Source organism: Vulpes lagopus, chromosome 10, assembly GCF_018345385.1.
Source record: "Vulpes lagopus strain Blue_001 chromosome 10, ASM1834538v1, whole genome shotgun sequence".
Taxonomy (NCBI): domain Eukaryota; kingdom Metazoa; phylum Chordata; class Mammalia; order Carnivora; family Canidae; genus Vulpes; species Vulpes lagopus.
Window position 1 is genome coordinate 69,713,291 of NC_054833.1, and position 108,208 is coordinate 69,821,498.

The following is a 108,208-nucleotide window of genomic DNA, read 5'->3' on the forward strand; positions in this document are numbered from 1 at the left end:
TCTCAACAGAAAATCTCCCCTCTTACTTACTCTTGGTGTGGGATTCGATTCAGGATCATGTGATGCATTTGGTGGTCAAGCCTAGATTTTAAATGATTGTTATTACCAAAGCTGTAACTATTTTACAGGTGTGCCCTATGTAATTCCTCTTTTCACAAATACCTGCTGACTTTTATTCTTGGTGTAATTGCTATATTCTTGGTGCTGTACATATTATTATTACCAAGAATAAGATTCCAGCCTTGCATGCAAATGTTAATTTAAAGAACAATTTAAACAGCAACTCCCATACCATGAGGAATTCACACAGTGAGGGACATGGTGGGACTGAGGTGACCTATTTCAGAAGCTAGGTAAGAGATGCAACATCTCTCTGACTCAGTCTCCTCAGCTATAAGATAGAGATTATAATGCTTCACAAGAGGCTGGGAAGGTAAATAAGGCATGAGAAGAGCCCAGTATAAATTTGTAGAACTCATTTATAGTAGATACTTTTTTTCAATTTGTGCACTGAGATTTAGTTTGCCAAGTGTGTATGTGCTAAAGGTTATGGCAACTAGTAGCCTTCAAGCTTGTTCACACCAGGAGACGTGGGAGGTGACACTCAAGTCATTTTTTCCCCAGTTTATGACAAAGTTACCTGATTCCTGTGCAAACACAGATAAACTGCTTTCTCTTTTACACGTTTTACCACATAAAATTTCGTTCTGTGCAAAAGATTTTTGTTTATGTCGGCATAGGAAAAGAAATTTGCATCACTTCACTTGAACATTTTGGTTAGCCCTACTTTACTTACATTCTGAAGCTCATTCATGTAATTTAAAAGGATTTTTCTCTTCTTAGATAACGTGCAATATCTTTATCCAGGCAGAATTATTGAGATGGAAAGATAATAATTATATGCATTTATAAAAAGAAAAACATTAGAATTTGGTTTCTATTTTAGTCTTCCAAATAGGACCCACAATGAGTTGATAATGAAAGCTAGTGGTCCTTCACAGGCTTTTAAAATTTATATTGTTTTCTTTCAGCTGAAAAGCATTTATTGCCGAGCTCTCTGTAATTGCAAAGAAATTGAAGTAGGGAGAAGTTGTCAGGATGGCTTGAGATTTAACTCCAGTAATTTACTGAAAATAACATCAAATATATCTTTGTGTTATAGTCCCTATTCATATGAGGTAAATTAGTGTACACGATAAAACAAATACCATCATTGCTAATCATTATTAAAAGAAAGTGATACAGATTCTGGGAGCAAAATAGAAAGCTTTTTTTCTTTTTTATTCTAAGGGATTATAATAGGACTCTCTCTTTTTAAAAAAATTATTTATTTATTTATTTATTTATTTATTTATTTATTTATTTATGAGATACAGAGAGAGAGAGAGAGAGGCAGAGATACAGGCAGAGGGAGAAGTAGGCTCCCTGTGGGGAGCCCAATGTGGGACTCCATCCCAGGACTCTGGATCACGCCCTGGCCAAAGTCAGACACTCAACTGCTAAGCCACCCTGGTGTCCCTATAATAGGACTCTCAATCATAAATAAATGCAATTTAAGAAGCTTAAGCAAAAAACTGTATGATAAACGTTTTTCATATACTGTAAATCATGAAAGTGATTGAACTTTATTAATAATTAAGACCAAGGATACAGGTGCATTTAACATTCTCATTCCATCTCTCCTCTTTGGCCTTTTCTGCTCATGTTTATTCTTTTCACTCTATGTTTGCAGACCGTCCTCCTTTTATTCTGGTCACACGGAGAAGAATATGATTGACAACAGCTTCTAAACTTTGCATCTAAAATTCTGTCACTGAAGAGAGTCTCTTTTTTCTAAAACTCCTGGGAGAGACTTTGGCCCAGCTTAGGTCAAGTTTGCACCTCTAGCCCAATTGTTATGACCAGAGGCAAGTCCTGGGGCAGGACTCATCCATATTGGATGAGGATACCTCACATTGATATGGGAGAGCTAAGTTTTTGTCTCATGGAGTCGAAGAATGAATCTTGCGGACAACGGAGAATGAGTAAAGTGATAGAAGTTTATTAAGCAAAGATACAGAGAAAGCTCTAAGAAGTGAGAGGGGACAACCCAGCAATTGCACTGCTGGGGATTTACCCCAAAGATACAGATGCAGTGAAACGCCGGGACACCTGCACCCTGATGTTTATAGCAGCAATGTCCACAATAGCCAAACTGTGGAAGGAGCCTCGGTGTCCATGCAAAGATGAATGGATAAAGAAGATGTGGTCTATGATACGATGGAATATTACTCAGCCATTAGAAAAGACAAATACCCACCATTTGCTTTGACGTGGATGGAACTGGAGGGTATTATGCTGAGTGAAGTAAGTCAATCGGAGAAGGACAAATATTATATGGTCTCATTTATTTGGGGAATATAAAAAATAGTGAAAGGGAATAAAGGGGAAAGGAGAGAAAATGAGTGGGAAATATCAGAAAGGGAAACAGAACATGAGAGACTCCTAACTCTGGAAAACGAACAAGGGGTGGTAGAAAGGGAGGTGGGCGGGGGTTGGGGGTGACTGGGTGATGGGCACTGAGGGGGCCACTTGATGGGATGAGCACTGGGTGTTATTCTATATGTTGGCAAATTGAACACCAATAAAAAATAAATTTATAAAAAAAAAGTGAGAGGGGTCTGGACAGGGTTGCCACTGAGGGCTTTTTGGCTGGCCTTTTATTGAGAACCTAGCCAAGGAGCCCACAGCCTTGAGATTTCTTTGTTCTGTCTCGAGTGAGTGATTGACATATGGCTTTTTTGGGGTCTGGTGAATCTCTGTGATTGCTTGCTAACCATCAAAGGGAGGTACTCTCTAATATTTTGGAGCTAGGGAGCCTAATTTATTTATTTATTTTTGTTTTTATTGTCTTATCTCTGTTTCCTTGGGATGGGTAGGAGCCTGACTCTGGGACCTCTCCAGTGTCCTTGGGATTTGTAGGAGCCCACAGATTTATGGGAGCTCTTTCCCTGCCTAGCCCCATCTGCCCCTAGCTCATTCCTACAGTCAACTGCAGCCAGCTGACCAGGGTGACACCAAAGAAACATGTGGAGAAGGAAAGGGGTAGTTTTTAGAAAAGGGAAAGTGGGGAGACAATATATGACCACCATAAGGGTATACTCTATCAATTCTTTGAAAAAATAATTTCTGATGGCCTATTGCATTCATTTTGATTAATTCAGATACAGGATAGCAGGACAAGCAGTGACTTATTTTTTTATGTGAATTTATTTATGATAGTCACACACACACACACACACACAGAGGGGCAGAGACACAGGCAGAGGGAGAAGCAGGCTCCATGCACTGGGAGCCTGACGTGGGATTCGATCCTGGGTCTCCAGGACCGCGCCCTGGGCCAAAGGCAGGCGCTAAACTGCTGCACCACTCAGGGATCCCCACGAGCAGTGATTTAAACAGTGATTTAAAAGTATTATTCTTGGGGCACTTGGCTCGTTGAGTCAGAGGAGCATGAACTTTTGACCTTGAGGTCATGAGTTTGAGCCCCATGTTCAGTGTAGAGATTAAATAAATCTTTAAACAAATAAATAAAAATAGTAGTCTCATCTTAAAAGTAAGAGATAGGTGCTCCAGGGAAGCTCCTCAAAATCATCTGGGACATGGCCTTCTTCCATCTTTCTGCTCCACTATCCCCAGTGGATAGCTTCTATCTCCAGGACACCTTATGGTCCCACATGGCTGCTGGAGCTCTAGCTATCATGCCCAATTTACAGTCAGGAAGGAGGAAGAGGGGAGAGAGGAGGGGAAAAGATTTATCCATTTGTTTGACTCCCTCTTTAAAAAAACTTCCTGGAAATCCTTCTAACAGCTTCTATGTATATTTCATTGAGTGGAACTCAGTCAGTCACATGGCCACACCTCATGACAAAATATCTTTTAATGGGATGCCTTGTTGCTTCATTGCTGGAGGAGCTCTGTTAAGTAAGAATGTGAGAATAGATGTTGAATAGACAATTAGAAGTCTCTATCATATTTACTATGAGACAGATACTGGTAAATGGGAACACAATGAATATGATATGTAAAGAGACACCCGTAGCCAGTCCCTAAGGTGGCACAAGATGAGGGGAAGAGTCCATCCACTACCAGGTGGAGACATTAGCCTGACAGGGAAAATGTGTACCTCTTTTGTTTTATGGAGCTAAGGGGAGAAGATAGGTGAACACAAGTTTGTAGATGGGGTAGAGTGAGGGGGAAGGGCTTCCATTGATCCACATCAGTTGTCTCTGAGAAGAGAAGGTGATGGAAAAATTGCTGCTAAAAAATAGTGAACAAAGACAAAAAGTTTCTTTTCACAAGGAGGAACAATTAAATGGATGGTTCTCAACCCTAGCAATGCATAAAATACCCACATGAAAAAATATCAATGAGGCTGGCATGGTGAGCAGGCTTTGGTAATTTTTTTCCAGGTGATTCTAATGTTTAGGTGAGCGAGAACCACTGGTCCATTTCTAAACAGCCAATTTGGTGTAGGTTGTAAGAGATCTGGACTAGGAGTCAGGAAAGTAGGAATTGCCCCCTGCACATATCACCAAACCAACCCCCAGCTTCATTTAGAAAATGAAGATTTTCTAAATTGAAACACAATTAGATGGCAACATTTGAAACATTTGAAACAACAAATAAATAAGTACATTCTATGCAATATCTCTACTTGGCTATTTTAGGTAGAATTTAGTGACATTTCCTTAAGCTAAAGTTCCTATCAACTATGAGAATGCCCAGTCTTTTAGAATTCAGCTGTTGTTTTTCTGAGTAAGCTATTTAATTAATGTTCTGTAAGGTGAAGCCCCTGTTTGCTCATTTTCTTTAATACATTATGTAATTCATCTGGCCCTGGTTATCAGCCAGAGAGCTATCTAATTAGCACGGTGGCTCGAAACATTTCCTCTTGAAGAATTGAAAGATATTGTTTGAGTACTGAGGTATTGTTAACTCCACCATATGCATCCCTTTGAAATAACGGTTTTGGTCAAAAGTAAAAAAGGTGGTTGAAAAACCTGTCATGTTGAAATGATCTAAGGAATAAAAGAAAACTGCACAGTTGAAAAGAAAAATGCTTCTGTTTATATCATATGATTGCTTTCTCATCAATTAACTCAGTGGCAGAGAAGCAACAATGATAGTGATAAAATAAGAGTGTTGTGATAGAGCCTCAGAAAATACATTGAGGTCTGAAAGCTATTGGATACCTTCATGCAATATTGATTTCCTTCTCATATGAAGCAGATGGAATTAATATATTGGACCATTGTTTATTCATTCATTCTTTCAAGAAACATTTGTGGAGCACCCCACTATGTGGCAGGCACTCTTCTAAGCATTAAAGATTTATGGTAAGAAAAAGCAGACAAAATTCCTGCCCTCCTGGATCTTTAATTGTAGTAGGTGAGAGTGAACAGATTAATGTCTAAAATATGCAGCATACTTGATTTTAGATAGTGATGAGTGTTTTGACAAAGGAAAAGCAAAGGAGTAGGAAGTATGGGCTGTGGTTGGAGGGTTGCGATTTTAGATAGAGTGACTAGGGAAGGCTTAAAGGTAGTGTGTTCATGAGCATTGCAACAGTCTTAGAGAAGAACATTCCAGGAAGAAGGAATAGCAAGAGCAAAGGCCGTGAGGTGCTTACTGGGTGGCCAGTGAGACAGATAGTGGTAAACTAGGTAGGGCCTCATAGGTCACCATAGTGACTTACACTGCTATTGCTTGTGGGATAGGAAGCTGTTCCAGGTTTTAAACAAACAAGTATTGTTTTAGCAGGATCTTTTAGGTACATACAATTGTGCTGTTGAAGATAGACTTTAGGAGACTTTTGCAATAACCCAAGCAAGGGGTAATAGTGATTGAACGAGGGTGATCAAATTGAGGTAGTAAGAAGTGATTTAGTTTCTGGATATATTTTGAAGCTAGGGTGGATAGGATTTCCAGATAGAGTAGACATGAAGAATGAGAACAACAGCAACAAAAAGAGTCAAGGATAATACCTAGATTTGTGAGCATTGGAAAAATGTCAATACTATTTACTGAGATGGGGATATCTGTGAGAACAGAAGGCTTAACAGGTCATCTCATTTGGGTGTTACGGGCCATGAGGACGTACGAATGGATGTCAGACAGACTGTTGAGTGAGTCTGGAGTTCAGGGTAGAGGCCAGACTAATCTGTTTTCATGATGTGTAGATAGATAGTGCTTAAAGCCACAAGAATTGATGACATCACTAAAGGAGAAACGAAGGCCTGAGCTGTGGGGTCTCCAATGTTTATGTGACAGAGACACTAGGGGAAAGCAGACCAAGAGGCTGAGAATGAGTGGTCAAAGAAAGAGGTCATGGCTTGTGGTGTCTGTGGAGTGAAGTGAAGAAAGTATTGAAGGAAGCAGAAAGGGTCAGGTAATCAAGTCTTTTAGCAAGGTACACCAAGGTCAGAATCCCTGTTACAGAAAATAGGACAAAGAGAGAACACCTGAAACTCCAGTGATTGCCCAAGGTGACACAGTTGGTATGGGGTAGATCTGAAATGAAAACTCCTGGTTGTTTGACCTTAATCCAAGATCTTAAAGGGAAAATAAAAGAAGAAAGTTTAGTTCACCTACTTGCAACAGCAGGTATATTTGTAGTTCTATGAGCTTTTTTGCAATTTCTTTGCTAAATGAGGATTTTCATTGCTTAGGCAAAACAAAAGAAACAAAATGGAAATTTAAACCCCACAAGAGTTTTAAAGAGCGTTTTTGAAAATGAACATTTCATTGAAGTGATGAAGATAAGTTAAATCTTTTTTTTAAAATATTTTATTTATTTATTCATGAGAGACACAGAGAGAGAGAGGCAGAGACACAGGCAGAGGGAGAAGCAGGCTCCATGCAGGGAGCCTGATGTGGGACTTGATGCCGGGTCTGCAGGATCACTCCCTGGACTGAAGGTGGCGCTTAAACCACTAAGCCACCAGGGCTGCCCTGATAAGTTGAATCTACCATATATTGTGTTTCCAAAGCAATTCTGGGTTTGTCTTTGTGTGTGTGTGTGTGTGTGTGTGTGTGTGTGTGTGTGTGCATTACAATTGCTTTTCCACGTTGCTCAGGGCTTTAGTAAGCTCCCTCCCATCTCTCACAGGGTTCTGCATAGGCTTCCTCTATTCAATCAAATGCAATCTCTAAAGTGGCACATTGAAGGGAATGTGCAATGAATACTAAAAAAGGAAAAATGAACCTGCAAATACGTGGCAGCTGGCAGCTTCTTAAAATCCTAATCTCATTTAATGAAATACAAGTGATATTCAGTTTCAGCAACAGAGACCAAAAAAGAAAAAAATATATCTTCTACATTGAATACCAAAGGGCCAAAATGAGGGCCAAACTTCATTTAAATCCAGATAAGAAGAGGTTTGGGGTGAGTATCACATCCTTTAGTATCTAGTGAATATCAAATTTTGCATGCTTACTAGGAAGTCCTAAACACCGAAACAAAAGCAGGAGTACAGTGGGAATTGAGGGTCAGTGCTGCTTACTAGGTGGACAGCAGTGGTCCTGCACTCCCTAACAGTGCTTGCTTTGCAGGTCCTCTAGTGCTCTTTCCTCACCTCCTCTTTACTCCACATGTCTACCAGCTACCAACATTCCCTGCCTCTCTCTACTGTCCCATACCTCATATTCCCATTCTTGCTGAATCCATTTAGGCATCTATCCCTCCCTCCCCCACCCCACCCGCCAACTGGTTTTCATGTGTCTGTAAGGATTTATATACAAAAGGAATTATTACAGGAATTTTTAAAAAAGATTTTATTTATTTATTTATGAGAGACACACAGAGAGAGGCAGAGACATAGGCAGAGGGAGAAGCAGGCTTCCCTCAGGGAGCCTGTTGTGGGACTCGGTCTGCAGACCCAGGATCACCACCTGAGCCAAAGGCAGACCCTCAACCACTGAGCCACTCAGGTGCCCCCAGGAATGGGTTTAATAGTGAAAAATTGGAAGCAATCTAAATGTCCATTAATAGAATAGGAAAATATATTAAAACACATTTATTCTATGGAATACTATTCAACTGCTGAAAAGAATAAGACAAAGCTATATATAACAACATGTGAGGATTTCTAACATATATTGCTAGGTGAAAATAGCAAGTCACAGAGCAATACCATATGTTAACCATTTGGGTTAAAAAAAAAAGGAAAGAAAAACATTAACTTGTTGAGCGTCACTACTTGAGATGAAGGGGGTGGGGCACAGGAAGCCGGGGTGTGAAGAGGTACTGTCACTTTTCATCCCATTTACAGTTTTTTAAAGTGTTTTTTCATGAATTACCATGTAGCTTAAAAATTAAGTTTAGAAATGTCACTGTTGTATTCTTTCTCACTTCTAATAATATTCTCAAACAGGATATGAACAGAAAGAAAACGGTCAGGTTTACTGACTTCCGTATCTCACACTTGGGTTCCAGGGCTTGACTACGATTTCCTTCCTGTGCTCTGATAGAATCACTAGCTTTAGGTATGCCTTTATGGTAGAAACATCATTTTGTTTTGCTTGAATTTTTGACCCAATAATCTCAGGAGAGAGCTATGTTTCTATAATACTTGTGTAGTATCGTGGGTTTTTTTTTTTCTTTTCGTAAAGTTAGGCCAGAATCCTCTCACCACCCCAAACAAAAAATAGACCATTTAAGAAAAAGTTCTTAATGTGCTGCTAAATGCTAATTATAAATATTAGAGAATAGGTTGTTTTCCTGAATATAAGCATAAAGGAAATGCAGCTTCAGAAAATTGATGGAAATACGAGATATAAAAGATGCAGAGTATTTATCCTAAATTAAGTTGAAAAGTGAAATTAGCAAAATGGCTAAAGGAGTTTTAACATGAAACATTAATTGGGATTTAATGATGTAATTTTAGCAGTAAGGAAGAGACATAATAACATTCCGTCAATCCTTTGTTGGAGCTCCTTGTAATATTGCCTTAACTGTAGCTTCCAGGAACAAGGTACACAATCCATTCTATGAATCAGAATCCAATTATTTTATATTGGTTTCATGCTTTTACCCAAGAGAAATTCATAAATTGTTTTTAATCACTTCTTTTATTTTAAATCAATAGTGTCTGCCAAGTGGATAACATTTCCCATTAAAACATCACCTTCTGTAATTGGTATAATTACTTTGTAAAGAGATAAACCGCAACACAATTTGACAATCTTTGGGTTTATAAAATCTAATTATGTTCACTACACAATATTTTATTCTCAGTGATCACAAGAAGAGCATAAACTTGAACAAAACCCAAACATTTATGGTAAAATAATTGGAAAGAAACAAGTTAATTATTACATGTAGAACTGGCTCCATTACTCTCTGAGAGGAGCTCCTTTTTATGCAACTGTTCAGGAAGTAAGGTTGTTTGAGGGTGTTCTGATCCCTTTCACCTAGGCTGGCAGTCTTGTGGTTGGAGATGGAGGATACAATTCCAAGATACTGGCCTTTCCAGGAGGGCCAGAGCCCAGGTCACCCAGGTTTGGAAGAGAGAATCCCCAGACTGGGATTTTCATCCTACAAGCATAGGCTGATGCAGAAGAGGGTTGTTGGGGTCAGGCATGACCTTCAACGTCTGTTTCAGCAGATTTGCTTTCACCTATTTTACATTTTGTGCTTCTGCAATAGATTTCATTTGGAGAAAGGGTATGAGTTGCTAAAATTAATTTTTGAAAACCTCTGCTCTATGCCATAGTCACATGCTGCCTCTATGTCAAAGGGAGGATGACTGAAAATATAAAAAAAGGGGGAAAAAGGCTGGAAAAACCCTTTGATTGAACCAGCAGGGCAAACAGCAGCCCACATTACATGAGAACCACAGCTAAAACTCAAAAGCCTTTTTATATCATCAATTGTTCTCTAACTTTGGCAAAAACACATCCCTAATTTTAAAAAATGATAAAACACACATGTAAACCAAGAAAACACCCCCAAACTATACCTCACTTGTGTCTACCCCTATTGCTTCAAGATAAGAAAAGGGGGTCACATGTGAAGAAGATACTAGAACAGGAGGGAATTGAATGTCCCTTAATCAGCTTTAGCATTGTCTGAAACTGGGGTTCCATTTTGCTTCAGCATCATTGAGGATTAATCTGCTTTTCTTTCTTTGCATTTCTCTCCCCTTCTTCCTTCTTCCTTTTCAACGGTATCTTAAGGACTTTTCCTGCCTCTTTCTCTCTTCCTCCTGCTCCTTAACCCATATACCAGTAAGCATGACATCTCCATTGGGAAGCAACAACTTACAAACTCAGAGACTCGGAGAAAGAAAGTTAATAATAATCAGGATGGAAAGATAAAAAGATTTACACACTTGTCCTCAAATCTACAGAAGATTCCTGGGTGAGAAAGGGAGGTCGCGGAGGGGTGGGATGAGGGCCAACTTGTACAGGAGACAAAGAAATAGAGATATTAGGTACTGGAGAATTTTTCCATAGAAGGAATTTAAAGTGGCAAGCTGATTCTCGCACACTGGCTCCTACCTGTGATTCAGATGGCAATGTCAGTGTCCCTTCCTGGGAGAAAGCTCCCTGACTGCCCAGCAAAAAGTGGCCACCAAATCACTCTCTACTATATTACCTCATTTTACCTCTCTACACAAGATTTATTTACCTGGAATTTTTCTTCTTTATTTTTTTCTGCCTCTTTCCAGCCCTATTCTTATCCCCTCCCTCTAAAATATAAGCTCCTTGAAGGGCATATATTGTCTGTTTCTTGTTCCTAGAATATAAGCCCCAAGGCTTCAGGGACTTGGCTGATTTTATTAACATCTGTATTGCTCAAAGTGCCTTGCACATTCAATACTTCAATGGATAGTTGTTGAGAAAAAAAAAATCATAGATAGAGGGACACCTGAGTGGCTCAGTGGCTGAACATCTACCTTTGGTTCGGGGCATGGTCCTAGGGTCCTGGGATCGAGTTCCTCATCGGGCTCCCTGCAGGCAGGGAGCCTGCTTCTCCCTCTGCCTATGCCTCTGTCTCTCTCTTTCTTTCATGAATAAGTAAATAAAATCTTCAAAAAAAGAATCATAGAAAGAAAACCCTTTCTCACTGATGATGTTGCATTGTGATGAAGCAATGGAAATTTTCCCTGAGTTGGAGCAATGGCAGGCACATTGCTTCCACGATAGGTATAGCCCCAGTTTTTAGTCCATTGGGACCAACAAGAGCTAATGGCAAAGATGGAACTAGAAGTATCTTCTCTGTACTGAACAGTAATGTGGGTATGGAAAAGACACCATAGGAAGAGAAAGGAGCCTCCTTCTATCTCCAGGAGACAAGAAGAGTTCTTTTTTTTTTTTTTTTTTAAATGTCTATTCCTCAGTGTGGCATACATGGCCTCCAAAGAGTGGTCCCTCCTTGTCTTTTCAGACTTAATCTCTCAACACTTCTGTTCTTTTTTATTTTATTATTTTATTTTTTTATTTTACGATAGTCACAGAGAGAGAGAGAGAGGCAGAGACACAGGCAGAGGGAGAAGCAGGCCCCATGCACCGGGAGCCCGATGTGGGATTCGATCCTGGGTCTCCAGGATCGCGCCCTGGGCCAAAGGCAGGCGCCAAACCGCTGCGCCACCCAGGGATCCCTTTTTTTTTTTTTTTTTTTTTTTTTGACAAGAAGAGTTCTAAAGGAGGTGCTCACTGCAACGGAAGCATACATAGATCAACTAATGCTGCAATCCCTTAAGCTTAACAAAAACTTTTTTTGTCTTCATCAGGTTGATAAACATTAAAGATTTGTCTCCATCTTTTGCTGTTTCTTTTCATTTTTTGGAAGATTTTATTTATTTTATTCATGAGAGATACACAGAGAGAGGCAGAGGGAGAAACAGACTCCCCATAGGGAGCCCGATGTGGGACTCAATCCCAGGATTCCAGGATCACGACTTGAGCCCTGAGCTGGAGGCAGATGCTTAACCACTGAGCCACCCAGGCGTCCCTCTTTTGCTATATCTATACCAAGTACTACCTGCCTTTTTACTTCACTCTATTCCCCATTCAAAGAAACTAAAGGAAAGGCATATGATCATTTACAAGTCAAGATATTTGATATTAGCATTTCATTAGTAATTTAAAATATACTTTTAGAATACGTAAAGTACAATAAACACACATATTTTAAGGTAAACAATAGAAATTCATAGCAAAGAGTATATGTTTTAGACTGTGAATAGTAATGTTTCATTTTGGAAATGATGACTTTAGTAAATGATATAAAGTAAAGTAAAGATTGTCAATGCAAAAACAAAAGTGAATTATAACAAATTGTTATACCCTGGACATTAAAGTCTTCATAAATAGAGTGACTATATGATTTATCATCCAAATGGGATTGTTCTAAGAGTGAAAGCATGCACTGGTTATAATTAACACTGTAACAACGGACCATAAACCAGCATAAACCAGAATGTATGGTCATCTTCTTCATGGGGACACTTAATGATAAGAAAACTGCTTTTAGTTTTTTTTTTTTAATTTTTGAAAAAAACAAAGCAAAATAGTTATGAAAATTAAACTTGCTTCTCTCCTTGCAAACAAACACTAATGTCTCAATTTTTAAGAAGTATTTTCAATGTTTATTTCACCACCACATGCCATGTATTATTTATCTTTTGTACAATAGAGAGATCTGTTCTGTGCCCTGTAATGAGGGGAAATAAAAAGGATATAATTATTGATACTTTTTTAAAATACAGAAGGTGTACCTAATATTAGTGCTTCCTTTGTGACTGTGAAGTATGTTCTATCTTTGGATCTTAACTCTCTAACTTTAAAAAATAGGATAGAATTAAATTTATGTTGAGGAGGAGATCCAGCTACAGATTGCAAGGCAGCTTTCCCATGTTAGCTTTGACTATGCAGCTTTACTTTTCCAAGAGTGAAATTGTATTGAAGTGGTTTTCCAAAATGTTTTGTGGAAAATAAGAATTAATAGATGGCAACTCCTCATTCATGATCCCCAAACAGGAAACAAATTCATCAGGCAAAAGGGTCTGTTCTGGAATAGTTTCGTTGGGTGAAGCATTTTCCAAGAGCATGGTTGTTTCTCCCTCAACTGAACTTTGCATGTCCAGAGGACTTCTTTCTCCTTGATTTAAAATGAGGCTTAATTCTTCAAGAAATAGTGTGTTGCTTAGCGAATTCATACTTGAGACAGAAAAAGCAAAATTAGGGTATTTTTTAAACCTGGCATTTCCCCCCAGGTCTGAGGAATCAGCCAGTGGTTTGAGAGTTGAGGAAGATGTTTCATCTTTTTTGCTGAGATGGTTTCCTCCAGTGAGAAAATTCGAAATCTGGGGTTTATACCCAGTGCTGAGACCAGGAATATACACAACTGTAGAGTTGGTGAGTAGTGAGTTTTGCAGGCAGTCTCTTGTCTCCAGGGATCCTGTATTCTTTTCCGCCTTGTAGTCTGTGGGTTTGTGTTCTTCTGGGAGAAAGATTTCTATCTCTGTAATCACTGGATCAGCATATAGGATCTGTTCACTGGAATTATTATTCATAAATTCACTTTGTTTCTAGGAAGAAAGATTTTGTTTTTATTGTACAAAAGGCATTTAAAGGAGCTAACTGGATAATTAAATAAAGACTGGAATTCTGTTTTCCTTTTCCCCTCCCTCTTCTGATATTGTTTCTCTTCCCATACAATTTCCTCCTTTTGTTATCCTGCTCAATTCCAAATCTTTATTAAATTCTCCCACAAAAAGACTAAAGAAAAGAATAATAAAAATAGTCTCTGTTTTAAGAACATGTCTTGGTTTAAAAATTTTAAAGAGAAAGACATATCTTGCATATTAACTTGCATATTATTTCAGTACCTTTTAATATTTGGAAGTTTAATAAGTTGGAATATTTCTTAATATCATGGAGCCTTACTATGAGAAAATATCTCTTTGCTTAAATAAAAAAAAGGAACATGGGATAATCTTGTTTCTATTTTCAAATAATGTAGTAATAAATGCTTGGTGCTGAGGTTCTCACGGTGTGCAGCTACTCACACTTCAGATATGAACAGGAGGGTTGGTAAAGAAAGTTTTTATTTGTATAAAACCCTGATGACTCTTCTGGGTGAGAAAATGACTCAAGGCCTTGCAGCTGGTGGCTGGCAAAAAAACACCCACCCAATGCTGTTATAAAATTATAGCCACTTGCCATGGACTGAGTGTTTGTGTTCCTCCAGAATTTCTGTTGAAGCCCTAATCCCTAGTGTGATGATAGTAAGAGGTGGAGCCTTTGATGGGTAATTAGGTCATGAATGTGGAACTTTCATGAATAGAATTAGTGCCCTTCCAAGAAGACACATGAGATTGTGATCTCTCCTTCTGCCCTGTGAGGATACTGCAAGATGGTGGCCATCTGCAGGAGAGCTCTCACCAGGAACTCAGCCTGCCAGTGTCTTAATCTTGGACTTAACAGCCTTCAGGACTGTGAGAAATAATGTTTGTTGCTTAAGCCATCCAGTCTCTGGTATTCTGTTATAGCAGTCCAAGCTGACTAGAACACTACCCCCTTAGTCTTTGGGCAGAAAATAAAACTTCATCTGAAGGTTCATTTCTAATTCCTAGGAGCCCCGAATGGGAAGGAAGTTTGGCAAAAAGGAAGAGCTTGACTAAAGCAGAATGAAGTGTTGTCAAATTTTCTTCAGGCTCAGCCTCCTTTGGGAACATGTCAGGTTTGGGTTGGAAAGGGCAGACAGGTAATCAAAGGTCAGATAAAAGCCAAAGACACTAGATTATGTTATAAGAAATGAAGAATGCAAGGTGGCTGTGTTCCATAGAAAGAGGCATTTTCCATACTTGGGACTGGCCACTGAGTGATGTAGGTGGAAGTCAGAATACAGTGTAGGACACAGAAGAGCAACAGGGACCATTCCAGAGTGAAGACAATAAAGGAAGAAGAGGATCTGACTATCACAAGATCAGGGACCATTCTCTGAGCCACAGATAATCCCCAGTTCCCTTGGATAATAGTGGGGGAACAAGATAGAACTACCAAGTGGAAAGAATATCAAGATTACAGTATTTATTATCTGTAGTTTGATGAATATATGCTTGTCCTTCAGTTACTTGATAACTATGTACTTTGTTACATATGTGGGTCCGGTTGTTCTAGATCATGCCTCCACTACTGGTAGGCAACATTACCTCCTTCAAAATCAGCCACATGCACACCCTTTCTCATCTTCAAGTATCCAGAAACAGGAATCCTCCCTTTGCCTAAGACAAACCTTTCTACTTCATCCCTTTTGACCATCCCCTCCCCTCTTCTTCACAGTCTTGTTTGATCAATATTCCCTCTTTCTCTGTAGTCGTAGTTGTTCTTAAGCCTGTCCAATTTAGTATAAACATACTTCTGACTCACATCCCTCTGAAGCTACTGTTGTTCCTTCGTTGCATAAGGATACAAGAGCTGACCATGTGTCAGCGCAGCTTCTCTACTTCCCTTTTAGAAGAATGTTTTCATTCTCAGCTTCTGCTTCCTCACTTCCTAAGCATTTCTGAACTCACCAGTGACCTCCCCCTTGTCACATTCCGTGGAATATAGACCCTCTACAAAGTGGCCAGCACCATGGATCCTTGCTTCTTGATGCATTGCTCATTCTCTGACCCTCTTCTTCTGCCTCTCTTGTAGAGCCTGGTCTATTCCAATTCCAATGGAAAAGCCCTTAGTTAACTCCTCATTGTCATTAGCAGTAGTTTTCAACCCCTTGACAGTGTTCTCAACCTCAGCTGCATAGTGGAATCACTTGGAAAACTTTGGATAATACCGATACCTGCATCTCCCCATGCCCTCCCTCCCCTAGAGATCCTGGGATGTGACTGGGGCATCAGGATTCCAATAGGCAACCAAGGCTGAGAACTACTACCTTAGGGACTTCTCTGGAGTTTGGTAAGGAATTGGATAACAGGCTCATTAGAGTCTCAAACAAACCACTTTTATTTGTTTTATAAATACTTGTCTTTCTCACATCTTTAGAACAAAGGGTTTCTAGGGGTGCCTGGGTGGCTCAGTCAGTTAAGTGTCCAACTCTTGGTTTTGGCTCATGATCTCAGGGTTGTAAGATTGAGCCCTGTGTTGGTCTCTGTGCTGAGCGTGGACCCTGCTTAAGATTCTCTCCCTCTCTCTCTGCCCCTTCCCCTCCACTCATGAAAAAAGAAAAGAACAAAGGGTTTCTAGGCTGAAAAAACTTTTTAAAAGTTTGAACACTGTTGTTAACAGAATGAAGCCTGGGTTCTATAATGAGACCTTCTGTGATCTGATCACCACTCCAGCAACATACCAGTCACTCCTCATATCAAGCTTTTCAGTAAAGCAACACCTAACATGCTCTTCTCGCTCTGTGCTTTTGCTCATGCTGTCCTCTCTTTTGAATGTTTTTTGTTTCTCCTAAGCAACTCCTCATTTTTCTATATGCTTCCTCTATATCCCTATCATGTTTGGTCACCGCAGTTACATCACTGCACTGCAATGCTTGGGTGATGAGTCTGTCCCATCAACTGGGTTTTGAGCCCCTTAATGGTGAAAGCAGAGTACCAAAAAGTAGAAAGAGCACACAGAGCAGAATCTTCCCCCTCCTCCATAATTAGCAACAGTTCCTCCATATTTGGAAAAGTCCCCTGAAGTCTCCAGTATTTCCAGAACATCTTTCTCTTCATTTTGTGTTGGAAACCTGGCCCAGCCCTGGTAACATTATCTCCCACAGTCCTCTCACACTTATTTTCTCCAAACCTTTGAACCTCAGGACTGAAGCAGATCTCACCTGATTCTCCAATCTTATGTAAAACAGAAGCCCCTTTGTGTCTTTGAGCCTCATTTTATTGAGCTTTTCTGCCCTTCTCCTTCTGTCTCTCCCTGAAGTCATCTATCAACTATTGGCCAGCAGGTGACTGACACCTGGCCCACAAACTTCCCCTTCTCTTTTCCCTTTTGGATAACATTATTTCTTTCTTCCTTCTCTTTCCTTCCCTAAACTTTTTTCCCTCATCTCTCTTAAGTATAATTTGAAATGTGTATAATTCTGTTTTGACATATGTTTATACAATTATACTAAAATGTACACACATTTATTTAAACAGAAATTCTATTCTAATTATTGGATTGCACTCTTAGTCTTAGCAGCCACTTAGGTTTTATGTGATGTTGTTTGGTTACCTGTAACATTTTTACAACTTTACTATTTTCCATATTAGGAATATCTTCATGAAGCCACTTTGGTATTAGCAATAAGATTCTTCTTTTAATTCTAGGAAATAAAAATGACACATTAGAAGAAACATTTTACTTAAAGATTGGTACAGGCAATCACATAAGAGACCAGGAAATCAACTGGAATGGAATGCATAATAAAGATTAAACTTCCTGAGGCAGATTTCCGCCTCTTACTTTAGAAAGTTAAGTGGGAAGTTGACTAAATATCTTTTCAGATTTTCCTCCTCTCTCTATTGCTCTGCTTTTCTCTAACGAGCCAGAACATTTCAAAACACTCACACTAGATTCAAGGTAAGTGGGAGAACCACCCGGGAAGTAAAACTGTATGCCTGTTACATATGGCTAACCATTATGAGCAGATATCACTGTGGAAAGGTTTGGAAAATGTAGGGGATATTTTATAGAGCTTTCCAAGTCGACTATAGCCACAGAAGAATATTGAAGAAGAGAATACCATATAATAAAACTGTATAATTCTAGCTCCTCTAATTCTGAATTTGTACTGATTCCATATAGGGTTGAGGGGATTAGGGGTAGCTCCAAACATTATGTGGTTAGAGTAGGAAGCTGGAGAAGTTGTCCTGCAGTTGTATGGCACAGTGAGAATACTGGTTTTTACTTAGGCTTGTGTGCTTAGTAAAGACCACTGGTTTGGGGTGATGTAAAGAAAAGAGAGAAGCCATGAGCACCCCACTTCTTCCCCAAGCTACCCTTGGCACTGCCACTGTGTTAGGAGCACATCCTGCATTTATAGTACAAATTGATTTGGGCAGAGGTTGTAACAGGGACTTAGGCTACACTGATCTCTGGCACATTTTTACCTGTAAACAACGTGAACAGCCTTGTTTATCTGTTTAAGCAGGTTTTCTAAGGACTTTTACTGAGTAAAAACCAAAATGCTAACTGAACTTTGCTCACTCAATTTGACCTTGAACTGTAGGGTAAAAATAATTTATTTACACATATTTATACAATGTTTTATGATTCAGCTTTTTTACTAATTCACACTCTCCTTCTATACCTAAAATTAGACCAAATTAGTAAGTTCATGCTGTTACAGAAAAGGTTTTATACAGCATGCTGATATAGTGAGAACATTTATGTATACACACACACACACACACACACACACACATGTCTACCCATTCTTGGTTTCATTTTAAAACGTTTTGCCCTTGGTTTTCCAGTTTTGTTTCTGAAGTAAGGCTTTTATAAGTAATGTATAATTATAGTAAATAACAGTGTCTGCTTATATATAAAATAGTTGCATTCCAATTATCTCGTTTCATTTATCTTTTTAAAAGGAATACTTATTTAAATAATTAGCAAAAAATTGTCCTATTTTCATTGTCCTATTTGTCATTGCCAACTGAAAATTAATTTTTAGGTTATTAATAACAAACTTAATGCTATTTAAAATTTCAAAGTATCTTTGAATAATAACAAATTTAATATTTTTATGTCATACAAGCTCAAACATTGAGATGTTGGTAGGGGCCTTATAATCAAGTATATTTTTAAAACAGAGTTTTGTATTAGTTTGCCCATCTCATAATGATATCAGGGATATATTTATTAATGGGTAAGTTAATTTTGAAATATTACTAACTTCTGAGAAAAAGCCTAATTTTAAAGCCTAATTTTAAAAAAATCACAAGTGTACCTTACTTAGACTTGCTCATTCTAAATCTTATTGCATTTTGATTATACATTTAAAAGAAAGAAAGAGTATCCTCATGAAGCAAGTAATGGGCAAAAAAGAGAAACTCAGTGCCGGTTAGGCAAAGAAATTTGTATGATTAAAATTTGTGAGTCATTAGCTTACAGTTGTTTGCCACATCAAACAACTCCAGTCTATTAACAGATTAGAAATACTCAGCACATCTAATAAACTTAGGAAATTGAAGGCTTTGTTTTCTGCAAAGTCTCATTTATCCATAGTAGGCATAGATCTTTACTAATTCCATATTGGAAAACAGTGATTGAAAGAGGCCAACGAGAATGGACCTGGGAGCTGAATGCTAAAACACCCACACAACTGGTATCAAAGTGACAAATTCAGAGGTTGCCACACTTCTCTTCATTCATGCTGATTCAGAGGATTTGTTTGGGTAGAATTCGAGGCCGGTTATGACCTAACCATTTAAAAGAATCCAGGCACAGTGAGCAGGCTGTGTAGTGAAGGAGAGAACATGGGTTGTGATGTCAGCTGGGTGTAGGTTCCTGGCTTAATTCTTAGTGACCATGGGCTGACCAGTTTACCTCTTGAAGCCTAAAGTAAGTGATCTGTAAAATAGGCCTTTGGGTTTTCCTGGAGGTCGTCAGGAGGATTAAACGAACAACATGGGTCAGGTGGTTGGCATAAATCGGTAATCATTGAACACTGTTCCTTTAATTTTTTTCTTTCTCTGATTAAAAATGTTGATGGGTTTTCCTAGTAAATAACTGAATTGACTAGATTGGCTACATGTGGTCTAAGTCAGAAAACAGAAATTCTACAGAAACCTACCCAGTTCGGATTGATCTGTTAAATATCCCAATCAAAGAAAGAATTGACAACATAACAGCAAAGAAGATCATTCCCAATAAAAGTCCAATGTCTTGTTGCCTGTTGTCTGAAGAAAAAAAAATAACTTTAGCTAAGGATTAGTGTCCATGGGATGTCAGAATCATTGTTTCCTCTACTCCGCACAAAGCAAAAGTCATTAATCTCAAAGGAAAAAGGGAAGGGGAGAACATATTTAGCTTTTATGTTGGGCTGTGTTTACAGTGACTGTCCTTCCAAACTGCACAACAATACCTTTTTTCCTGAGAAAATTGGACCGTGTGTATTTGGTATCAGTGGGTTTCTAGAAATGCAGCTCTGGCAAATGTGGTTAGCATTTCCCACTTTTTCTGAGCTTGTGCATGCATATTTTATATAAAAGGGTTTAGTGATGTACCTCATTTGTTTTGTCTGACACAAGTGAGAATTCCCAGTTGCTGGTAACAGAGTCTAAAACTGGCCACAATCACAACTGAGGTTTTTTGGGGGGTTTTCTTTTTAACCTTTTGAGTAAGATAGAAGTTTTATAGAACTTGTCACCATTCTTCAAAATTTATTGTTCATGAATTTTCTTCTGCTGAGAAAGGATATTTGCTCTACTTAAAACAATATATAAGGAGGAAATTTGGGGATCCCTGGGTGGTGCAGCGGTTTAGTGCCTGCCTTTGGCCCAGGGCGCAATCCTGGAGACCCGGGACCAAATCCCACATCGGGCTCCCGGTGCATGGAGCCTGCTTCTCCCTCTGCCTGTGTTTCTGCGCCTCTCTCTCTCTGTGACTACCATACATAAATAAAAAAAAACAATTAAAAAAAAGGAGGAAATTTAAATTGCTATATAATTTGCACTTACATTTTATCTTAAAAACAATTCTTTTCTTGCATTTTGAAGCATCAATTAATCACCCCTAATCTTTAAATAATTAACATGATATATTCAACACATATTACCTATGAGGCTCATCACATTTTCTCCCTAGTACAGGAAAAAAAATCTTGTTTTCTATTTTCAAATATAGACTATCATTGAGACATAACTATCATGCTGGAGTTTGTTCTGAGTGATTGGCCTCCTTTCCATCCTTATTCCTTTCTTTCTCACTCCCTTTACCAAATGTTTATCAGATAATTACCATGTGGCAGACACTTCACTGGCTCTACCCTCATTATTTCCCACCTGTACCCGACAGACACTTGGGGGTCTCCAAGCTGCCTGGTCCCTCTCCTAAAGCCAACTGATGTGCACGGACCAGGCTACTGTAGCTTAGCTTACTCCAAAGTCCAGGGGCCAGGGATGGGGAGTGGGAGTGGGGACTGGGTGCCTCAGTCAGTTAAGCATCTGACTTTGGTTCAGGTCCTAGGATCTCAGGGTCCTGGGATCAAGCCCCACAACCAGCCCACATCCAGCCTGCACATTGGACTCTGGACTCCGTGCTCAGCAGGGGTCTGTTTGAGGATTTTCTTTCTCTCGCCCTCTGCTCCTCCCCCAGCTCACACTCCTCAGCATGTTCTCTCTCTCTCTCTCTCTCTCAAATAAGACTTAAAAAAAAAAAAAAAAACCAAAGTCCCAAGGGGGATATGGAATTAGTGTTTTTCTAGAACTAAAACTCTATTGCTAAAGATTTCACACAACTAATGGGAGGTAGGGGGTGTCACATATCTTTGGGTATTAATGTCTGGGAGAGAATAGAGAATTCCCACAATAAAATGGGGCCAGGAGGCCAGGCATAGGGGTATAAAGATAGATACAGCAGAGTGATCAAGAGACAACTGGAGATACGTGGGTTCATACTGGGTTCTGCTCTTTAACAGCCCTGTAGCCTCAAGGCATAATTATAAGCTTGCTGAAACTCAAGTTTCCTCTTCTGTAAAATAGAGATCATAACACCTATCTAATAGAGCTGCTGTAAGCTCCTGGCCTCCCTAGTTCCCACAGAAATATCAAGGTGCAGGCCTGGGTAGGCATCTGTAATTAGGGATCTGAACTGGGCCTAAGTATTTGGTTCATTGATTTTCATGTACACATTCAGAGCGGCCTCACCTTGCTTCATGTTTCTTTATAATACTTAACTTCCACCTGATTGTCTTCTTGTTGTTCTGTTTATTGTTTTTCTCCCCATCTGTCTAAAATGGAATCTCCATGAAGATAGGGGCCATATTCTTTTTTTTTTTTTTCACTGCTGATTCCCCACCCAAAACAGTGCCTGGCACACAGTAGTTGTTTAATGAATATTTGTTGAATAAGTGAATGAAAGTCTGAAGAATGTCAATGCAGTCTTCAAAGATTCTGATACTATTCCTGCCAGATTTCTATGCAGGGAGATAAATGGTCTACCAGTGGTCAGAGGTGAAATAGTTATACCTAAAGTTTTTCAATTTGAAATTTCTATTTAGAGTTATATTTGTTCATTGCACAACCTGATCTCATCATTTTTTATGCCTAAAACATTTAGGTAAGATCATCAAAGGAAAATACTGAATCCTACTAACAAAACAGGAACTGATTTGTACAAGAGAAAGAACACAGATTTCAGGATTTGAAAAACAGGATTTGAATTTTAGTCTGTCACTTAGTGTGACCTTGGACAAGTTTCTCAGCCTCTGTGAGCTCCAGTTTTCCTATCTATAAAATAGATTTATAATACTTGTCTCCCTTGGTTGTTTTGAAAATTGAACAAATGATGTATACAACTTCCTAGCACATGGTACATACTCAAATAATGTTTTTTAAGGAGTTTTGAGGTCTTGAACCTCAGCACCCATTGAAATGAAAATGTATCTACCCCATATCAAAAGCTGGCAAAGTCCACCTAAACCATTCCTGACATTCAGTTTTAAGTGGATCTTTATTATTTTTCTATAGTAAGCATATGACATATCTTATTATCAAGAAGTTTATGCCTGACATGATTTTTCAGTTGGAAGATTCAAATGGATAATTAGTAAAGACTACTCAGAAAACCTAAGTAGCATTTTCTTACCAGAAGTAAGATGTCCTTTAAAGATGGAAGCAATCAGAAGCTCAGAATTCTGAGTATCATGTTGGAATGATTTCACTGTGACCTGGGGAACTTAAACAAAAAGAAAATAGGGTGAGCTTCTTCATTTTGCATTCAGGTTACCCAAATTTCTAAAAGAGTTTCTTCACTTGTTTGGAGATGATTAAAGTATACTTTAATAGGCTTGAAAGTGGAATAAAAGGAAAGGCCTTCGAGTATGTGTGTCTTTTCATCTTTTTATTTAATTGGGCAAATCCTAAAGAAGGAAACACTGAAAGGACAATAAAAACTACCTAGAGTTTGTTAAACTTCATGGTGTATCCTCTAATTTCATGAGGCTTCTGGGCAAAGAATACCAAGGAGCTTTATTTAATTCACTGACCAAAAAAATGCACAACAGGTCTCTACTTGATTCCTTCCAATAAATGATGCAATGAAGTTTAGGTTTCCTTAACAGCCTCCAAGATATGTCACTTTTGCCTTTGCATAATCTTTGAGATACTGCTGGTGAACAGTATCTTGGCTCTATATAAGAAGCCCAATTTTGATTAGCAGACACTTTGAGGTTATAGCACAGGGGTGGAATGCTATTAATGACTTCCCTCTGCTCCTTTCCCACTGGCGAAGATCCTGGCCAGCCCTGTCTAGTCATAAAGACTGCCAGGACATGGCTAATGAAAGCTTCTGACCAGGGTGTGGTGAGCAGTCTTGGCAGCTAACTCACTTTCAGTCTGAACCCAAGAGTCCTGGAGCTTTCATACCCATTTCCTCCCTCCTGATAATTAAAAGCTCCCAGAGGTGGGATCCCTGGGTGGCGCAGCGGTTTGGCGCCTGCCTTTGGCCTGGGGCGCGATCCTGGAGACCCGGGATCGAATCCCACGTCCGGCTCCCGGTGCATGGAGCCTGCTTCTCCCTCTGCCTATGTCTCTGCTTCTCTCTCTCTCACTGTGTGCCTATCATAAATAAATAAAATTAAAAAAAAAATTTAAAAAAAAAAATAAATAAATAAAAAAAAAATAAAAAAAAAAAAAAAGCTCCCAGAGGTGACTTCAAGGATACTATTCTTCCAGCTGACAAAAGATATTCCTGAAAACAGTTCTAAGCTCTGAATTCCCAAGAATGCCTCAAGCCCTATTTGTTCAGTTATTCTGATTTCAGTGTTCACATTTTTTCTTTTTGAAGAATTACTTGGGGGGGGGGCAGGGAGAAATCATAACTTGAGGGAGCCTTGATCGCCACCGTGATATCATGGCTTATATAATAGGCGGTGTGGCCCAGATAGCTCTCTTTGAGAAAAAGATCATGGGGTTTCAATACAAAGGTTCCTATGGTCTTTGGAAACTTTTGGAAAATGTCCATCTGGGTGCAGGCACAGGCTCAGTAGTTTTCTAAGACAACGGGTAGAGAATTTTAGAAGGTGAAAACGTAAGAAGAACCAAAAGTTCTTTCCTGTGTTTTTATTGTCTTCTTTACAGCAAGAGGAAGATGTTGCACTCTGAATTGTGACAGATTGGAAATTCTTTCTGGCTTCTTAATGCTTCAGTAAGTCTCTTTTGTTCCCAAGTATTTGGTTCCATCAAACTCTGGGAGCAAGCTTATGCCCCAGTGGTCACTAGCCAGATTCATTCATCTAAATTAGTATTTTGTAGACTGAGGTTCATTCTTGGGGAGCCCCAGCAGGAGTCTGCATCTGAAATTTTAAGACTAGAAATATTATATTAAAATGTACATGGTTTTCAACTTGGCAAGACCTTGGTTTTATATCATATGTTGCTAGATTATTTTTGTTTTCACTTTCATTATTTTAAAATTAGCATTTTTATTTAAAAGTAATATGTAGTGCTGTGGCTTTTAATGCAGGTTAACTCTGTTGTATAAACTACAGGTGATTATTTAGCAATGAAACTTCAGTTATTAATTTGCTTCATATAAAAATAATGTTCATATCTAACTAGGGCTTTATTAGCTCTAATAGGAGAATAAACACAATCACCCTTCAGGGTCTTTTTGTTATAGTTTCAAATCAACCAGGTGCATTAATTTAAATTAGATTAAAGTCATTTAAAAGGAGATGGTTAATTGTCAGAGAGTAATTTCCCAAATAATCAGATATCTGAAGTGAGACAATTTATAAACAAGATTGTCAGAGAAGAAATCAAGCCAATGACAAAATTTTTAAGAATGGGACTGGAATGAAGCCATGTAGACTATATTCTTCATGGTATACTGCCTCCAAGTGGCTAGGTCATTTGTTTTAAATCATATGTAATATTTATCATTATAAAAGCAGTAACCTTAAGAGAGAAAAGTATTTTAAGAGGAAAAATGGTGAGAAAAAGAACCATCCCTAATTCTATCCCCTTAAGCCACTTGCTGTTACTATTTTATAGTATTTCCAAGTATTTTGACACAGAAAATCATTCACAAACACAGAATGATGTACACACACTCAGAACCTTTATAACTAAAAAAAATGGTTTCTATCAGCTCTAATCATCAGTGTGTTGCCTAATGTGCTAGAAAAATCTCATAATATTTTCATTATTAAATTAATATCTGTGGCCTATCTCCATAATGAGACAATTCTATCCCTGTTTGTTTCTCTCACAGCATATACCTCCTGAAGATACTCAGAAACTCAAATATCTCTAATTTGAGATATCTCTAATAAGAATTTTTATATACCATATATAAACTGGTATTGGACTTTAGAATTAGTCTTCCCAAAGATAATGTGTTTAAACAAAATTTAGAGGGAATTTAAAATGGTTTTAAACAAAAAAAGTAGTTTCCATTCTTGAACAAGACTCGAAACATATAACATAAACTACATTCTGTGCCCTATCAGATGCCAGCCTATTTTAATCAAATCTGTTCAAAAGTGCTTGGTTTTAGTCATAATGTATTTCATCTGTTTCTGAGGGATGATACCAAATCTGTCTCCTGAGTCTTCCCTTCTATGCCTATACCATGGGGCAAAGTGTGTTTTATCATTCTTTTTTTTTTTTTTAAGATTTTTATTTATTTATTCATGAGACACACAGACACACACACACACACACACACACACAGAGAGAGAGAGAGAGAGAGAGAGAGAGAGACCCAGGCAGAGGGAGAAGCAGGGACTTAGGCTTAATAGTAATAATAGCAATAACTAATGCTCCATGCAGGGAGCCCGACGTGGGACTCAATCCCAGGTCTCCAGGATCACACCCTGGGCTGAAGGCAGCGCTAAACCGCTGAGCCACCCGGGCTGCCCTTATTATTCTTTTTAAGTGACCATTCATTGAGTACTGATTATGCTCCAGGTAATGTACTAGACTTTACATGCTTTCTGTCATTTAACCCTAAACAGGTAAAAAATACTATTGTCCACATTTCATGGATGAAGAAACAAAGGCGTAAAAAGGATAGATGACTCAAAGAGTGAAAATTCCCATCCAGTTCTGACACTTAGCTTGTACTAGTCACTGGCTCTATTAATTAATGACCTCACTTCTGCAGCAGCATGGCCCCGGATGGGACAACTCAGTCAGCCCTGCAACCAGCTGCTCCCGTGCTAAGACTTAGCCATTGCTCCTCCAGGGGCTGGCCACGGTTTATTAGAGCTGCCTGGCCTTGCAGGACTGCAGCCCACATCACAGTGGGCTATAGTTGGCCTGACCCATTTAGCGCTGATTCCTAGAATCTTCCAGCCTACAGTTATTTCCTTCTACAAGCCAACTATTTTCTTAGATTTTACAAGCAAGGCACACTAATTATAGGATGCTTGAAACGTATGGAAGAGTATGGAGAAGAAAGTACAATTTTATATTTGTTCACAAACTAGAAGCAATCATTTTTTTGTTAACAGTCTTGTGTGTATATATTTGTACCTAGTGGAAATCGTGCTCTTTACTAAATGTTGTGTCTTGGTTTTTCTTTCTTTCAATATTATGTCACGAGTATTTCCTCATTTTATTAAAAATTGTTCAAAACTGTCATACTGATAGCAATTTAATATTTCATCACGTTTGTACTATATTTGTATTTCATTTGTTTGTACTATATTTGTCCTATTGAGAAACTGTATAGCTTAGTGGTTTCAAATGCCATCTTTAGATTCAAATAAGACTCAGTTCAAATCCTGGCTCTACCACTTGGAGTTGCATGGCTCTAGGTCAGTTGCTTAACCCCTCTGTAACCAGTGTCTTCATTTGTAAAATGGGATAGTAACAGCACTTCCCCCCTGAGATCTAATGGAATAGTTCATATTAAGCACTTAGTATTGTGCCTTACACAAATTAAAAGCTTAACAAGCATTAGTTATTGGATATCTAATAGTTATTACTATTAGATTGTTTCCAAATTCTTACTACTATAATTAGTTTTTGGATAAATATCATTGTACATAAATCTTTTTTTCCATATCTCTCTTTATTTCCTAAGGCTAGATTTCTGTTAGTGGAATTACTGGTCTAAAGAGTATGAACATTTATAAGTCTTCTTTATTTACTTTTGCTTTTACCAGTCTTGGTGTCATGCTACCTGAAGCCTACATCTTAAAGGCTTTGACCAAAGTTGGTACAGGGATCTTTCTAGATCTTTCTTTCACTAGGTTCTAGATACAGGAGGAGTCATATTAAAAGAGACAAAGGGTATGTTTTTCAAGTTATTTTTCTTAAAACATAAATATCTCCTTAGGTTCTCTCTTTCTAATCTCCTTCTTCTAATATTCTCAGCTGTTTCACAGTGTTTATGTGCTATCTCCCCAGATTAATTTGGTTCTAGGATTGGAATTCAACATTATTGGGCTAAGGGTAAGGATTTGACACTAGTCTGAGTCAGTTGGCAAAAACAGAAGAGAGTGGCCAGACCTATCAAATAGGCACCCGAAGCCCAGGGCAGGGAAAATGATATGTCAGAACAAACTCATTACCACACTAGAAAAACAAGTTAGACGATGAATCATTTCATGAGTTACAGTGTCATCCTTGTATATTAAGGATAGGAGGGTGCGCCTAGATGTATTCAAGGGATTATCTTCTTATATTCCTCAGCTCTAAGTACTTGGCATGCACAGGGAGAAGAAGGTAAGGAAGATAAATATATGTATTGTGACCACATGTTTAAAGAAAAAGATTAAGAAGAGGAAAGAGTAAAAAAGCAGCAGCCAACCCAGGAAATTTTCCTAAGGCACATGGAATACATAGAGGAAGGGGGTCTGAAGGGGGTCTGAAGGGGGTCTAAGAAATTATGTGCATGGGCAGCTTCCAAGTCCTACTCAGTAGATTAAGATTCTTCAAAAGTGTAACTTTGCTCTCAAGCATAGCACATGCCTATTCCTGAGTCTGAATAGTCTAGTAGACATTTGCCATTTTTAAGTTGTCCAACACCAGGACGTACTTCTTTGTGGGCATTCTAAAACAGGGAAGAAGCAGGTAAGGCTTCCCACTGTAGAAGCCTCAATGGAACAAAGACTTCTCCTCATTGCCAGAAAGTAGCTACAAGTGGATGACCTAAACCTACCTGCTCAGATGCTTTCCTTCCTCCACTGGCACAGAACACTCAGCTCCAGAAAATTACTTATAGTAGCAGTTATATCCAGAGTCTGGTAACAGTTGCACCACGGAGCATCCAGGCAGGGCAGGGCAGGCAGTGGCGTGACCACAGTGCCAGCTGCAGTGTCCTCACCGGATTCTTTCCAGGCTCCAATTTTGGCTGTGGTTCTGGCTTCTGCTGTCCCTTGTATCCTACTCATGAACATTTTGCTGGCCCTCCTACTGATTTCTAGCTATTTTTCCAATAATTAATTTTTTGCTTAAGAGAAACAGTTTGATTTCTTTGCTGGCATCAAATCACAATGATCAGTAAAAATTGCAATAATAGGTAGTGGGGTAGATAGGTGAGGAGATGTGGTAGGACAAATAGTGACCTCTCTACCCCCCAAAAATGTCCATGTCCCAATCCTTGGAACCTTTGAGTTTATATGTATTTATATAATTTATATAGCAAATATTTATTTGCTACATTTATATTTAGCTATATTTATATGTAATTGTTATAATTATATTAAATTCACAAAGGAATATTTATGTATGAATTATATTTATATTGCAAATATACATTTATATATATTTATATAATTTATATAGCAAAAGGGACTTGATTGAGATAGGGAAATTGTCCTAAATTATAGGGGTAGGTCCAAATGAAATCCTAAAAGTCCTTACAAGAAGGCAGGAGGGTCAAAGTCAGAGAAAGAGATTGGAAGATACTATGCTTCTGGCTTTGAAAATGGAAGATGGGGCCACAAGCCAAGAAATGAGGGCAACCTCTAGAATCTGGGAAAGGCAGTGAAGCTGATTCTTTCCTAGAGCCTCCAGAAAGAACATAGCCTTGCTGATATCTTAATTTTAGCCCAGTGATACAAATTTCCCACCTCCAGAATTATAAAATAATAAATTGTATTGTTTTAAGCCACATGCTATGTGGCTCAAGTTTGAATAACTTGTTAAAGTAACAATAATAAAAAAAGTAACAATAGGAAACTAACACAGAAGATTATTACTTCCTCACAGAAAAGCATAATCTTTATTCTTTATTAGTGAATATTGTGAACCTCAGAGAGATTATAACACTCTTACATATTATTGTTTTATTCTACAGAGCTATGATACTTTATTAGGAATAGGACATGAGGAAGATTAAAAGAATCCAGAGGACAATTTGAAACTAATTAGTATTTCAGGGAACATTGTGTGTCTGTTTAACCTGGTTTAGTAACCATGAATCTACACATTTATAATTCATCTCAATGTGAAGGAATCAGAAACCCCTAATTATAAGTAATGGAATTTTTTAAAAGTACAGTTCTGTGTACCAGCCTCTAATCTGCATTCTATTTAATATCACTGATATTTAGTTCCACTGACATAACATTTGTTTTTTCTCTTGTACTCCCTAAAAGTTCTGAAAAATTAATGTGAATCTTTAAAATCATTGGTAATACAACAGCCAACGGTGATTTGTGAGAACAAAACACACTGTGGTTTAAAATCTTGCTCATACTTGCCTTCCTCTGGAGAATTGTCAAAAAAAGAATAATATGATTTCTCTGGGAATCTTTCCTACTTCAAGTAGCAATTCAAGCAAGTTAATTAATCATTATGAAATGTGACTGCCCTTCCCTCAGGCCTCTGACTTGTCATTAAAGGGATTAGGGAGCCTGGGCCTTTCTTTCATTGCAAAGAGACTTGTATTACAGCAAAGTTGGACAACACCCTGATCAGAAGTCATCTTTTCACTTTTTTTGGTATCAGTAGTAGTGAATTTAGGAAACTGACTTTCACATGTTCAGTGTTGGTTTTCTATACTCACAGATTATCTTTTCCTCTTTGGGGCTTTTTCTGTACTGCTTAAAGACCCCAGGAATTTTTTTTTTTTTTTTAAATGTTCTTTTTTTTTTTTTTTTTTGAAGATTTTATTTATTTATTCATGAGAGACACACACAGAGAGAGAGAGAGAGGCAGAGACACAGGAGGAGGGAGAAGCAGGCTCCATGCCCGGAGCCTGACGTGGGACTCGATCCCGGAACTCCAGGATCGCGCCCTGGGCCAAAGGCAGGCGCCAAACCGCTGCGCCACCCAGGGATCCCGAATTTTTTTTTTTATAGTGACTTTCCAGGTCAGTGGTTTAGAAGCTCCAATTTTAGCAGCCCTTAGTGGTTCTCATAGCCTCATCCAAAGCTTCACATCCAGAAGCAGGGCAGGGTCTAGGCAGAGGGGGTCATGTGGGACATGATGGCACAGTGGTCCTACATCCTGTGATTCTGGGAATCCGGGGCTGCTCAGCAGACTCAGGGTGGGCGGGGTGCTCAGCAACTTCAGGAAGCGGTGGGCAGGAGGAAGAGGAAGCCTAGAGGTGACCAGATACCACTAGAGATAACAGCCTGAAATTCTCATGTACCCACCCTGTTCTGATCCCCAAAACCACTATTACTAAGGCTATGGCTTCGGCAATCAGGTCTCCCCGATTCTGTTCACATTTCCTGCCCACACCCTATGTCATTTTTCATGACATTTCTCTCTCTTAAAGGGTGTGTCTAACCCCTAGAGCAGTGGTTCTTACACTTTGCTTCAGAAGTATCACTTGACTGGAGGCTCAGCAATCTGCATTTTAAACTAATATCCAAGTTTTTCTAGTGCAGTTGGGCCACAGACTCCACTCTGAGAAGTACTGCTTTCTAGACATTTTATTGGACCAAGGCCAGCTGGAAAAACACATTATGAATTTCCCAGTGGAGGTCCTGTCCTTAAGAGAATCACCTTTTCCACTTATACTTTGTCTTCATCTCAGACTGCCCCATCCTATTTCCTATTCTCCTCTCTCCTGTGGTTTTATTTTCATTGCCATAACCCAAACCTGCTTCCAGACCTTATATTCAGGCCCATATAAAATTAGTCAATAGCATCCTATGGTTCCCTCTTTTCTCATGTTTTTGCATTTTCCTAACAAACATTATATTAAAAGTGAAGTTCTCCTGGTGTTGTTTTATTATTAGCTAAAGTATAAAGGAGGATTTGGTTCCATGGCTGAGGGGAGGTTGACACAGGGCCCAATTAGGTCTCTGAGGAAGACCAGCAAAGTTATAGAGAGGTTGCTGGTATCTCACAGGATGTGTTTTGCCCTAGCTTTACTGTTACCAGCTTTGTAACATTTGGCAAAATTGCTTGATGCCCCTGGGCCTCATCTTCTTCATCTGTACAATTGGAATAAAACTTTTATAGGGCTTTAGTGATGAGTAAAGAACAATATGTACATATGTACAATATGTACATTTTATATGTAAAATGCTTACCACAGTACCAAACACATAGTAAACATCCAATAAATGTTAGCTATTATTTATTTATATCATTTATATTTATATATTTTATATATAACAATACAATTTATGTAATATATTAAATTATGTGTACTATGTAAATTATATTTAATGTAAGTTATTTTATGTGCTATTATTTGCATACACTATTTATACCAGGATAAAAAATATGGATCTCCAAACTAGAGAAACTTCTTCAGTGTGTTTCCTAAGCCTGATATTATATTCTGAGGTTTATTATTTTCCTTTTTTAGTATAAGACTTTGCTTTCCATTAAAGTCCAAATACTCTAAGGAAGGAAAACAGAATAAGTTTAATAGATCACTTAATTCTTATTATAAATGAGTTTGGGTTATTTGTTTTTGTTTTTTTTTGGAGATCAGGTCTTTATTTTTTATTTTTTTTAAAGATTTTATCTATCTATCTATCTATCTATCTATCTATCTATCTATCTATCTATTTATTTATTTGAGACAGAGAGAGAGAGACAGGCAGACAGACAGAGACACAGGCAGAGGGAGAAGCAGGTTCCATGCAGGGAGCCCGATGTGGGACTCGATCCCACGTCTCCAGGATCAGGCCCTGGGCTGAAGGCGGCGCTAAAACAGTGTATGTTCTCATTCATTTGGGGAATATAAATAATAGTGAAAGGGAATATAAGGGAAGGGAGAAGAAATGTGTGGGAAATATCAGGAAGGGAGACAGAACATAAAGACTCCTAACTCTGGGAAACGAACTAGGGGTGGTGGAAGGGGAGGAGGGCGGGGGGTGGGGGAGAATGGGTGACGGGCACTGAGGGGGGCACTTGACGGGATGAGCACTGGGTGTTTTTCTGTATGTTGGTAAATTGAACACCAATAAAAATTAATTTATTAAAAAAAATAAAAAAATAAATGTAAAAACTGAACTGAGGATAAAACTAAAAAACAAACAAACAAACAAACAAAAAATAAAACCGCTGAGCCACCCGGGCTGCCCGAGATCAGGTTTTTAAAGACCAAGGAAAGTGATACAGAAGAATGCTGGGGTATGCAGGGGAAGCCATATCTACTGCATGATTTGTCCAGCAGTACTATCTAGGCATAATTTTGAAAACACATTGCTTTGAGATAAATCACTTCAGTGAAACATCCATAAGGATTTTAGAGAGTAAAATAGCAAATTCCTGCATGGAGGGATCATTATTGCCTGAATTGTCTTCATAAATAAATGAAACTTTAATTAGTGGAAAAAATTGGCTGGCCAAAAGCCCCATTATCAAACAAGTTGGTTAACTGAAGTATTATAGAAATTGTATCTTTTAATTTTTTTGATTATGACAATTCAAACCATTGTGAGGTTTGATTCTTACTGCCTTTATATTTATAGTGCTATGTCATTTATTTTTTTATGATTGCTTTTATCGACTGTCTTCTCTAAAAGTCAGAGATCTTTGTCTCCTTTGTTAACAGAGATTCTGTGAGTACGTAGCAAGTGGCTGGTGCATGGTAGAGGCTATTTGAATATTTCATGTATGACTAAATGAATGGCTGTCTTTTCCTAGATATCTTTTTATTTATTTTTTTCCTAGATATCTTTTTAAAAAGCAATTAATATTAAAGATTTATTAAAAAGCAATTTGGCAACTTGCATCAAGCATTTTAAAATGTGCTTAAGTCTTGATTCAATAAGATCTAAACACATAAGGAGAGTTTATATAAAGAGCTATTATTTCAAGAAGTTTATTGAAAATGGAAAAAAATGGATAAACCTAGATATTGTTGAAATAGGGAAATGACTCAATGTTTTACAGTACATCCATACACTGTGTGGCCATTAAATAGGTTTTTTAACTCAACAAGATAGACTAAGTAAGAAAAACAGGAAATAAAACAATATACACATCACAACATCAATCATTTAAAAAATGACAAAGACAAAATACCTATGATTTTACTTATATGTGGAATATAAAAAAAACAAAACAAATGAACAAACAAACAACTTCTCTCTTAAATACAAAGAACTGGTGGTTGCCAGAGGGGAGTTGGGGGGGATGGGTGAAATAGATAAAGGAATTAAGAGGTACAAACTTCCAGCTATAAAATAAATAAGTCATGGAGATGAAAAGTATAACATAGGGAATATAGTAAATAATATTGTAATAATGTATCATGAGAGAGAGTAACTACTTATGGTGAGCACTGAGTAATGTATAGAATTTTGAATCAATGCTGTACACCTGAAACTAATATATCACTGTATGTTAATTATACTTTAATAATAGAAAATATGTGAATAGGAAAAAAACTAGTGTTAAATTCATTAAAATGTAAACAGCAGTTATTTCTAGGTTGTATACTGCAATAAATTTGCATTGCTTTTACAAACAAAAAAAAGATAAATCTTCTTTCTTTCTTTCTTTTTTTAAGATTTTATTTATTTACTCATGAGAGACACACACACAGAGAGAGAGGCAGAGACACAGGCAGAGGGAGAAACAGGCAGAGGCAGGAGCAGGCTGGGTGCAGGGAGCCCGACGTGGGACTTGATCCCAGGTCTCCAGGATCACGCCCTGAACTGAAGGCGGCGCTAAACCGCTAAGCCACCTGGGCTGCCCCCCAAAAAAGATAAATTTTCAAAAAAATTTAATAATAGCACTTTTCCTACACATAGTCACCGTTTCTCATTTAATGTGTCTCAGAAGAAATTTGTACCAGAAGAAAAATTTCAGGTTCCTCTTAGCTAACATATTGAATTGGATAGATGCAAGTTTTCGGGGATATTAAATTTTAACTAGCATTTTTGCCCTTAAGTGATTTATTTTTCCCTTAGGCAACAAAGACTTTATTTACATTTATACACATTGTAGGGTGGCTATGGTTTCTATTTTCTTCTATCTGAGGTTTAAGACGTTTGCCTTTAAAGGAGAACATTTGTGGTCCTATACTTGTAGAATACTTTAGGAAGCTGCTCCTCCACTTTGAGGTAACTGGTTAAAGAAAGAAATTGTTAAATTGCTAAGAGCTGGTGATGACTAAGAAAACCTATGTTCTTTAGGTTTAGGTGCTATTAGCCACTAGCAATGGGCTATTTAGCAAGTCATGCCTCAGTTTTCTCATTTGTAAAATGATAGCAAGTAGACTACCAAATATGGGTTGTGTAATGATAAACAAGCCTTTACATAGTAGTACTCTGCAAGTGGTAAGTAAATATTAGTTATCTACTCGAATCCTCTTGCTAGACGATTCTAAATTTCATTTAAAAATAACTGAGTTATCAACTAAATTCTGTCTGTTTATAAAATGGTATCTAAAGTCCTAAGTATTTTTAGCAGCATGAGCTTAAGAAAGAATATCTTAATTTAAAAACTAACTTTTAAAAAGGAACTGATAGGGGCACGTGGGTGGCCCAGTTGTTTGGTTAAGTGTATGCCTTCTGCTTGGGTCATGATCCCAGGGTCCTGGGATGGAGCCCCGTGGAGCCCCACATCGAGCTTCCGGCTCAGCCGGGAGCCTGCTTCTCTCTCTCCTCCTTGCTCGTGCTATTACTCTTTCTCTTTCTCTCTCGAATAAATAAAATCTTTTAAAAATTTAATTAAAAGGAACTGATAGCATTGCAATTAATTCCCTTGGTAACGCATTTCTAAGATTTGGACATTAGGGGGCGCCAAAAGAACTGTTTCGTTAGTCTGCCATTTTCACTCCCTCTGCTTATGTTGCAGCCATCAACATTTATAATGTATGCTAAAGTGCTTTAAAAAAAAAAAAAACCTCAGTTCCAAGATCCTATATTATAATAAAGATGGTATTAACACTCGTGTAATTATAATTAAGTGCTTCAGCTCTGAAAAGAAAAATTTCAATCTAGGATATAAGCTACCTACAATAGGGAGACATCAGGAGGTTAATGGGAGCTTATTATGAAGTATGCCATTTACAATAGATTCACTTTATTTGCTTACTGTCGAAGTCTATTTAGCCAAGATTTTATTGAATGGCATGTGTAAATGGATGGAAAATTAAACTAATAATCTTAAGAGCAGGGAAATATCTAAAGATAAACAATAGGTCAACTAGATTTTGCTGAGAAGAGAATTAAATAATCATATGTTTAAGTGTTTTAGCTTTCTGATTGCATACAGTAGGTAATCAATATTTATTGATGTTATTTGATTTGTAGCTCTCTTAGAAGAATATATTTTATCAAAATGGCCTAAAGAGCTTAACATAACTCTTAATAATGTGTTTCAAAACCAGGTCTTAGATAATTATATGCCTCACCATCAGTCCAGATGGTTGTAAGAAAGGCTTACTCTTGAGCACCTCCCACTCCCACTACCTTAGACCCATGGACACAGACCTTCTAGGAGCAGAGACAATGAATATGCATACCAGGTGGTTTTAATTGGCTTTTATGCCCAAGAATGTTTGAGAACCATTACATAAATTGTAGTCAGCCTTAACAAAATCAAAGCAAAATGACAATTTAAATGTAACCACCTGCTCTATGATAGTTTTGTCAATTTTGATACAAGAAACAAATATATATATAGAAGAGACACAGGTCAAAAGAAAAGCCTCAGAGATTAAATATATAAATATACTCACCTGTTTCAGCTGTTTTATGAAAAAATGGTGAACTCCAGGGCTGCCAGTACCTTTTACCTGTTTCTTGGCATCTCACTTGAAATATATACTTAGTGTTTGGCTCCAAGTAGAATTCTGACTGTTGCTCATATGGAAAATTGGTGTCAAATTCTTTAACCTAAAATGAATGAATAACAATGATGAAACAATACAGTGTGCTTTGAAAACAATTATTCTATTTAGGCACATTAGGCATATGCCTATTATGTTCCAGGCGCTCCTCTAGACCCTGGGAAAACAAAGAAGAATAGGGTACTTTATATAAAACATGACCATAAATAATCAAATACATGTTATTTAACATTAAAAGTGAAATACACATCGCTTTGTGTTTGACAGTACTCTCAGGGTTTTATATCTCAAGGTCCAAAATGTAATATATTCTTAATGTTGGAGTAGCTGATTTTAATGGGATGGAAGAAAAGGGGGACCTGAGAGCAATTGTTTTAATCCAGACTTTCTTCCACTGCACCTCCGCAATCTCTCTCTTGCTCTCTCTGCAGTTGGATATTTAGATCAATAATTCTTCATGAATGATGAAATAATTTCACTTGCTAATGATGACTTCTGGAAAAATTATTCATAAATTAAGCTGTTAAGTTGATCCTTATTGCAGACTTTCACCAATTCTACATAGCCTATTATTATATATAGGTTTGTATGAGAGAGAAAATAGAACATTTAAGAATGTAGAGCCATGAAAACCCAATGGAATATAAGCATGCGCACAGCTGATGTCTAAACATACAAATCATTTTCTGGGGCACTATGACTTGCTATAAAACAATGAAAAATGACCCTCTAATAAGTTGGTTAAATGGGAGAGAGAAACCAAGGCAATTACAAACCTTCAGTATGTTGTGATAAGTGGATTGACTGAAAAAAAAGTGAAGTATGATTGAAAATAACTATAAAACATGCCTTGAAATGCACTTGGGCAACAACCAGGAGGAAACAGTTACCAGACACTTAGGAAAAAGAAAGTTAAAACTGTCAAGATTTAAAAAAAGAGAGAAAGCAAAGTATAAAGGCCACTGAGGGATTCTTTTGTGAAAACCCAATCTTAACATAAATCTTTAAAATGTTCAATGTATTGAAAATATAAGATCCATGAAAATATGTGTTTGGGGGATGTCATGAGCCATCTAAAGTATCATTCAGAGTTTCCATAAGCTGTGTCTCCACCCTTGGCCCTTGGTATTTTCTGCCATCTAAATATGACCGACAGGCATCTGGGGTCTCCTGGGATCCAGGAAAGATTTTACTTGTAGTCAAAATTTGACTTTCAAATGCACTCTGCTTCTATTTGTTCTCTTGGAAGGCATTTGTTATTCTCTAGTATTTCTCTTGCCATTACATTTAAAGATAAGTCCCTTTGAAGAAGAGGAATACGCTCAAGCACAGCCAGAATTCTAAAATGGAAGAATTTTACAGAATTGTTATCAGACTTGTCTCTACCATGAGGCAAGCCAGGTGACTGCTTAGGGTCTTGTAAGCATATAAGATGATACCTCAAGGTATTTTCAGAGGCTAAAACAAACATTGAGAGGTAATTGAGTACCTATGTGAAGGGTATGATCTCAAGTACAAGAAATATGACTTTTGAAAATAATAGTTAATTTCTATTTAAAGCCTCAATTAAGGAGCACCTGGGTGGCTTAGTGGTTGAGAAACTGCCTTTGGCTCGGGTCATAATCCCAGGGTCCTGGGATGGAGTCCTGTATCGGGCTCCCTGTGGGGAGCCTGCTTCTCCCTCTGCCTATGTCTCTGCCTCTCTCTGTGTCTCTCATGAATAAATAAATAAAATCTTAAAAAAAAATTAAGCCTCAATTCTGAAAGGAGGTGAGGCATGGGAACTTAATCTCCATCAATCTGAATTTCCTCTTCTTTTAGAGTAACATTAAGTTTCCAGGAGCATCCTTGGGTGGAGGGAAGGAACCTCCCTCCTTGGGTGGAACCAGCCTAGTCAGGCAGGTCTCCAATCCCCACTTCCTCCAACTCCCTACCTGGGGCAAGACCCGGGGTGCAGGGGCCCTTCTCAGGGACCTACCACTGTCTAAACTCTTTTGGTTCCTCATCCTTTATTTATTTATTTATTTATTTAATTTTTTTTGCTTTTTGCTTTTATTTATTTGTTTATTTTTTTTAAATAATAAATTTATTTTTTATTGGTGTTCAATTTGCCAACATACAGAATAACACCCAGTGCTCATCCCATCAAGTGCCCCCCTCAGTGCCCGTCACCCATTCACCCCCACCCCCCACCCTCCTCCCTTCCACCACCCCTAGTTCGTTTCCCAGAGTTAGGAGTCTTTATGTTCTGTCTCCCTTTCTGATATTTCCACCCATTTCTTCTCCCTTCCCTTCTATTCCCTTTCACTATTATCTATATTCCCCAAATGAATGAGAACATATAATGTTTGTCCTTCTCCGATTAACTTATTTCACTCAGCATAAAACTGTGGAAGGAGACTCGGTGTCCATCGGAAGATGAATGGATAAAGATGTGGTTTATGTATACAATCGGTTCCTCTTCCTAACTCTCTTCACCCTCCTACTTACCCCTCTCTCTGCCCAGTTAATCTTTACCTAGTGTTTGGTGGAGGACAAGTGGGGTAATGATTGAGAAACTCAGTCCTGACTAATCACAGTTCTTCCAAGTCTTCCATCTTATACCAGCATTTACACTTTTGAAATGCAAAGGTCAAGGGTTTGACCCTTTGCTATCTGTGTACTGTGTACTGTGTACTGTACTATTCACACTCTATACTGTGTACCTTTACCTGGAAAAGAATAAATGCTTGGTTTTATGTACTCCATGAACTAAGAATCATTTTTACATTTTTAAATCATTGTATGAGAGTCAAAAGAATACTTTGTGATGCATGGAAATTATGTGAAATTCAAATTTCAGTTTCCAAAATTAAAATTTTACCGTACCCGTTCATTTATACATTGTCTATGGCTCCTTTCACACTACAAATGTAAAGTTGAGGAGTTGGGTCAGAGGCCTGTGGCCTGCAAAGTCTAAAATGTTTACTCTCTGGCCCTTGAATAAAAAGTTTGCCACTTTCCATTCTGATAATATCTTGCAAACATGGTGAATGTTTCTAAAACCCACGGAATTTTCTGTAAGAAGTATCGCAAGCACCAACCCCACAAAGTGACACAGTACAAGAAGGGCAAGGATTCTCTTTACGCCCAGGGAAAGTGGCATTATGACAGGAAGTAGAGTGGCTATAGTGGGTAGATGAAGCCAATTTTTTTGGAAAAGACTTAAAACTTCAAAGAAGATTGTGCTGAGACTTGAATATTTTGAGCCCAACTGCAGATCTAAGAAAATGCTGGCTATCAAGAGATGCAAGCATTTTGAACTGGGAGGAAGGGCCAAGTGATCCAGTTCTGTTTCACACTGTTTTATTATGAAGACAATGAAATCTTGAGGTTATGTCAAAAAAAGAAAAAAGGCTGCCAGTGCTCTAGCTTAATTAGAGAAATAAATCACCATCAATCCACATTCTTAAATTTACAGCAAAGACTTCTCTGCTTTATCATCACTACTGTTGGGCACTTATTAAAGGCTAAGTTTTCAGATGTTATCCACATGAGCCACATATTGTAAAAATCAACAGAGATACAAAAAAGGATTACAGAACACCCTGCTTTCCAGGGGCTTATGGTTAAAGGATAGAGACACAGAGGTGTAAACAGGTAAATAGATAAGCAACGTGGTTATACTCCTGAGAGGGGGTAGGCAGAAATGTGCAAGGATTGGTGGTGAAGAAGCTCAATTTTTAACACTAGTTTGAGGTGACAAGGAGCTAGCCCATGAAGATAACCAACAAGTAGATAACTATTTTCCCCATGGTGTCAGCCTTCAGGATTACGTGCAAGACTGGCTGGTTCCCTTCACTGCCTCAAAGTCTAGATAGCTTAGTTAAAGCGGTATGAAAAGCAACATTAATTCAATAATTTTGATTTTTCAGGGGGGTTTTCTCTGCTCTACCAGACTCATTGCATGACTCTCCTGGAGGTTAAAATGAAGAATAAGGGCAGCCCGGGTGGCTCAGCAGTTTAGTGCCGTCTTCAGCCCAGGGCCTGATCCAGGAGACCTGGGATCGAGTCCCATGTCAGGCTCCTTGCATGGAACCTGCCCCTCTCTCTGTCTCTGTGTGTCTCTCATGAATAAATAAATAAAATCTTAAAAAAAAATAAAACGAAGAATAACAACAGCCAGTAATTGCTGAACTTGAGCTCTATTTCAGGCTCTGCACTAACTTCTTACATTGTTTGATCATCCCCACAACCACATGAGGTAGGTGGTTGTCTTATTCCTACTTTAGGCATGGGAATACTGAGATACAGAGAAGATAAGGAACTTGCCCATTACTAGAAAGTGGCAGAACCAGGCTTTAAATTCTAGAGCCTGTGCTCTCAGCTCATGGCTTTGCTGCATAGCTGCCTGTCTCTTTGAAGTAAAGAACCTCCCTCAAGAAATATGGATGGAGGCCGAGGTGAGGTAAAAGATCAAATCTGTAGTTCTTTATAGCTTCTCCTCTTCTTGCCTCTATATTCCTGTCTCCCTACAAGGAGGCAAAGACAACACTTTATGGATGGTCCAGATGAAACTGATAAGGTAACAAATGTTAAAAAAATCAAAGTTTCATTCTGAATCTTATTAACTGGACTTGGGTCATCTGGATAGAAATGGGAATTCATGCTTTTCTGTGTGAATGGCTGTATTTAGAGGAAGCATGGTGGAAAGGATAGGATACAGATTTTGGATTGAAACCTGTTCTTTAATTTCTCAAATATTCTTTGGGTGCCCAAAGTGATATAGGGTCTGCGAAAGGCATTTAGTTACTAACAGTGTAAGTTTGAAAAACCCAGCTTGAGGTCTTTTGAGCTCTATGTCCTCATTTCTGTAACACAGCTGATACTTACCTATCCCAACGGATTGTTATGAAGGTTAGATAACATAATCTTTCAGCAACTTCATTTGCCTGCTTCTGAATTACCAAGTCTCACAATGGCATAATAGCACCAGCAGGGGGAGCAGAAAACAAGAGTTTCAACCAGAAAATGGTTTCTGAAAACCTATTCAGAGATACTGATATTATAATTACCTTCTATTTTCTAAACATTCTCATAGCCTATAATCTCCTCCTAATGATGCCAATAAGGGAGTTCTGTATTATCAATATCATTCTACGATCATGACCCTAACCAAAAGGCCCCAGGTGTCCTATTAGAATAAAATCCTATTGACTCAATATCTAAGACTTGAAAGATTTCAGTTGGGTTATTATCCAATTTACCTAATTTCCACATTTGCGAGAGGGTTGACTGTGGAGTTGTGTTTTGTTTGTATCCTGCTTGTCCCAGGCTTTAAGCATAGAGCTGCTGGCCACACAGATGCCATAACTATTTAGTCAGTGAGTCCAGCAGGTAATTGGCCAAATGATGTGGAACATGGGCTCACATCTAAATGTAATCTAAACCATAAAGTTCATATCACATTTCTGATTTAAATGAACAGGGGTAAATAAGCAAGTTAATGTGAGGAATTTATTTTTAGAATAAATTTTTAAAGTATGTCATAAAATCAGTATAGTTTTATCCTCATCTTCTTGACACTCTTTAAACACATTGCTCTGCAGCAAAATTGACATTCAGGATGATGAAGGAGTAGAAAGCTTTGGAGTCACACTAACCATCAAAGATTAGTGTTAAATACATATCATTGTATTTAACTCTCTAAAAACAGATAATGTTATTCACGATACATAACTCTTAATTAAGCAAAGCCAGAAAATCCACTCCTTGATTAGTTTGACTAAATGGCAGTTTATTGTACTTGAAAATAATAAAATGACATTTCTTTTTAAATACACCAAAAACTGGAACTTTTTCTCCAGTGAGACTAGTATCCTTCCATAATTCAAATTAGTTTTTATTATAATGTTCACAGGTGCTATGACATGATGTGATTTCATTAATGAACCTTCTACCTATGCCTCTCCATATCGGATAGTAACATATCATTGATATTTAAAGATGGTTAGTTTGTCTAGACATTCACTTTTTACCTTAGCCTCATAAGACTGAGGCCTATATTAGTAACAAATCTTATATTTTGAGTTGCGTTTTTAATTTAAAAAGAGACTCATAATACTGAAGTTCTTCTTTTTGAAGTTATTACCCTAGATGCCTTTAAATTTCAGCATAGAATCCTCACATTTTATATATCATCACTGATGTAAATTTCACCCTAGGAGGTACTGAATTACAAGGACCCAAATAGTTGGGTCCCTCTTAGTTGGACATTTGTCTGCTTAGCAACTTACAAAAGGTAAGAAGACATTTTCAGGAAACATCTCTCTTTTGGGAAGCATATGATAATGATGATTAAAACTAGTAATTTAGGGCATCTGGGTAACTCAGTCAGTTAAGCCTTGACTCTTTGCTTTGGCTTAGGTTATGATCTCAGGATTGTGGGATCGAGCCCTGTGTCCGGCTTGCACTCAGGGGAAGAGGCTACTTGAGATTCTCTCTCCTTCTGCCCCTCCCCCAGTTGCATGAGTGTATGCACTCACTCTCACTCTCTCAAATAAACAAACAAATAAATAAAATCTTAAAAAAAAAAACCGCACAGAGTGGTATAAGGAGTGCCTGGCTGGTTGTTGGTAGAGCATACAACTCTTGATCTCGGGGCCTTGAGTTGGAGCCCCAACGTTGGGCATAGAGATTACATAAACCCAACAAGCTAGAGTGGTTTGAGTATCAGACAAATAGATAAAAACACGTAATATAGATCATCATGAATCCACTGTGGGTTGGCTTTTATTCCATTCACTTACATGCTAAAGAATAGTGAAAGTTAGCTTACCTTCCATGTTTGGTTTGTTGTAGTCTTATATCTCATTTCACAGGAAACGTTTTCAATTGTTGTTTGACTATTCCAGTGGATTATGGTCTTGGGGATTGTAGTATTTATATCCTCAGCCCTGGAGATGATAGCTGCAGAAGGTATCACTAGAAAAATAAATAAGTTAAAAATCAGCAGTTTAAAACTTGCCTTGAGAGAAATCAATATATTTTCATCAATATATAGACATGTTAAAACTCAAAATACTAAAAACGATTTCATGATCCAATTAACAATTAAAATGAATTTTTTCTTACATTCTAAGCTATTATATAGGAGAAAACTGCTGCTAAGTGAAATTCTATTCAACCTATTTTCCATTTCTTTTAAATGAGATTCTTAGAGTCTACCTTTCCCCTACCTCCTATTCCCTTATAATCCTAGCTAATGAAATTCCAAAGCCTGGCCTAATTAACAAAAGAGAGTGAAAAAGAGACACAGGAAATGTCCCTTCCTGCATTTGTTTAGGGGAAAATGATGTTTTGCATTCTAAATTTAGTTCAGGGAGTCTGATTTGATAAAATATTAAATTGAGACATTTCACAATAATATTTTTATTCTCATATCATAGGGAAACATATGAATAATTAAATCTATTGCTAACTTATTTTGTTATCTATTAAAATAAATCTGTACTTGCAAGTATGATTGAATAAAGCAAGTAAGCAAGTCTCACAAGACTCTAAGACTTTACAAATTATTGCCATGCTCTGTGATAATAATTTTCAAAAGGAAACTGAAATTCTGATAGGTTATCTTACTATTGGTTTTGTTATACTAGGAATAATGATGTAACTGGGATCCCTGTATTTCTAAATTGTATTAATTCTTGTATGTTTGTTCTGTCTGAACAGAATAAAATCATTGGCACTTCCCATTTCTCCTATGTGCATGACAGAACAATGAAAGCCTATGACTTTGGGGATGCCTGGGTGGCTCAGCGGTTAAGCGCCTGCCTTGGGCCCAGGTTGTGGTCCTGGAGTCCCAGGATGGAGTCCTATATTGGGCTTCCTACATGGAGCCTGCTTCTCTCTCTGCCTGTGTCTCTGCCTCTCTTTCTCTGTGTCTCTCATGAATAAATAAGTAGAATCTTAAAAAAAGAAAGCCTATGACTTTGTGAGACATATTATTTAACAAAGAACTAAGGAGCCTGTGTATGTGTTTTTAAGGACTATTATTATAGCTTAATATTCTCTATGAATTAGTTTCCTTTTCATTTATTCTAGGTGGCTAAGTATTCTTTAGGAATATGATTGTTTTATTATTAATGATTTATTATCTAAATTATATGCCCAGGTATATGATTTATAGAGAAATACAAAAATTAAAGACTTGCTATTTAGTAGTACAGTCCTATAATAGAATCATTGGGCTAAAGCTAACATCAGAAGAAGTAGTAGCAAAATAAGTTTAATCGAAGAGCTTACTGTACTGAACTTTTATCATCTGGATGTCACAGTTGATTTCCTTTGCTAGTGTAAGCTTCTTGTAATAAGGATCAATATTGCAGATTTCTATAGTCAGAGAAGTGTTTCCCAGGGCTCTGAGACCACTTGGGACTATTTAACACCCTCAGGCTAAATTACCCACCCAACTCTTCACTCTCATCTCAGAGTCCAGCCTGTCATTGGTAGAGTAGCACAAGCGTTCCTGAGAAAGAAATATTCTGGGGCAGAAACAAAAGTCTGTTTAGGCCTATGAGAAATGTAGATGGAACAGTAAGTCAGATTTAAGATAGAATCTTAGCACAGGGCAGGTCAGTGCAGCAGAGAGCTAAGCCTTTATGTTTGTATGACCTCATATGATTTCAAATAAACATGTTATATAATAAATACCTGACTATGTACTTTGTTAAATGACTCAAATGTTAAATGTTTGCTCTCATTGCTTAGGTTTCAAATGTTCCCATCATATCTTAGGTTTTTAAAAAGCTGTCATATCGTCATGGAGGCCATGTGTTTAGTTTTCACTTGTATTGAAATGAAGAACCAGATCTGTTGTCATTTGGTATCTTTCCAACAACATATTTTTCCCTATGTGAGAATTAACATTCAAAATGCAGCTGGAAGGCACTGCACTTTCTGCACTGGCATTTATTTCTTCACAGGAGAAGCTGAAGCATCCATCCCACAGCCACTTGGGCACAGTATTACTGCACTATTAACTCAGGCTTGCCTTTCAGCATAGCCTCCCTAACTTAATTAAAGCCCAATCCTGTAGTTGTTCTCAGGAGGGTCCTCTGTCCTCAGTTTCATAGAACAGTTCATTTATCTAACTTGCAATATCTCATTCTTAAAGTGTCATGAATGAGTGTAACTCATCTGTTAATTATCTGGTGCTTTATTGGGTGGAGCCTCCTACATAGTCAACCTGTGTTTTTCTACCTGAGTTTCTAAGAATCTGTTTTGAGATTTAAAAAAGAAAGGAAAAGAAAAAAAACAAAAAAGAAAAGAAAAGAAAAGAAAAGAAAAGAAAAGAAAAGAAAAGAAAAGAAAAGAAAAGAAAAGAAAAGAAAAGAAAAGAAAATGGGTGCCTGGATGGCTCAGTCCGTTAAGTGTCTGCCTTTGGCTTAGGTCATGATCCCAGAGTCCTGGGATCAAGCCCTGCATCCCCCCACCCCTCCCTGCTCAGCGGGGAGTCTGCTTCTCCCTCTGCCCTTCCCTGCCCCCCTGCTCATGCTTTCTCTCTCTCTCTCTCTCTCTTAAATAAATAAATAAATAAATAAATATTTTTAAAAGAGAGAGAGAGGGGATCCCTGGGTGGCGCAGCGGTTTGGCGCCTGCCTTTGGCCCAGGGCGCGATCCTGGAGACCCGGGATTGAATCCCACATCGGGCTCCCGGTGCATGGAGCCTGCTTCTCCCTCTGCCTGTGTCTCTGCCTCTCTCTCTCTCTCTCTGTGTGACTATCATAAATAAATAAAAATTAAAAAAAAAATAAAAAAATAAAAGAGAGAGAGAGAGAGAGAGAAAGAAAGAAATGAAGGAAAAGAAAAGAAGAGAAAAAGGAAAAGAAAAAAATGGACATGAAATAACAACTCCGAACAAGAGGTTCTGTGGTTCACAGTGTGAGAAGTCAGATCTGGTGGTGATGGCCAGATGAGATTTTTCCCTTTGTGGGAGGTGGGATGGTGATTAACCTTTGCAAGTTAGCAGGCCTGGAATAAAATCTAGCTCTCCTCCTTACTAGCTGTGTGACCTTGAGCAAATTATTTTCTCTTTCTTCTTTATCTGTAAAATGGGCACAGTAGTACCATGTATGATTGTTTCCAGAATTAAGTGTGATTTGCATGTTAATTGTCTGGAACACTGTAGGCATTTGATAAATGGTGATGATAGTAAGATCATAAGATCACAAAGATAATAATAGCAGTAATACTACTAATAATTTAGTTCTAAAAATGATATTGCCAAAATGATACAGATAGACTTTAAACATCGTTAATCCACTGAGAGAAAACTGTTTTAAGAAAAAGGCATTTTATGACATCCTACCTCAAACTGTAAATTTACAAAAACACATGTAACATGGTCAAGAGAACTATAACTCCAAAAATATATAACACAGTGAAATGCATCACCAGAGTCAGCAGTGTTTGTTTTCAAATCACGTATTCAGAGCATAAGGACAGACTTTTTGGACCAATCCAGTTAGTTGGAATAGTTGAGTTTAGTTGAAACAAAAGTTGAGAACTGAGATATTAGTTCCAATAAAAGACCCCAGTTGTCCCCAAAGGAAATCCATGTTCAACTTCAAGAGAAGGTGTCACATCACCTTCTGATGAAGCCCCTACATCATTAATCAGCAGGGAAGTTATCAGACACATAGCAACATACTTTTAAATAAAGACGGAAGATAGAAGTTGATATTGGAATTAGAGCTCCCTAGCTCCCCAATCTCAAATTTTTTAATGCCACCTAGTTTTGGCTCCTTTAAGTAGAAATTATAATCTCTTCTACAAAGTAGGTTTGTCATGGTCATGTAAAAGCAGTTAGTACTGAAGAAAGTGCTCCATAACTGTGAGCTTACTGAAATCATCCTTAATAATAAAAACAGAAATAATTGTCACTAGGATATCCAAATAGAGGGTAATTCACTTGGTGCTCTTTGGATAAACTTTGGCTTTAGGACTGAGATGTAGCTGCTGTCAAAGGCTCAGGGGCAATTACCTTTTGGAATTTATCTTAAGGAAAATTTTATCTTATCTTAAGGGGCACCTGGGTGGCTCAGTTGGTTGAGCATTTGCCTTTGGCTCAGGTCATGATTTCAGAGTGCTGGAATTGAGCTGCATTGGGCTCCCTGCTCAGTGAGGAGTCTGCTTCTTCAGCAACCTCCGCTCTCCCTACCCCATACTCCTGCACATACTCTCTCTCAAATAAATAAATAAAATCTTAAAAAAAAAAAAGGAAAAAGAAGACAACTACTATGAAAAAATTTATCCAAAAGGTTGTTTACAGCAGTATAGATTATGTTGGTAAAAATTTGAAAACAGCCTAAATCCCCAACAATAAGGGACTAATTAAAGATATTCATTAAAAATAATATTGTAGATTAAATCAATAGTAATATTTATTCTATATTACAAGTTTTAGAAGGCAAGGTCTAAAATATCTGAAGCAAAAAATGTTAACATTTGTGAAACCTGGCTGGTAAAAATAGAGATGTCTACATAATTCAGCATTTTTAATGTTTTTTTTGTTAAATTAAAAAAAACATAACTTCCAAAATAGTACATACGTAGAATTCTTTAGTATGCTCTACTTCTCACAATGTAAGATTCATCACAGCTTATTATAATCTTTCTTTAATTCCATTTTCCTTGGTAATTTGAAAGATATTTAGGGCACCAGACACCTTGCTTATCTTACTCTCCTTATGCTTGAACATAAGAAGGTCTCAAAAAATATGTATAAAACCAGATGCACCCATGTAGAAATAAGACTGGAAGGATATACAAAAAAGTGGTAGCAGTACTTATCTTTGAGTTGTCTCAGGCTGGTCAATTATAGGTAACTCTTGTTTTCTGTATCATGACCTACAGGAACTTCAGGGGAACTCATATCTTCATTTGACTAGGTCAGCACAAATTAGCTGTTTAGTTGTAAAGATACTATTTCTCATCCTTTACCTATATCATCCAGATTAATTTGCAGTTGTTTTGACTTCTCCATGCCCAATGCATTTGCAGCTTGAACCCAAACCAAATATTTCTTGCCACCTTGCAATGAATCAGTGGAGATGTTAATATAACTTGAAGAAAGATATTGTTGCTCTTCTTCTTTCTCTAAACTTAAAAAAAAAAAAGATTATGATGACTAGTTATGTTTGGTTTGAATTGGTTCTTCCTCAATTTTTTGATGCTACTTTTTTAGCCTGCTTTTGAATACAAAATTGGTCATTTGAAAATTTTTTTAAAATAAATTCAAGACTCTTCAGGGCCAGATTATGACTTTCATGGGCCTTAAGCCCCTTTCCCTTCATGGACTTATTCTTCTGTCAAGAGAAAAATAGTATCTATGTGTGTGGGTTGTGTATGTTTATATAGATACATACATATTCATATAGATTATGTTTTACAACTGTTGATATAAGAGTAAATATATTATTACATATTAAAGCATTTTTGGGCCTAATGGTTTATTTTTATGTATAATACAATTTTTTAATGAATATGATCATTTATATTAATATATATCAGAAATCTCAAATACAAAAACAATTGCATTCATGTAGTTAAAATTCTATCTGTAGCCCCTCCTTTGTACACTTTCTTTAAATGCAGTTTCCTTTCTGCCTTTTAACTTTTAGAATACTTTATTTTTTCTTTTTCTATTTTTATTTACTTATTTATTTACTTAATTTTTTAAGAACAGAAATGCAGACATTTTATTTTATTTTTTCCCTCAGCACCCCCACCCACCTCCCCTCCAGCAACTCTTAGTTTGTTTCCTACGATTAAGTACCTCTTAGGGTTTGTCTCCCTCTCTCTCTGATTTAGTCCTGTTTTATTTTTTCCTTTCTTTCCCTATGATCCTCTGTTTTATTTCTTAAATTCCATGTATGAGTGAGATCATATAATTGTCTTTCTCTGACTGACTTATTTCACTTAGCATAATATTCTCTGGTTCCATCCATGTCATTACAAATGGCAAGATTTCTTTCTTTCTTTCTTTCTTTCTTTCTTTCTTTCTTTCTTTCTTTCTTTCTTTCTCTTTCTTCTTTCTTTCTTTTCTTCTTTCTTTCTTTCTTTCTTTCTTTCTTTCTTTCTTTCTTTTCTTCTTTTTTTTATGGCTGAATAGTAGTCTATCTAATAGTTTATTTTTTCTTTTGATTTAAAATGAAATTAAACATTTTCATGGACTCCTGAAAGTATCATGGGCCCTGGGCACCGTGCCCACTATGCCTACTGGATAAATCAGCTCTAGACAGAGCTTGAAATAAATGAGTACCTTCTGGGAAAGAGCATTGCAAAGCAGCTTGGTACAAGAGCTTTGAGTCAGATATTTCTACCAGATATAGTGAGGGGTAAGGATGGCATGAACCATCAGGATAGAATGAGAGATCTGGATGCGAAGAGAAAGACCAACCTTCCAGAAAAACAAAAACAAAACCAAAAACAAAAACAAAAACAAAACTAACAACAACAACAAAAACCCACCCAGCATGTTCTAAAACAAATGGTGAGCCACTTTCACGAAACTTCAGCAAGTTCATACTCTGGAGCATGAACGCGCAAGAAGTACCTTAAAGTAAAGCAGACAAAATCATTAAGACTTCCTGTGGACTTTGAAAACAGAACTCACTGGATCTGGTGGCCGATTAGGTAAGGGGAACGGAAATAATTTACTGCCAAAGAAGCTGGAGAAGATAGAGGGGAGAGGCACACTTTGGAGTGCAGATAGAGCTATGAAATCATCACTTCAAATTATGTTTATCTAAGTTTTTATAGTTGAATGAGTGAGGATTGCTAATCAGCCAATTTAACTTTGTGAAATTTCAAATGTTATTTTTTAAGGCTAAAATTTTAAATCTTATGAATTTCCAATTTCCACTGGCTTTGGTCAGCAAGTTTGAGCCTCTCTATTATGTTTGGTAAAAATTTATGGCGTGCCTGGCTGGCATGTGACTCTTGATCTGGGGTTCCTGAGTTGGAGTCCCATGTTGGGTGGAGAGATTACTTAATCAATTAATTAATCAATCTTAAACAATTCTACTCCACAATATTTTTTGGGGGGATTGGAGGTAGTGGTGAGGAGGAATACTGGGAAATGTTCCCCCCCCCCTTTTCTGATTTCTGTGAGGAGAAACTGTCCTCAAAACTCCCCCATTCTGGGCAGCCTGGGTGGCTTAGCGGTTTAGCGCTGCCTTCAGCCCAGTGTGGGATCCTGGAGTCCCGGGATCGAGTCCCACGTCTGGCTCCCTTGCATGGAGCCTGCTTCTCCCTCTGCCTGTGTCTCTGCCTCTCTCTCTCTTTCTCTGTCTCTGATGAATAAATAAATGAAATCTTAAAAAAAAAAAAACACAAAAAAAAACCCCAAAAACCTCCCCCATTCTGTCTTCCCCACCCTTCTTCAAGTCTCTTGAAGGTGGGAGTGATTCTACTTACTAAGAACTGGACTGTGCACCTCTGTCCCTTTCTCTCTCCCACTTTCCCTTGGGGAGTCAGAAGACCAGAGAAATGATATTGTTTGGTCTTCTCCAATAAGATGTAAGATTTAAGGAGTTGTCCCCTAGGTGGGGATGTGCAGCTGTCTATACTGGATGTGATTGAGGGCAAGGGCAGTAAATCTGTTTATTCTGGGAAGAGCAGTATTAAAATGTTTACTCTTGCCACATAACAAAGCCATGCTCTCCATTAACAAGCTTCATCAGTAATATTATAAAATATTTTAAATGTTTAATTATTTAAATAAATATTTTAAAATATTTAAACATAGCTATTTTATATATTTTTAAAAATATTTTATTTATTTATTCTTGAGAGACACAGAGAGAGGCAGAGAGGCAGAGTCACAGGCAGGGGAAAGAGAAGCAGGCTTCATGCAAGGAGCCTAATGGCAGGATTCGATCCCGGGACTCCAGCATCACATACTGAGCCGAAGGGAGATGCTCAACCACTAAGCCACCCAGGCATCCTGCTATTTTATATTTCTATTTTCACCTGTTGGGTTTTTTATTTCTCTTAGTTGGTTTAGAACTTGCAGAGATAAATACTGAGCCACCTCAGACTCTTAACACCCCATTATCTCTACTCTGATCTATTCATAACATGAAAGTGGTTTTCACTAGACTTCACTAAGCTTACATTTCTTGATCCCTTTGAACTACCAACTCTTTTTATTTCCTTTTTTTAAGCTTCTCAGTCAGATTTTCTACATCCTTGGTAACTACATCCAAATTACCATTTCCACTTGTTCTTTAAGCTTTTTGTTGTGATTTCTGTCTTTACTTTTCCCATGAATCTACTCTTCTAAAATGACATCCTTTCCAAGGTGAAGTCCTCTGAATCCTCTTTGTAGCATCTGTTCCTCCTAATAACTTACAAGTCTTACTTCCTTTGCTACCCAGACCCTGTCTTCTGAGTGGGAAGACATCTTTTTCTCACACCTGCTTAGTGACACCTTTTCTCCTCCTGCCCTCCACTTGGATTGCCCTCCCTACTCCTCTAACCCCACCACAGTGATGGTCAGCTCTTGGTGCTTGCCTTTTCCCTCAGCTTACTCACATTCCTGGCTTCAATCACTATTCCACACGTACAGCTACTGACTATCTGAATTCTCACTGGGAGCTGCATTTGGATATCTGCCGTAGACCAAAACTGTAGCATATTTACAACTGAATTGTCTTCCCATGAGCATAGGCACTTCTTGCCTGTTTCTCTATTGTTGGCAACAGCATGCTGCCTTTCTGATGTCCTCTCTTTGCCATTTTTAACAATTTTTTCTCTATCATTTAAGAACCAACTAAAGAAGACGGAAACATTTAACTATTATTTTTTTATTTTATCTTTTGTTCCTATAGCTGTGGACATGGTCTAGGCCTTATCTCTATGTTATCTGTTTGGTATATTACTTGTAAATTTCTACGTTAATTGTAGTACATTGTGGAAACTAATAATATAGATCTGCTAATTTGGAGAGAAATAAGCTCAGAATTTGAACAAGGGTGAAAAAACAAATACCTTACAATCTTATATTTAACAAACAGAAATGCTTCACAAATTTGGGTGTCATCTTTGACTAGGGGTCATATTCATTTTCTCTGCACTGTTCCATTTATAGTATTTGTGCTACTGAGACAAGCACCGCTTGGTTTCTTTATCTAATACCATCAATTTTTTTCTGTCCTGGGGGGAATGACTTGATAGAATTTGTGGTAAAGGAAGAGTTTAAAGATCATGATCATTTCATCTCTACAGCTGTACTTCAGGTCCTGTTACTACTATGCATCTCTTCAGCAATTCCCCAAATTTCTCCAGCCTCACAATACCCCAGCTAGGATTATAACTTGCCAGCCATTACAATCTATTAGAATCCAGAGTGGCATGCTTCCTGAGACAAAGAACTGCACGGAGGAAGAGAGGAACCAGCCTCATTCTACCAAGCAATAAATGCATTTTTTAATCAAAATACTACAGAAATTAAATATCTGTATTTTAAACTTATTGCCATGACCAGAGCGGGTAATCTCACCAGGCAACCAAGGAATCTCTCAAAGGCTGACAGAGATACATGGGTAAGGGTGAGAGGTCTATGTGGCATGCAGGTGGTAGCAATTACTTTAGTTCACCTCAGGTTTTTAACCTTCAGTGCATATTTTCCAGTGCTACCTCTTTCCTCTCAGCACCAGGCAGATCACTATGAACACCATGAGAGGATAAGGACATGTCATACTGATGAAAAGCAGAAATTTTAGAAAAAACCTGGATTCAAATTCCAGCTCTGCCCCTTGATGAAATGTGGGAGTTGGAGCCAGTTACTTAACCTCTATGTACTTCAGTTTACTCATCTGTACAACAGAAAGAATAGCATCATTGTGATCATGAGTAATTAAGATAAGTGAATAAATGAGATTAGGAAGCATGGAACAGGTGGCTTCATAGGCAAAAAAGGGCTTATTAAAACACACAATTATTATTATGAATTAAAAGGTATTTATGACATGACTTTTACACATTCTAAAGATTACAACTGAAACCTTAAAGGGACATCTGGGTGGCTCAGTGGTTGAGCATCTACCTTCAGCTCAGTGCATGATCCCAGAGTCCTGACATCGAGTCCCACATCAGACTCCTCATGGGGAGCCTGCTTCTCCCTCTACCTATGTCTCTGCCTCTTGCTCTGTGTCTCATGAGTAAATAAATAAAATCCTTAAAAAGAGAGAGAGAGAGAATCCTTAAAAATTGTTTTATTTCAACAAGCAAAATTTCTTTTATATCACATATATCTGGAATCAAATCATTCCATTAAATTCAGGTGTTTATATAGTTCCCTTATATTTCTTTTGAAATAAGACAGAATGTAAATAAATTACAAAGAATGTGTTTTAAGTTATGCTAACCTCTTAATAAGAATTCAAATGTGAAAATAAGAGAATGGCAAATATGGGTAAGTAGCAAGTAGGGCATCTCTGAGAATTTTCCAGTTAGAGAAAACCACATGCATGTCCTTAATTGGTTTGTGGCTTATTCTTTTACCACATTCATTGAGACCACAGTCAAAATGGAAATATATTCTTAAATCAACATTAACCATAGTTATTAGGTAATTTAATTGTGCTTTTAAAGTCTACCTTCATAGTAGCACCTAGATCACAAACCCTTTTAGATGAAGAACCAGTAATAATGAATGAATGACTATAACTTTGGGACTATTTTTATATAAAACTGTATATTACAAAGTTTTCAAATTTCTTATTTCTATTTCTGGTTTTGGTGTGCTTATAATACGTAATGGATGTTTGCTGAAGGGAGTCAGCATGATTTATATACCTCTGAAGTTAGCCATGTACCTCACACTAGTTATATATATATTTTTTAAAGATTTTGTTTATTCATGAGAGACACAGAGAGAGAGGCAGAAACATAGGCAGAGGCAGGCAGGCTCCTTGCAGGGAGCTCAATGTGGGACTCAATTCCAGAACCCCGCTGAGCCACCCAGGCATCCCACACTAGTTATATTTAATAGATTTTCAGTAAACACTGCCAATTTATAGTGATAATGGTGAATAGTGTTTTCCATTTACTTAGCCACTCATTCAACAAATATTTATTTAACATCCACTATGTTCCAAGCACTGCTACTTTAGACATTGTGGCTACAACAATGGACAAAGCAGATAAAGTTCCAACCTTCATGGAGCACACATTCTGGTGGAAACAAATAAATATATAATATGCCCTATGGTGATAAATGTTTAGAAGAAAAATAAAGCAAAAAGGGGTTGTTAGGAAGTGCTAGAGGTAGGAGTGGGTTTTTTTTTTTTTTTTTTTTTTTTAAGGAAAATGAAGATGAGGAAAGCCTAAGAAGGTGACTTTTCTCCTCTCTGGAGAAAAAGCATTCAAGAGGTATGCAAAGACTCTGAAGCAGAATCTTGCTTGTCCTGTTCAAAGAACAACAAGGAGATCAGTGATGATTGGTATAGGTGAGGCAGAAAGAAAGAGATTGAAGATGAGATCAGAGAGTCTGGAGGAGGGAGAGATTTAGAAGACACTATAAGGTCACATAGAGCCATTGAAGGATTCTGACTTTGATCTGTGAGTGAAATGACAGGTTTTGAGCAGAAGAGTGACATGATCAAGGTGCATGTGAAAAGGATTACTCTGGCTACTTGTGAGCAACTGTAGGAGGGCAAAATGGAAGCTAGATCACCAGTTAGGAAGTTCTTATACTAACCAGAGGAAAGATGATATGGCTTGACCCAGCATTCCAAAGTGGGTAGTGATGAGAGGTCAAATCCGATAGGTTTTGCTGATTAATGTTGTTTAAGACATGGTAGGGAGGAATCTGGGAGGACTCCAGTGACTTTCACCTAAATAATACGAAGATGTATTTGCCATTTACTGATAAGGGGAATGCAAATGTAGGGAAAGGAAACACAGGATGTTTGGTTTTGAACACGTTAGCTTTGAGATAACTTTTGGATGTCTAAGAGGAAGTGCTGAATAAGATGTTAGATACATGGTAGCTATGAAAAGAAATGTCTAGACTCAAGGTAGATAAACTAGGGAGTTTTACAGTATAAATTTGGATTATATCTTTTAGGTAATGACTATAGATTGAGATAAAAGGAGACACTAGTATAAAGCTAATAAGAAGTAAAAGCTTCTTATTTACTGGAAATGAAGAGGCATCAGTTAATGAGTCTGTGAAAAAGCATCCAGGAAGGTAGGAGGAGAATCGAAAGGGAGTGGTGTCCTCGAAGCCAAAAGAAGGAAGTGAAAAGCTTAATTAAGTGTTCCCAATAAGGAAGATAAAGACTGAGAAGAAACCATTGGATTTGGTCATGGGGAGTTGATCAGTGACACTGATAAGACCTGTCTCAGTGGACAGCAAAAATTTGACTAAACTAGATTTAAAAAAGATGAGAGGGGAAGTAGAGACAGAAAGTATAGACGACTCTTGAGTTTTGCCATAAAGAGGAGCAAAGAAATAGGGTAGTGGAGAGGGGAAGTGTATTTTTCAAGAGGGCAAATGCTGTAACATGTTTGAAAGCTGGTAGGAATGATCCAATAAAGATAGAAAAAGTGATCGTGCAGAAAAGAGAGAGAAAAATTGTTGGAGCAATGTCCTCCAGGAGGCAGGAGGGTTGGCCTCAGGGCAACTGAGGGTTGGCCTCAGGGCCTCAGGGAACTACAACTATTGTAGTTCATCCACAATAGTAGAATGGAAGACCAAGTATATGGGTACAGATGTCAGTGCATCAGTAGTTGGGGGAAGCTTATGGTTTTTCTCATTGCTCCTATTTTCTCAGTGAAATTAGAAAGTCATCAATAGAGAATGAGGAGGGAGAAAGTACGCTGGGAACTAGAAATGAGAGAAGAAGTAATAAAATAATTATCGGCTTAGTGGAGGAGTAACTTGGCCAGTGATATGTAGCAGGATACTGGGTGGCTATCTGGACCCAAATGAGATTAATGGTCATGAATATAAAGTAACATCAAGTTAGTAAGTTTGTGTTTGTCCCCAGCCACCATCAGCTTTCCTAGTTCAGGCACAGAATTGGTGGGGAAATGGATTTAAAAGTATGAACTGCTTATTAAGTCCTAAAGGAATTAGTGAAATATAACATCTGGCCTTAAAAATATTTGGAGTCATGCCTAAGAACGTTTTCTGGTTATTAGGAATATGCATATGGAGGAGAAGAAGAAATGGTAAAAAACAAGCCAGCCTTCTGAATTGACAGAAGGCAACTGATCCTAGGAGATCTAAAATGATATCTCATCGAAAAATAATTGCTCTACTAGTCTTTCACAGTGCCTGAAAATTCTATCATTGGTGTTATTCTAATAAGTTTATGATGTCACAGAGATGATGCCTATCCACAAAAAAAAAAAAATCTCTAGAGTTAAACATAGTAATAAGAAAACACAAAATGCTAAATAAATATTTGGTAAATTGGCTTGAATGGAATAGAATGAGAGGCCATCATGCATTCATTTTTACTCAACAGGTATTTATTGAGTAGAAGACATTTCAACAGACATTGCAAGAGTTTCCAAGATAAAGAAAGAACATATTTACATGAAGCTGTTTGTGGGTAATAGACAATAGTAGGTAGATATTTATTAGCAGAGTTTCTTCTTCTTTGGTTTTTCCTATCACCACTTATTGACACATAGCAAAATACAGAGAGGAGGGGAGGTTGTGTCACCACAAAGATACTAAGGGAAAGAAAGCTCTTGAAGCAACACAGGTACAATATTCCTCTATTTTCAACCCAACACCAGAAGGAAGTCCTGATGACCCCTAGGCTGCAATAGAGGGAATGCTACCTTTCTGCCACTAGTGGAACAAGTGGGTGGACTGGGGTAAAATACCTCTCCTGTATATATGATTTTACTGGAAAACAGAAACACATGAATTGGAAGTGAAACCTTGCAAATGCTGATCTCTATACCTATCTGCCAAAGTGGAAAATACCCTAAGAACCAAGGATCTAGAATGACCTTTTTAAATTACCTCAACCATAAAATTCATTATAAGTCAGCTGTTTCCTGGGGGGAAAGATCTTATTGATAGTTAGAAAAATTAACTTTCTTTTCTCTAATTTTTTTCAACTCATTGGTGTGTTTTTAATTAATTGTAAGATGAATAGATGTTTAGTCTCTTTTCCAATTTGTGCTTATAAGAGCTCATTTTTTGAATTTGCTACAGGAGAACATTCATTTTTATGCTAATCCTTCATATCTTTTAGGTCTTTCTAAAATATAACATTCCATTAATCTGGACTTAATAAAAAATTTGGGTTAGGCTTGTTTGAGTTTGACTGTAATTTACTGTTGAATTTCAGAAAATATGGTAAAAAAAGTTTTTCTAAGAGGTAAGACTTTGTATTATTATTATTTAGACTGTGAGGGGACAATGCAGGAAATGTCTATTTCTACTTATCACAATAACCACTCAATAAATATTAATTGAGCAGTTACAATGTATCCCATTCTGGGAGCAAGTGATGTATCAGTGAACAAAACAAAAATTCTTGCCCATATTGAGTTAACATTTCTAGTCTGAATGAATGAGTTTACTATTGACATATGCACAACAGCTAAAAAATTAGTCTTACTTGTATTTTTTTAGTTTTTTTTCCCCCAGGAAGGTCTTACTTTTAGAGCACATCTGACATCTCTTTCTAGATTTTCATCTGTCTAAAAATACTGTCACTTGAAAATAATGTAAGTAAAATTGTTTACAATATCCTGTAAATGATCATTTTTTAATGGCCTTATATTAATCTCTCACCCAAATCAGGTTTGATGTAAGAACAAATCACAGCCTAGGATGTCACCTTTGAGTGTCACCATAATACTCTGCCTTTTTGTTGTTGTTTTTAAGCATTTCCTATTTGCAAGTCATTTTTTATAGTTTGTGTTCTCATAAACTTTGGAACATCCAGTATAGTATTACTTATCTTCATGTCCCAAGTTATGTAAGGAAACATAAGGCTTACTCACAGGAACTTTTCCAAGATCATAAAGTTAGAAATTATGGCAGATACTGTTAAATGACAGTATTGGATTCTATCAACATTGCTCTTCTCTTAGGTTCCCATCCAGAGTAGACAGACATGTAACCCAAGTTCCAGTCAATGAGATGCAAATAGAAGGCCATGGGAGGACGTTTCTTTTCCTTCATTACTTTTCCTGCCTGGGACTTGGATGAGAAGCCTAGAGGTGCAGCTTCTGAGGATTAAGGCCGACACACTAAAGCTTATAGAAGAGAAAGGTAGAAAAACCTTTGAGATGTCAGTGAGTAATCATGCCAACTCTGTAATTCTTACCACTATGGCTTGATATAAATAAAGCCCCATCTGTTTAAGTCACTGCACTCTGGTTTTTCTGATATTTGCATCATAAAAGACATCCAACTGATAAATCTCAGAACTGGAAATCAAAAGTAAAACTCAAAAACCCCCGTTTTTTCCAATGGATAGTTCTGAAAGCATGGTTTTTAAATAAGTGTATTCTTAACACTTTCAAGGTGACTTTTTGAGTAATGAGAACAATCTCAATACTCATAACTACTACAGATATTTCTCACTTTATAAGCTAGATATATTTCTTAAAAGAAGCCATTTGTAAATAATTTAAACATTTGTAACTGAACACATTGATGGATTTTAAAAGAAATCTATAATAAATAGTTAAGATATTTGGAGAACATTTTTTATGATACTAAATAGGAAATCAGGTGGTGGTTGGCAAGTTTTTGTTCAGCAAATACATCTTTTCAAATTGTGCTTGTCTGTTCTAAATTTACAATGCAATTTTATTGTCAGGAACCTGAGAAGGCAAATAAGTAGGACCTGAAAGAATTAACTCATACCCACTAGGTTAGCCAATAAGATAATAATAAGTGTTGGAAAGAATTTGGAGAATTTAGAATCTTCATATACTCCTAGTGGGAATATAAAATGGTGCAGTTGTTTTAGAAAATAGTATGGCAGTTCCTCAAAAGTTTGAATAGAATTAATGTATGACCAAGCAATTCTCTTCCAAAGTATATACCCAAGAGAAATGAAAACCTGTGTCTACCCAAAATCTTGCACATGAATATCTCAGAAGCATTACTCATAATAGCCAAAAAGAGGGAACAACCCAAGTGTCCATCAACTAATTAATGGATAAAGTAAATGTGATATATTCATATAATGGAGCATTATTTGGCCATAAAAAAGGAATGAAGTACTTATATATGCTAGACTACAGATGAAGAACCTTGAAATCCTTGTGCTAAGTGAAAGAGCCAGTTATAAAAGACCACGTGTTGTATGACTCCTTTTATATGAAGTGTCCAGAGTAGGCAAATCCCCAGAGGATGCCTCCAGATGAGAAAGTTGAGGGATATGGAATGACTACTAATGGATACACTGTTTCCTTTTGGCATGAGAAAATATTCTAAAATTGTGATGATGGTTGCATAACTCTGTAAATATACTAAAGCCATTGAATGCTATACTTTAAATAAGGTGAATTGCACAGTTTGTGAATTATACTCTATAAAGCTGTTATATTAAAAAAAAACCAAAACAACCAGAAAAGATCAGTGGGCCATGAGGTAGTAAAAGTTCCAGGAAATAGCAAAAATCCCTAAGGCTCTATACTTTCTCTGTCAATCTGGCACTACCTAGCTTTTCTGTGAACTTGCACTATGAAGGCTACTCCCATACTGCCTTCATTTTCAAATTCCTAAAGCTGACTTTACAAAGGAGATTCTTAAGTTTTCTTGTCCTCTTTTCATCTTTAAAGGACTACTTTGCCTTAGAGGCAAAGGGTAGAGGTTAAACCTCATGCCTGTGTTAGAACCCTGGCTCTCTTACCATCTTAGCTAAGTGACTTGGGAGAGATAATATGAGCACTGTAAAATGGGGACAGTAATAATAGTTCACAAAGTGAAGCTGAGGATTGAAGATGTAGTATGGAGTGCACCTGACAATACAACCTATGCCTAATCTCAGTGTTTCCATCATCTTTTAATTCTGACCTTGCTTCTGTTTAACCCCTGCTTAGAATGAAAGGTGTGAGCTTCTTGACCATGGCATGTAGCTGGTAACTGTTGGCTTAGCAGTGTATTAATAAAATCTGTCCAGGTTTTACACAGAATTTCTTGAATGAAGAGGTGTTAACTTTTCATGTTTCACTTAATTAAAATTATTCTGAGTATGCCACAAGTGGAGAAAGACAGCAAAATTGGAAGATTATTCTCCTCTACTGTGATGAGACCTGGTTATTGTCTTTCAAACATGCCCTGTGATCTGGTTTCCACAGAAAACGTCACAGAAAATACTAAATTGTGAAGAAGGCAGTCAGGCCATCCCAAGTTCAAATACTGCTTCTCCCTCTCTTAGCTATGTGACCCTGGAAGCATCCCCTAACCCCACTGAGCCTCAAACAGTTTGTTTACAAAAATCAGAAAAATAATCATATGTACCTCACAAGGCTGTGTGAAGGATTAAATGAGTAGCACATATAAAGCTTTTGGCTAAATGTTTGGCAAATAGTAAGGGTCCCATAAATGCTTTTTAAAAAATGAATAGTTTGGGAAACTTTTTTGAGAGTTACAAACAGAAAAAAGTATACTTCAAATACTCATTGAAGGCATTCTTTTAAAAAAAATAAGCACTGGGTGTCATATATATGTTATATGTTAGCAAATCAAACTTCCATAAAAGTATATAAAATAAAAATTTAAAAATTAAAAATAAATAAATAAACTAACCTAAATGGGAAACATGGGTGGGTGACCAACTTAGTCCAGTTTGCTCATACCTTTTTTTTTTTCTCATACCTTTTTTTAAATTGTTTTATTTCCATCTTTAATACTAACAGAGGATTTCAAAACAGACCAACAGATGTGGATATAGTTTAAATGTAATAAAGAAAGAATTCAGCTATGGACACTAGAGGGAATGGGATTTTTTTCATATCAACTTTTTCCTATTTTGCAGTTTCTAAATTAGTATACACGTTTTCCCCCATCTAATTTAGTACAATGTAGTACAACTTTTATGATCAACCATTTGTCCATAAGCATAAAACTTTAGAGATTTTGGTTGCATGGTCATCTTGGCTCCTGAAGTCTTATTATTTATTATAAGAATGTAATGAAAGAGTATTTCCTCAAAGTCCTCCTAGACACCAGGTAGAAAATTATCACTTTCACTCAGTTATTACTTTCAGTTTTAAAATTTAAAGTCCTGTGTCCTGGTAACTTAGTCTCAAACAAACTATGAAAGATGGTCAGCCTGTACAGACATCAAATTTAAGATTTGGAGAACATTATTAGCAACTAACAGCTTCCATGAATTTAGTGCTAATGGTGGACCTGGCACTGTGCTACATGCTTTAAAAGCCAAATTTGACTTAAATAATTAGAATGAACCTGTGCATTAGGTTCTATTCTTATACCCGTTTTAAAGACAAAATAAAGGTAATTTGGAGAGGTTGACCAAGTTGCCTAAACCCTAGAAAGAGGATAGAGCTGGGATTAAAACAAAGGTCCTTTTAAAACTGTTGTGTGTTATATTGCCATTAGGTCCCTGCCCCGAGGTACATACCAATGAATTAAAGGGCAGAAAGTTTATAGAACACATTGTCCCAGAAAGTGAAAATATGGGATCCCTGGGTGGTGCAGCGGTTTAGCGCCTGCCTTTGGCCCAGGGCGCGATCCTGGAGACCCGGGATCGAATCCCACGTCGGGCTCCCGGTGCATGGAGCCTGCTTCTCCCTCTGCCTGTGTCTCTGCCTCTCTCTCTCTCTCTGTGTGACTATCGTAAATAAATAAAAATTTAAAAAAAAAGAAAGTGAAAATATTAATGGCCCAAAAAAGGTTTGGGTGGCTTCACTGACGATAATTAGGGAATTGGGGATAATCAGTGTACATTTAATGTTTACGACTTATTTTTTGGATCCCTGCTGGAGCAGAACACTAGCTGGACTGGAGTGGAATTGCTCATGTTAAATTGTTGAAGGAACCTACCTCTTCACATACACCACATACTTTGTGTCTATGTACGTAGGCTTCCCAGAATTCCAGGTACAAGTCATGTTGCCTGAATATTCATAAATGACACAGGTTACCTTGTCAGGAACATCTGGTGGATCTGCAACAAAATGTTATCACTTAGGAACCACCATATAAACATAAAGCTCTTTATAAAGTAGTTAGTTGAAAAACTTTCCATTTTATTTAGGAAACCAGCCCTAACAGCACTCAGTACCTCCCTCATTCCATCCCTACCACCTCACCTTACAACCTACTTTGCCATTAAGCTTCTCTACTCTCCTTTGTAATACTTTACTGTATTCTCCATTTCTCTTGGGATATTAATATGATCAAGTTTCTCCCTTCAGAAGAAAAAACCTTACTCCTCAAATTCTCACTCCTCAGCTACCACCGTATCTCCTTTTCTTAACAGCTGAACTAAGAATCCTATGTTCTAGTTTTTTATTTTATCTCCTATTTGCTCTTGAACTCCAGACAATTAAGATTCGGACCACAATTTTACCAAAACTATTACTGATAAGGTCATTAATGACTTTCTAATGAATCAATTCTAAGATATCTGTGCAATCCCCACTGAACTTGACTTGTGCAGCATTTGCTATTTTGGTCACTTTCCCCTTGAAACCTTTGCATTTTGGCTCTTGTGAAAGGATTCCCCAAAGTGTTCTTTCACTCTGGCATACTATTTCCTCTTCTGGCACCTATTTCACTACTCACTTTAAAGTTTGGTGCTCATACATACAATGGAATATTACACATCCTTAAAGAGAAAGGGAATTCTGATACATGCTATAACATTGATGAAAATAGAATGATGGTTGCCAAGACAGTGGGGGAGGGGGAAGGGGGAAAATGAGCATTGTTTAATGGGTTCCAATTTTGAAGATGAAAAAAAATCTGGAAATGGGTGATGGTGATAGTTGCACAATAGTATGAATGTACTTAAATGCCTCAGAACTGTACACTTAAGAATAAAATATAGCTTTGCGCAGTGGCAGTATAGTAGCCAATGAGGTTTATCCGAGGTGCGACTATTGCTAATAGTTGAAATACATGTTTTATGTTATATATATTTTACCACAATAAAAAATGATTAAAAAATTTTGGCGTTGGGGCACCTGGGTGGCCTAGTTGGTTAAGTGTCTGGCTCTTGATTTCGGCTCAGGTCATGATCTCAGGGTTGTGAGATCAAGCCCCACACATTGGGCTCCGTGCTGCTGAGCATGGAGCCTGCTTAAGATTCTCTTTCCCTTTCCCTCTCTCCTCCCCCACTCACAATCTCTCTTAAAAAAATTAATATTCACAGAATTCTATTTCAAGTTTCTCTTTCTCCCTTCCTGCATCCCCTTTAGCTCTTTTTCTCAGTGACCATAAATAATGAGAACATTATTTCGTTTTTGTTTGTTAGCATCTTTCCCTTTTGAGAACTGATATCTCTCTCCTTCCCAACCTCATCCCCACTCTATCCCTACCCCAAGGGCTGTCACTCAGGAGGCTTCACTCAGAAGTATATCCTTGACAGAGGCTAACTAATCAGAATATTTCTCTTGGTAATGAACACATGACTCAAAAATGAACCAACCAGAATTTTCCAAGGGACTTTTCGGGAGCCATTGTAAACAAGGCACTTTCTTCTCCCCTGAAACAGCTGTCTCTGACTAACATGTGAGCCATTAGCGGCTAGTGGCCATATTGCATTTAAGAATGAAGACAACACGGGGTGGGGGGCATATATCCCAAAAGATGGGAAAAGATGGGAGTTCTGATGACATTTTTGGAGCCCTTGTGATCTCTGAAGTCTATGAAACACCGAAACTATAGAATGACATCTAAAATTTTCAGTTACATCACCCAATAATAAATGACCAAGATCAAGATAAAAGTATAGAAATATAGAGTGTTTATCATGTCACTTTTCAGGTATTGCTCTCTCAACTTGTCCCTATATGCACAGCAAATAACAAGAAAAATGTAAGAATGGGGGTTCAAGAAGAATAAAGTGTATACATCTGTGTATGTGAAGTTATACCTAAGATTTATCTTTTTTTTTTTTAAAGTAGGCTCCATGCCCAGCATGAAGCCCACCTGGAGCTTGAACTCACTACCCTGAGATCAATACCTGAGCTGAGATCAAGAGTCAGTTGACTAACCAACTGAGCACCCAGGCACTCTTAAAGATTTATCTTAAATACAAATATATTCCTGCACTTCACTTGCAAATCATCCACCAAGAATCTTACTTGTAAAATAAAAATAAATATGTGAAAAAGTTTTCTCATTGCAAATTGAAACAGTAATAGATATCGTTTAGACCTATAAAATTGGCAAGGATTTTGAAATATAGTAAACCACAGTGTTAGAATGGATTCAGGGAAATCCTCTAATACCCCTGTTGGTGAGAGTACAAACTGGTACAACTTTATGGAGAACACTTTACATACCACGGTTTTGGGGAGTTTTGGTTTTTGTTTTCATTTTTTAAAGGTCTTTTTTATTCATGAGCTACACAGAGAGAGAGGGAGTCAAGGGCAGAGGGAGAGACAGACTTCCTTCAGAGTGGGGAGCTGGATGCAGGACTCGATCCCAGGATTCTGGTTCATGACCTGAGCTGAAGGCAGACACTTAACCAACTGAGCCATCCCAATGCCCTACATATCAGTTTTTAAAAGCAAGAGCAATATCTTGCAACCCCACAATTTTACACCTAGGAATCCATCTTTAATGAAATGTTCAAAGATATATGAAAATATTTGGCTAAAATTGTGTGCCTCTTTCTTTTTTTAAGATTTATTTTTTTATTTATTTCAGAGAAACAGAGAGTGTGCATGGTGGGGAGGGGCAGAGAGAGGGAGAAAGAGAATCTCAAGTAGACTCCCCACTGAACGAGGAGCCCCATGCCCAGGGCTCGATCTCACAACCCCAAGATCATGACCTGAGCCAAAGCCAAGAGTCGATCACTATCTGACTAAGCTATCTAGGCACTCCAAGTGTGTGCCTCTTAAAATATTGTTTATAGTAATGAATAAATTGGAAACAACCTAATGCCCCAAGATCAATTAAGTAAACTATCAAACACTCCTAAAATGTATCCAAAACAAAGTTGCAGGTGATAATCTAGTGTCTGGTCTCTGGAAAGCACTAGAAATATGTTAATTAAGGAAATTCTAGCTATAGGATAAAGTGAAAAATGCAGTTTGCAAAATAGCATACTGTAGTGATATCATTTCAAAGAGAGACAGACAGAGAGAGGGAGAGGGGTTGGGGAGGAGGAAAGAGAAGGAGAAAGGGGAAGGAGAGAGAAACTAAAACCTGAAAGATATAGTTAAAATTATTATTATTATTTTTTAAAGATTTTACTTATTCATGAGAGGCACAGAGAGAGAGAGAGAGAGAGAGAGAGAGAGAGAGGCAGAGACACAGGCAGATGGAGAAACAGGCTCCATACAAGGAGCCCAATGTGGGACTTGGTCCAAGGTCCTGGGATCACGCCCTGAGCCAAAGGCAGATGCTCAACTGCTGAGCCACCCAGGTGTCCCATAGCTCAAATTATTAAAGAGGGATTGTTAGTAGTGAGGTTATAGGATTATAGAGATGATGGGTGTTTCCTTTCTGCTAGTCTTAATTTTTAAAAACTTCCTATGTTGTATGCAATTTGATTTTACAATTAAAAAATGATTTCAAGCAGTAAGAACATACTGAAGTATTTTAAAACATTTTGGTAAGTTGTAGGATTGAATTATAATGGGAAGAAACTGGGCTTCAAATATGTGAAAAGGGGATCCCTGGGTGGCGCAACGGTTTGGCGCCTGCCTTTGGCCCAGGGCGCGATCCTGGAGACCCGGGATCGAATCCCACATCAGGCTCCCGGTGCATGGAGCCTGCTTCTCCCTCTGCCTGTGTCTCTGCCTCTCTCTCTCTCTCTCTGTGACTATCATAAATAAATAAATAAAAAATATATGAAAAGAAAGTTTTATGTGAGTCTTAAAGGAGGTAGGTTTAGAAACATAAATTTAAGTCATTTTGAATATTGATTGAGTTGTGGTCCCTCACTGATTACAATGATTTGTGCTGGAGTCATTTTTCCCCTCTGGTTTTAGACAGAATACCGTTGATTTGGCCATTAAAGACACTAGTCAATCTTTTGGGCTATGTTATTCCACAGCATTCTATATAAAGTGAATGCTCAGGGTTATAAATACCTGGTGGTTAGTTAACTTTGCAAAAGATCAAATAGGTTATATACACAGGTGCGAATAAGCTCAGTATTTATTAATGTGAAGTCTGTAAAGATGGGAGTGTGATTACGGTTATGAGAGTAAGATCGGGCTGTTAATCACATTGCCAATCTACCCACTGTCAAGGATAGAAACTGACCATACAGCCAGGTATCAGGGAATACCCTGAAGTATACACAGATGAGGCTTATGTTTTTGCTTGTTCCTCCTAATCCCATCCCTTGCCCCCATTATTGGAGCACTTACTAATCACAGGCCAGATTTCTTATTAATTTAGAGTCTAACCAAGGATCATTTTCTACTGAGAGTTTCTTGAAGATAGAGTCTGTCTTCTTTGAGTTTCTAGCATTTAACATGTTTTTGGTGCATGGCAAACACTCAGTAAAGTTTATCTCATAATTAGATTGGCTTGATTAATAAAATAATAATGAGGAGAATTTAAAATAACAGAGGCACACAATGCTTCTGGCAATGATCACAGCAATTCCTTCCTCACAGAGAGCATAGGCCAGCCTATTGTGTCAGTAATGATACTAGATAGTAATGTTAAAGACAAATATCCAGGGACTTTTACTGGATAAAAAAAAAATCTGCTTTGTTCACAATAAGTAGAGATCAAAGATGATTAAAATTTAAGTCAAAGATATTTAAACTTTTAAATAAATGGTTAAGTGGAAACGGACTGTTCCATGTATGGTATATTTTAATTTGGCATTTTTGAATGAATAAAGAAATCTTATTTTACCCCATGATTGGTATGAAACAAATTTCTCATAATATGTGTGCATTCATTCACATGTGAGATTCTAAGAAGTGTTTAAAATGATGGCTAAAAATGGAAATTTAGATAATAATAGTTTATATTTCATAAATTACATATTAAAGTACAGAAGATTTTATATGTATTTGGATTTCTTTTCAGGGAAAGCGCTGACTCATTTATTTTCTCTCTCTTTTATGATTTGTTTCCAGTCTAAAAAAAATACACATCATCATTTTATTCAAAACGTTGATATAAGTTAACATAGTAAAGTTCACAGGACAAATATCCTGTGATCAAAGTAACCCAGTGAAAGCAATGTGATTTCTAGAGTACCACAAAAACCCTCAAAAATCTTTTTTTGACCTACTTAAATAGGAAGTTTTGTTTGCTAAGAATGCAGAGCCCAAGAATACATGGGTTCTTGAGTCTAAGAGTTAGAGTAAATTCTTTCCTGGCAGTTACAATTTCACACTCATAACCAGAAACCTAGGTAAGGAATTACAACTCACAAAGTAAATAAATGGAAAGAGTGATGTTCTTTCTAAGCAGCCAGCAGCAGAAAATCTAAAGTCTTCTATGATATTGTCCCAGAAGGGAGCAAAAGCCATTCTCTGACTCTAAACATGGCCTGAAACTGTGGAAGGAGCCTCAGTGTCCATGGAAAGATGAATAGATAAAGAAGATGTGGTCTATGTATGCAATGGAATATTACTCAGCCATTAGAAACGACAAATACCCACCATTTGCTTCAACGTGGATGGAACTGGAGGGTATTATGCTGAGTGAAGTAAGTCAATTGGAGAAGGACAAACAGTGTATGTTCTCATTCATTTGGGGAATATAAATAATAGTGAAAGGGAATATAAGGGAAGGGAGAAGAAATGTGTGGGAAATATCAGAAAGGGAGACAGAACATAAAGACTCCTAACTCGGGGATATGAACTAGGGGTGGTGGAAGGGGAGGAGGGGGGGGTGGGGGCGAATGGGTGACGGGCACTGAGGGGGACACTTGACGGGATGAGCACTGGGTGTTATTCTGTATGTTGGTAAATTGAACACCAATAAAAAATTAATTTATTAAAAATAAATAAATAAATAAATAAATAAACAAACAAACAAACAAACAAACAAACATGGCCTGGTGGTTGTGTTCATGGGCAGAGGCCCTCAGCCAACACTGGAAGAGCTTTTGGAGATAATTTGTCACTCAAATTGCAACACAAGGAAAGAGGCCATACATCTTTTGCCTCCTCTGGCTTAAATTAAAAACCAATCTTCCGTAACTGTGAAAGTTGCTTATTTCCCCTCCAAAGAAATTGTACCTTCTCGTAACCCCCTACCCCTACCCACAAAGTATAAATAGTAAAATATTTAAGCATGAACTATTGTTTATGTTTCCTGAGGATGTGGACAAGCTAAGCAGTCCTTAAACATCAGATAAGATATCTGCCTGTGGCTTCATTTCTTATAATTTGGGGCAAGTTTAGTATGTTGTTATCAATTTAAGGCATGAGTTTGCCAACTTTATTCCTTCACCCCAAAACTTACTATTTTCCTTCCTCAATTTACCTCTACCACCTGCCATAGCTCTTTTTTCTTTTGAAAATCATGCAAGATCAAGTTCCCTGAATTAAGTAGGACAATGGCCTTATTTAGAAGAAGGAAGCCTCTTGCTTTTCAGGTGTCCATTCTAGGGTTACCACCAGGTGGTCTTGCTCTTGCTACATAAGGTCTGGAGATGAGGAAGACTAAGAAATCAAATTTGATTGTTAAGAGGTATAGAGGAAGGGAACATGACAAAGATTCCAACCCCTCTATCTTTCTTCACTGAAATTGGGTCCAGGTGCTCTAGGGAATGAATCTCTGGGTTAAAACAGTGCTGAATTTATTGATCTACTTCTCATAACAGTAGAATCAAGAATTAAGTATATAATTATACAAGTCACCTCATATTACTATAATAACTTATACATCTTCAGAATATCATAAATACAAATTGAATTTAGCAAGTATTTTTAAGATGAATGTGATTAATTTTTTTCTTAATAATTACAGTAACAATGATTCACATTTGGTGCAGTGGGAGTAGGAGCAGGGAACTATATCAGAATCTCCTCATGTTTTATCAAAAGCACGTAATTTTAAGGGTTTGGGAACACTGGCATAGCACTTTAAAGTGTGTCATTTCAAGCTTTCAAATAGTTTATTAAAATTCGGTGCTTACTAAAGCTGGTATAACTGGCCTCATTTTATAGACATGGCATCAAGGTTCACACACGTGGTTAACTGGCCCATGGTCACACAGCTTATAAGAGGTATAGCAGGAACATAATGCTAGTTTTGCAACTATTTTTTCTTCCTAAATCTTAGCCTCAAAACTTCTTAATGGGATCTGCTTCAAGGTTGATGATATCAGTTTTAAAGCGAATAAACAAAAAACATAAGCGTAAAGCAGATGAAAAGAACAACACTCAAAATCTGAGGATGCTGCCCTTTGTGTATGCTGTGTTTGGACAGGCTAGTGTCAAAATTTTGTTTTAAGAATGCATCAGCAACACTTAAAAATTTTTAGAGATCACAATGAAAATTTGTGTTTCTGTCTTCTTTCAAAGAGTCAAAAGATTTAGGAATACAGGATCCTAATAAATGATGCAGCTGGGCAGTGGCTGTCCCCAGTAGATCCAATAGACCAACTATGTGCTTTCTTCTCTGCACACCTCCTACCAGCTTCCTTGATTCCTATCTTCTCAACCTGGCCCCTGGAAGTATTTGAGTTTGCAGTTTCTATATTCAACTAAAATAAAAAGTAAACTATATTAATTTATCTCTATTTTTAGACAGGATTTTAGGCTAGTTAATTGCTAGGTTAGCTTTCATTTGAATTTTGAATGTACCTCAACACTTACATCCAGAAGAAATGTCTTTTCCACATATCAGTGTCTCTTGAAAATATCCAGGACATTCAGCAGTACAGTACATAGAGGCATGTGGCTCCAGAAAGTTGCTATACCAAAGCCGAGCTGTTGTTTTGTTAATTCTTGTGATTTGAAATCTTTCTTTGATGCCATTTTTATAAAAATAAAGTTTCCTTGGTTGGCAATTCTTAATTGCTGCTTGGCAATATATAGAGATATTCATACCCATCTTAAAAATTGTGGCTGGTTCTACCCAGATGTGGCCAGAGCAGTTTATATTCGTAATTCCTGGAAACGAATAGATAAAAAATTTTAAATTCCATGTAAACCATTAAAATAAGAGATTCAAAAGATAAGCTGTTGCATTTAAATTTTATTCTTTCCTATTCACTAAATGATTTCCACTAGAAGTTTTAGGACTGTCTTTTAACGGATTTGTTTATTATAATGTACTTTTACCATACTTCCTTTGATGCTTGGCAACATAGTACAAAACTAGAGTTAGCCTTTAAGCTACTCTGTCTAAAGTTCAGATATAATTACTCTCCTGTTATAGAGAACTGAGACATTATAAGGCTATGCCTTTTTTCAAAAGTAAGATTACAAATAGCACTTGGCACTACAGAATCCAAACTCCATTTTCTAGCTATTCAATCAATCTTTCATTGTTCTATTGTGGATAATGGCTACTTTTATCAGAAAATTATACATTTAGGGGCACCTGGGTGGCTCAATTGGTTAAGAGTCTGCCTTTAGCTCCCGTTATGATCTCAGGGTCCCAGGACTGAGCCTCACGTCAGACTCTCTGCTTAGTGTGGAATTTACTCCTCCCTCTCTCTCTGCCTTTCCCCCCTGCTTGTGCTCTCCTTCCTTCTCTCTCAAATAAATTTAAAAAAATCTAAAAAGAAATTTATGAGTTTAGGGATCCCTGGGTGGCGCAGCGGTTTGGCGCGTGCCTTTGGCCCAGGGAGCGATCCTAGAGACCCAGGATCGAATCCCACGTCGGGCTCCCGGTGCATGGACCAGCCTGCTTCTCCCTCTGCCTGTGTCTCCGCCTCTCTCTCTCTCTCTCTCTCTCTCTCTCTGTGACTATCATAAATAAATAAAAATTAAAAAAAAAGAAATTTATGAGTTTAATGAATGACAAAAATTACTAATTTTTACTAATTACTAATTACTAATTTTTTACTAAAAACAAAAATCTATTGCATGATAATCACTTAAAATTCATCATTAATTTAATAATACAGGAAAATGTTCAGAATATATTTTGTTAAAAAGCAATTGCAGAACAAGATATTTAATATGGGCTCAATATCAGAAATAAATAGATGAATGGATAAAAGAAATGCACTAAGATATTAACAATGATAATCTCTGTGGGTTAGACTAATATTTATTCATTTATTTATTTATTTATTTAAATATTTTATTTATTTATTCATAGAGACAGAGAGAGAGAGGCAGAGACACAGGCAGAGGGAGAAGCAGGCATCATACAGAGAGACTGACGTGGGACTCGATCCAGGGTCTCCAGGATCACGCCTTGGGCTGCAGGGGGCGCTAAACCGCTGCGCCACCGAGGCTGCCCTAGACTAATTTTAAAATTTTTAATTGCATACTTCTGTTTTTAAAAATTATATGGTTAACAGTGTATTACTTTATAACACAAAATAATAAATTCATTTTCAAAAACTCAAATGAGAGTGCAATGGAGTATCAGTTAAGTTAAATTCACATCAAGGAAAATTTATTATTGTCTTTTTCTGGAAATACTTGCATTAAAATACCTTAAAATCTTATCAAAATAGTGAAAAAGATAAGTATTTGATTTTAAGAGGTCCTTATCTTTGGACCATAATCTTAAAGAATTAATTCGTTTTGTAATACAAATGTAATTGAATATTTCCATGTACACAATGAACATTTATGTATAAATCAAAATATTTAAATGTTCAAGTAGTGATAAAAATAATTCCATCATTATTAGCAGGAAATTGAAGCCAAAGGCATGAAAAGGAAGTTTTAAGAAAGCACCTGACTGCTTTAAATAAGGTAAAAAATTCAGATTCAGACAAACTGCACCTCCAGGACCTTTTAAAAAATATGTCAATACTATCATGGAATTATCATGGGTAGTGTTTGAAAATACATAGAAAATATTTAAAAATGTCAGAAGACTTCAGATTTAGACAAACGTTGTCTTGGTTTTCAAAAATAAAATAAAGAAGAACCCTAGAAATTTTGAACCACTGAGCTTTACAACATTCAGGAATGAATTAGTAAGTCAGTGATTTCTCAATACCTAAAAAAAAAAAAAAATCAGTAATTGGTGAGGACACATTGTGTAAGAATAAGTTATACAAAAATATGTTAACATCTTTTTAAAATAGGGATAGTAGATTGGTCCAAGGAATGTTAATTTTTGTTTTTAATTTCAGCAGAGCTATTGCAAAGGGGGAACATAACATGCTAATAGGAAACTTGGAAAAAATGTAGTGTGCATGATATTGAAACTATTCATAGATTGAACAATATATAAAATAATTTCTAATGGACAGTTTGAGGGTCTCTAATAACTTATCGGGGGGGGGGCTTGACTTATTTATTTCTCTTTTTTTATGATTTTTTTTTTTATTTATTCATGAGAGACAGAGAGAGAGAGAGAGAGAGAGAGAAAGAGGGACTGGCAGAGACACAGGCAGAGGGAGAAGCAGCAGGCCCCATGCAGGGAGCCCCATATGGGACTCGATCCCAGGACTCCAGGATCTTGCCCTGGGCTGAAGGCAGCACTAAACCGCTGCGCCACCCAGGGATCCCCTTGACTTATTTCTCAACCCTATATTAATTACTTGAATACATAAACAGAAATCCTACTTATCATTTGCATATTTTAAGAAGTCAGAAAAAGTTAGCTAGTGTCTTATTTCTTCTAAATCTCCCTGGATAGGGATGCCTGGGATAGGTCAGCAGTTGAGTGTCTGCCTTTGGCTCAAGTCATGACCCCGGGGTCATGGGATCTGTCTCGCATCAGGCTCCCCTGCATGGAGCCTACTTCTCCCTCTGCCTAAGTCTCTGCCTCTCTCTCTCTCTGTCTCTCATGAATAAATAAGTAAAATCTATTTTAAAAAGTCTCCTTGGATAGCTGTCAATTTGACTCTGGGAGCGTCTGATATCCTGCTGGAGGTTATTCTAGTTCTGATGATAGGGCCATCTATATCTCCATTACAATTGTGTTCCAATCTATAGAATCCAGTTTTCCTTTTGTCATCATTCCAAGTAACTTGCATGATTTGCAAAGCATTCCTCAAGGTCTAAAACCCTACCTTAAAAAAAATAAAAAATAAAAAAATAAAACCCTACCTTGGTGTCACTTGTCTCCAAGTAAATGAATTTCTACCACCTGCCCAGGACACAAAGCCCCAGTAGAAATTCTCAAATGCCAACAGCTATCCTGCCTGAATTTCTGACGATTCCTCAAAGCTGCTTATGCCTGTATCTGTAATGTAAGTGCCAGATGTTTGTGTGAATTATAAGATGGGAATAATAATAGCACAATATTGTTGCACAAGTTGTGAGGAATAAAAGGCTTAGCACAGTGCCTGATACATAGTAACTGTCAAAAAACAGTTTGTGGAGTTGAATTAAATTTAAATGTTTGTTGGATTGTCATGTAACAGTTATATAACAGTTCAAAGATAGAACGTGCCAACTCAGAATAATAAGCTTCTTCATAGAAATGTTCATATATGAGTTAGAGATTTGTTCATTAGGGATACTTGAAAAAAGAATCCTGCTATTAGGAGGGAGGTTGGACTCTTTTATTTCATTCATGCACATAATTTTTATGTGCATATAGTTTTTCCCAATCTAATAATATTTGATTCTTCAAAGATCCTAACACAATGCCCTAAAAATAACACTCAAGATTTTTTAAAAAAATAAAGGATAGCAATAGGTACTAAAAATACTATACCTCCATGACACCAGTTGAAGAATATGTAAAGAGCTATTACCACATCCCATTGAATTGTGATCTGATTCATGCCTGAAAGCAGGAAAAAGTTCTATGTTGCCCTCTAGGAAAAAAATATGAAAAATGTTTAAGTTGTAGTATTTTAATGAAATAACAATAATAAAAAGGCATTACATTTTTTTCTAACAGTTATTATTGCCTTTGATGAGAACATTTCAATAGGAAGAAAAGAAGGAAGGTGGGAAGGAAGGAAAAAAGAGGAAGAAAAGAGAGAACAGAAGGGAGGAGGAAACAGGGCAAAGAAAAGTCAGTGGTGTGTGAGGAAGTATGATAAAATGGTCTTTTATACCCTTCAAAAGTCACTCTGATTTACCTTAGTAGGACATTTTGACCCTTGATAAAATGTACTTTCTTCTGATCTGGTCTCTCTCATCAGAAATTTCTGCTCTAACTCCTGATGATAAATTCCCCCGGCCAGATTTCTGTACCTATGAAGCTCCAAAAATATCAGTCTTTGATGAGTTAAACTTGGGAAAAGCCAAAAATTGCAGAACTTCCAGAAAGAAAGCACCCAAAATGAAGAAAGATGAGGTGAGACAAAGGCATATGTGCTCTCACCAGTTAAACTTAGGAAAAAAAAAAAAAAAAACCCTTTTCATCTGTAGACAGCTAAAAAAAAACCACATTATATAAATTCCAAACAATATTGCTATTAGTTTACAACTAGCATTAGTTGCATTATTTAGTTGGTTATTTACATTATTGAATAATTCAGTTACTCAATAATCAACATTATTAAGTTATTTTTAGCTGTTTAATAAGGCCCGAGCCTTTCATATAAAACAACAAAACAAAATCATGACTCGTCATATAGCATAACATATCTGATAACATTTCTAAAAACTGGGGTCCCCGTGGCCCCCGTGAATATAGGAATCCCTTTCATAATTTGTTAGCAATATTAGGTCTTCTCTTTATAAATAAGAGGCAAAACAAGGCCTAAAATGCTCCTGGTTAGAAGTTAAATACTCCCCCAATAGAATATATGCAATAATTATTATTTAAAGTGACATGATGTCAGACAATATTTTAGATCCAACTTTCATCAGTAACCACTATATGAAATATCACAAGAACTTACAAGAAAAAATAACCTGGCCCAAGTATTTCCAAAAGAAAATATAGCTCTTTTTGAGTATTTGGGTGATCATTGTCTCTTTACCTTTCAACTTGTTGGAAGCACAAAATTCCTCTTCAGAGTCAGGCTGCTGCCTTGTTGCCTGTGTCATGTCCTCTTTCCCCGCTGCCGGCTTGTCAATAATCACTTTAGATTTTCAGCAACGAGGCAAATGGAAATGTCAGCAAAGCCCTGACCTACATTTCAGATTCTTGAAGAGGAACTCAAAAACTGTCCAATTCAAAATGACTGGCTCTCATGTCACTATTTGGGAAAACCCAGATTACTGAAAGTGAACTGCTTTGTCAGTATTTTTTTTTCTCAGTTTAATTTAAAATGGTCTGTCTCATTCAAGAAGTAGAACATATATATCGACTCTGCCTATCAAAATATAACACCATAATATACAAAACGATAATGCTTAGTTTTAATTTGCAATTAACATTGATGTCTATTATAAACCAATTTCTTAAGACAGTTTAAATGCTACTGTTGACCATTCATTTATTTACCAAGAAATTTTGAGTATCTAATATGTGTCAGGTATTGTTCTGGGCATAAAAGATACAATGGTGATTAATTACTGAACAGCTCTTTTGCTGTATTGTTTAAAGTGATTTAATTGCGGATCAGTTGAACTATCACTCAGGCTTTAACAGGATTCTACAAGCAAATAAAAAATTACCAGATATTTGGTACATTTATAGTAGGCATCACCAGGGGCTTTCCCTGGCACACTTTCTCCTCCCACGTCCTCTATTACTTCTACATGAATATCTTTTCACTCAGTGTATTCCTTTTTATTGTAAATGACAGTTACTTGTTGCAATAAACTTCTTAAAGCCAGAAACTCCATCTCACCTTTTAAATTTTTATATTTTTGGTACCTAGTACATTAGAATAGTCTGGGGAAATACTGGAAATATTTCTATGCTCAGATTTATTCTAGACAATGAAAATTAGAATTTCTGTGAAGTCTGGGCATCGTTATTTTTTAATTCCAAGTGGTTATAATGAAGAGTCAGGGTTGAGAACTTTTAGAATATAAGAATAAGAGTGTCTTTGAAGACCACACAGAAGAAAGGACTGTCAACTGGGTTTGAATGATTAATAACAATTTTCAAGGCTGTGAAAGAGACTGTGTGGGAAATATTTCCCATACAAGAACAGAATGTGCAAGTAATAGAGATGTTTTAGGACTGACTAGTTGTTTCTCCAGGTTGAAGGGAATAGGGTGTGAGCTGGAAAATTAAGGTCAGTGGCAGAATGTAATCACTGGGTTTTGTATTCCTGCCAAGTAGCTTAAACCTTTGTCTTGAAGTCAGTTAGAGATAGCCAAGATTGGTAAACAAAGAAATAACATAATCAGATTGGACTTTTAAAAGATAATTCTAATTATTGGGTGGAGAATTGAATGAAGAATAAGAGCCCAGTTAAAAGGCTATTAAAACCCAAGAGCTGTGGGCACCTGAATCGCTCAGTTGGTTAAGCATCTGCCTTTAGCTCAGGTCATGATCCCAGGGTCCTGGGGTGAAGTCACACAGCAGGGCTCCCTGCTTCTGCCTGCTTCTCCCTCTGCCTCTGCCTCCCGCTCCCGCTGCTTGTGCTCTCTCTCTTTCTCTGTCAAATAAATAAATAACATCTTTAAGAAAAAAAAAAAAGAAAAAGAAAATCAAAAGGTCATGAAGGTCCAAAGCAAAGCAGGGGCAGCAAGAACTGAGAGGAAGAAACAAAAGTGAGTTCCTTCCCATACGGAGGAAGATTAGATAGGCCATTGTGACTAGTCAGGGAATGGCGACCCCTGGAGTTGTGCAGTGAACAATACATGTGTGTGGGAAGGGATAAGAATTCAGGAACATGAAGAGTGACTCTGTTATGGTTTTTGCTGACCCAGTAGATAACAACGTTAATCGAATACACAAAAGGAGGAGTGATGGGGAAGTGATAAGTTTTGTTCTGGTCATGTTAATTTGGAGGACCTTACAACATGTGCAGAAAGAACTGTCTGGAGGGCTGTTATAGGCATGGGTAAACCTGGGAGACAAGTTTGGGCTGGAGATCTAAATTTGGAAGATTTCAGCATATCAGTAGCATTAAAACTAAGATTAGAATAAGAAAACTGAGAGAGCACATCCAGAATGATAAGGGAAGGAAGTAGATGGTCAGAATCAGGAAATTTTGACCAAAGGACCAGGAAAGATACAAGGAATGTATGGCCAGCATCAAATGATCAGAGATTAAATTTGATAAGAACTAAAAGAAAGTATTGGATTTGACAGTAGTTTTCCTGTAGAACAGTTTCAGAAAAGAAATAGAGATAGAAAGGGGATCAAAAAAAAAAAAAAAAAGAAAGAAAGAAAGGGGATTAAAGTGAGTTAGAATAAAAAATAAGAGAACATTGACTAATCTTTCAGGAATCTGGATAATCAAGATGAGATCTTTTATCCATTTCATCGGTTGGTTGTTTTCTTATTATTGAGTTTTGATAGTTCTTTATATAGTTTGGAAACTAGTCCTTTATCATATACATTTTAAAAGTATTTTGTCCTAGTCTGTGGTTTATCTTTTCATTTTCTTACCAATGTCTTTTGAGAGCAGAAATTTTTAATTTTGATCAAGTCTAATTCATTAATGATTCTATTGTTTCATTTGTTTTGTCCTGCTTACATTTTCATCAATGGATTAATACATAATCCTGTTTTATATATGTTTCTGTTTTAAAGACACTTTACTTAATCTATATTGTTGATTCATTAACATTCAAATCAGCGCCAACAACATTAAAACTCATGCCTGAACAAAGATCATCTAACACGTGGAGTTTCTTTGTAATGTACATTGTGGCCTTTCTTTACTTATGAACACTAGATTGTACTTCAGAACTATTCTTGGGGGCCATTTTAAATGGTGAAATGGGAAAAAATGTGGCACTAAGAAATGTCCTCCAAAAGGACACTTGTTTGCAGTACTAGAGCCGAAATAATTTTTTTTTTTTAAGCTGGGAACTTGCACATTGGGTGACTTGAATTTTTCACTGCTCTGCACATGTCTGCAAATTACTGACAAATGCTATAAGTATCGATTTGGGGGTTACAAGTACATTTTAGTTGGTAAAAGAATTCACAAATTGGAATCAGGGAATGATGAGGATCAACTATATCAAATCTCATATATAAGTGGTTTGACTTCATTTTTAATCAGAAATCATGAAGACCCACTGTCTTGGCTTTTTCCCCATTGGCAGAGTTGCCATAGGGGTATATCTAGGACAGTTTAATTTAAACTTGTCCCAGGGAATTATAAATAACACTCCATTTTATTTTCAAAATTATTCCCGTTTGTAAGATATATTGTCATACTCTTACAGGCCTACAAGAATAAACTGTGTTTCTTTCCTAAAAATCATAATATTTCAAGTTTTCTCTGGTATTTGGTAAAAGTTTGGAATGATTTTTGGTTGAGGGGAATGAAAAGGATGATTGAGTATAAAATGTGTGATCCTGAAAAACATCATATTAAATTAGTAAGCATATTTTGAGTTAGCACATCATCAAGGCAAACACATCACAATGCAGCATTTCAGATTTTTTTTCCAAATTAAAAAAAATCTCTTTAAAGAACTTAAAGCTAAAGCAGAAGGAAACAGGTAGAACTGGAGTATTTATGTATTTGTGCTTTTCTAGAAATTGACCTGCCTATTGTGGATTGAAAGTATCTTCGTTTTCCCTGTCCAGAGGCAACAAACATTGTCATAAATTAATTGGCTACTAGAAGGAACTCCTTGAAGTAGATTAGTTAGAATCTGCCAGTTTAAGAAGTATAGCTGAACCAAGATGTGGAATGTTAAATTGGTTGCCTAGCAACGCTGGTCTACCTGTAGGGAAGCAGGCCTAGAAGGCTCTATGTTGCCTCAGAACACAGATGCCTTATGTTGGTGGGAATGAGCAGAACAGGGGATAGACTGTTGATCCCTGAAACGGGAACCTACTGACTTTTGACTTTTTTTGTTGTTGTTGTTGTTGCAGTTCTGCCGTTTTATTTTTCCTGGGATACTCAAGGGGATGTGGGAACAGCCACAGGTGTGGTGGGGGGAAGCCCCATCTCCCCTCCCTTGACTTTAAAGAGAATAGAAAAATTTACCACCTCTATATGGGGAAGTGATACAGCAGCCTGTGTTTTCAATATGCTGGCTTAGGGCTGGTAATCTGATTAGAAAAGGGGAGTAGGAAACTAGTCCTGAGTTTGTGCTTGCATAAAGGGTACACTGTTTTTACTTAGATTATTGCATTTCTTTCTGGTAACTTTAGTAGGAGTGAGTGACTGTATATTAACAGTGTGTAAAGCTCCTCAGAGGGGATCCCTGGGTGGCTCAGTGGTTTAGCACCTGCCTTCAGCCCAGGGCATGATCCTGGAGTCCTGGGATCAAGTCCCACATCAGGCTCCCCGTATGGAGCCTGCCTGTGTCTCTGTGTCTCTTTCTCTCTGTGTCTTTCATGAATAAATAAAATCTTAAAAAAAAAAAAAAAGCTCCTCAGACATTCCATTAGAGGTACCACTAAAAATGCAAAATCCCATTAGGTAGACTTGATTTCGGAGGCTTAAGATTTTGTATAGTGATCTAGTAATTCTGTATGAAATGAAGAAATTAATATTATGAGAGGGTAGAGAAACTGATGAGTGGTTGGATGAGTTGTTTTTTGAAGTAAGGGAGATGGCAGTGGCTACCCGTAGGGGCCAGAGGAAGCCCCTTGGGTATGTGCAGGGAAGATGCTTTGTACATATCTGTGCAATTCTTGGTAGGTAGAGTACAGTGGTACAGCCTAGTCTGTTTCTGTACTTGGAAAGAAAATAGGTGTCCCCATCTGAGATGGCTTATAAGTACTATAATGGGTAAAGTGTGACAGGATCCCTCTTCACATCTTGACCAGGACAAGACACGTAGCCACCCCCCTTCCTGGCAGGCACAAATGGAACCAAGATGACAGAAGAGGGCCTTTCGAAATGCAACACCAATAAAGGCAAGACAGGATGGATTTTTTTGTTGTTTTTCCTAAAGCATACCGCAGCTCAGAAACAACTCCCTAGTTTTTGATAGAATAAAAGTCTAATTGTTTAACAGATGTTCAACTAGGAAAGTGGCTCCTATCACCCAATTTCTTCTTTAAAGAACCAAAAGAGAGACAACTGCATCCTCATGTTTGGGTCCCCAGAAATTGAGGATAAAAGCAGAAAAGCCCAGTGTGGTTGTGGATAGACCCGTACAGTGAGCCACCCTTCATAGCCTAGTTAAGGTCATTTCTGTATATACTGCACTAAGGGGCTTGATCCTGGGGTAAAGAACTCTTCTGCACTTTCCAATATACGGTAGACTGTATATGTAATTGAAGCAAAGATTTATTTTCTAATTTATTGTGACATTCTGCCTTTCTGTTATTATAGGCTCAATGAAAGTGCTGCATATGCTTGAGTGCCTTTCATGTACCATCATACATTGTACTTGGGGCCGTGACTACAGAGGGGATGTTAACGGCTTTCAAGGACCCTTCAGTGGGAAAGAAGATTGTATTTAAAAATTAAAGTGCCAAAGAATAAAGTGCTAATGGGAAGGTATGAAAACAGTTAAGGGAGCAGAGAGGAATATACAGCAGCCTCAGGTCCACAATTTTGCAAAGTTCAGGCTGGAATGCCAACTCCTGTAAGATAAAATTGACCTGACCTGGGTCAAGGACTCAGGCTCAGTTTGTGTGTTCCCTCCAGTTTGATCACACTTGTGCCTCTGAACTGGATTTTTATGGTACCTCTTTCAACTGCCTCTCCTGCTGCCCCATCACCCTCCAGTGGGTTGGTACTGTACCATGTCCACTTTGCTTCACCGGTGGTGTCCAACTCTGTGTCTGTGCCTGCCCTACTTTTCAACACTCACAACTCTGAATTATTATGAAAAGTACAATTTTAGTTTTGTAGTCTTTATTTAAGAAGGTAACAGAAAATGTTATTCATTTCAGAAAACATTTTATGAAAAATATTGGACTTGTTTTTCTAACTTCATAGCCTTGAAGTTATGTTTTAGTTATCTTGAGGGTAGTCTTACTTGAAGAACTCATTCTTTAAATGTGCCGGATAAATTAGGTATCATTTTATTAATTTTCTCAACCACTGAATTAATAACTCCATTATTCATAAGAGATATGTAGACTTTTAAAAGAGAAATAAATACCATAAATCTTATGACTCATCCAGAGGATGGTACCTACATGCAGCTGCTCCACTCCTCTCAGCGTCAAACACCTGATGGCAAGTTCAGCTGTGTCAGAGGAAGGTGCTACAGACTGAATCATAGCTATTTCCTGTGAGGTATGCATTAAAGGTCAACTTTACCTTATTTCCTGTGAGAGTGTTAGAGACTTAAAAATGGTTAGAAGTGGAGATGATTTTAAAATCTGGTGCACATCCCTAGCTTTTGGACAGTACATACACTTTTAAGGAGGTCAACTTCCTGAGTCTCAATTTCTATCACATGCAATTTCCTAAATTTGATTCCTCTGAGAATGAGCCTGGGTATAAATAGCTGCAGGTTCTTCAAAGACTTAAGGCTTCTCTAGTTTTTGCCTGCATTTTATATACATTTTTAGAAACATGAAGCTTACCAAAATATTTATATTTCAGCCCATGTTGAGATACTTTGAACTTTAGCCAGTTTGGGGATATTTGGATCCATATTTGGATCCAATAGTCTGAGTGCCAGGCATCAGAAGCAATGTGGGAGAACTTATGATTCCCCCTTTTTTTTTTTTTTTAATTTCATTTATTTACTTTAGAGAAAGACAGTGTGAGTAAGGGGAAAGAAGAGGGAAAGGGAGAAGGAAATTCAAGCAGACTCCGCACTGAATGCAGAGCCTGATGGGGGCTTGATTTCATGACCCCAAGATCATGACCTGAGCCAAAATCAAGAGTCTGACACTTAAACTACTGAGCCACGCAGGCATTCCAGTTATTTTCTTAAATGTAAATGAAAATTTTGATAGACTATCGCATTTTTTCTAGACACACTGGATAAAATTCATGTGTTAAAATTGTACTTGATTTTTTTCAGATTTAGTATATTTCATTCCATAAGGTAGCTTGTGGCATATTTGTTCCTATTATAGCTTAGTTGAACTGATATCATCTAAAATGTTTAATAATTTCTATTGTCTATTTAAAAAGAAATAAACTTATTTAGACTTATGTTTAATATTTTAGATGTTAATTAAAAATATGCAAGTGGGTACATATTTTTAAAAGCTTCTTCTAAGAGTATTTAAGGAAAATATTTGGAAGACCACTGTACTAGAGCTCTGCTATACAAGCCAATCAAATATCATGGTGGAAAAAAATACATCAAAATATCAATAGTGGTTTCTTTGCATTATTGAGATATGGTTATTTTTTCTTCAATTTGCTTTTCTATAACTTTCCATTTTTTAGGATGAGTATATTATATATGATAATTTTAAAACATTGAAAAATTACTAAACACATTAAGGACAAGGAAAATTTTATTTATTTATTTATTTTAAAATTTTATTTATTTATTCATGAGAGACCAGAGAGAGAGGCAGAGACACAGGCAGAGGGAGAAGCAGGCTCCATGCAGGAAGCCCGATGTGGGACTCGATCCTGGGACCCGGGGATCATGCCCTGAGCTGAAGGTGGATGCTCAAGTGCTGAGCCACTCAGGTGTCCCAGGACAAGGAAAACTTTAATTGAAGAGATCTAAAGGGGATGATATATGTCTACTGATGTACACATTTCATTTGCAAATGAATTCATTTGCACAATTTTTGCACAAATTTCATTAATGCAAACTTAACTATAAGGGGCAGGAATGTGGAGAGTTTTTGTTCTCATAGAAGAAAAATGAATTCTTTTACATTTTTAAATATAGACCTTATGCCTTTGTGACTCAAGGAAAGCAAGGCCAATGAAAAATGCAACAATATAATTACTTTTTAAATTGAAGTAAAATCAACAAATAAAATTATATATATTTATATATATTTCAAGTGTACAACATAATGGTTTTATATATATATATGTGTGTGTATACATATTTATATAGTGGATGATGAAATGATTACCAAAATCAAGTTATAAACACATCCATAACTTCATATGGTAACTTTTTTTTGGTGAGAACACTTCAGATCTATCCTCTTAGCAAATTTCAAGTGTGTTATACATTATTATTAACTATAATCACCATTCTGTACATTCAATCCTTAGACCTTATTCATCTTACAACTAAAAGTTTGCACTCTTTAACCAAGATCTCCCCATTTCCTTTACCCCATAGTCCCTGGCAATTACCATTCTGCTTTGTTTCTATGAGTTTGACTTTTTCTTGGATTCCTTATATAAGTGATACCATACAGTATTAGTCTTTCTCTTTCTGGCTTATCTCATTTAGCATAATGTCCTCCAGATTCATCTATGTTGCAAAGGACAGAATTTCCTTCTTTCTCATGGCTGAATAATATTCTGGTGTGTGTTTCTGTGTGTGTGTATGCTCAGGTGCATCATATCTTCTTTATCTCATCAGACATTTAGGTTGTTTCCATATCTTGCTTATTGTATATAATGCTGCAACAAAAAAGGGTGTATAGGTATCTTTTCAAGATAGTGATTTCAATTCTTTTGGATATATACCCAGGAGAAGGATTGCTGGATTATATGGTAGTTCAATTTTTAGTTTTTTGAGTATACTTCATAATGTTTTCCATAACGACTACATTCCCACTAACACTATATAAGGGATCCCTTTCTCCATATCCATAACAACATTTTTTTCTGTTGTCTTTTTATATAAGCCATCCTAACAGATGTAAAGTGATAGCTTGTTGTGGTTTAGAGTTACATTTCCTTGACAATTAGTGATGTTGAACACCTTTTCATGTACCTGTTGCCATTTGTATATATTTTCTAGAAAAATAACTTCAGTTCCTTTGTCATTTTTTAATCAGATTAGTCCTGGTAGGTTGTCTAGGAATTTATTTTTTCTAGGTTATCTAATTTGTTGGCATATAATTGCTCATAGTAGTCTTTCACAATTTTTTGTATTTCTGCAGTATCACTTAAAATGTTTCCTCCTTCATTTCTGATTTCATTTATTTGAGTTTCTTTTTTCATTGTCTAGCTAAAGTTTTGTCAATTTTGTTGATCTTTTCCAAAATCATTTCTTAGTTTCACTTTTGATCTTTTCTATTTTTCTAGTCTGTATTTCATTTATTTCTATTTTGATCTTTGTTATTTCCTTCCCTTTGCTAACTTCAGGCTTAGTTTGTTTTCTTTTCTAGTTCCCTGAAATGTATAGTTAGGTTGTTTACTTGTGATCTGTCCTTTTTCTTAATGTAGGCGCTTATTGCTATAATAATTATTATTAACAATGAAGCTTATTATCATTAATTCTTATTAGTAATATTGGCTTTGATGGAAAATTTATGTCATTTTCCAAAAATTAGAAGTTATTAGAAGAAAAAAGTTTTTCTTATCCATTCATTACTGTCAGTTGATGGGAAAAATATTTATGAATTCTTTCATGATGTTCAAGATATTTTCAGAGAATTTTTCAGATAGAGAACAATAGAACTCAGCATGATCACAGCACACGTTCATCACTCTGTTGCAGAAGCAGATCCTCTCCTTCTCCTGGCCTTCACATAATATTCTAATGGAGGTTCACATTGTAAGGGTGATTTTAGGCTGTTTCAATTAGTAAAGATATCAAAAAGATATTTTACTGTTCAAATTCATTCATGAAAACAGTTTTGAAAGTTGAAGTTTCCTCCAGTGAGATTTAGAGTCTTAACAAGTCAAATGAAAGAGTGAGGATCCCATTACATGAAAGCTAATGATTTTCAGTGGTTTTCATTGCCACTGCTCATCTCTATGAAAGAAAAAATCTGAGACTTAAGAGGACTTTAGGATAATTCAATTAACATTAGAAAAGCATCATTTAAATACTCATCTTCAATTTGCAAGTGTGTGCTCAGAGTTTTTTGTTTGTTTGTTCTGCTGGTGCACCCAAACAGTGACTATATTACGCTTTCAGGGAAACCATTTTAATTCTTCACACTTACTAGCTTCTCAAAGTGACATTTCAATTTAGTGCTAAAAAGAATTCAGGAAAGGGCTTGAAAATTCAGTGTGTAAGAAAACATACTAATGAACAACATCATCTGAGACACATTCCATGAACAGTTCCAGGAGAAAATTAAGTCATGGAGGTTCATGGGCAGGCCTAAATCCTGCTCCTGTGATTCATGTAGTATTCAGATTACCATTACTTTAGCTTTATCTGAAAAAGTCACATCCAAAAAAATCACATTTCTGATATGCTAGTTTTACTTTTCCTAATACACACTAAAATAAGCAGATAACTATTGAATGAAAGTATTTGTGTACAATTATATATATATTATTATACATCATTATTCATATATATATATAAATATATAAACATCTATATATATATAATTGGAGTTCGATTTCCCAACATATAGTATAACACTCAGTGCTCATCCCATCAAGTGCCCCCCTCAGGGCCCATCACCCTGACCCAGTCACCCCATCGCCCTGACCACCTCCCCTTCCACCACTCCTTGTTTCTTTCCCAGAGTTAGGAGTCTCTCATATGTTGTCAACCTCTATAATTTTTCCCACTCATTTTCTCTCCTTTCCCCTGTGATCCCTTTCACTACTTTTTATATTCCCCATATGAATGAAACCACATAATGTTTGTCCTCCTCTGATTGACTTACTTCACTCAGCATAATATCCTCCAGTTCCATCCACGTCAAGGGAATGGTAGGTATTCATCATTTCTAATGGCTGAGTAATATTCCATTGTATATATATATAGAGAGAGAGACCAAACTTTCTTTATCCATTCATCTTTTGATGGACACCGAGGCTCCTTCCACAGTTTGGCTATCGTGGACATTGCTGCTATAAACATCAGGGTGCAGGAGCCCTGGTGTTTCACTGCATCTGTATCTTTGGGGTAAATCCCCCGTAGGGTAGTTCTATTTTTAACTCTTTGAGGAACCTCCACACAGTTTTCCAGAGTGGCTGCACCAGTTCCCATTCCCACCAACAATGTAAGAGGATTCCCCTTTCTTCACATCCTCTCCAACATTTGTTATTTCCTGCCTTGTTAATTTTCCCCATTCTCACTGGTGTGAGGTGGTATCTCATTGTGGTTTTGATTTGTATCTTCCTGATGGCGTAGCATTTTCTCATGTGCTTGTTGGCCATGTCTGTGTCTTCCTCTGGGAAATTTCTGTTCATGTCTTTTGCTCATTTCATGATTGGATTGTTTGTTTCTTTGCTGTTGAGTTTAATAAGTTCTTTATAGATCTTGGATACTAGCCCTTTATCTGATAGGTCATTTGCAAATATCTTCTCCCATTCTGGAGGTTGTCTTTTAGTTTTGTTGACTGTTTCTTTTGCTGTGCAGAAGCTCTTTATCTTGATGAAGTCCCAGTAATTCATTTTTGCTTTTGTTTCTCTTGCCTTCATGGATGTATCTTGCAAGAAGGTGCTGTGGCCAACTCCAAAAAGGGTGTTGCCTGTGTTCTCCTCTAGGATTTTGATGGATTCTTGTCTCACATCTAGACCTTTCATCCATTTTGAGGTTATCTTTGTGTGTGGTATAAGAGAATGGTCTAGTTTCATTCTTCTGCACGTGGCTGTCCAATTTTCCCAGCACCATTTATTGAAGAGATTTTCTTTTATCCCGTGGATTGTCTTTCCTGCTTTGTCAAATATTAGTTGACCACAGAGCTAAGGGCCCATTTCTGGGTTCTCTATTCTGTTCCATCGATCTCTGTGTCTGTTTTGTGCCAGTACCACACTGTCTTGATGACCACAGCTTTGTAGTACAACTTGAAATCCAGCATTGTGATGCCCCCGACTCTGGTTTTCTTTTTCAATATTCCCCTGGCTATTCGGGGTGTTTTCTGATTCCACACAAATCTTGAGATGATTTGTTCCAACTCTCTGAAGAAACTCCATGGTATTTTGATAGGGATTGCATTAAATGTGTAAACTGCCCTGGGTAACATTGACATTTTCACAATATTAATTCTTCCAATCCATGAGCATGGAATATTTTTCCATCTCTTTGTGTCTTCCTCAATTTCTTTCAGAAGTGTTCTGTAGTTTTTAGGGTATAGATCCTTTACCTCTTTGATTAGGTTTATTCCTAGGTATCTTATGCTTTTGGGTGCAATTGTAAATGGGATTGACTCCTTAACTTCTCTTTCTTCATTCTCATTGTTAGTGTATAGAAATGCCACTGACTTCTGGGCATTGATTTTGTATCCTGCCACACTGCCAAATTGCTGTATGAGTTCTAGCAATCTTGGGGTGGAGGCTTTTGGGTTTTCTATGTACACTATCATGTCATCTGCGAAGAGGGAGAGTTTGACTTCTTCTTTGCCAATTTGAATGCCTTTTATTTCTTTTTGTTGCCTGATTGCTGAGGTTAGGACTTCTAGTACTGTGTTGAATAGCAGTGGTGAGAGTGGACATCCCTGTCATGTTCCTGATCTTAGGAGAAAGGCTCCCAGTGTTTCCCCATTGAGAATGATATTTGCTGTGGGCTTTTCATAGATGGCTTTTAAGATGCTGAGGAATGTCCCCTCTATCCCTACAGTCTGAAGAGTTTTGATCAGGAATGGATGCTATATTTTGTCAAATGCTCTCTCTGCATCTATTGAGAGGATCATATGGTTCTTGTTTTTTTCTCTTGTTGATGTGATCTATCACATTGTTTTATGAGTGTTGAATCAACCTTGCATCCCTAGGATAAATCCCCCTTGGTCATGGTAAATCATCTTCTTAATTTACCGTTGGATCCTATTGGCTAGTATCTTGGTGAGAATTTTTGCATCTGCATTCATCAGGGATATTGGGCCATAATTCTCCTTTTTGGTGGGGTCTTTGTCTGGTTTTGGAATTAAGGTGATGCTGGCCTCATAAAACAAGTTTTAAGTATTCCGTCCCTTTCTATGCTTCAGAACAGCTTTAGTAAAATAGGTATTATTTCTTTTTTAAACGTCTAATAGAATTCCCCTGGGAAGCCATCTGGCCCTGGACTTTTGTGTCTTGGGATGTTTTTGATGACTGTTTCAATTTATTTGTGTACAATTTAAAATTACTCATTATCACCAGAAATACACACACTTCACTAAAGAAACTTGTTGAGTATTCCCTATCACAAACCAAATTATTTTAGACAACCAGAAAGACCTTTTTTTAAAAAAAAATTGCTTTACTTTGTCATATTTTGTCTTCCAATATATATGATGGGAGAACAGAGGACAAGACATGAGCTTGGGGCAGCACATTGACAAGTCCTTGAAACAGGTAGAGAGACATTCCTCTACGGACTCAACTGCTTCGATGTTCATACTTTGCTAAGAGCAGAAGGCAATCTTAGTCCTACCCCCAGGAGCCTGTAAGCCTACTATAACATATTAAAATTCCGTTAGAAATTTCCTTTATCTCTAAACCCCCAAGATACTTGTTAGCAACCATCCTCCAAGCACATGGCCCACTGATACACATCTGAAGGGTCTCATGTCTCAGGTTTTATTAGACAGTAGTATGTGACCTTTCCCCAACAATACCTAGTCCCCTCAAGGTCCTGGAAACCTTGCTTCCAAAATTCCTTAGAGAGTATGCTCTCCTCAAATCCCTCCCAACTCCCAGGTATATAATCAGCCACATCTCACAGGCAGAGGGCAGCAGCTCTTCCTGCCCATGGGTCCTGCCCCATGCTTTAATAAAACCACCAGTTTGCACCAAAGACATCTCAAGAATTCTTTCTTGGTTGTTGGCTCTGGACCTCATCTATATTCCAAAACTTCATCATATATATATATATATATATATATATATATATATATGAACATATAATATATTATATATTAAATAATATACTTTATATATATTAAATATTAAATATTATATAATATATAATAACTGAATGATAGTGGGTTTTTTATTAACAATGTAAAATATACTATGGAATCATTCTTGCCTTGTAAATTTATTGATGAAGTAGGAGAGCGAGGTTCTTGTTTCACAGAGTTGAAGAATGAGTGTTGTGGACAAAGGAGAGTAAGGAAAGCAATAGAAGTTTACTAAACAAGGATACATAAAAAGCTCTTGAGAGTGAGAGGGGTCGCTACAGGGTTGCCAATGTGAGCTTCCACTGACAGTCTTTTATTTAGAACTGACCAGAGAGCTTGTGACCTTATCTTTCTTATGATGTCTTGGTTTGAGGAAGGTCTGGGAATAACATCTTTATCTTTAATGGCTTCTTTTTTAGGTCTGGTTACTCTTTGTTGGTCACAGATGGCTGTCATAAAAAAGACACCATCCCCATTCACACCTAGGAAAGGGTGGCCTGGTTTGTCCCTTTATCTCTCATTTCTTTATATCTCAGCATTTTGGGGATTTCTGTGAGCCTGATCCCATAGACCCCTGTCTATCTCTCTTTACATAGCCCTGCCTATCCCTTACTCATTGTGAGGTTAATTCAAGGGAAAGGAAAATTATTCTTCTTCATTTTGTTCTACCCATGTTTGTTCTGACCTTATATACTTATCTATTTTTAGAACATTCTTTTATTGAAGAGATATTTATTGAGTGTTTCCTATGTTCCAGTAATTATTCTACTCCTGAGAATAAAGGGGTAAACAGAACAGGAAAAAAAGCTAGTCCTCATGGATCTTACTTACATTCTAGTGTAAGGAGATAGACAGTAAGTAAAATAAATAAGTAAAGGATAGCTTTAGATGATGATAGCATTTAGTGAGAAATAAAGTAGGGAAGGCAGACAGAGTTAGTTCAATGTGCTCAAAGATCTTGCTGGGATATATCATTTCAGCAAATGTCTACTAGAAATGAGGGAGAGGCTACAGAGTTAATTTGAAGAAGTGTGCTTAAGGTACAAAGAACAGTAGAAGACAGGAAAGGGGTGAAAAAGAAGCTCTGGGTTCATTTGAGGACCAGGGGGAGGCCAGATTGGGAAGAGCAAGGAAGTAAGGGGGAGAACAGTGAGAGATGAAAATAGAAGGAAATTAAATCTGAAAAGTAACTGCAGTGAGGGGTGATGGGCAATAGTGTAAGGCTCTGGAAGGCCTTCAGCTCTTTTGATGATGGAGATGAGAAGTCATTGGAAGGTTTTAAGTAGAGGAATGACAATGATTTGACTCCGGGGGTCTGGCCTAAGCAACTAGAAAGGTTGAGTAAAGTGGCTATTAATTGAAATGGGGTAAAACTTGAAAAGGAAGATATTTTGCAGAGCAATGGGGATGGGAATTAGGAATTTGTTTTGGAACATGTTATGTATAGAGTGCCTTATATGCCTCCAGACAGATGTTCAATAGGCAGGTGGTCACATCAAGCTGAAATTCAGAGGAGAGAGAAGCAGGTGGAATATAAAATTTTGAGTGTCACCTGAAAATAGATGGAATTCAAAGCCACAAATATGAGAGAGAGTACCAAGAAAGTAGATATAAACTCTTTATCGAAATAGGGCACAGAGCCCTAGGACTGTGCACAGAACATTTTTATGCAAAGATATCAGAAAAAATAAATCAAGGCAAGTTTTCTATCAACTATCAAAAAAAGATTATCAGGGAATGCATTTATTTGTGACTGGAAAAATAATTAATGCTAATATCACAAAGCTAAAGAATCTTGAAGCTAAAATAGACTTTAACAGATGGTGACATTCAATCTGAGGACATTTTGGCAACAAATACCTTGACCTTTAAAATGCTAGCTCACTGAGTCATTCGTCACATTCTAACTTAAGGGTTTAATTTCAGTCAAATGATGGACAATGACTGAAATATGAACTTCCAGTCTAATGTAGGTGGATTGAACATTTAAAGAGGAATTAATACCTGTTTTTCTGAAGCTGGTCCAAAAAATAGAAATGGAAGGAAAACTTCTAAACTCTTTCTATGAGGCTAGCATTACTTTGATCCCAAAACTAGACAAAGACCCCACCAAAAAGGAGAATTACAGACCAATATCCCTGATGAACATGGACACAGAAATTCTCACCAAAATATCAGCCAATAGTATTCAACAGTACATTAAAAGGATTAGTCACCACAACCAAGTGGGATTTATTCCTGGGATGCAGGGGTGATTCAACATCCACAAATTAATCAATGTGATACATTACATAAATAAAGGACATGAACCATATGATCCTCTTAATAGATACAAAAAAAAAAAAAAAAGCATTTGAGAAAGTATAACATCCTTTCTGGTTAAAACTTTCACAGGGACTTCTAGGGTGGCTTGGCAATTACCTAGAAAAACCATCCAATCATCCTGAAAACCTACGAATTCGGCCTGAGGATTTAAAGAGGTGACCAGCTGGAACGCTACAGTGAGAAGATTCGCGCTTCTATTCAAGGTAGGGAAGACGGGGAAAAAGAAAATAAAGGAAACAAAAGGCCTCCAAGGGGGAGGGGCCCCGCGAGAGCCGGGCTGAGGCCGGGGCGAGTGTCCCCAGGACAGGGAGAGCCCCGACCCGGAGGAGCAGGATGACTGCACCGACCTTCCCGCGGAAGGGGCTCCCCGGGAATTGGAGCAGGATCCCCAGAAAGGCGGGGACGCCCTCGGGCCTCCCTGGGACAGTAACAGAGGAACTGCGCCCCGGGAGATGCGCCGAGCTCCCTAAGGGCTGCAGCGCTCGGCGGGGCCCGGAGCAGCTCGGAGGGCTCGGGCGGCGGCCTCCGCGGTAGGGATTAGCAGGCTCCCTGCAGGGATTAGCAGGCTCCCTGCAGGGATTAGCAGGCTCCCTGCAGGGATTAGCAGGCTCCCTGCAGGGATTAGCAGGCTCCCTGCAGGGATTAGCAGGCTCCCTGCAGGGATTAGCAGGCTCCCTGCAGGGATTAGCAGGCTCCCTGCAGGGATTAGCAGGCTCCCTGCAGGGATTAGCAGGCTCCCTGCAGGGATTAGCAGGCTCCCTGCAGGGATTAGCAGGCTCCCTGCAGGGATTAGCAGGCTCCCTGCAGGGATTAGCAGGCTCCCTGCAGGGATTAGCAGGCTCCCTGCAGGGATTAGCAGGCTCCCTGCAGGGATTAGCAGGCTCCCTGCAGGGATTAGCAGGCTCCCTGCAGGGATTAGCAGGCTCCCTGCAGGGATTAGCAGGCTCCCTGCAGGGATTAGCAGGCTCCCTGCAGGGATTAGCAGGCTCCCTGCAGGGATTAGCAGGCTCCCTGCAGGGATTAGCAGGCTCCCTGCAGGGATTAGCAGGCTCCCTGCAGGGATTAGCAGGCTCCCTGCAGGGATTAGCAGGCTCCCTGCAGGGATTAGCAGGCTCCCTGCAGGGATTAGCAGGCTCCCTGCAGGGATTAGCAGGCTCCCTGCAGGGATTAGCAGGCTCCCTGCAGGGATTAGCAGGCTCCCTGCAGGGATTAGCAGGCTCCCTGCAGGGATTAGCAGGCTCCCTGCAGGGATTAGCAGGCTCCCTGCAGGGATTAGCAGGCTCCCTGCAGGGATTAGCAGGCTCCCTGCAGGGATTAGCAGGCTCCCTGCAGGGATTAGCAGGCTCCCTGCAGGGATTAGCAGGCTCCCTGCAGGGATTAGCAGGCTCCCTGCAGGGATTAGCAGGCTCCCTGCAGGGATTAGCAGGCTCCCTGCAGGGATTAGCAGGCTCCCTGCAGGGATTAGCAGGCTCCCTGCAGGGATTAGCAGGCTCCCTGCAGGGATTAGCAGGCTCCCTGCAGGGATTAGCAGGCTCCCTGCAGGGATTAGCAGGCTCCCTGCAGGGATTAGCAGGCTCCCTGCAGGGATTAGCAGGCTCCCTGCAGGGATTAGCAGGCTCCCTGCAGGGATTAGCAGGCTCCCTGCAGGGATTAGCAGGCTCCCTGCAGGGATTAGCAGGCTCCCTGCAGGGATTAGCAGGCTCCCTGCAGGGATTAGCAGGCTCCCTGCAGGGATTAGCAGGCTCCCTGCAGGGATTAGCAGGCTCCCTGCAGGGATTAGCAGGCTCCCTGCAGGGATTAGCAGGCTCCCTGCAGGGATTAGCAGGCTCCCTGCAGGGATTAGCAGGCTCCCTGCAGGGATTAGCAGGCTCCCTGCAGGGATTAGCAGGCTCCCTGCAGGGATTAGCAGGCTCCCTGCAGGGATTAGCAGGCTCCCTGCAGGGATTAGCAGGCTCCCTGCAGGGATTAGCAGGCTCCCTGCAGGGATTAGCAGGCTCCCTGCAGGGATTAGCAGGCTCCCTGCAGGGATTAGCAGGCTCCCTGCAGGGATTAGCAGGCTCCCTGCAGGGATTAGCAGGCTCCCTGCAGGGATTAGCAGGCTCCCTGCAGGGATTAGCAGGCTCCCTGCAGGGATTAGCAGGCTCCCTGCAGGGATTAGCAGGCTCCCTGCAGGGATTAGCAGGCTCCCTGCAGGGATTAGCAGGCTCCCTGCAGGGATTAGCAGGCTCCCTGCAGGGATTAGCAGGCTCCCTGCAGGGATTAGCAGGCTCCCTGCAGGGATTAGCAGGCTCCCTGCAGGGATTAGCAGGCTCCCTGCAGGGATTAGCAGGCTCCCTGCAGGGATTAGCAGGCTCCCTGCAGGGATTAGCAGGCTCCCTGCAGGGATTAGCAGGCTCCCTGCAGGGATTAGCAGGCTCCCTGCAGGGATTAGCAGGCTCCCTGCAGGGATTAGCAGGCTCCCTGCAGGGATTAGCAGGCTCCCTGCAGGGATTAGCAGGCTCCCTGCAGGGATTAGCAGGCTCCCTGCAGGGATTAGCAGGCTCCCTGCAGGGATTAGCAGGCTCCCTGCAGGGATTAGCAGGCTCCCTGCAGGGATTAGCAGGCTCCCTGCAGGGATTAGCAGGCTCCCTGCAGGGATTAGCAGGCTCCCTGCAGGGATTAGCAGGCTCCCTGCAGGGATTAGCAGGCTCCCTGCAGGGATTAGCAGGCTCCCTGCAGGGATTAGCAGGCTCCCTGCAGGGATTAGCAGGCTCCCTGCAGGGATTAGCAGGCTCCCTGCAGGGATTAGCAGGCTCCCTGCAGGGATTAGCAGGCTCCCTGCAGGGATTAGCAGGCTCCCTGCAGGGATTAGCAGGCTCCCTGCAGGGATTAGCAGGCTCCCTGCAGGGATTAGCAGGCTCCCTGCAGGGATTAGCAGGCTCCCTGCAGGGATTAGCAGGCTCCCTGCAGGGATTAGCAGGCTCCCTGCAGGGATTAGCAGGCTCCCTGCAGGGATTAGCAGGCTCCCTGCAGGGATTAGCAGGCTCCCTGCAGGGATTAGCAGGCTCCCTGCAGGGATTAGCAGGCTCCCTGCAGGGATTAGCAGGCTCCCTGCAGGGATTAGCAGGCTCCCTGCAGGGATTAGCAGGCTCCCTGCAGGGATTAGCAGGCTCCCTGCAGGGATTAGCAGGCTCCCTGCAGGGATTAGCAGGCTCCCTGCAGGGATTAGCAGGCTCCCTGCAGGGATTAGCAGGCTCCCTGCAGGGATTAGCAGGCTCCCTGCAGGGATTAGCAGGCTCCCTGCAGGGATTAGCAGGCTCCCTGCAGGGATTAGCAGGCTCCCTGCAGGGATTAGCAGGCTCCCTGCAGGGATTAGCAGGCTCCCTGCAGGGATTAGCAGGCTCCCTGCAGGGATTAGCAGGCTCCCTGCAGGGATTAGCAGGCTCCCTGCAGGGATTAGCAGGCTCCCTGCAGGGATTAGCAGGCTCCCTGCAGGGATTAGCAGGCTCCCTGCAGGGATTAGCAGGCTCCCTGCAGGGATTAGCAGGCTCCCTGCAGGGATTAGCAGGCTCCCTGCAGGGATTAGCAGGCTCCCTGCAGGGATTAGCAGGCTCCCTGCAGGGATTAGCAGGCTCCCTGCAGGGATTAGCAGGCTCCCTGCAGGGATTAGCAGGCTCCCTGCAGGGATTAGCAGGCTCCCTGCAGGGATTAGCAGGCTCCCTGCAGGGATTAGCAGGCTCCCTGCAGGGATTAGCAGGCTCCCTGCAGGGATTAGCAGGCTCCCTGCAGGGATTAGCAGGCTCCCTGCAGGGATTAGCAGGCTCCCTGCAGGGATTAGCAGGCTCCCTGCAGGGATTAGCAGGCTCCCTGCAGGGATTAGCAGGCTCCCTGCAGGGATTAGCAGGCTCCCTGCAGGGATTAGCAGGCTCCCTGCAGGGATTAGCAGGCTCCCTGCAGGGATTAGCAGGCTCCCTGCAGGGATTAGCAGGCTCCCTGCAGGGATTAGCAGGCTCCCTGCAGGGATTAGCAGGCTCCCTGCAGGGATTAGCAGGCTCCCTGCAGGGATTAGCAGGCTCCCTGCAGGGATTAGCAGGCTCCCTGCAGGGATTAGCAGGCTCCCTGCAGGGATTAGCAGGCTCCCTGCAGGGATTAGCAGGCTCCCTGCAGGGATTAGCAGGCTCCCTGCAGGGATTAGCAGGCTCCCTGCAGGGATTAGCAGGCTCCCTGCAGGGATTAGCAGGCTCCCTGCAGGGATTAGCAGGCTCCCTGCAGGGATTAGCAGGCTCCCTGCAGGGATTAGCAGGCTCCCTGCAGGGATTAGCAGGCTCCCTGCAGGGATTAGCAGGCTCCCTGCAGGGATTAGCAGGCTCCCTGCAGGGATTAGCAGGCTCCCTGCAGGGATTAGCAGGCTCCCTGCAGGGATTAGCAGGCTCCCTGCAGGGATTAGCAGGCTCCCTGCAGGGATTAGCAGGCTCCCTGCAGGGATTAGCAGGCTCCCTGCAGGGATTAGCAGGCTCCCTGCAGGGATTAGCAGGCTCCCTGCAGGGATTAGCAGGCTCCCTGCAGGGATTAGCAGGCTCCCTGCAGGGATTAGCAGGCTCCCTGCAGGGATTAGCAGGCTCCCTGCAGGGATTAGCAGGCTCCCTGCAGGGATTAGCAGGCTCCCTGCAGGGATTAGCAGGCTCCCTGCAGGGATTAGCAGGCTCCCTGCAGGGATTAGCAGGCTCCCTGCAGGGATTAGCAGGCTCCCTGCAGGGATTAGCAGGCTCCCTGCAGGGATTAGCAGGCTCCCTGCAGGGATTAGCAGGCTCCCTGCAGGGATTAGCAGGCTCCCTGCAGGGATTAGCAGGCTCCCTGCAGGGATTAGCAGGCTCCCTGCAGGGATTAGCAGGCTCCCTGCAGGGATTAGCAGGCTCCCTGCAGGGATTAGCAGGCTCCCTGCAGGGATTAGCAGGCTCCCTGCAGGGATTAGCAGGCTCCCTGCAGGGATTAGCAGGCTCCCTGCAGGGATTAGCAGGCTCCCTGCAGGGATTAGCAGGCTCCCTGCAGGGATTAGCAGGCTCCCTGCAGGGATTAGCAGGCTCCCTGCAGGGATTAGCAGGCTCCCTGCAGGGATTAGCAGGCTCCCTGCAGGGATTAGCAGGCTCCCTGCAGGGATTAGCAGGCTCCCTGCAGGGATTAGCAGGCTCCCTGCAGGGATTAGCAGGCTCCCTGCAGGGATTAGCAGGCTCCCTGCAGGGATTAGCAGGCTCCCTGCAGGGATTAGCAGGCTCCCTGCAGGGATTAGCAGGCTCCCTGCAGGGATTAGCAGGCTCCCTGCAGGGATTAGCAGGCTCCCTGCAGGGATTAGCAGGCTCCCTGCAGGGATTAGCAGGCTCCCTGCAGGGATTAGCAGGCTCCCTGCAGGGATTAGCAGGCTCCCTGCAGGGATTAGCAGGCTCCCTGCAGGGATTAGCAGGCTCCCTGCAGGGATTAGCAGGCTCCCTGCAGGGATTAGCAGGCTCCCTGCAGGGATTAGCAGGCTCCCTGCAGGGATTAGCAGGCTCCCTGCAGGGATTAGCAGGCTCCCTGCAGGGATTAGCAGGCTCCCTGCAGGGATTAGCAGGCTCCCTGCAGGGATTAGCAGGCTCCCTGCAGGGATTAGCAGGCTCCCTGCAGGGATTAGCAGGCTCCCTGCAGGGATTAGCAGGCTCCCTGCAGGGATTAGCAGGCTCCCTGCAGGGATTAGCAGGCTCCCTGCAGGGATTAGCAGGCTCCCTGCAGGGATTAGCAGGCTCCCTGCAGGGATTAGCAGGCTCCCTGCAGGGATTAGCAGGCTCCCTGCAGGGATTAGCAGGCTCCCTGCAGGGATTAGCAGGCTCCCTGCAGGGATTAGCAGGCTCCCTGCAGGGATTAGCAGGCTCCCTGCAGGGATTAGCAGGCTCCCTGCAGGGATTAGCAGGCTCCCTGCAGGGATTAGCAGGCTCCCTGCAGGGATTAGCAGGCTCCCTGCAGGGATTAGCAGGCTCCCTGCAGGGATTAGCAGGCTCCCTGCAGGGATTAGCAGGCTCCCTGCAGGGATTAGCAGGCTCCCTGCAGGGATTAGCAGGCTCCCTGCAGGGATTAGCAGGCTCCCTGCAGGGATTAGCAGGCTCCCTGCAGGGATTAGCAGGCTCCCTGCAGGGATTAGCAGGCTCCCTGCAGGGATTAGCAGGCTCCCTGCAGGGATTAGCAGGCTCCCTGCAGGGATTAGCAGGCTCCCTGCAGGGATTAGCAGGCTCCCTGCAGGGATTAGCAGGCTCCCTGCAGGGATTAGCAGGCTCCCTGCAGGGATTAGCAGGCTCCCTGCAGGGATTAGCAGGCTCCCTGCAGGGATTAGCAGGCTCCCTGCAGGGATTAGCAGGCTCCCTGCAGGGATTAGCAGGCTCCCTGCAGGGATTAGCAGGCTCCCTGCAGGGATTAGCAGGCTCCCTGCAGGGATTAGCAGGCTCCCTGCAGGGATTAGCAGGCTCCCTGCAGGGATTAGCAGGCTCCCTGCAGGGATTAGCAGGCTCCCTGCAGGGATTAGCAGGCTTCCTGGGGAAATTCTATCAACGTTTAAAGAAGAAATCAATACCATTCTACTAAAAGCTGTTTGGAAAGATAGAAAGAGATGGAGTACTTCCAAATTCGTTCTATGAGGCCAGCATCACCTTAATTCCGAAACCAGTACAAAGACCCCACCAAAAAGGAGAATTACAGACCAATATCCCTGATGAACATGGATGCAAAAATTCTCAACAAGATACTAGCCAATAGGATCCAACAACACATTAAGAAAATTATTCACCACTGACCAAGTAGGATTTATCCCTGGGACACAAGGCTGGTTCAACACTGTAAAACCATCAATGTGATTCATACATATCAGCAAGAGAAAAACCAAGAACATATGATACTCTCATTAGATGCAGAGAAAGCATTTGACAAAATACAGCAATCCATTCCTGATCAAAACCCTTCAGAGTGTTGGGATAGAGGGAACTTTCCTCGACATCTTAAAAGCCATCTACGAAAAGCCCACAGCAAATATCATTCTCAATGGGGAAGCACTGGGAGCCTTTCCCCTAAGATCAGGAACAAGACAGGGATGTCCACTCTCACCACTGCTGTTCAACATAGTTCTGGAAGTCCTCGCCTCAGCAATCAGACAACAAAAAGACATTAAAGGCATTCAAATTGGCAAAGAAGAAGTCAAACTCTCCCTCTTCGCCGATGACATGATACTCTACATAGAAAACCCAAAAGCCTCCACCCCCAGATTGCTAGAACTCATACAGCAATTTGGTAGCGTGGCAGGATACAAAATCAATGCCCAGAAATCAATGGCATTTCTATACACTAACAATGAGACTGAAGAAAGAGAAATTAAGGAGTCAATCCCATTTACAATTGCACCCAAAAGCATAAGATACCTAGGAATAAACCTAACCAAAGAGGTAAAAGATCTATACCCTAAAAACTATAGAACACTTCTGAAAGAAATTGAGGAAGACACAAAGAGATGGAAAAATATTCCATGCTCATGGATTGGCAGAATTAATATTGTAAAAATGTCAATGTTACCCAGGGCAATTTATACGTTTAATGCAATCCCTACCAAATACCATGGACTTTCTTCAGAGAGTTAGAACAAATTATTTTAAGATTTGTGTGGAATCAGAAAAGACCCCGAATAGCCAGGGGAATTTTAAAAAAGAAAACCTTAGCTGGGGGCATCACAATGCCAGATTTCAGGTTGTATTACAAAGCTGTGGTCATCAAGACAGTGTGGTACTGGCACAAAAACAGACACATAGATCAATGGAACAGAATAGAGAACCCAGAAGTGGACCCTGAAATGTACGGCCATCTAATATTCGATAAAGGAGGAAAGACTATCCATTGGAAGAAAGACAGTCTCTTCAATAAATGGTGCTGGGAAAATTGGACATCCACATGCAGAAGAATGAAACTGGACCACTCTCTTTCACCATACACAAAGATAAACTCAAAATGGATGAGAGACCTAAATGTGAGACAAGATTCCATCAAAATCCTAGAGGAGAACACAGGCAACACCCTTTTTGAACTTGGCCACAGTAACTTCTTGCAAGATACATCCACGAAGGCAAAAGAAACAAAAGCAAAAATGAACTATTGGGACTTCATCAAGATAAGAAGCTTTTGCACAGCAAAGGATACAGTCAACAAAACTAAAAGACAACCTACAGAATGGGAGAAGATATTTGCAAATGACATATCAGATAAAGGGCTAGTTTCCAAAATCTATAAAGAACTTATTAAACTCAACACCAAAGAAACAAACAATCCAATCATGAAATGGGCAAAAGACATGAAGAGAAATCTCACAGAGGAAGACATGGACATGGCCAACATGCACATGAGAAAATGCTCTGCATCACTTGCCATCAGGGAAATACAAATCAAAACCACAATGAGATACCACCTCACACCAGTGAGAATGGGGAAAATTAACAAGGCAGGAAACAACAAATGTTGGAGAGGATGCGGAGAAAAGGGAACCCTCTTACACTGTTGGTGGGAATGTGAACTGGTGCAGCCACTCTGGAAAACTGTGTGGAGGTTCCTCAAAGAGTTAAAAATAGACCTGCCCTACGACCCAGCAATTGCACTGTTGGGGATTTACCCCAAAGATTCAGATGCAATGAAACGTCGGGACACCTGCACCCCGATGTTTCTATCAGCAATGGCCACAATAGCCAAACTGTGGAAGGAGCCTCGGTGTCCATCGAAAGATGAATGGATAAAGAAGATGTGGTTTATGTATACAATGGAATATTACTCAGCAATTAGAAACGACAAATACCCACCATTTGCTTCAACGTGGATGGAACTGGAGGGTATTATGCTGAGTGAAATAAGTCAATCGGAGAAGGACAAACAGTGTATGTTCTCATTCATTTGGGGAATATGAATAATAGTGAAAGGGAATATAAAGGAAGGGAAAAGAAATGTTGGGAAATATCAGGAAGGGAGACAGAACATAAAGACTCCTAACTCTGGGAAACGAACTAGGGGTGGTGGAAGGGGAGGAGGGCGGGTGTTGGAGGGGAATGGGTGACGGGCACTGAGGTGGACACTTGATGGGATGAGCACTGGGTGTTTTTCTGTATGTTGGTAAATTAAACACCAATAAAAGTTAATTTAAAAAAAAAAAAAAAAGCATTTGAGAAAGTATAACATCCTTTCTGGGTTAAAACTTTTCACAGGGACTTCTAGGTGGCTTGGCAGTTGAGAGTCTGCCTTCATCTCAGAGCATGATCCCGGAGTTCTAGTCCCACATTGGGCTCCCTGCAGGGATTAGCAGGCTCCCTGCAGGGAGCCCAATCATGCCTTGCGCTAAAGGTGGCACTAAACCGCTGAGCCACCTGGGCTGCCCCAATAAATAAAATCTTTAAAAAACACCTCAGTGTAGGGATAGTGGAAACATAGCTCAATATCATAAATGTCATATATAAAAAGCCCCCAGTGAATATCATTCTCAATGGGGAAAAACTTAGAGCTTTTCCCCTAATGTCAGGAACAGGGCAAGGGTGCCCACTCTCAGCACTGTTGTTCAACATAGTACTAGAAGTCCTAGCCTCAACAATCAGACAACAAAAAGAAATAAAAGGCATCCAAATTGGTAAAGAAGTCAAACTCTCACTCTTCACAGATGAAATGATACTCTATGTGTAAAACCTGAAAGACTCCACCCCAAAATTGCTAGAACTCATACAAAAATTCAGCAACATGGCAGGATATAAAATCAGTTCACAGAAAGAAGTTGAATTTCTGTACACTAACAATGAGACAGAAGAAAGAGAAATTAAGGAGTCAATCCCATTTACAATTGCACCCCAAACCATGAGATATCTAGGAATAAACAACCAAAGAGGCAAAGGATTTATGCTCAGAAAACTATAGAACACTCATGAAAGAAATTGAGGAAGATACAGAGAAATGGCAAAATGTTCCATGCTTATGGATTAGAAGAACAAATATTGTTAAAATGTCTATGCTATCTAGAGCAATCTATACATTCAATACAATCCCTATCAAAATACCATCAACTTTTTTCACAGAGCTGGAACAAATAATCCTAGGATTTGTTTGAAACAAGACCCCAGGGATCCCTGGGTGACGCAGCGGTTTGGCGCCTGCCTTTGGCCCAGGGCGCGATCCTGGAGACCCGGGATCAAATCCCACGTCGTGCTCCCAGTGCATGGAGCCTGCTTCTCCCTCTGCCTGTGTCTCTACTTCTCTATCTCTCTGTGACTATCATAAATAAATAAATTAAAAAAAAAGAAACAAGACCCCAAATAGCCAAAGGAATGTTGAAAAAGAAAACCAAAGGTTGTGGCATCACAATTCCAGACTTCAAGCTCTATTGCAAAGCTGTCATCATCAAAACAGTATGGTACTGGCACAAAAACAGACAATAGATCAATGGAACAGAATAGAGAACCCAGAAATAGGCCCTCAACTCTATGGTCAACTGCTCTTTGACAAAGCAGGAAAGACTACCCACTGGAAAAAGGACAATCTCTTCAATAAATGGTGTTGGTAAAATTGGACAGCCACATGCAGAAGAATGAAACTGAACCATTTCCTCACATGATACACAAAACTAGACTCAAAATGGATGAAAGACCTAAATGTGAGACATGAATCAGTCAATCCTAGAGGCGAACACAGGCAGCAAACTTTGTGACCTTGGCCACAGCAAATTCTTACTAGACATGTCTCCAAAGACAAGACAAAACAAAGGCAAAAATGAACTATTGGGACTTCCTCAAGATAAAAAGCTTTTGCATAGCAAAGGAAACAGTGGAAAAAACCAAAAGACAACTGACAGAATGGGAGAAGATATTTACAAATGCCTTATCAGATGAAAGGCTAGTATCCAAAATCTATAGAGAACTTATTACAAACTCAACACCCACAGAACAAATAATCCAATCAAGAAATGGGCAGAAGACATAAACAGACATTTCTGCAAAGACCTACAAATGGCCAACAAGCATGAAAAAATGCTCTACATCACTCGCCATCAGGGAAATACAAATTAAAACCACAATGAGATACCATCTCACACCAGTCAGAATAGCTAAAATTAACAAGTCAGGGAATGACAGATGTTGGTGAGGATGTAGAGAAAGAGGAACCACCTACAATGTTGATGGGAATGCAAGCTGGTGCAACCACTCTGGAAAACAGTATGGATGTTCCTCAAAAAGTTGAAAATAAAGCTACCCTATGACCTTGCAATTGCACTACTGAACATTTACCCCAAAGATACAAATACAGTGATCTGAAGGGGCACCTGCACCCCAATGTTTATAGCAGCAATGTCCACAATAGCTGAACTATGGAAAGAGGCGAGATGTTCACAGATAGATGAATGGATAAAGAAGATGTAGTATATATATACAATGGAATACTAGTCAACCATCAAGAAATGAAATCTTGGGAGGCATGGCAAGATGGCAGAAGAATAGGGTCCCCAAGTCACCTGTCCCCACCAACTTACCTAGATAACTTTCAAATCATCCTGAAAACCTATGAATTCGGCCTGAGATTTAAAGAGAGAACAGCTGGAATGCTACAGTAAGAAGAGTTCGCTCTCTATCAAGGTGGGAAGACGAAAAAAATAAAGAAATAAAAAAAGCATCCAAGGGGGAGGGGCCCCGTGAGGGGCCGGGTTAAGGCCCTGCGGTGAGTGCCCCCAGGACAGGAAAGCCCTGGCCTGGAGAAGCAGGAGTTTCACCAATCTTCCCGGACTGAAAGGCGCTCTCAGGGAGTTGCAGCAGGATCCCAGGAGGGGCGGGGATGCCCTCAGGCTCCCAGGGGCACTAAAGAGCACCTGCGCCCGGGGGAAGAGCCGCCACACACCTGGCCGAGCTCCTTAATGGGCTGCAGCACGCACCCAGTGGGGCCCCAGGAGCAGCTCGGGCGGCAGCTCCACAGAGGGGGCGGAGCGGCCCTGGAGCCCGATTCCAGCGGCTCAGGCCCGGGAACACAGGGCGCCGGGGACACAGCCCAGGATCCGGCGCTCCCCCCAGGACAGGTGGAGGCCGGGAGCACACAGGTCAGCGAGGACAACGCTCCTGCCACTGGGCGCCCCAGAGCTGTGCAGATGGGCGGCTCCCACCCCCGGAGCATCCAGGCCCCTGTGGACTGAGCTGCCGTAGTTACTGTGGGGCCAGACTCCAGAGCTGAAGAGCTGGCCGCCGCCACTGTTGTTGTTCCTCCTGGTGTCACCTTGTGCTTGGGACTGAGCAGGGGCCTCAGAGGATAAACAGCTCCCACTGAGCCGTGCACCTGGCAGGGGGCTGGACAGCTCCCCCAGGTGCACACACCTGAGAATCAGCACAGCAGGCCCCTCCCCCAGAAGACCAGCTGGAAGGGCAGGGGAAGAGCAAGTTATTGACCAAGCAGTGCTGGAAAGCTCCAGGGGAGGTCGAGGGATTTACAGTATATAGAATCAGAGGATACTCCCCTTGTGTTTTTGTTTTCTGTATGCTTCTCCTCCGCTTTTTTTCTCTCTTTTTCTCCTTTTTTCAGTACAATTTGTTTTTGGTCACTCTGCACTGAGCAAAATGACTAGATGGAAAAACTCACCACAAAAGAGAGAATCAGAAACAGTCTTCTCTCCCAGAGTTACAAAATTTGGATTACAATTTAATGTCAGAAAGCCAATTCAGAAGCACAATTATAAAGCAACTGGTGGCTCTTGAAAAAAGCATTAAGGATTCAAGAGACTTCATGAATTTTGATCTAATGAAGCAGAAATTAAAAATCAATTAAATGAGATGCAATACAAACTGGAGGTCCTAACAACGAGGGTTAATGAGGTAGAAGAGCGAGTGAGTGACCTAGAAAACAAGTTGATGGCAAGGAAGGAAGCTGAAGAAAAAAGAGAAAAACAATTAAAAGATCATGAGGATAGGTTAAGGGAAATAAATGACAGCCTTAGTAGAAAAAACAAATCTACATTTAATTGGGGTTCCAGAGGGTGCGGAAAGAGACAGAGGACCAGAAAGTGTATTTGAACAAATCATAGCTGAAAACTTCCCTAACTTGGGAAGGGAAACAGGCCTTCAGATCCAGGAGATAGAGAGATCTCTATCTCCTAAAATCAATAAAAACGGCTCAACTCCTTGACATTTAATAGTGAAACTTGCAAATTCCAAAGATAAAGAGAAGATCCTTAAAGCAGGAAGAGACAAGAGATCCCTAACCTTTATGGGGAGAAGTATTAGGTTAACAGCCGACCTCTCCACAGAGACCTGGCAGGCCAGAAAGGGCTGGCACGATATATTTAGGGTCCTAAATGAGAATAACATATAGCCAAGAATACTTTATCCAGCAAGGCTCTCATTCAGAATAGAAGGAGAGATAAAGAGCTTCCAAGATGGGCAGAAACTGAAAGAATATGTGACCACCAAACCGGCTCTGCAAGAAATATTAAGGGGGACTCTGTAATAGAAGGAGGAAGTCCAAGGAAACAATCCACAAAAATAGGGACTGAATAGGTATCATGATGACACTAAATTCATATCTTTCAATAGTAACTGAACATGAATGGGCTTAATGACCCCATAAAAAGGTGCAGGGTTTCAAACTGGATAAAAAAGCAAGACCCATCTATTTGCTGTCTACAAGGGACTCATTTTAGACATAAGGACACCTACAGCCTGAAAATAAAAGGTTGGAGAACCATTTAACATTCAAATGGTCCTCAAAAGAAAGCAGGGGTAGCCATCCTTATATCAGATAAATTAAAGTTTATCACAAAGACTGTAGTAAGAGATGAAGAGGGACACTATATCATACTTAAAAGATCTATGCAGCAAGAGGACCTAACAATCATGAATATTTATGCCCCAAATGTGGGAGCTGTCAGGTATATCAATCAATTAATAACCAAAGTTAAGACATACTTAGATGATAATACACTTATACTTCGTGACTTGAATGTAGCGCTTTCTGCAATCGACAGATATTCTAAGCACAACATCTCCAAAGAAACAAGAGCTTTAAATGATACACTGGACCACATGGATTTCACAGATATTTACAGACTTTACGTCCAAATGCAACTGAATACACATTCCTCTCAAGTGCACATTGAACTTTCTCCAGAATAGACCACATACTGGGTCACAAATCAGGTCTTAAGTGATACCAAAAGATTGGGATCGTCTCCTGCATATTTTCAGACCATAATGCTTTGAAACTAGAACTAAATCACAAGAAGAAGTTTGGAAGGATTTCAAAGAAGTGGAGGTTAAGGACCATCCTGCTAAAAGATGAAAGGGTCAACCAGGAAATTAGGGAAGAATTAAAAAGATTCTTAGAAACTAATGAGAATGAAGATACAACTGTTCAAAATCTTTGGGATACAGCAAAAGCATTCCTGGGGGGAAATACATCGCGATACAAGCATCCATACAAAAACTGGAAAGAACTCAATTACAAAAGCTAACCTTGAACCTAAGGGAGCTGGAGAAAAAACAGCAAGTAGATCTTACACCCAGCAGAAGAAGAGAATTAATAAAGACTTGAGCAGAACTCAATGAAATAGAGACCAGAAGAATTGTGGAACAGATCAACAAAACCAGGAGTTGGTTCTTTGAGAAAATTAAGATAGATAAACCATTAGCCAGCCTTATTAAAAAGAAGAGAGAAAAGACTCAAATTAATAAAATCATGAATGAGAAAGGAGAGATCACCACCAACACCAAGGAGATACAAACGATTTTAAAAACTTATTATGAGCAGCTATACGCCAATAAATTAGGCAATCTAGAAGAAATGGACGCATTTCTGGAAAATCACAAACTACCAAAACTGGAACAGGAATAAATAGAAAACCTGAACAGGCGAATAACCAGGGAGGAAATTGAACAGTCATCAAAAAACCTCCCAAGACACAAAAGTCCAGGGACAGATGGCTTCCCAGGGAATTCTATCAAACGTTTAAAGAAGAAACCATACCAATTATACTAAAGCTGTTTGGAAAGATAGAAAGAGATGGAGTACTTCCAACTCGTTCTATGAGGGCAGCATCACCTTAATTCCAAAACCAGACAAAGACACCACCAAAAAGAAGAATTATAGACCAATATCCCTGATGAACACAGATGCAAAAATTCTCAACAAGATACTAGCCAATAGGATCCAACAATACATTAAGTAGATTATTCATCATGACCAAGTGGGATTTATCCGCGGAATGCAGGGCTGGTTCAACACTCATAAAGCAACCAATGTGATTGATCATATCAGCAAGAGAAAAAACAAGAACCATATGATCCTCTCAATAGATGCAGAGAAAGCATTTGATAAAATATGGCATCCATTCCTTTTTTTTAAATAATAAATTTATTTTTTATTGGTGTTCAATTTACCAACATACAGAATAACACCCAGTGCTCATCCCGTCAAGTGCCCCCCTCAGTGCCCATCACCCATTCACCCCCACCCCCCGCCCTCTTCCCCTTCCACCACCGCTAGTTCATTTCCAGGGTTAGGAGTCTTTATGTTCTGTCTCCCTTTCTGATATTTCCCACACGTTTCTTCTCCTTTCCCTTATATTCCCTTTCTCTATTATTTATATTCCCCAAATGAATGAGAACATACAATGTTTGTCCTTCTCCGATTGATTACTCAGCCATTAGAAATGACAAATACCCACCATTTGCTTCAACGTGGATGGAACTGGAAGGTATTATGCTGAGTGAAGTAAGTCAATGGCATCCATTCCTGATCAAAACTCTTCAGACTGTAGGGATAGAGGGAATATTCCTCAGCATCTTAAAAGCCATCTATGAAAAGCCCACAGCAAATATCATTCTCAATGGGGAAACACTGGGAGCCTTTCTCCTAAGATCAGGAACATGACAGGGATGTCTACTCTCACCACTGCTATTCAACACAGTACTAGAAGTCCTAACCTCAGCAATCAGGCAACAAAAAGAAATAAAAGGCATTCAAATTGGCAAAGAAGAAGTCAAACTCTCCCTCTTCGCAGATGACATGATAGTGTACATAGAAAACCCAAAAGCCTCCACCCCAAGATTGCTAGAACTCATACAGCAATTTGGCAGTGTGGCAGGATACAAAATCAATGCCCAGAAGTCAGTGGCATTTCTATACACTAACAATGAGAATGAAGAAAGAGAAGTTAAGGAGTCAATCCTATTTACAATTGCACCCAAAAGCATAAGATACCTAGGAATAAACCTAATCAAAGAGGTAAAGGATCTATACCCTAAAAACTACAGAACACTTCTGAAAGAAATTGAGGAAGCCACAAAGAGATGGAAAAATATTCCATGCTCATGGATTGGAAGAATTAATATTGTGAAAATGTCAATGTTACCCAGGGCAGTTTACACA

The 108,208-nt window shown here is 39.0% G+C and overlaps 1 protein-coding gene and 2 non-coding genes across 3 annotated transcripts; 1 reads left to right on the top strand and 2 right to left on the bottom strand.

The window, feature by feature from the left end:
- Positions 1-12,134: 12,134 nt before the first annotated feature.
- IL23R (interleukin 23 receptor) lies at positions 12,135-75,613 on the bottom strand. The gene is made up of 12 exons (XM_041771812.1): positions 75,564-75,613; positions 74,715-74,829; positions 74,342-74,444; positions 70,357-70,653; positions 62,426-62,549; positions 48,358-48,518; positions 43,193-43,338; positions 36,265-36,421; positions 22,792-22,881; positions 19,778-19,883; positions 17,212-17,302; positions 12,135-13,577 (listed from the first exon to the last, which is right to left on the bottom strand). Exons 3-12 carry the CDS (start codon positions 74,409-74,411, stop codon positions 12,924-12,926), a joined length of 1,896 nt encoding a protein of 631 aa, XP_041627746.1. The 5' UTR covers positions 74,412-74,444; positions 74,715-74,829; positions 75,564-75,613; the 3' UTR covers positions 12,135-12,923.
- LOC121501053 lies at positions 52,428-52,534 on the bottom strand. The gene has a single exon (XR_005990498.1). It is a non-coding gene; the product is annotated as a U6 spliceosomal RNA (small nuclear RNA).
- On the top strand, positions 63,433-63,573 carry LOC121501110. Its single transcript, XR_005990537.1, has one exon. It is a non-coding gene; the product is annotated as a U4 spliceosomal RNA (small nuclear RNA).
- Positions 75,614-108,208: the final 32,595 nt, after the last annotated feature.

Bases quoted from the DNA above. Each gene is read 5' to 3' on its own strand.
- IL23R (XM_041771812.1), bottom strand. From the start codon at position 74,411: ATGAATCAGATCACAATTCAATGGGATGTGGTAATAGCTCTTTACATA. The intron at 62,550-70,356 runs GTAAGTGTTGAG...ATTTTGTTGCAG, and splicing joins AAAAGACATTTCTTCTGGAT to ATCCACCAGATGTTCCTGAC. The intron at 13,578-17,211 runs GTAACCAAACAA...CTTTCTTCCTAG, and splicing joins AAGTTGTAAAAATGTTACAG to AAACAAAGTGAATTTATGAA.